The following is a 128,199-nucleotide window of genomic DNA, read 5'->3' on the forward strand; positions in this document are numbered from 1 at the left end:
AGAGTGAGAAGAGAACTTATTGAAATATAAAAGATTCTGAGGGGGGCTTGACAGGGAATTTACTGTGAGGATGTTTCTCCAGGTGGGCGATCTAGCACTAGGGCCTAGTCTCTGGATATGGGTCACTCATTTAAGACTCAGTGGAGGAGGAATTTCTAAGATGGATATGTTTCCCTGGGATCCTCCACCTCAGAAGACCTTGATAACAGAGACATTAAGTATTTTCAAGGCTGAGATGGATTTTTGACCATTGAGGCAGTGAGGGTTATGGGGATCAGGCAGGAAGGAGGAGCTGAGGCTAACATTCAGATCAACTATGCTCTTCTTGAATCATGGAGTGGATCTAAACGGGCCACTTAGTCTACTCCTGCTCCTATTTCTATGTAGCTTGTTTGCACATTGAGTCACTGAGCTCCACTATCCCTTCGCTCCTGTTATTTAAGATAGAATTGAAAAAACTCAAAATAAAGCTGTCCTCTGAAATGTAAATTGAGTACTGGAGTTTTTCTGTAAGACATTATTGACTTAAATCTTACCATGTCAGCAGAATGGATTCTCTATTTCCCCCCATCTTAAAATTAGAGCTGAGCCATTCTAGCGCAAAATTAGGATGCACTTAATCACAGAAACGGCAGGAAAAGTTATAATTCATTCCCCAAAGGTTGTGGACTTTGGGATAATTTGATAGATTTTATTAGATAAGGATATCGAGGGATATGAAGTAAGACAAAAAGCAGGAAAGTGAAGTTTAATTATGTAGAACATCCAGCACCTTCCATACAGTCCGACCAGTCCACATTGTGCTGGAACTTATGCTCCACAAATCTCCTCTTGCGCTTCTTGGTCTAATGTTAACAACATAACCATTTATTCCATTCTTTCTTATATTTCTCTAACATTCCATTTAATGCACCGATACAGTTATTTTAACTATTCCCTCTGAAAGCGAGCTTCACATTCTCGACAGTCTGATTAAAGAAATTTCTTCTGAACTCCCCATTTGGTTCTTTGGCATTTGTCTTATATTAATAGCTACAAGTTTTGCTCTTCTCCAGAAGTGGAAATAATCTGTGTTTGTTCTATTCAAAGCTTTCATAACTATAAAAACATCTTTTGCATCATTAATCAAGAACACATCCATTTTTTCTTGGTGGACATAACTTCATATTTCTGGTGTCATTCTCATAAATCCTTGTTGCATTCCTTCCTGATAACAACCACAGCTGTAAACAACACTCCAAGAGTGGTCTACTCAAGGTATGATACAGGTTTAGCATCATTCCTATTTTTCAATTCTATTCCTCTAGAAGGGAACTGCAGTGCTTGGTTCACTCTCTTATGGTCTTAGGTCTTATTCATCTGCCTTGTTACCTGTAATGAGTTGTGCATTTTGTACCACAGGACCCATTTTTGAATCCTCAAGATGATGTTACCACATTGGCTGAGCTCTGAGGAGAAATAATGAAAGATTCTGTAACTTAAAATACTGAGGAAAGTGGAAAGTGTCATAGGTGAAAATCAAAAAAAGATGCTGGAAATACTTAGCAGGTCAGGCTGCCTCTGTGGAAAGAGAAAATGAGTTAATATTTCAAGTTGAAGATCTATTCATTTTCAGTTTTGTGAAGGAAACAGATATGAAAATGAGAGCAAATTAATTTTCCTTTTTTACTCACCCACAGTTTGTAAGTATTGCTGGCAAGATTGGAATTTATTGCCATTCCCTAATTGCCTTGGAAAATGGTGATGATCTGTCTTCCTGAATTGCAGTGTTGGTCAGAGGAAGGTACTGCAACAGTGCCATTGGGTAGGGAAGGTCCAGAACTTTAATCCAACACTGATGAGTGAGCAGTAACATACTTCTGTGCCAAGCTAGTGAGGCAGTGTTGCTGTGTGCCTGTTGTGACTTGTCATTCTCGTGGGTGTACAAGAAGCCTTTGTGAGTTGCTGCAGTGCATTGTGTAGATGTTATACATTGCAGCAGTGGAGGAGTAACTGCTTTTTTAAAAGTAGCTTTGATAAGGTGTCAAACAAGTAGGCTGTTTTGTCCTGGATGAAAACAAACTTCTTGAATGTTGTTGAAACTGCACTTGTCTATCAAACATTTGACATAACTCAGATAGTGGAAAAGCATTGGGAAGTTGAATCATTTACTGCAGGATATCTAACCTCTACTCTTTTTGGACATAGTATTTATATGACCACTCCTGTCAGATTTTTTTTTGCAAATGATAACATCCCTACCGCAGGATGCTCAATATGTAACATTTAACAGTGATAATGGCATTGAATGTCAAGGCAAGGTGGTTAGGATGTCTTTTGTTGGGAATGGTATTGCTTGGCGTAAGTGTCATGAATGCGCCCATCATTCATTAGCCTGTACCCAAGTGTTGTCCAGGCCTTGTGACATTCATCAAGGACTTCCAAGCTACCAACTTCGCATCTGCTTTTATAATGGATGGAAGACAATTGACAAAGTTGCTAATTTTTTTGTTTCGGGTATCTTCCTTTGTGCTCGCTATCATCCTGGCCATTGCTCTGATTTTGTCTCTGATACCCAATAACTCCAGTTTTACCAAGGCTCCTTAATTCTACACACAACCAAATGCTGCCTTGATGTCAATGGCAGTCCCTCTCACCTAACATTGAATTCGGCTCCTGTCCATCCATGTTTGGTCTGTATTCCATGCTAAAGGTGAGTAATGAGACCAAAAATGAGCAACAGTAAGTAGATTGTTGGTGAGCAAGAAATCCTTGATGAGACTGTCAACACTACTTTCCACTGGCTTGTTGATGCTTATGAGTCAAAAGACAGGGCGGTAATGAGCAAGGTTAAATTTGTCCTGTTCTTTGTGGGCAGGACATACCTGGATATTTTTTCCTGATTGCTCACTACTAGGAAAACAGCTTAAAAAGAGTAACTGAAATATATGTCTACCTGTTGGTAACCCTACTGTTGACACATTATCAGCTGGGAAAAATCTCTTAGCAACGTAAGTGCTTTTTAACATAAAGTTAATATGGTGTGAATCTTTTGTGCTGATGATTCAAAAAATAACCAATTAAGCTAAATATTAAAAGGGCATATCAGACTATCTTCACCAATGCTGCATTTTCCAATTTGTGCTGGAAGCAGTAAATCATAAGTGACCAGAACAAAGCTTTTACCGAGATATTAGAAGGTCACATCAAATTTAATATCTGTCTAGAATAAAGCGGCATTGTAAAGATTGAGGAACGACCATAGATCAGTCCAACTGAGTGATCTGCATATTTTTCAGCATTCCCAGATGGACTGTATACTCAGGTCATTAAAAATTCTCATCGAGTTTGGGTAGAAAACCGACAGTTTTGTTGATCACCCTTGACAAATGCATCAGATTGGCGGGTGTACGTCAGGCAGCCAAAACACCAACGTTACTTTTCTAAATTAAAATAACCCCACACATTATATAGTCAATGGTTTTAAGTGCACCACCATCAAAATGATTGCACAAGTAGTTATGTGCCGGGAATAAATATGACAACATGCAGCTGCATTCCTTCAACTGTCACCATGTTTCTTTTAAAATAAGTCAGACTTTCAATTCAAATTGTTTGAAATAACAAATTGATTTTAACTCACTCCATTCAGAGAGAACAACTCACAGGGTTCAGCCATGGTGGTTGTCTTATTGGCTCATTCCTATTCTGACACCATTTTACATTGGGTCCTCTGCTGAATGCGTTGCTTAGCCCACTGCTCTACTCTCTCTACACTCATGACTGTGTGACTAGGCACAGCTCAAACGCCATCTATAAATTTGCTGATGACACTACTGCTGTTGGTAGAATCTCAGATGGTGACGAGGAGGCATACAAGAGTGAGATAGATTGGCTGGTTGAGTGGTGTCGCAACCATAACCTCACACTCAACGTCAGCAAGACCAAGGAATTGATTGTGGACTTCAGGAAGGGGATGTTGGGAGAACACACACCAGTCCTCATTGAGGGGTCAATGGTGGAAAGGGTGAGCAGCTTCTAGTTCCTGGGCATCAACATCTCAGAGGATCTATCCTGGGCCCAACACATTGATACAATCACGAAGAAGGCATGCCAGCAGCTCAACTTCGTTAAGAGTTTGAGGAGATTTGCTATGTCGCCAAAGATTCTTGCAAATTTCTAAAGATGGACAGTGGAGAGCATCCTGACTGGTTTCATCACAGCCTGGTGTGGAGGCTCCAATCTGCAGGATCGAAAAAAGGCTGCAGAGGGTTGTTGCTTCAGCCAACTCCAGCACGGGCACAACTCTCCCCATCATCGAGGACATCTTCAACAAGCAGTGTCTCACGAGGGCGGCATCTATCACTAAGGATGCTCACCACTCGGAACATGCCCTCTTCTCATTACCACCATCGGGGAGGACGTACAGGAGCCTGAAGACCCACACTCAATGATTGAGGAACAGCTTCTTCCCCTCCGCCATCAGATTTCTGAATGGTCCATGAACCCATGAACATTACTTCATTATTCCACACCACCCCCCCCACCTCCCCCGGCACACTATTTATTTATTTAGTAAGTAATTTATAGTAATTTCACATCTTTGCACTTTACTGCTGCCACAAAACAACAAATTTCATGACATATATGTCAGTGATAATAAATCTGATTCTGAATGGACTGTGCAATGTCTGTATTAACAGATGCATAGTGAAGTTTATGACATACGGTGGCATGCAAAAGTTTGGGCACACCTGGTCAAAATTTCTGTTACTGTGAATAGCTAAGCGAGTAAAAGATGACCTGATTTCCAAAAGGCATAAAGTTAAAGATGACACATTTCTTTAATATTTTAAGCAAGATTACTTTTTTATTTCCACCTTTTACAGTTTCAAAATAACAAAAAAAAAGGGCCCGAAGCAAAAGTTTGGGCACCCTACATGGTCAAGTACTTAGTAACACCCCCTTTGGTAAGTATCACAGCTTGTAAACGCTTTCTGTAGCCAGCTAAGAGTCTTTCAATTCTTGTTTGGGGGATTTTCACCCTTTCTTCCTTGCAAAAGGCTTCTAGTTCTGTGAGATTCTTGGGCCATCTTGCATGCACTGCTCTTTTGAGGTCTATCCACAGATTTTCGATGATTTTTAGGTCGTGGGACTGTGAGGACCATGGCAAAACCTTCAGCTTGTGCCTCCTGAGGTAGTCCATTGTGGATTTTGAGGTGTGTTTAGGATCATTATCCTGTTGTAGAAGCATCCTCTTTTCATCTTTAGCTTTTTTACAGACGGTGTGATGTTTGCTTCCAGAATTTGCTGGTATTTAATTGAATTCATTCTTCCCTCTATCAGTGAAATGTTCCCCACGCCACTGGCTGCAACACAAGCCCAAAGCATGATCGACCCACCCCTGTGCTTAACAGTTGGAGAGGTGTTCTTTTCATGAAATTCTGCACCCTTTTTTCTCCAAACATACCTTTGCTCATTACGGCCAAAAAGTTCTATTTTAACTTCATCAGTCCACAGGACTTGTTTCCAAAATGCATCAGGCTTGTTTAGATGTTCCTTTACAAACTTCTGATGCTGAATTTTGTGGTGAGGATGCAGGAAAGTTTGGAGAAAAAAGGGTGCAGAATTTCATGAAAAGAACACCTCTCTGACTGTTAAGCACGGGGGGTGGATCGATCATGCTTTGGGCTTGTGTTGCAGCCAGTGGCATGGGGAACATTTCACTGATAGAGGGAAGAATGAATTCAATTAATACCAGAAAAGTCTGGAAGCAAACATCACACCGTCTGTAAAAAAGCTGAAGGTGAAAAGAGGATGGCTTCTACAACAGGATAATGATCCTAAACACACCTCAAAATCCACAATGGATTACCTCAAGAGGCACAAGCTGAAGGTTTTGCCATGGCCCTCACAGTCCCACGACCTAAAAATCATCAAAATTCTGTGGATAGACCTCAAAAGAGCAGTGCATGCAAGATGGCCCAAGAATCTCACAGAACTAGAAGCCTTTTGCAAGGAAGAAAGGGCGAAAATCCCCCAAACAAGAATTGAAGGACTCTTAGCTGGCTACAGAAAGCGTTTACAAGCTGTGATACTTGCCATAGGGGGTGCCCAAACTTTTGATTCGGACCCTTTTCCTTATTTGTTATTTTGGAACTGTAAAAGATAGAAATAAAAAAGTAATCTTGCTTAAAATATTAAAGAAATGTGTCATCTTTAACTTTATGCCTTTTGGAAATCAGGTCATCTTTTACTCGCTTAGCTATTCACACTAACAGAAATTTTGACCAGGTGTGCCCAAACTTTTACATGCCACTGTATATAAGACTGATGTAATTTAGAGGATGGGATGTATGCTGTGAATGGACTACTCAGTAAAACTTAGTTGCAAGTTTAAAATTATTTTTCTGTAGTCAATAGGTGTAGCAGTACTTCTTTTTGCGTGACACTTGTTGGTCTTCCATTGCAAGGAGAATGCTGCTGACTGGCACATTCCAAAGTGTAGGAGGATGTGCTGTGGGATACACTGAAGCCTAGTGCAGCCACTCACAAAGGCTCTGACAGGAAAGACCACATTCTAGAGGTCCTGACGTTACTGGACACTTAGGGATGGCTCCTGTGTAACAGCCTCACAGACATTTCACTGATGCAATTTTTAAGGATGAAACGTGAGTGATGTCAACATATTGTAATGGAATGTAATGAATTACTTGGTAAAGTGAATAAAATAATGACGTGTCCTGATCATTTTTTTAATACATTATGAATAAAATAAAAAGGAAAAAAAAACCAGTACCTGCCTGATTATAGAACTTGCCAAAAGATAGTCAGCAACAGAAGAATGCTATTTGTGCCCATAGCTCCCCAGTAATATTAACATGATCGAAATCTCCCAGTGGACGATTTGGACTGGCAGCTGTTTTAGAATATTAAAATCTACTCCAAATCAGGGGAGTCTTCAATCGTTTAAATGACCTAGTATTTTATTCCATTTAGAAACTGACAAAATACAACAGAGAGTTTGAATATTTAAGGGGTTTATATGAAATATATTACACAGTTCTGGAAAATATATTATTGAAACTGGACTTCCCCGATTTCAGAAAGCCCAGGACAAACAGAACTCTTTTTAAGTGACACTAATGCATTCCTGGAAAACAACATAATCAAGGCCAACAGCTGTGAGTAAACTTGCGCAACATGCATAGCAGGGTTTAACTGATAAAATTTTATGATTGGGTTAATGAATAAACCTTTGTTTCTGCAGACACCCACACAAAGACTCTGAGGTGGTTTCCACAGCTATCACTTGTATATATGCTAATAATAAGTAATTGCTATCAGTAATGCCTTAGCTGATATTTGATTAAACTACAGGAGTTATTGTAAACTGGGGATAGTTGAATAGCTTCTTACAAACAATGATTTTGGGAATAAAATTTCATCCACTTTATTGAAAACTATTCTCACCCAGTGAATGCTTTGAGGTATAATCAGAAATTGGAACAGTGATGGAAAGCAACAAGAAATATTGAAATAGAACAGGATATTCTAGAAAACACTTTATGGATCAGACAACATCTTTACAGAGAGAAAAGAGGTGAATTTGCACTATTCACATGGCCAAACCTTGTTGGTAGGTTGGAGCGGTGGATTGGTTGTGGGGAAGGTAATTTATTTTGCTTCCAAACTCACCGTCTTCACCATTATTAATAAACCAGGTAAGACACTGATAGAAAGGAATCAGGGTTTCTCACTGAACCTGAGCTGGAATTTCAGCAAAATCCTGAGGTTTGTTCTTGTTTTTAAACATTTTTGAAGGTTATGATGATATCGAATTTTTGTACTTTTCTATGCGATTAATATTTTTAAGGCCACTGTTTTTGGTGATGGCTCAGGCACCTGTTTAACTAATTTGGAGAATTATGCCCGTAATAAGAGATCTTGTGTTATTAAGCTATTTTGGGCAACATTTTCCAATGGGATGTGATTGATTATCGGGAGCTAAAACAAACCAGGTTTCGAACTAATGTTTCTTGGCTTTGTTGTCCTTCAACTATTCCTGCTTAACGACTCCCTTTAGCGGGAGGGAGACCTGCTAGGACTACTTTTCAATTGATTTACCTCTGGTAGAGATTGTTTGCCATTGTGGTGTCTGTGCCAGATGACCTGGAGTAGAATTATAAAGGAAAGGAATGCCAGTCTCACCATTATACTGGCAGGTTCATTTGATGCAGCACCAATCACACATCAGTTCATGCCTTACGTTGTAGTAAGCGAAAGAAGGCAAACTTGGGTTCCCAGGTGTTCACGTTGGCAGGGATGACAAGGCCCTCGAGAGGCCACCCTGCTTTTTTGTTCATGCTTTTGAATATGCTGACTTGCCTTCTGAAATCTAGATCAGGAAGATTCCATACTGCAACATTTAATTTGCTTGTGTGCAAGGACACTACAGGTCAACACAGTATGTGGCTATGCTTGACTGTGCTGGTGGGAAGCCTTTACCTTTCCTGCATGGTGTGGCCAATACTGGGAAAACTGTAGGAAAAATAACAGGTACAAACTGCACATTAAGAATCAGTGCAATAAGTGTGATAGCAGTGTACTACACCATTTAAAAGCCTCTGGACCACCAGAAAAGACTTCACGTTTGTGTCTACCAGATAACTTTTTGGGTTCTGTGTTCTTGGCAGCATCCACAAGTAGTCTGAGCAGCTTACTTTTCTAGTTGTCACACAATATCCTGTTTATTGTGGGATAGTGTAACTCTGAAATGTAAACGTGTTGCAACTTGAATCAAATATTCATCTTTTGTGTGGAAACTTCACTGTCGCTGCAAGATGAACCAAGCAATCACTTGGCAAAACAAAGTTTGATACAAATGATTAAAGCTGTTTTATTCAACTATGAGTAAACACAGAGCAACAGTTATGATTAGATTCACTTGGTTTTATCAGTACAACTTGTCTTCATGTAATAATACAATAATTATGAATACACTATTCACCACATCAGCAGGTGCTATGGCTTAAGTTAAACAAAATGATATTTCATTACTCTTCCTTGGATTTCAAGCTGCAGCAGCTTTTCCAGCCCAACTATTTGCAGCATTCTTTTCCGAAAACCTAACTACATGTGCCTGTGTTTTGGTATTTTCTTCCTGCACTAGTCACAGCCAGATATTGCATCAAAAACTTTCCAAAACAAATTGTGGAGGTATATTTCCAATGAAATATTATTTACAGCTAAAGATCTAACTATGTAATTGTTAGTTCAATAGAATTTAAGTACTTATCATTCCAAGGCCATTAACAACAAAATTATGGTGGAAACTAAATTTCTCCTGTGCTCTGTTTTTTTTTAAACAAATGGAACGCATGTCCCAGTTGGGGTGTACTGCCAGTGTCTATCACACTGCCAATGGCAGGCTGCCTAAATGAAATGGTTCAATGCATTGCTTGTCTTCTGACAGCAGCCCTTGGGTAAGTCTGGGTCTAGGCCGGGCAAAATGAGAAGGATGGAAGCCTTTTCCAGGTTGCCAGGCTCCCTTGTCTTGTGACAAATAAACGTGCTATTGCGAAAATAGTTTTATTCTCACTACTTCTTAAGTAACTTCCGGGACAACCATAATAATGTCTGACTTTAAATCGGGAGGTGATGTATTGAGATTCATTTGGGTCTGGGAGACTGCACTCTGAAATTAGTGCCTTTTGGTCCCCATTTAGCAACTGGAAAAAGTATGAAGCATTTGATTTAATCATGCTTTGCAGAAATACATTAAAATAACTCATTTTCTACTTCCTGTCTGTGCAAAATTGGTCAATAGACCTCGAAAAGCTAATATCTGGGTAGTAGCTGGCATTCAGATAACTGGCGCACACAGTGTGACTGTAGGAACAAATAATAGTTTTATTCTCAAGCAATTACAGTCAAGTAAACTGCACAGAACAAATAAAGGATGATAGGTTTACAAAGAACAGAATTAAATAATTCCAAGGTTCAGAACACCAGAAAAAGACATTCAAAATGTTAGAATATATAACAATTTATTGACAACTCACAAGAGTTGTCCACTTGGCGCATTATTTGATAAATATAAAGATGTGTATAGCATGTCATTTATTTTAAAAAAAGACAAAAGGATCCATGCTAAAATAGAGCTGTGTACATTTAGAAAAATGCCAGCAGTTTCTGGCTCATGCTTCTTAAAAAAGCTCATGATTTTAATATAAGAAAATTCCTTTTTTTGTTAAAATTAAATTACTATAGTGAACTTCATTTCCAAAAAACATTCCTAACAACCCTTGATTTTTGTGCCAGACAAAAAAGTTTCTACATAAGCTTCCGTTACATTTGCACTGACCCAAAGACACATTCTGTGAGTTAAATTTCCATCTGAAGCAAGGTCAGATTTGATGCACATTGGTGACAATTTGTCTTTTATTCTCTTTGCCTTTTCAATTTTCTTCTTCATTTCACACTGTTCACATACATAGGATTTTCAACACACCTCTGCAAAAAACACCATCTATTACTGATCTGAAATCAGACTGATTTCAGATAATAAATTATGTAGCATCTATTAAATCCACAAACAGTACTGATTTCTTGATGAAACTGTGTCCCAATGATACTGTTTTGCATGAAAGCATGCAAACTAACATACGGGTTACATTTAAAGTCAGTACCTGTGGAATAGTACATCTTTCTTCAACACATTATATATAATCTGTTTTAAATTATGCAGCCCTTGCATTTTTGGAGATTAATATAAATCTAGTGCTCTAGTCTAAAATCAACCACACCAAATACTCAACCCTTTGAAATAAACATGCCACCACAAATAACATGAGGGGTGATAAAACAAAATGGTACAGAAATCACCATTGACTATATTAGAGTCAATTAAAATAATTAAGACAGATATTCAACAAACATTCCAAAAAAATCCTTCGAGGCCAATACATTTGAGGTAAACATGATCATTTCTGAAGACTTGTAAAGGCGTCAGCTTCTTTAACATCCAAATTACAATGCTCTACCTGAATGTATTCAATGCAATAAAATTAACTCCATTTTTAACAGAAAATCCACATGCAAAAAGAAAACCCCATCCTTAACTCCGGTTTCTTGGTGTTGACACATATGCTAATTTGGGTTACTGGTCACCACACTTCAGAAAATCTCATTAACTGAATGGATGCTCCAAATTCAGTCACTGAAGGCAAAGGAAAGGAACTCATTTTGACTTAAATAAATGCTCTAAATATTAGACAAAAAGAAAAGTTTAATCAGTGACAGAAAATGTATAATTTTCATGCAAAAAGTGTGTGAACTGTTTTTTTCAAAATCTCCCAGAACACTGTACGAGACGATATGAGCAGCGGGTAATGGAATAAGACTGGTTGAGTGATGCTGCTAATGTACTTCTTTTAACGAGATATGAGAAGCCACTGGAAATTGCATTCACAGCACAGAATCTTCCAACCGCATTCCTCTGGCAGCCGTCCCCTTCTCCCAACTACATGGCAAGACAGTAAAAAAGTAAGGCAGCTGTTACCATCCATCAACAAAAGTGCAGTCTGTACATTTCCAGTTAAGTCACACTCCGCAAGAGCAGATGGAACAGCCATGCACTTCAGTGGTTAGGCTGGTTCAGCAGATTTTTCCAACAACATGGCCACTTGCTTCAGTTTCAGAGGATCCAGAGCCACAAATCATCACCAGGGGACACATCAGCCCCTGACTTAATTTCCATGTCTCATCTTTCCTGAGTACCACACCAAATTCAAGCCTCTTTCCCTGTGTCTCAGCATGTCTGGTGTCAGTAATAAGGCTGATGGAACAACTGTAGAGAACTGACGGCTAACACCCTTAATTTTCATGACTTCACTGAAGGGTCAAAACAGTTAGATCATTAAATAATTATGTTGAATCACATTCAGGCACAGCTATAGTTAGACAAGAAAAAATGAACAGTTTAATGATAGTGATAAGAGGATAAAGTAAAATTTTATAAACAATCTTTAACAAAGAAAATTAAATTCTTACCTTAGCAAATTCTTGTCAAGTCAGGAAATGGACAAAAAGAATAGCTAAACCAATATTCAACAGCATAACCAAGATGACCAAGATTGTATTTGGACTCTGTAATTTTTGTAAATAAGATTTGTTATCAATGTGGGTGATGCAAATTATTTTGACAGAATAATTTTAATACATCTTTAAAAATAATTTCACTACCATTTCATTTCTGGATGGCTTCTTCACAAACTCCCACTGTATTACACACTGTAAATTAATAATTTCTAAATCCTAGAAATTAACATTCCACAAGTGGCTATAATTACATTTAACATCAATTTTGCAGGACTATATATCTGAAATTGCAAAGTCCTATTGCTAAAATGGAACTGAACATCAGTCAAGTGGCCACAGATGCACTCTGACACTTATAATTACTTCTGCTTTGATGTATGAAAATGTTTTTACTTTTGAAAAGAAAATCCCTCAACAGGAAATAATGGCACATTCAACAAAGTAATTAAGTAAGTTTACAACGAATCATACCCTCTCAAGGTAAAGGACATTGCAAGCAGGTGCTAGCAGGAGGGAGAAAAGACCAAGTGGAAATGCATACACTTTACCTGTCAAATGAGTAATGCAGGTTGAACCGCATTTAAACTTAATTGGTATATATATTTTTTAAAGGCAGTAATTTATCAAGGTTACATTTTGGTTTGCTTGTCTTTTCCTTAATTTGCATATAATGTTTTATTTTAAATAAATTCTGATATACATTAATACTTAACCAATGAGTTCCTCCAATGTATATGGAACCGGAACCCACAACAGCAGCTGAGTTAAACAAGTCATCCATAAAGTAATAATAATAATGTCAGGTTGGTTACAGGATAAATTGTTTTGGGATAGAGAGAGATGGTCCAAAGGTTCATGAATCTTAAAAGTGGCCACAGTATTCAGTTTTATTTTCCTGATTTCCAGCCTCTGCAACAATTCATTTTCTGTAAATGCGAGAATCGTGGGGTTTTGTTGCCGTTGGCCCTCAGTAAGTATTTGTTAATTAGCCATAGGGATTTGGTCAGTGGTCAGAAAGTGGGACCTTTAATTTTTTTTGGAGCAGAACTTGCAGAAATGGCTTCCACCAAATTTCACTACCAGAGGTAGTATCTCTAAACGTCAACAACTGTAAACAATGTGAGCTCAAAAGGCCTCAGTCTTTCGTGGATGCTTGGCAGGGTGCGTGGGCCTTTTGTGTTTATCTTATTGCCGCTAAAATAAAACCAATGACCATAATTAAGTTAAACCTAAATTAGATTTGCTTAAGTTTTTATAAAATATAAACTTTGCTAGACAGAATTGAAAGTTGCTGCTACTACCTGTTTGCTCCAAACTGGAGTTGGATACTTGCTTTCTGCATTTGAATGGTAGTTAAAATGTCTTGGGACAGGAATGGCAAGTTTACATTTGGATAAATAGTAGACCATGAATTATTTTGTAGAGATTCTTGACACTTTTTCAAATACTAGAAGACAATGGAAAGTGTGGGAAATGGTGTTTACAGTATGTCTTGGGCTTCAATCTCCTGTCTGCTCTGTTTTGTGGGCCTTGTCGTAAGCCATGCTAGCATCCATGTGGACAACATCAAACATCAACTCTCCACAACTCCTCAAATGATTCAATCAATTTACTCGGGGAGAATTTACTCTTTAAAAATTTCACATTGAGCTGTCCTTGACTAATCTATAAATTCTATGATAATTTCTCTCAGAGTATTTTTCTCATAATTTGCTTACCATTAAGTCAGGATGACTGATTGAGGATTATTTGGATACCCCCTTCTGTTTAAACCATGGTACCACATTAGCAGCCATTAAGTCTGCTGGCACTAAGCTTTTAATTAGATGGGACTGGAAAAGTGAAGCCGAAAAGCCTGGAAAGTAAGCTCAGTAAGTACAGCCATGTATTTGAGCTGTCCTGAGCTGGGAGTGAGACATCCAGGAGCAAGAAGCCACCAATCAATAGTAATCTGTCACTGGTAACCACTCATCCATAACTAGCAGTTTGCAGCCTGCCATCTGCTGTTAGATTGCCATCTAATCTCATGCACTCACCTGTCCTGGTTACAGAAGCCAGTTGAGTCAGATTTGGGCAAATTCAGGAGTGTATCAGAAGCACATAGATAGATTTTACTTTATGTTCATCCTATTTCTAGATAGCAATTTATTGCTCAAGGATGGATAGTCATTTCATGAAGTATTATGGGTCTGATATAGCAGGCCTGCTTGCCTCCTGCAGGCAAAGAGGTCACCAAGCACATAGATAGTTTAACTAGAAGAATTCCTATGGTGCACAGGAAACAAGGTTGGCAGGGAGAACAAAAGCATTGCCCAATACTAGTGCACTGAAGAAGTTCTTGGGGTATAATTATATTTCTGTTAACCTTGTCTCAATCCTGCTTCAAGCTCTGAGATAGGGTCATTTAAGTAAAAGGGTCTGTTTCCCATGCTGGTGTTGGGGCATTTATCTGGCAAAATGTAGCAAAAAGGAACATGGATATTATTTTATAGATTTCCTTTTGCTCCGTAGCTAATCCTTAATGGTTTTATCCTCATGGAAATAATTTTGGAAGATCTACAATTCCCAGATCTTTATTCCCAGATGAAGTAGCTGGATTGTCTAAAAGACGGGAAAAATAGTGGCTGAGAACATATGATATACTTTGGTTATGCAGGTAACAGGAACTGCTGTGAGATTAGTCTGAATATTTTTTTTCCTTTAGTGGAACCTCACAAAATGCTACAGGAAACTGCATAACAAATGATGGATACATACCGTCTCTTCCATTTCTTCTGATTCTTCCACACTATCATCACCTGATTGAGATTTTGATAATTTCTTTGGTTCAGGATCAACAACGGATAACTGTTTCTTCAATTTTGGCTCTGATTTTGTTTCTTTGACAGAAGACTTTATAGACGACAGCCTTGCAAGTGATTGTTTTGGTGGGGGTGGTTGCCTTCCAAGTACCATTGGTGTAGGATTGGCCTGTTCTTCTGGCTCTTCCGGTGGCAGTTTTACATCTGTGCGCACAAAGTAACTATGGTACGCACTATGTAACTGTCCGTTGCCAGCAGTCGTAGGACTGTAACCTGCTGACTTTGGCTGTTTCCACTCGCTGTTCTGCTTGCTGGAGCTTTTTGATAGTTGCCTATTCATTGCAGCTCCTGAAATATCCCTGTTTACATTGCTGGCAGAGCCCATATTCCAATTGGTATTAGGGGCTTTCTTGTAAATTGGCGGTGAAGGAGGGGGCGTCGGGCCAGGACTTTGTTCAGGACTATGTGATGGAGTTGTACCTTTCCTGTAGAAATGAGGACTGTTATTTGCTGACGCTGGTTTTGTTTCTTTTGGAGGTGGAGGCTCTTCTTTTTTCTCTGTATATCCCATTGCCTCCTGCATTCTCTGCTTAATATAATCTAGACCTACAAAAGAAAAGAATGCTGACAGTGAGGGGAAAAAGTTTTGCAGGAGAAAATAAATTCATTTTAACATCATAGGTAAACAATGAAGGCATTCAATTAAATATCAGCTAATGAAAGGTACAAGAACGTTAATGTTCACAAATATTAATGTAAATCACTGCAAATTATATGTGTGATTTTAGAGTATTACGACAGAAAATATAAACAGATTGGAAAAGTTGGTAAGCCTTTGAAGGGCTAAATTGGTGAGAACTAATAATCAACTTCAACCAGTGTTGATTATTCCAAGGCTGGACACCCAGAGGCAGCTCCTGCAGGTGACAGAGGTCCAGAATGTGACTAGGAATGTTGGATGGGGCTTGATGGGTTTGGGGCCAAGTGTACACATGGAGCGTTGTGGAAAACAGGGCCAGGCGCATGGCTGGGATTGGGAGCTAGTGGACAGAGTGTGGCTGGGAATGGGGAAAGATGTGCCAAGAGAGGGAGTGGATGTATGGGAGGGCCAGAGGAGGTCAGAGAGTGGTGAGGAGGAAGGAAGGAAGTGAAGGTCTCAAGAGCAGGGAGGGTAACAGGAGTAAGGGGTCCAAGGGAGGGTGAGTGTACGGGCTGGAAACAAGAAGGAAGGCTGTAGGCAAGGTAGCTGTGCCTGAGCACATATACGTGTGTGAGAGAGTTTGTGCAAGTGTGTGGGTGGCACAATGTGCAACAATAATGAGTAGTAAGCAATGTGTTATAGTCAATGTGGCTCTCACATTAGAATTTTTCTTTGTTAAAGTTGACCCCACTTGAAAAATAATGAAAATCACTGCCCTAATTTGTGTACACATTATTTACATAGACGACCGAAATATCAAACACTAACTTGCCAGTGGTTGTCCCCATGTCATTGGCATCTGATAAAAAGTTAACAAAAGGTGCAACAATGAAAGACACAAGTGAGACGAAGAAGAAAGAGAAAAGGAAATTCAAGTGGGAATCTGATGAAATTTTTAATAAATGAGGGAAAAAAACTACTGAGGTTAAGTGGAAGATAAACTACAAACAAAAGTAAAAACTAGGAACTAAATGCTTTACATATTGAAGAAAAATTCTCAGGCCTTTTGTTGTAATAAAAGACAGAGAATAAAGGAAAACAAATAGAAACTTAAAATGGCCTGAAGTTGTGCATTAATTTATTATTCACATTGGTTTGAAATTACTTGTTCTGCTTTACAAAGTGTTACTTATTCAAAGTAAATGGACTTGTATTTAACAACTAGAGTCAAAAAATCCTATTGTGTAGTGCAACATTTATGCACCATATGCAGTTTTTCTTCAAAAGAAATTTTGTCAGCAAGAAAACCACATAGATCACAGAGGCAATGATTTTTCTCTCTCCCAAGTTTTCTGTGAGTCATACACATACATCCAGCACACATACATCTTAAGGGGTATACAATGGCATGCAATGCATACCTGGGATCCTTATAGTATCCCACTCTGGGAGATGACTACAAACCAACATCAATCCAGGCACCAAAGCATTTCTAGGTCATGGATTTTTACAGCATAGGAGACAGCAAACTAGGTCATAGTAAAGCTCTTTGAAAAAGCTGGCCATTTAATTTCATGCATCAGCCTTTTCCCCATTACCCGTAAGTTGGTTCAGTTGGTACATATCTGAATATTAGAATGCCTTTTATAAATTCTTGCAGAATTTGATTCCACATCCTTTCAAGTTGTGTATTCCAGATCTCGATAACCTCTATAAGAAGTGATATCTCCTCAGTTCCAACTTTGTCTGTGCTAGACCTCTGGTTAATAGTTTAACTCAGTAAACTCTCTCATAATGTTTCATAAATTTGAAATGTCACCACATAAACCCCTCTGTTTTAAGCGGAAGAATCCCAGATTCTCCTGCATCTCCAGAGAATTGGAATCATCTGGGTAAACCTCTGCATGCTCTCCAGGGCATTTACATCTTTCTTGAGTCCACAATTGCGCAGTAGTCCAGCTGAGGTCCAGCCAGAGAGATTCATAAATTTGTTGGCTGGTGTTTCTGAATTGCCTTTAACAAATCCATGCCAACTGTTTTTAACTAAGCTACATTTCTCCAAGTGAGAGTTAATTTCTTCCTTGACGATAACCTCCAGTAACTTTTCTACCACTGCTTTAGACTGACATTGTTTCAGGTTTATCCCTTTTTCCTTTGATGAATAGAGATGTACATTCACAATACTCCAGTCCTCTGGTACCACTTCATTATTGAAAGAGGATTGAAAGATTGTGGTCAAAGCCTTATCATTTCCAGTTGGATCAGATGACTCATTAATATAATGGGAAGATAACTTGCGTTCCACCTGCTGCTCTTGCACTACTTTCTGCCCAGGATGTTGTTCTTAATATTTGAAAGGAATAGAACAAAGTGTAGAACTGTGGTGAAGGGCATACTGATCATGGGCAGGGGAAGGAAATAAAATTAACATGGATTGTGGTATGTAGATGTAGCGGATTGTTTGACTAAGGATGAGAAATAAGCATGCTGCAACATCACAGCAGCCTACAGGAGTAAATGAATAGACATGCAAACTGCAATCCTTTGTGCATTGCATATAGACTTTCAGGTAGGCTTGGCAAGATCAAGGAACATGAGTTCAGTACCAACTCTGTAAGGAGCTTTGTGCAGAATTTGAACCCAAATTTCCCGCCTTAGAACTGGTGGGTAATTCTGTTAACATGTTTGATGACAGTCACTGACTGAGTCACATTTTCTTTCATTTGAAATGATGTTTGAAACCTTCCTGCCTTGCCGTCCCTCATACATAATCCCCAGAAGATAAGGACAAGAGCATACTGGAACCTATACATTGAACTTTCTCAGTTTATGATGATATCTTTGGAAAGCTGTAGCACTATGAGACAAACTCCAGGAAATCAAAGCATGGTGGATGTCCAAGTGACTTTAAAGGAACTGAACTTCAGAGGCAGAGTACATTACTACATAGTGCTTCTAGCAAATTTTTCCAGGCAAATATATTTGATTTAAGAAGTAGCTGGGTCACTGTGGCCTGTTGAAATTCTTTTGAGACGTGAATTCCCTCGCTTTATTTCCCACTCAATTGATTCCTGTGCTTCTTTCCCAAGAAACTGCTTAACAACGTGGATGGGTAGAACGGGAAAGAGATGGGGATGATGGGACACGCTTTGCTCGCTGGTCATGCAGCTGGTGATCGCTTTACAGAACACCTCCATTCAGCCTACAAAGGTAACCCTGAGCTTCCAGTTGCCTTTCACTTTCATTCTCCATCCCACTCCTACTCTGACCTCTCTCTCTTTGGCTTCTTATTCTGTTCCAATGAAGCTCAATGCAAGCTTAAGGAACAGCATCTCATCTTCCAACAAGGCATATTATAGCCCTCAGGATACTCCACCAAATCTTACAATTTCAAGTAACCAGCCTTTCCAGTGTGTAGCAAAACAGTACTTCCATTTTTCTCTTTCTGCAGATTAACAAGCCTCTTAGCCAGCATCACCACCACTCGTCTCATTCAGTCACCCTGTCACAGACATTCCCCTTGTTCTCTCAATGCCAATCCCCTTATCCAACTTAAAACATTTGAATTCTCAATTTTCCTAATTCTGATGAAAAGTCATCAACCTGAAACATTAACTCTGTTTCTCTCCCAACAGATCCTGCCTGATCTGCTGAGCATTTCCTGTGTTTGCTGTTTTTATTCATGGTCATTTTTCTATGTCCAAAATATATAATCTTCAGAAATATTACCTCTACTTCAAAAAAACTATTTCAGGCAATTATTCCCATGTGATGAAGTGTTTTGGGATCTGTGTCCTAAAATCACTGTTTGGCAACTTGTACCTGTATCACTTTGTCCTTTGCAGTGGTGGTTTCTCTTAGAATTGTATCCTCCTTCAGTTCTGTTGAGCACAGCGTACATCTATTTAAAAGATCTTCTATCATATCCTTCTGCTCAAGCTTAATATATCTGTGTTTCTTGATTTTCATAACAACTCTATCCTTTTGATGGACAGGCAGCATTAGGAGTCCTAATGTAGGTGTTTTGAGGGGAAGGTGGATGGAAAGGAAAAGGAAATACCCAGGACTACTAACACTTGGGAGAAATGTCAGGGATCTAAAAGCAATGGTAATGTGTCTTTGGAACAGTGAGCCATTGGATGGATAATGGAAAGGTGTCCTTGAGATCTGGGAAGAGGAAAAGGAGATCCTAGCATATGGATAGGAGGTTCGGACAGGGTACAGATTGGGGTACTGGCTTCTGAGGAAGATTTTGGGAGGATTCTGAAGACTTGTGCTTGGTGACGGTAAGGTTTAAGGCTTACTACCACAAGAGAGGTCATGGAATGGACCCTGGAGAATACAGATTAATCTGCTGTTTGTCCTCTTCTGGATGTTGGGCATCTCCTGCTCTAATGTGGTTTCTTAATGCAATCTCTGTGATATCTGAGTACAAGGGATTTTACATTTCAGACCAAGACACAGGTAACCATGGCTTAAGCAGGTGGGTAGCAGGTAGTAGTGCACAAAAATATGGATCAAAATACAAGTCGCTGCAGATTGGGTTAGACTGTACATCCAAACTCCAGAACAACACTTGGCCTGGAGGATGGTGGTTGGAGAGAGTGGGGTATTTCTGTGTTTCCAACATGAGTCAGCTCAGTTCAAACTTACTGCAAAATACATTTTAATTTTCCATATTGGTTACTTCCCCTTTTGGAACAGATAATTGGCTGAGCCAACAGACAAAGAATATTGGGACATAAAAGATTCTGCAGATGCTGGAATCTGGAGCAATATACACAAAATGCTGAAGGAACTCAGCAGGTCAGGCAGCATCTATGGAGGGGAATAAACAGTTGACTTTTCTGGTCAAGACCCTTCATCAGGACAATTAATATTTTTTGTTTTACATAAGACAATTTCGGTGGTTTGCTTCTTTTTGATAAATCACTGTTAGGATTAATAAATCTAAATTAATAAATGTATTATTTAGAAGAAACTGGAAGAGAATTTTATGTTATATTTATTAAATTAATAAATGCACACACCAATCAGGTGTGGAGAATGTGAACTAAGTTGCTTCTCATGGATGTGATACCAGATGATGTTGTTGGATGTCACATCTTTGTGGTATAGATTACAAAATTTCAATTAAAAATCTTATTTCTTTTGATATATGGTAAATACGATGTCAACATTATAAAAAGTAGTAACCTTTTCTAAAAAGAAATTAGTTATTTAATCTTTTTAAATAAAAAAATGGAATTTAAATAAAGAATCTGGAGAGATGCTGTATTATTGTGCAGTCAGAATCAGTGGACAGAAACGTTGTGGTGGCTGCAGCAACGTTATCAATATGGAACATACTTCTGAGCTGCTAGAAATTTGTTTAGTGTCTCGCACGTGTAGCATCTGGATCAGTTATATAATGCTTTGTCTGCACATAGAAAAACTGACATGGAGATGTACCCTGGTGCTGAAATTAGTGTTACTATCTTTAGCTGATGAGAAATCTGGGTGCCTGTTTATCTTTTACCCTTAACAATGTCATGAGCTACAGTTAATGTAAATCCTTTCTGATCCTTCTTAAAAACTAAAAGCCTGAGCATTACTATACCATCCAAAGTAGAAATGAATGCACACCATCATCACAGCGCAGCTATTAATTTTTTTTCCCCATTCAGGAAAGGAAATACATCTGTTTAAAAGTCCAATAGAAAAACCTGAACTTGATCTTACATTATGTTACATATAAGATTCATGAGGGCTTGAGCTATAAGGAGAGATTGGATAGGCTGGGATTCTTTTCCCTGGGGGCAAGGAGGCTGAACTTTTTAGAGGTTTATTAAATTATGAGGGGCATGGATAGGGTAGATAGTCTTTTTCCCAGGGTAGGAGAGTCTAAAACTAAAGAGCATAAGTTTAAGGGGAAAGATTTAAAGGGGATCTGAGGGGCAAGTTTTTCATACAGAGGGTGGTGGGTATACAGATCGGGCTGCCACAAGTGGTGGTAAAGGCAGGTACAATTACAACGTTTAAAAAACATTTGGACAGGTATGTGGATTGGAATGGCTTAGAAAGATATGGGCCAAATGTAGGCAAATGAGATTAGCTTAGGTAGGCACCATGAGCCTGGAGGCAGAGGAGGTATGGGAGGTACTTAATGAATACGTTGCTTCAGTGTTCATCAGGGAGAGGGACTTTTGACAAATGTGAGGTCAGCGTAGAACAGGCTAATGTGTTGGAGCATGTCGAGGTTAAGAAAGAGGAAGTGTTGGAGCTTCTAAAGACATTAGGATAGATAAGTCCCCGGGGCCGGATGGGATATACCCCAGGTTACTACAGGAAGTGAGGGTAGAGATTGCTGGGGCATTGACGATGACCTTTGAGTCCTCCCTGGCCACAGGAGTGGTACCAGAGAATTGGAGAATGGCAAATGTTGTTCCGTTGTTCAAGACAGGTAATAGGGATAATCCTGGGAAATATAGACCAGTGAGTCTTATGTCAGTGGTGGGCAAACTATTTGAGAGGATTCTTAGGGACAGGATTTGCAAGCATTTGGAGAAGCATAGTTTTATTAGGGATAGTCAACGTGGCTTTGTGAGGGACAGGTCGTGCCTCACAAGCCTAATTGAGTTTTTTGAGGAGGTGACAAACAAATTGATGAAGGTAGAGTGGTGGATGTGGTGTATATAGATTTTAGTAAGGCATTTGACAAGGTTCCCCATGGTAGGCTTATCCCTAAAGTCATGAGACATGGGATCCATGGAGACTTGGCTGCGTGAGTTTGGAATTGGCTTGCCCACAGAAGGCAGAGGGTGGTAGTAGATGGAGAGTATTCTACCTGGAGATCGGTGACCAGTGGTGTTCCGCAGGGATCTGTTCTGGGACCCCTGCTCTTTGTGATTTTTATAAATGACTTGGATGAGGAAGTGGAAGGGTGGGTTACAAAGTTTGCAGATGATACGAAGTTTAGAGGGGTTGTGGATAGTGTAGAAGGTTGTCGCAGGTTACAATAGGATAAGGACAGGATGCAGAGTTGGGGGAAGAAGTGGCAGATGGAGTTCAATTGATACACTTTGGAAGATTGAACGAAGGTGGACTACAAGGTCAATGGCAGGATTCTTTGCAGTGTGGAGGAACAGAGGGATCTTGGGGTCCAAGTCCATAGATCCCTCAAAGGTGCCGCACAAGTTGACAGGGTAGTTAAAAGGGCATATGGTGTGCTGGCCTTCATTAGTCGGGGGATTGAGTTCAAGAGCTGCGAGGTAAGGTTGCAACTCTATAGAACTCTGGTTAGCCCACATCTAGAGTACTGTGTTCAGTTCTGATTGCCTCATTATAGGAAGGACATGGAAACTTTAGATGGAGCGCTGAGGAGATTTACCAGGATGCTGCCTGGAATAGAGAAGATGTCTTATGAGGAAAGGCTGAGTGAGCTAGGGCTTTTCTCTTTGGAGCAATGGAGGATAAGAGGCGACTTGATAGAGTTGTATAAAATTATGAGAGGCATAGATAGAGTGGACAGCCAGCACCTTTTTCCCAGGGAAGCAATGGCCATTACCAGAGGATATCTGTTTAAGGTGAGTGGAGGAAGGTTTAGGGGAGATGTCAGAGGTAGTTTTTTTACATAGTAAGTGGTGGGTGGAACGCAATGCCGGGGTGGTGGTAGAGGCTGATACAATAGGAACATTTAAAAGACTCTTATATAGGTACATGGATATAAGGAAAAATGAAGGGTTATGGGCTGTGTAGGAGGGAAAGGTTAGATTGATCATGGAGTAGGTTTATATAGGTTCGCACAACATTGTGGGCCGAAGGGCCTGTACTGGTCTATGTTCTTAGTTGGCATGGACAAGTTGGGCCAAAGAGCCTGTTTCCGTGCGGTATAACTCTATATAACATTCAGCAATGGCTGATACAGGTAGATTTTTAAGTTAACCCTGAAGAAGACAGCTGTTCTATTCCAAGACATGGAATGCTGTGCCTTTAATCCATCTATTTTCAAATGATAAATCTGGATATTCCATTTGTTCTATTTCAGGGGATGTGTTTTGTTCAATTTGAATGAAAATAGTGACTACTGGTTCCCCATTTAAATTTAAAATTAAATTTTTAAATGTTTAAATTTTATTTACAGCATGGTGACAGGCCCTTCTGGCTCAACGAGTCTGCACAGCCCATTTTAAACCCCAATTAACCTACCCGTACGTCTTTGCAATGTGGGAGGAAACCGGAGCACCCGGAGGAAACCCACGCAGACATGGGAGAACGTACAAACTCCTTACAGACAGTGATGGGAATTGAACCCTGATCGCTGGCGTTGTAATAGTATTATTTAGTGGGGTGCCTTTGAAACACACTTACCCAATGTTGCACAAACCAGACTGCTTAAACCCAGCCAAAAGCTGGGGGCTTGGGGTTTTTGCGGCAAGTTGAGAATGGATCATATCTTGAACTTTCCTAACTGCTAACTTGGTTTAGCCTGGAAAAAAATGGTCTTACATGATGTGTTATCTTGAAAAATAATTTTTAAATACCACATCAAACAAAAATCCTTTCAATCAAGGATTGCAATCATTGTGTAAGAAAATTGTGACTGAGTGGTTAACAGTCAGTCTTTAAAAGTGTGAATTTGCAATTAAAGGCATAAAACAAAATACATACAAGACCCAAAATAAATTTTCCACCATTGGGCAAAAATTACCTTCTATTCCCGTTTCACGTCATAAGTATAAATTGTTCATTCCAAGTTTAACTTTTCCATCCACTCATATACACATATGGAAAATGAGGGGTTGGAAGTCTATAATTTCATCAACAGTGCTCCCAATGTGAGGCTGGAAGAAAAACTATTACTTGCAGATTTCCCATCAAACATAACCAACTTTTCCCAAAAGAATCCTGTCAATTCAATAAAGATTTTGAAATTAACAGCCACTGTGCTGTGCAGAAATAACAATGTTGATAATCATTCAAAACAATACTGCTCTAAAATAGCAAAAGTCAAAAGCCGGAGAATGGAGACATTTTGCAGCCAGCTCCCAAGGGAACACTACAATATTCCCGTTCTTACATTTTAAAGTTGAAATCTGCAGCCACAATGACTGCAGTAACCAACGATGTTTTAAGCCATGTACAATTTTATGACCGCTGGTCAGATTTGGCAGAACAGACCACCTGGAAAGTGAGTACAGCATCTGGAAATGTTGAGGAGGCCTCCAATGTGCCAGAAAATGTGGCTACCTGAGAGGACTTCAGGTGAGGCTGAAGCCCCGCCTTCCTTAGCATCCTCCTGGCTAATATGTGGTCATTAAAGGTTGGCACAACATGGTGGGCCAAAGGGCCTGTATTGTGCTGTATTGTTCTATGGTTGTTCTATTAGAAAACAAGATAGAAGACCTTAGGGCAAGACTGCTGTATCAGGCAGACATGAGAGACTGCGTTGTACTCTGTTTCACAGAGTCATGGCTCACCCCCAGCTCTCTGGATGTGGTGCTCCAGCCCGAGGGCTTCACCATCCACCACACAGATTGGACGGTGGCGATTACTTCTTGATTAACTCGTCACGATGCTTGGATGTGGAGGTTCTGTCTCAGTCCTACTCCCCCGACCAGAACATCTGGCAGTCAAGTGTCGTCCGTACTATCTGCTGAGGGAGTTCTCCGCTGTTATCCTGGTTGCAGTATACATCTCACCCCAGGCAGACATCAAGCTGGCACTGGAGGAATTGAGCGCTGTGATTAACAGGCATGAACGGTGCACACTGATGCCTTCCCTATCATTGCGGTGGACTTCAACCAGGCTAGGTTGAAAAAGCCTCTGCCGAACTACTACCAGCACGTTACCTGCAGCCCAGGGGATCCAATACACTTGACCACTGTTACACCACCATCAAGTGCACCTACTGAGCCATCCCGTGCCTGCACCTCAGGAAACCTGACCACCTGTCCATGCTTCTACTTCCTGCGTACAAGCAGAGACCAAAGAATGTGGCACAAGTGGAGAGGACCGCAAAAGTATGATCAAAGGAGGAACATACTCTGGATTGCTTTGAATCGGTGGACTGGACCATATTTAGGGAATCATTAACAGATCTGAATGAATATGACACTGAATATGAATATGAATGAATGAATCAAGACCTGAGTGAATGAATGTGTGTCCACAAAAACATATTGCGTCTTCCTAAACCAGAAGCCCTGGATGAACCGGGAGATTCATAGTCTGCTGAAGGCTAGATCTGTGGTGTGCAGGACTGGCGATTCAGGCACCTACAAAAAGTCCAGATATGACTTCTGGAAGGCTGTCGCAAGAGCGAAGAGGCAATTCCGGATGAAGCAGGAAACACAAATAGATCCTCGACAGCTGTGGCAGACCATAATCAGTGCGGATCAGAAACGTCATCTCCTCCTCACTGACCATCAACACAGGCACACCTCAAGGCTGCGTGCTTAGCCCCTTGCTATACTCTCTCCATACCTATGACTGTATGGCTAAGCATAGCTCCAACACCATCTACAAATTTGCCGATGACACCACTGTTGTTGGCAGAATCACAGATGGTGACGGAGTAGTGTACAGAAGTGAGAAAGGTCAGCTGGTTGAGTGGTGTCATAACAACAACCTTGTGCTCATTGTCAACAAAACCAAGAAACTGATTGTAAACTTTAAGAAGGGGATGTCAGGCGAACAGGCACCAGTCCTCATTGAAGGGTATGCGGTGGAAAGGGTGAGCAGCTTCAAGTTCCTGGGTGTCAACATCTCAGAGGACCTATCCTGGGCCCAGCACATAGATGCAATCATGAAGAAGGTGCACCAGCATCTCTACTTTTGTAGAAGTTTAGGGAGATTTGGCATGTCATCGAACACTCTGAAAAACTTCTACAGATGTACAGTGGAAAGCATTCTGACTGGATGTATCACGGCCTGGTATGGAAACTCCAATGCACAGGAACGCAAGAGGCTATGGAGAGTGGTGGACTCAGCCAGTTCCAAAGGTACAGCTCTCCGCACTATCAAGGACATCTACAAGAGACAATGTCTCAGGAACACTATCAGGGACCTGGGCCATGCCCTCTTCTCGATGCTGCCATCAGGCAGTAGGTACATGAACCTGAAGACCCACACCTCAAGGTTCAACAACAGCTTCTTCCCCACTGCCATCAGGTTCTGGAACTGACCTGAAAAACCCTAACACAACCTTGGACTATATTTCTTTTTCTCTCTCTCTCAACTTGCAATGATGTCACTGTGCTTATTTCCTTGTGTAAGTTATGTATTAAGTTTATGTTAACTTATGTTTGTATGTACTGTGCTGCAAGAAGTTTATTTTCATGCTTTTATACCCTGTGTATGCATGCCTATGACAATAAACTTGAACTTGAACAAAAATATGAATTGTAGGAATGTTATGGTAAAGGTCATTTGGTTGCAAAAAGTGTAGACTGTAATAAAATAAAACTTAAGTAAATGCTCTGATAAGGTCCCTCGTGGTGGGTTAATTCAGAAGGTAAAAATGCATGGGATTCAGGGTGAACTGCAAGTTTGGATTTGGAACTGGCTTGCCCATAGAAGACAGAGAGCAGGGGTGGAAGGCTGTTACTCTGGAGGTCCATGACCAGTGGTGTTCCACAAGGATTAGTTCTGAGACCTCTGTTATTTGTGATGTACATTAATGACTTGGATGAAAATGTAGATGGGTGGATTAGCAAGTTTGTGGATGACACCAAGAATGGTGGAGTTGTGGACAGTGGAAAGGACTATCAAATAATACAGTGGGATATAGATCAGTTACAGATATGGGCAGAGAACTAGTAGATGGAGTTTAATCTGGGAAATTGTGACGTGTAACACTTTGGGAGGTCAAATGAAAGGAGAAACTATGCAGTTAATGGTAGGCCTCTTAATAGCATTGAAGTACAGAGGGATCTTGGGGTCCAAGTCTATAATTCATTGAAAGTGGCAATGCAAGTGGATAAGGTGGTAAAGAAGGAAGGCGTTTGGAATGCTTGCCTTCATTGGTAGGGGTGTTGAATGTAAGAGTAAGGAAGTCATGCTGCAGCTTTATAAAACTTTAGTCAGACTGCACTTGGTGTGCTGTCTGGTCACCCCATTATAGGAAGGATATGGAAACTGTGGAAAGGGTGCAGAAGAGGTTTACCAGGATGCTGCCTGGATTAGAGGGTATGAGCTAAAGGAGAGGTTGGACAAACTTGGGTTGTTCTCCCTAGAGCGTCGGAGGCTGAGGGGAAACCTGATATTAAAATTATGAGAGGCATAAATGGGGTAGACAGTCAGAATCTGTTCCCCAGGGTAGAAATGTCAAACACCAGAGGACATGCTTTTAAGGTTAGAGGGGAAGTTTAAAGGCAACGTGAGGCAAAGTTTAAAGGCAAAGTTTTTTACAGGATGGCTTACTGGGGTAGTAGTGGAAGCAGGCAGCTTGGTGGAGTTTAAGAGGCTTTTAGCACATGAATATGAAGGAAATGGAGGGATATGGATGATACACAGGAGGACATTTAGTATAAATTGGCATCAAGATTGGCACAACATCATGGGCCAAATGGCCTGTCCAGTACTGTTCTATGTTCTCTAAACTGGAACATAACAGATAACTTTTCACAGTAAGAATTTAACAATTCAGACAAAATACCAATGCTTTTAAAGTATCCCACCTTTACTATATTTCAAAACTTAAAAGGTATAACTGCACCGAGAAGAGAAATCCATGACAAACACTCTGAAGTCTTGGTAACATTGAGCATTTTATGTAAACAGGGCTGCTGTTAGGATGGTAGAGCTAAGTAACTTTAGTAACAAGCACAGGTTATCAAGAATAATATATTTGATAGGTTTTAGATTGAAGGACCAGAATGTTTAAATTTACTTTTGGTTCCAAAAGAATGAATGCTATCAGAAAATAACAGACTAACGCTGCCACCATAATCAAAAGTAATGGGAAACTATGATGGTGCCATTAATTTTTGGTCACAGACATAATGCTGTCAACTAAAAAGTACAATGTAGATAATAGAAGTGCAGCCACTTTTTAAGATATAAAAATATAAGCAGTTGACTGGGGAAAAGAATGAGAAAGGGATGACTGACCAAGCTGGTACAACAGGGATTAACTAACAACTCTTGTAAAGGAGCAGGGGAGGGAGAAGGGAAATTCACTCTGTCTATTCTGGATGCCAAAGATGTCTGTAATGTGCATTTAACAAAAACTGTCTCTTTATTTTAGATTTATATTACACCCACATTTATTTGATGAAATCTGGCATCGGCTTGAAATTTATAATTCAGGAATATTAACACCTTCAGGATAAACGGTGGTGGTGAAGGGGGTGGAGAAAAGGATTGACCATGAAGGACTCTACCTTAGAACAAAAGGATGTTCTGTGGTTGTATTAAAAGGAAATCCATACAAGCATAATGAAAAAAAACCTTAAGGAAATCACTCAGTCACAACCTTTTTTCACATGATGATTGCAATCCTTGATTGAAAGGATTTTTGTTTCAAGTGATATTTGAAAATTATTCTTCAAAATAACACATCATATAAGGCCATTTTTTTCTAGGCTAAACCAAGTTGGTAGTTAATAATGTTCTAGATATGATCCATTCTAAACTTGCAGAGCTACATCTGTGTAAGGATTTTTTTTAATGCTAAACTGATTTAGTAGCAAAGTTCTAGAAATCATCCACTCTAAACTGGCAAAAAATAACCCCAAACCCTTACCTTCCTGCTGGGTTTAATCACTCTGATTTGTGCTCACTGAGCACTGAGCAATGGAGACAGAAGTAGACATTTCCAAATAAAGGAAAGAATAGAAAGATGATTTTATTTATCCCTATCAAACAAGATAAACATTAAATCAGATTTTGCTCTGAGTAGCAAGAGAATGGTTTTTGCCATTTATCTCGCATAACGTTTACCTTGTAGGTTCTTTTGCAGTTTGTCAGTGCAGCTTTCGAGTTTGAGCACTTAATTTACAACAGAATCACAGCAAGGATTCTGTGGTATCTATAATCAGGATAATCATCCAGGAGGCAACCAGGTTCAAACATCGTCATTCAGACTTCCAGATTGCCAAGCAGGAAGTAAAAAGCTGGAAGGATAAATTACATTTATATCTTTCCATAGGAGACAAAATAAAAATGTTAATAAAAATATATATGAAAGAGCTAAAACACAATCAAGGAATTATTTAAAAGTGCAAAATGAATTCCCTTTTGAATGAAGGGCAGATAGTTATTTAGCAGCAATTAACACTTATCATGTTTTAAACTCCTGACTGAAGAAGCCGTGAATTTTTAACCTGTATTTGAAGTGAGAATAATGGGTTACTGGCCTTCATCCAAGGATTGACAGTGATCCCCATGCTGATTCCGTTGGCTGTGGAAGAGCAGGGTTTCAGTGACAGCAGCTTTCATTGTTAGGCATTTAGCCGCACATGGGAGAATGCAAGACCTGTAACACTCTGATGCTGGAGGAACTCAGCAGCGCTATACTCCCTTTCCCATTTACCCCTACTCTTCCATCAGCTTTGTTAGTGATAAGACACTATTTGTAAATGTTTATATGCATTGGTGCTTTTGCAGGTTTTACCCTGTAATGATGGTAAGTGGTGATAATCTCATCATTATTTGTACAGCTACTTGTACATTTGACCCATAAGGTACATGCCCACAGTGGCGAATGATTGGTGGATCGATACCCTTCTATTCCAACATGAAAAGAAACACTGCTTTATTTAGGTCTACAAAATAAAAATGAGGAAATAACTGAGGAAAGATTCTGAAACTGTAATAAGACCACAGTTATGCCCAATTTATGAACAGAATAAACAGAACGATGACTGCAAAAAAAGCAATATTTGGTGATATGAAGAGGTTTATCCAAAAATTAACTGGTCAGAAACATCAGCAGTCAGCAGATTGGTAGGGGAATATCTTCAACCACACAAAAAAAACTTTTCTTGACAGAGAATTGAGATTGTTGGATCTCTTTTTTGGGTAATGGATGTGACCTTCAAGCTTCAGAAAAGCACCTGTGATGTATGTATCAACCAATCTCAAATCAATCCCAACTGTACATGTATGCCTTAACATCTCAGTAGCTGTAGGAAGGATCGTCCTGCCACTTCTCTGCCACCACTTAACCCTCCCCCCACCCCCACCCTCACAACCAGCAACAACTAAAATATGACACAGTTGTTTCAAATTGTAAGTTTATAGGGAGTGAAGTGAAAGGTACTGAAGTAATTCAGTGGTTCGAAGGCTTCTTCACTCACAACATTCCAAAGCTTCAGCTGCTCCTGCAAACATGTATACATTACCCTTGTAAAAGGGCATAACTAGAGGAATGAGTGGAAGGCATCCAGAGGAGAACAGGCTGCTGGAGAAGCGCTCTCAAGAAGAGGCCCCATCCACCAAGGGTATTCAGGGAACAACTTCCCACCCTGAACTTCAAGGAGCATCATCATCATCATCATCAGTCTCCAAAATCTAACATCAGCTTGCAGGCATACTACAATCTTAGTGGTGTCATGACAGGGGCAATGAACTTTTATGCATGTGGTTCTTTCTAGGTTACAGCTGGGAATATTCACATTGCCGCGCCGTTTGCAGTACATAATTACACATATGAGACCACTGATGCTCTTTATTCAAATAGCGTTTACCATACTCTCCCTTCACATAGACAAACAAGCTGAAAGAGTGTAGGACTTATCAATGATGCAAGTGTCAATACCTGTGCAAACCTCATGTTGTGAGTAATGCATATTAACTTCATTTTATACTGGAACTGAAAGGAATTCCACTCCCTTGAGATCCAGCTGGTCTGTGAGCACAGGCAGGAAATCACATAGGTCAATGCTGAATATCCTGGCAACAGCCATCACACCTTCGTTTTGCAGTAGACTGCAGCTGTCATCACACCAAATCAATGGGTGTTACTGGGTGTCGTGATGGGAGCTATCCACTGGCAAAATGACTGATGGCTTCAGTGTGGAACTCATGCACATATGCACAGCATGCATGTTGTCATGTGATAGATTCATCCACTGAAACAATAATCCTATTGCCTGGACTTCATTAGGGAAGCATTACTGTATTCAGGGCTGAGTGGGCTTTGATTCCTGGTAGTCTGCTATACATCCTACCATCAGAGAAACATATAAAATAGGGGCAGAAGTAGGCCATTTGGCACTTTGAGCCCGTTCCAACATTCAATATGATCATGGCTGATTACCTATTTCAAAACCATCTTCCTGCTCTTTCCCATACCTCTTGTTGCCTTTTGCATCTAGAAATTGTCTGTCTCTTTCTTCAAAAATATTCAGCAACTTTCTTCTACAACCTATTGTGATAGAACATTCCATGGGTTCACCATCCTCTGAGTTTTTCCATGCCTCAGTCCTAAATCTCTTGCCCCATAACCTCAAACTGCAAACCCTCATCCTAGATTGCTTCTAGCCAGGGGAACATCCTTCCCACTATATTGCCCTTATGGAATTTTGTGAGTTTCAACTAGATCCTCTCTCATTCTTATCGACTCTACTGAATACAAACTAGTCAACTTAATGGCTCCTCATTTGGCAGCCCTGCCATCCTGAGAATCAGTCTGGCGAACCTTTTCTGCACTCCCTCTATGGCAAGTATGTCCCTTCTTAAGGAAGAAGACCAAAACTGCATATAATATTCCAAGTGTGGTCTCACCAAGGCTCTGTATAATTGTAGCAAGACATCCTTACTCCTGTACTCAAATCCTCTTGTTGTGAAGCCCAGTGTATCATTTGCTTTCTTAACTGCTTGCAGACTTGTGTGTTTCTTTTCAGTGACTGGTGCACAAAGTCACCTGGGCCTCTTTGTAGATCAGAGACAGGAATGGGAGAGGGAAAAAGAGAATGAATAAGTGAGACAGTTACCCAGAGATCTGCTTTTTTCCCCCAGGCTATCCATGAAGAGTGCAATAACAATTTCCTCCTTATCAACAGAGCCACATTTTACCTTCCCTCTGTCAGTTGCCAATACTGTTGGCCACGAGAGAACAAAATGACTCCATAAAATAAATGTTCCAAACCAACATTATAAATAGACTCTTGCAATACTGTTTGAAAAGTCAACTGATTAATCTTATGCATTCCCTTGGTGCCTGTGCATGTCCTAATGTTCCCTTACAGTGCTACCTCAAAAACTTGCGCAAGGCCACTGAATTTCAGTGGAAGAATGTGAAGATGACCTTGAAAGGAAGACCTCCAACAGCTCTGAGTCAAAATACCTTGCTTTCGACTACACTTTCTTAGCATGAAGAGCATCAGCCTGGGCTGGCTGGCTGGATAACAGCCAACAGCAAAATCCCTGTTTATAGTGGTGCTGATGGGAGGAAGACGAGTTTTCCAGATAAACAGACTCCAAACTCCCACTTCATGGAGCCACTGTCATTCCACTGCAGAATGCCTCAATGGTAATCTATGTCAATTGTGCTTCTGTGAGTAGAACTATAGAACCTGATGTCTCTATCAGGTTCATGTATTCAAGCATAATTCCACACACTCAAGCACAAATATCTAGGCACACACTCCAGTGCGATACTGCCAGAAGTCCTGTCTTTCAGGCCGTCACCTGCGCTCTCAACTGGAAGAAAGTACAGGGGAGTTGCACTCTCACTCAGTGACCTGGTCAATATTTATCCCTAATCACTACTTCAGATTATCCGAATATTTTTATTACATTGTTTGTAGAAATTTGTGGTATGCTAATTGGTTGCCAAATCCCACATTACAGCAGTTACTATACTTAGAAAAGACATTTACTTTTGCTGTGAAGCATCTTTGGATGGCTTGAATTTGAGAAATTGTTAAAGAACTGGTTTGTCTACCTCCAAATGATTCAACCCCATGTTCGCTACGTTCTCACCAAATGCCCTTCTAAAAATAGCCAGTAATGCCTTCCCTTCAAGCATTTCAAAATGCAGGCATGCTGCATTTAGCTTTTGTTGCCTTTTATTGTGCACCACTTATATGATAAGAGGGAAGAAAGGGTATTGTGTAATCTGTCTGGATGCTGTTTTTTGTTGTGATTGAATATTCGACAGTCCTTACAAGCTGTGAAGTGTGTGAGTGGAGCTTCTAGCGATGCTAAGGATTTGAGATCAAATCATGGCTGATGGAGATAGCAAGTGATAAGATATAAGAAAGGATGATCCATTCACTAACTTTGACCACTCTTATGAGATCATTCAATTTCTTGCTGCAATTACTTCTAGGTCCACAGAACTTTTCGGCAGGACCACTGCAGCTTTCTGTTTGGACCTTCCAAATACACATTCACAAGGCAGTTCATGATCCTCTGTGCTAAAAGACAACTCTCCTACATAACTGTACAATCCCAATGTGACAACTGAAAGCTTGGAGTCCACTCCCCTCTATGTTACATTTTCCGATTATATTCAAATAAAGTTGAACAAAGGTTTTGGAGTTTTTCTTCAAATTTATAAATACCTGTTCAATACTTTATTTGAAGTTAATCTTCAGTTACACCTTTGTCAGTCATCACCTTAAGCAACAGACTGACCTGTAATTTTTGTAAAAGAAAGTTGTCTTCACCTCTAACCACCTTAAATAGTCTTCAATACATACACTTTGAAACCACTTTATTTCCTGTTTGTCTCAAACACCTATTTTCATTTGATAGGAGGGAATATGTAGCCATCTGCTGCTTTAATGAATCTTCAAACACTGGCAACATTTTGTTGTAGGAAGCAAGATCTCATTATATCAGTTTACAATAAAGAAAGGAAAATGGCCTTTCAGTTTGTAAAACATGATATGGCTCATTGTTTACAAGGCACTGGTCAATGATTTCTGTTGTGCATGCAATCTCTAAGCAGTCTGATATTGAGAGAGTGAGATTACAATTATACAGTGCTCAGGATGAATTTCTAAGAAAGAGAACATTAATGGAATTAGCAGTAAAAGGTGTAATTATAACATTACATAAGGAGAGATGTATTACTAACAGCACCCCTGTGCTGAGAACCTGATGCAAAATTTTGCCCTCCCTATTGCTCTGCCAGGAACCTGGAACAGATCTAGCAGTGAATTGCTCACAGCTCTCTGTGTGAAATGGCTGCCTGAGAGGGCTGGTGCTGGATGAGTGGTGCGGCTGCTTGGCACTGAGATGTGTGATTCAGGGCTGCATCCTGGCTAGCATGGTGAGCGTGGGCCATTGCTGGGGACTGGCAGCACCTTGTGAGGTCTGTCTGATATATAGTCTCTCTGATAGGCACTTGCTACATGTAATGGAAGCTGACATCACCCCCTCTCTTTGTTTGGCTGCACAACTCTACCCGACCCAAAGATTTTCCTGTGGTAAGAAGCACAACTGAGATGAGAAAGAGCAGCTTCCATTACATCCAAAAGGAGGTGATGAGGGACACTGTAGGAACTAGGTGGTCTGTCAACATATGGAGCAGTCCCCAGTAATGGCCCATACTTACTGTGCTAAAGTAGTCAAGGAGCAGCGCTAAACCCTATATCTCTGTGCTGAGTGGCTGCACTCTCACCCTGACCCATCCAACTCCAGCCCTCACAGGCTGACTCTCCACACTGAGCCATGGGTGAATCATTCATTGCTGGGGGAGTGCCAATGGAGAGAAGGGGTTCATGCCAGGTTCCCAGCACAGCAGCGCACAGCCTGAGTGGATGTCCTTTTTAAAATGCAGGGGGGTTATGGACCTATGAGTGTTTGGACCAGGGGCCAGAAACCATAACAAATCAGCACTCTGCAGATTAGTGCTAAGCAGGGTACCGGTGTACATGTTGTGACAATTCATTCCCTACTGTTGTTTTATTTTGTCTAATATGCCATAAAATTTAGCCCCAATACTTATGGGTGGTGGGGGGTGGGGGGTGGGAAAGCAGAGTGATATGTTTGTGGTGATGTAAGGAAGATACAAGTCTTGCCAAATTTTATGGCAAACCTTATTCATTTTTTTACTCCGTTTCCTCAACCCATATTAAAAACTGGAATAATCTGTTAAAGTAAACTGTGTGAGGATTATAGCATTCCATTTAAATTTAGTTAAAAATAACTAGAAAACAAGTGCACTGATGAACTTCTTTCCGTAAGACAAACGATCCTGGGAATAACATGCCAGGCAGTGTAGCAAAGACAAAGCTATTAACAACATTCCAAATGAAGCTCATTATTAAAACGTGAGAACTTCGCTATGATGGGGGTGGTGCGCGTGGGGTGGGTCAGTGTTAATGGGAAGATTCCCTTCCTCATTCCTCAATTTTCAGGCCTTTTCTGTGCCTTTAGTTTACAGATTTTGTACAGGTTTCATTTTAGACACTGATGCTACTTATGATTTTTACATTACTTTGGCAATGATAATATTTGATACTTGTGAAAAAAGTGCAATCATTCACCTGATTTAAGTAATGTTTGAATTATCGGATTCCAAATCCTTTTTATATATTTGTGTGATGTCTTGTGGTCAAGCAATGTTAACTTTGAAACATTAAACATCATTGATGATTGTAATGTTACCCAGTCTGAAAAGCTGTAGCTGATAAGTGTTTGAAGGAAAGAGTAAAAATCTGAATAATAAGTATCACTGGAAAAGCTAAGAAAGCAACCTGAATCATTGAGGAAGCAGGTTTAAAAATTATAAGGACTCAAATGATGTTATAATTTGATCCGTGCAACAGCATCAAACATTTGTCCTTTTAAAAAGTAATGATTTTGAACATATGAGAATTAATATATTGTATGAGGGGCTATAGATACAGGTAGGTAAACACTTTGATGTCCAAAATATCATAACAAGAAGATTGGCACTTTAGCAAATCCTTCAAACAAGTAGTTTCTCTAAAGAACCAAAATGATTTCATATAATAATTTGCAGTCGTGTATAAACTATTTCAACAAACATTTCAAAATAACTGATTAATGAAAGTGAAAGAACTTTTTTCATACATTTACAATGAGTTTTCATCTATACAGGAATTGGCAGAATTTGCACTGTACTATTTATTAACAGAGGCAACTAAATATAATCTGCATAGATTGCCACATATAATCCTGTATATGTTGCCAGATTCCCTTGTTATGTCTAAATTTACTCACTGCATAATTCCTGTAATACCAATTTATTCAGACATATTAGGATCCATCCAATTCTGGAAAAATGGAGACTTTTTTGGCCAAAAAAAACTAATGTAGTACATTAAACAAAGTTAATGTTGCAAACCACACTGGTAGCTCATTCATATATACTGATCTGGACAAACTGGTTCAAAGAAATACATTAACCAATGTACAAAGGGGAGCATGAAACTAAGGCAACTTTGCTGAAATTCTTTGGTCTTCACTGTGTACTGAAGTTTGCACTATCGCATTTTTAATTATTTGACAATAACATCACTCTTGGGTTGTTATAACATTTAATTTCATTTAATTTTGGATTTTTATTGAATTTTTATTTACTTTAAACACATCAATAAGTGTTGCAGCCAATCAGCCACTGATAAATGTTCTGGTAAAGGGGTCCCTATATAGCATGTGCATTCCACACCCCCCCGCCCCTCCACTTCCACCATCCCTTTCCCCAAGTCCTCTTAACATTAACATTATTCTCAGAATTTTGCTGAATTCAATAGGAACATCTTTCTACAATAGTCTGAACATCAGTGGTTATACTTGAGACTATTCTAGTGTGAGAAGTTCAATGTTACATCATACAATGCATTAATCCAATGAGCCTTCACTGATAAATTCTTTCATAGACAAGAACAACTCTTACATGCAATATATAACCAGAGAAAGAGGCCATTTGGCTCAACCAGTCCATGACAGCATTTACGTTCTACCAAAACTTCCCCTTGTCTTTCATTATCTAACTCTAGTTTGGTCTCCCTTGTGTTTGTCTATCTATAAATTCACCAATGATGCCACTATTGCTGGTAGAATCTCAGACGGCGACAAGGAGACGTACAGGAGTGAGGTAGATCGGCTGGTTGAGTGGTGTTGCAACAACAACCTTGCACTGAACGTCAGCAAGACCAAGGAATTGATTGTGGACTTCAGGAAGGGGAAGTCAGGAGAACACACACCAGTTCTCATTGAGGGTCAGCTGTGGAAAGGGTGAACAGCTTCAAGTTCCTGGGCATCAACATCTCAGATGATCTATCCCAGGCCCAACACAATCACAAAGAAGGCACACCAGCAGCTCTACTTTGTTAGGAGTTTGAGCAGATTCAGTAAGTCACCAAAGACTCTTATAAATTTCTATTGATATACGGTGGAGAGCATTCTGACTGGTTGCATCACAGCCTGGTATGGAGGCTCCAATGCACAGGATCGTTAGAGGCTGCAGAGGTTTGTAGATTCAGCCATCTCCATTACAGGCACAACACTCCACACTATCAAAGACGTATTCAAGAGGCAGTGCCTCATGAAGGTGGCTCATTACTTACATTGGGGAGGAAGTACAGGAGCCTGAATATCCACTCTCAATGATTCAGAAACAGCTTCTTCCCCTCTGCTATCAGATTTCTGAACAGTCCATGAACTCATGAACACTACATCATTATACTGATCTTTTTGCACTTTTACTTATTTTTGTAATTTATAATAATTTTTTATGTCTTTGCACTGTACTGCTGCCACAAAACAACGAATTTCACGTCATATAAGTCAGTAGTGATAATATATCTGATTCTAATGGTCTGATTCTAATGTTTATTTAGGAAATGAAATATTATGAGAATGACACGATCCCACAGCAGTCTGAACACCATCCAATTGTTGCACCATTGCCTATCCAGTTCCCTGAAAGGACATTGAAATTCTGCCTCTGGGAATCATTTGGAAATATTTATTAATGATTCTGAGCTTTATTTTAATATTGAATTCATCTTAAAAACACTCCACACCAATTAATATTATGTTCAGTGCACTGATGTCTCTCCTCAAGTGAACACCAAGTCATCTAGCACCTTGCCCATTGTTTGTTGCAACAAAATGGTTGGAACATGGAAATGCCCAGGCCAATTCAGGTGACTGCAATAGCTGTTGTGCTCTTTGCACATAAAAATGGATGTGTATGGGGCCAACTTCTGAACAACTGTCTCTATTTCATACAAACCTTGCTTTCTTTTATAAACCTGCATAAGAACATCTGTCAAGCTCCAAGAGAAGAGAGACCCAGTCTCTTCATCCTCTTTGCTACCTCTCAAAGCTTTGCTATCTTTCTAGACATATTTATTAACTTATAAAATTAAGGTGCAGTTATACATATCATTAACTATTGATAAAAGAATTTACATGTGTGGTCTCTTTAAGTGTTGCTCTACTAGGCTATCCCAAAGTACCAAGTAATCAAGATGAATTCTTGTCCTGACATCAGGTATCATTAGTTTTCCTAAAGTTCATAAAACAGGAATTCTTTTAGGAAAATAGAATCTCACCTGTGTTTTTCCAAAACAGGAAAGTTATTGTACGTCTCACACTGAAAGCAAATGTACCTCTGTGAACCCAGTAGACAAGAGAACAGAGAGAGAGAGAGAGATTCACAAGGTTCTGCCAATTCTCCCACTCCAGATATTTCAGAAGGATGCTTGGAAACAACAGTCAAGGAAATGAAAGGTAAGAACTGAAATGTGTGGTTTCTCACATAACAGAAGTGGAGCTTTATATGACTTATATGTTGTGCTGGAACTATTGCCAATTACCAAAAACAAAATATCAATTGGTGTGCAATGTTTTTAAGATGGATGCAATACTAAAATAAAGCTTAAAACCATTAATGGTGATTTCCAAATGATTCCCAGAGGCAGAATTTCAACATCAATGTTTAGAATCGGCAGTTTACCTCCACTTTATTTCATCTCTGAAGGAGAAATTGAAATTTAGGCTAAAAGGAATAATTTATTATTTGTTTTATTGGGTATTGCAACAAGGTTGTTGCTACAGTTTCTCATTGAGCTCAGCTATAACTTCCCAGATGACTTCCAACTCTATGAGATTTCAGCTCTACCTTTTTTTAACCGTCATGGAAGACGCGCATTTCCGTAATATGGTTCACATTAATGACACTTCATAAATTTGTGAGAAACTGCAGCAGCTCTAACTAGCACCACATCAATTGACATTGAGCAAAGATTGTTCTTTAAAAGAAAGTTACGTAAGTTAATCCCTTGCCATTTTATCACATCAGCTGTCATTTGTTGTTCCAAAATAATTTCTGCTGATTTCCTTGGAATCCAATTTGGATCCCTTACTCACATCTTGAAGATTTCCACAAATAAATCACTATAACTGATAACAAAATAGTGTTATTTTATATCAGCATGCAAAATAAGAAATACTCAGAAATGAAACTACTTCCTTTTGGATCTAGGAAAACTAATATTGGCCATAAATCTACCAAAGTATATCCTACTCTATTACATTTTAAGAGATAAGATATCTTTATTAGTCACATGTACATTGAAACACACAGTGAAATGCATCTTTTTGCATAGAGTGTTCTGGGGGCAGCCCATGAGTGTCGCCACGCTTCCGGCGCCAACATAGCATGCCCACAACTTCCTAACCTGTACGTCTTTTGGAATGTGGGAGGAAACCGGAGCACTCGGATGAAACACATGCAGACACGGGGAGAACGTACAAATTCCATACAGACAATGGCCAGAATTGAACCCGGGTCACAGGCACTGAAATGACATTGCGCTAACCACTTCACTACAGTGCCTGCCCAGAATTAAATACATTTAGAGTTAAATACATTCAAAACCCATTACTTATTGAGGTTTCACACCAGTAAAGAAGATTCCAGTGATGTATGCCAAACATTTATGTATGCCAAACATTTACAATTGCAGTGAAACAATGCATTGACACAACAATACATTACCCCATTCTGTTCTCATGCACTAAGTCTCCCAACACTTGTAATAAAATTCATTTTGGGCAATGGCTCATTGATTACAGGCAATTAACAGCCTATTTTAAACAGTGTTCAATTTTTAGTTCTATTCCTTTGAACAGCCCAGGGAGGGAAGGGTTAGTTAGATATTAGAGCAGGATAAAATGTCGGCACAACATTGTGGGTCGAAGGGTCTGTACTGTGTTGTAATGTCCTGTGCTCTAGAAGAAGAAAATCCAGTGAGATGCAATACACTACTTCTCCTCCCATTTTTTGTGATGAATAAATGATAAACTCTTTGTGGCAATGAGCAATTAACAGGAATATGTAATGAAACAAAAGTAATGAAATAGCATGCAAATTAGTCTATATCAATATTTAAAAATATGATAGAAAGATTTCTTGACTAAAAGTTATTCAGGACAAGATTTGCTTTAAGTCATTCCTTGTGAAGTTTAGCTGCCTACCACCTGGTTGTGTGCTATGGATGCCATTTTGCCTCCAATTTTTTGCTCAATATGCATGCATGTGCTTTTAGTGCAAATCATGCTGTCTGTTATATTGGTAAGCGTGGTATTCTGTGCAAAGTTCCAACACAATGAAGTATACAGACTAACAGGATTATGTCATCAGTCTTTATACAGTGTTGATTTGACACCAGGGCTGCCAAACTGCATATCATTTGCAGTTAACAGTGCATGTTCAACTCACATGGAGAAAGAGTTTAACAGCAGAAGTCTGTTCTACTTCCATTTCCACTACTTATCATCCACTACTGGCAAGTTGGTTGGTAACCGATCAGTGCAATCACTGGTCATTGAGAAGTCCTGTTCTATGTGTGCAGAAGTATTGTGTCCTTTCTTTAACTCTTCAGTCAAAAACTTCTGTTATTCATAAACACGGAGTCTTTGATGGGCACTCTTCTCTGTGTTCATCATATTACAGAGAACTAGGAGAGGGCTCACAGAGAAGAGCAAATTGAGGAGGAGGAGAGAGAGAAGGGGACCCTATCAATGAAAGGGCTTCCCAGGAACAGTCTTCCTTTGTGCACCTCAACAAGATGAAAAGTGCAAGGTAATTGTTTCACTTAGGAGGTGTTGATGGGGAATTGCTACAAGATGCAGCCACCAAGCAGGGCTCAGTGAAACTCACGGTGGCCATCATATTCAATGTAACTGGACTCACTGGGCTGGGGCAGTGGAAGTCTGCACCATTTCTTGGTTTCCACCACACCACTGCAATAGGGAGCAGACAGGAAAAACACAGGATTATTGAAGTATGAATTTTCCAATGCTGTGGGATATAATTCAATGCAAGCATGTTGTGTTAATTTTGTATACTGAGGAGGATAGGGCCTCCTGATGAGACCCCTCCTCTCTCTCCTCCTGCTCAGGTTGCTCTTCCTGAGAAGTTCTGCAGTCATGAAAGATTTTGTTTCCTGAATGTGCAGCCAGATACAGAAGGTCATCATCGTCACTGCCCATCATCCTGGTAGAAGTTGTGATGCTCTTATTGTGGAACTATCTACCTCCATTTTCAAGCCATCATCTTAGACCAAAGGGTCTAAAGGCCAATTCTTTCACCGTTTAGCTCCTGACTCCATTCCAAAGCTCATAAACAACATCATTGTCAGAGTACTATCATTCAGAAACAATTATTCTGCTGCCTGGATTGTTCTGAAGGTGTCTTATAGTGGGTGGAAGACTGTGACTTCAACTTGTCCTTGTATGCTGTATACTCAATATCCTGGCAACATGGCAAGCTTAGACCTCAGCATCAGCTGAGAAGCTGAGAGAAATGAAAGCAATATCAGGAGCCCCACCAACTAATCTGAATCCAGTAAATATAATTACAAAGTCATGGTGGCACTAGAGGAGAACATTCAGCTCATTGTGACCCTGCCAGCTCTCTGTAGAGCAATCTCATCATTCTATTCCACCACTGTGCCTGCAGACCTGGAGAATGGGAAAATGAGTGCTGCCATCAGATTGATGCCATATGGAGTCACTGCAACCTCTCTAAAGAGGCAGTGACGTCAAGTCTTTGAAATCTATTGATAGACTCATTTCTAGAATGCATGATACTCTCGAAGATCTCCTGAATACTATAGTGCCAGCAGTCTGAGCTTGCTGACAGAAGTAGGAGCTTCCACTGAAGCAGAACTCACCAAGTTCAGACTGTTTAAAATGGAATATGAAACATTAGATACTGCACGATGGTTGGGTCCACAAGTCTTAAAATGGTGCTATCTACACTTTTATGCTAAGGAGGAAGAGTTCGTGCTCCACATTTAGCCTTGTGCAAGATTGGAGATGGATGTCCCCTCTTGACATTGTATTTGCTTTTTGCCAAGTCTAAGCATTTTACTGTGCATGTTTGTTGGCCTTTGCTTGTAGACAGCCCACTGATAGCCTCATGAGTTCTCTGTAGAACTTGTGCAACCTTACCCTCTAGGGAGTTGGGAACTGCACTGCATTTCTTTAGGTGTCTTATGCCAGTGATTCAGCACCTGCAAGTTAAAACCCATTACGTGACTTCCACGTTACACAGTGCAGCTGCAGGCATTAGATCTGGTGCATTCATCACTTTCTTGCTGCTGAGTCGATGCTCCAGGCCAGCTGGGATGTCTTGGATACTTTCAATAAACTTCATTTTAGCTCTTCCAACTGTAGCCAGCAGTTCATCCTTCTGAGGGGTTACTTGTTGCCTCCTGGTTCTCTGCTGCCACAAGAAAGAATTTAGTATCTCAGCGAGTGGCATGCAGTATCTTTGGGTAATGTGCCTGCCACGGTTGTAGTATACTTGCAACTTGAGAGATGAAGGTGTGAGGCTTGGAGTAGCAACAATTGTCTAAGAGTGTGATGGGATAAATAAATGCTGATTTGAGGCTTCAGGCAAGAGACTGCTTTCATTGTGGCTTATGGTGTAGTTAATGGGAAATGGGATTTGAGGATGCATTCCTCAGATCTCGATCACACGCAAGAGGTTACTGAACGCTTTCCTGCAAGTCTTTATGGTTTGATTCCTCTCACTGATTGAATAGTCTCTTTCATGATTGTCCAGATTACTTCTCAAGATTATAAAGACCTCCAAGGAAAATCTGTGTGGTTGCTCTCAGGCATGTTAAGCCATGGCAAGCTCCGAGCCCAAAGCACAGATTGACTTTCATCCCCCGTGCCCCCCCCACCCCACCCCAGCTTGTTTTAACAGGTGTTCACCAGTTAAGAACTAGGGTGACGTTCCAAGGCCAGCAACAGTACTGTTAGTCCTGGGTGATTGCTGAAACCATGGTATTAAACTTATAGCACTCTGTGCGAAACTCGCAGTGGATCAACTGCTACAAGTTAATCACTTGATGCACTCCCAAAAACATGGACTCCCTAATTTAGCTCCCTGATCCCACTTGCATTTTAACAGCAGCCTTCATAACTTCAGCATATTCCAAAGTGGTTATAGTTAATGGAATTACTTCTTGAAGAGTACTTAGTATGGTAATGTAGGAAACAGAGCAGTCAACTTGTGCACCTTGCAAGTAAATGAATACCAATATGATGATGATCAGGTAATTTGATTTAGTGATAGTGCTTTAGGGATAAATATTGGTTAGGATACAAGAGAACCATTTGCTATTATCAAAAAGTGTCAAGGGATTACATTCACCCAAGAGGACAAATGAAGCTTCAGTTTAACATCTCATCTGAAAGGCGCCGGATTCCAACATTGCAGCAGTCATAGGATAATGGATTGGCCATTTAGACCCTTGAGTCTGTTCCACCATTCAGTGAGATCATGGACTGTTAAGGACATTTTTAACATTATTTCAAATGTATTGAATATTGATCTACAACCTCACCCTATCACTGCAATTTTTGGATTACCAAGGATAGAGTCTGGCCATTTATCTGCTTCTGCTAACCGTATAATTGCCTTTGTTACATTAATGGCCAAATGATCCATTTTGCTTAAATGGAAGGATCCAATACCCCCTACTACTTTTCAATGGTTCTCTCAAACTATATCATGTTTAAACTTGGAAAAAATTAGGAGTGGTACTGTTGATCCTTTGCTTAAATTTGAAGATATTTGGAGTCCATTTATTCAATATTTTCTCATGATATAGATCCCTTTCCAATAACTTTCCAATTTAGAGGAACGGAGTTGACGACATAATATTGCTCTGTTTCTACTGAGAAATTTCAGTCCAGTCTTTTTTTTTGTTTTTTTTGAAATTTTTCTGTTTAATTTAGTTTGGTTTGATATATTGTTTATAATTTTTCTTATTGATTTGGGGATTTTTTTCCTTCTTTCCTTTTCTATATATAATAAATCTTTTTCTTTCCTTTCTTTTATATTATATTCATTTACTAAGAGATCATGGGATCTACAGGTTTTTTTTATATTTTATTTTTCTTTATGACTATCTATGCCATGATTGTTCTCAAGATCTCTTTGTATTATATGTACAAACGTTGATGTCATATATTAATCTGTATTAATTTGAAAACTAATAAAAAGATTGAAAAAGAAAAGAGATCATGGACTGTCACTTATTTCTTTATACATGCTTTTATCCCCTGCCCTCACTACTGCAGTGTCAGCATTGATTTTGAACTCAAGTCTCTCAAATCTGGCTCAAATCCACAACTTCCTGACCCAGAGGCATCCAGTCAAATTCTGAGTCTGTCACCAAAACTAAAAATCAATAACTTGAATTCTTGGTTTCACAGTAAGACTACCCAAGCATCTTATGCTGAAATACTACTACAGTACAAAGTTCATACTTTAACAATGATCATTTGCTAAAACTAACATTTGTGTGGGTTGTGTCTTAAATGGGAACAATTCTTCATTGTTCTGCATTTATTTGGCCTGATGTTTAATTAACTCACTATTAACTCCAAGCGTCACATGCTGGGAACTTGCTTAAGTTGGACCCCCTGAACCAAAAAAATCTGAGCCGAAGGGTGGAATTTAGTTGCAGTAGAACTATACCAACATTAATGCAGGGAGAAGATATTTTTGTTACAGTGGTTCCAAAATGAAACAAAACTCGTCACAGAATTTTTTAATACCAAGTTCAGCTGGATAACAAAAGCATGTCTTTGAAGAAATGCCTTATACTTGTGTGGTAGTGAATCAGAATGAAAATGGTGGAGTTTTTTTGCATTTAGCAACATTTCAGCTCATCATTTGTCTCAAAAGATCTACAAGGGTTTGTGCAGTTTGCTGACTCTGCAACTGAACTATATTTGTTACTACTTGACTGGTACTTCTGTACCAATTGTACCTGCTGATCAAATATAGTGGAAGTCATCATTCTGGCCAGTTTGTGCTCTATTCTGCTGAAGTGACGTGTATGGTTTTTTTAAACTTAGGTTGCATTTTATTTGCTGCTGATCTTGCAAAGCATGGCTGCTTGATTTATAAAATTAGCCAGACTCCTGCAGTTTACAATACTCAGTGGTTTGTTGACCCCTTAGTCAGATAACATAACTGATATTTGTGTCCAATAGTTTTAGGTAACCAAGTAAATTCACTGACCACCGAAGCCTTACATATTCAAGTCTTTAATTTCTGCAATTACGCAAAATTATTTTTGTCATATATTCCCAAATTGTTTTATTTTCCTAATTAAACTGTATTATACAGACATCCTGGAAATATTTTTTGGCACCAAATGCTTGATGTAAATCTTTGTTCTGCACAGAACCAATCAAGAAAATTTTTGGAAGACTGCTTCTGAATTAAAGAGGGTCTTCTTAAGTAAAGGTGGTTAGTTTATCACTTGAAACTGTTATAGACAACTACTTACAGCTCAGTAAGTGGATGAATTCTATTCTAATGTCCTTGTCATTGCAAAATACCAGATGAAAATTGAATTAAATACAGCAATAATAGAAAAGACAGGAGAGAAAATCAAAACACATTGAGGTGTACAGCATAGAAACAGGTCCACCTATGCAAACATGCTTATCTAAACTAATCCCACTTGCCTGCATTAATTCCATATCCCTCTAAGCTCTGCTCATTCAAGTACCTGTCCAGATGTCTCAAATGTTGTTACTCTTCCTGCCTCCACTAACTCCTCAGGTAGCTCATACAGAAACCAACTACTTTTTGTGTGAAAAATTTGCCCCTCAGATCCCCTCTAAACCTCCTCCCTCTCACATTTAATCTATGCCCTCTAGTTTTAGACATGCCTACCACTGGAGACAGACACTGGTTATCTACCCTATCCATGCCTATCATAATTTTATATCATGTTACCTCTCAGCCTCCTTTGCTCCAGGGAAAACAGACCTAGCTTATCCAATTGCTCATTATAACTCGAGCCCTCCAATCCAGGCAACATCCTTGTGAAGCTTGATCATATCCTTAATCATGTCCTTTCTGCAGTGTGGTCAGAACTGCACACAATATTCCCAATGCGGCCTAAGCAGCACTTTGTACAACTGTGATATGACGTCCCAACACTCTTGTACTCAATGCCTCTGCCAATAAAGGCAAGCATGCCATATGCCTTCCTCTTCACCATGTCCACCTGTGTTCTCATTTTCAGGGAACAACGTACTTATACTCCAAGATCACTCTGTTCAACAACACTCTCCAGGGCCCTGCCATGCACTGTGTAAGTCCTACCCTGGTTTAACTTCCCAAAATGCATCAATTCACACTTGTCCACCTTAAATTCCATCTGCTGTTCCCTAGCCCACTTTCCCAGTTGATCTATATCCTGAAATAACCTTCTTCACTGTCCACTATACCAACAATTTTGATGTTATCTGCAAACTTACTAATCATGCCACCTGCATTCTCACCCAAATCATTGATATATATGACAAACAACAGAGGGTCCAGCACTGATCCCTGTGGCACACCACCGGTCACAAGCCTTCACTAACACCCTCTGCCTCCTACACCAAGACAATTTTGTATCCAATTTACTAACTCACCCTGGATCCCATGTGTTTGAGCCTTCTGGACCAGCCTAGGATGCGAGACCTTGTCAAAGGCTTTGCGGAAGTCCATGTAGACAACATCTGTCACTCTACCCTTGTCGGTCACCTCTTCAATAAAAGTAATCAAATTCGTAAGACATGATTTCCCATGCACAAAGCCATGATGACCATCCCTAATCAGTCCTTGTCTTTCCAAATGCAAATAAATTCCGTCTCTCAGAATCCCTTCCAATAACTCTTCCAGCATTGATATAAGGTTCACAGGGGTGTAGTTCCTAGGCTTATCCTTGCTGCCCTTCTTAAATAAAGGCACAACACCAGTTATCCTCCGGTCTTTCAGTACCGTACCCGTGGCTAACAAAGATACAAAAATCTCTGCTAGAGCTCCAGCAAACTCCTCTCTTACTTCCCATAATATCCAAGGATACAGCTAGTCAGGATAATTATTAAGCTCTTAAAGGAGGAGTTAATATATGCACTAGTTTGTTGCTTAAGTACTGTAGAAGGCTGGACAGTTTATACCTAACTTGTTGCTTAGTCACATCACTTCTATCAAGGTTAAAAATTAGGACTTGGAGTCCATTCACGAGTTATTGCTGCCGATGTATGTCCAACATCAAATGTGTCTGCTCAGTGTATGGTTCTCAGACACTGAACAGAAGCAGGGTTGGTGATGGTGTTCTGTGGAAAGTGCAGGAGAAAGAAAAACTGAACGGTCAGGTTAAATAATTAAACATTAAACAAAGAACCTGGAGTTTTTGCCTGAGAAGTTGGTCCCAATTACTTTTAAGTGCTTCAAACAACTCTATCAAATTATTCAGCACCTATCTGACCTAGTGTAGTTTGGATGTGATCCCAACTCAAGATTCTGAACATCTGTAGCTGAAGACAGCATCTTAGAATGTAGACAGCAGGATGTCCAAGATTAATGAATTGGTATAGAAGGTAGCAACATCTTTTGCAGCTGGATATCGAGCTATCATAAGATAGACCAAACTGAATTTAGATAGTGTCGTACCATATCTCTCAAAAATGTCCTATGATGCCCTGTGTAATAATTTACCTTGTAACTACTGTCAAGCACTACAAATTCTTTGCTGGTTCGTGATGAATGCCCTTACAAAGATAATAAGACAACTGTAAAATCAAAATATTCAGGTTTGCTTTTAACATATAGAAAATGAATAGAATGTTAACAGGCAAAAGTAGAGAGTAGGGAGGTATATGAGCAAATGCCCTTGCCCCGGTAATCAAGCTTGTTATGAATAACTTTACACATGCAGAGTGTCAAGTTACCACAAAAAGAAAACTACTTATCAGACATATCTTCACAAATTCTTATATTTCTTCATTTTATTTTTCAAATTTTGGCTCATTTAAGCAGAAAATGCATCAACAATTTCCCCTTTCTCAAAGTACACAAGATCAATGTTGTTGTGTGGTATTTCTAATTAATCTAATGCTTAGTATATAAGATAAGATAAGATATCTTTATTAGTCACATGTACATCGAAACACACCGTGAAATGCATCTTTTTGTGTGGTGTTCTGGGGGCAGCCCACAAGTGTCGCCACGCTTCCGGCGCCAACATAGCATGCCCACAACTTCCTAACCCATATGTCTTTGGAATGTGGGAGGAAACCGGAGCACCCGGAGGAAACCCACGCAGATGTGGGGAGAACGTACAAACTCCTTACAGACAGTAGCCGGAATTGAACCCGGGTCGCTGGCGCTGGAAAGCGTTCCGTTAACCGCTGTACTACAAACTAGGAAATACAAAAGGCTCGTTTATGAGAATCACTTGTTACAATTCACTTGAACATGCTAAGCAAAATCTCCAATATAGTTAGGAAATACTGTAACTCAACAAACAGTGGGTAGAGTATCTATGCTGGGTTCAATAAGCGATTTTGGCACAATATTGATTGTGTCTGGGTGCAATGTAAGTATTTAAGCTAAAACTAACTTTAATATTGCCAAAAACATAATCTTCCATAAATGAATGCATTTTGGATTGTTTTAAAAAAGTATGGCCATACGCCATACGAATCTCTGTATCTAAAAATCTTAATTTCAAAGAGCTCCCTTAAAGGCCTTAAACAGGGACAATTAGTGAAAGGTCACAACTATAACAACTGTGGCCTGTGCAGTTGGGAGATGGGAGGTAGGGCGGGGGAGATGCGAAGGTTTCCAGTCCAATGCTTTTTTACTGCATGGGTAATTCCTTGACCTTTTACACTGGTTTCAGGCAATTTTGTACTGAAGCAAAATGAGAGCATCCTAGCAGAAATTCCACTCAGCATTTCTTACTGTTTTCTCTCATGATTATACATTTTCCTTTTACAGAGAAAAGAAGACAAATGTTACCACGCTGAAATTATGCAGCTATTCCTTCAAGCTGCCACTCCACCACAAGTCTGCAGAGAATGCATTGTGATGAACTTGACTTCATTTATGGGTAAATGTGGAGGGTGCAGATGGGGCTGAAAATAGCTGAATAACTCATTAATAATGGGGACAGATGTTCTCCTTATCGGAATGGTATAATCTTAACAGCATTTTACCATGGAAATAGTTCTGAGCAATCAGGGTGGTTTGGGAGGATTTAGAAGGGGGGAAAGGAGGAGGGGATGGCGGGAGTGGGAGAGAGTGGGATTGGAGAGTCGTTCCATTTGGATGCCAAATATCAGGTGCCACCTTTTTTCCTCCTGGCCAACTAGGACTGCTGAAATCCAACTAAAATACATCGACATCCACCGTTATAAAAATGCCACAGGGTGCCTGCACATTAGGTCAGGGTTATATTCTGTACATCACACATTTCAAACCTAGACTCTCTTCCACCTCTTTTGTAGGTGTTAATATTAAGACCACTGTCTTTGGGATGAAATGTTAAGTGGTGACCATGGCTGCACAATCGATTGGATGGAAAAGACCCCAAGACACTATTCAGGGAAGTTTGGTCAAAGCACCCTTTGAACAAAACCACTGAATCAGCTTATCTGATCATTACCTTCATGTTGATTGCAGGTCATACTATATGTAAACTATCAAATTTGCAGGAAACCGGACTGCTCATGTGCTTTTCTTTTTAGATCAACAAATGGGATGTAGCAATCGCCAGTAAAACCAACATTTATTGGAATTTCACTTATGACCATGAGAAAGTGGCCATAACCAATTCTGAGAATGGGTACATTCCACATGATGAAGACAATCACGTGGTGTTGTTAGGTAGAGAGCCTGGGGCAGTAAAGGAACAGTGATACGTTCCAAGATTATGATGCTGCTACTTGGAGATTTTGCATGTTGCGCTGCTCCTACATGCAGTGTGTCTTTTCTTTCCAGGTGGGAGAGGTGCTGGGATTGGGAGACACAGTCAAATAAGTCTCAGCAAGTCACTGCGTCACGGATAGCACACAATGCAATGAAGACATCTGGGCTGCCTCCTGAATCTCAAGATCCTTCCATCACCTGCAAGGAGTAGGAAGATTCTCACCTCATGTCTGAATTTAAGCTCCTTTGTTCATGCTTGGACCAATGATAAAATTACTTGCATGACCCTGGCAGTGCCTAAGCTGAGCGTGGATTGATAGATAAATGTTGCTTGTAGCAGTATGAGAGACAGTGTGCAAATGATCAAGACAGATGGGGCAATGATTAGATAGTTCGTCATTATCCTGTTTCTTGTGGACAAGACATACTTGGTCGGTTTTCCACTTTGGCATGCTCCCAATATGTCTTGAACAGCAGGCACAGATGAATATGAAATGCCCAAAGGAACTGAATAAGAATTTTTACCACAGCCGATGGATGTAATTCCGATCCTGAATAACCAGCTAGATTGGCCTCAAGTTAATTATTTCAGTGTTATTACATTACTTTCTTTATTTCCCTTTTCTCCTGTTTAGATTCCCACAGGTTAGCTTCTCACCAAAACACTTCTTTCAAACAGCTTTACAGATTGATCTGGCTCAGAGCCACATAACTTTGCAATGCAGTGTTCCATTAAAAAAAAACAGTAGGTGCATTTTTGGTCATTCTGATTTTGCCAGTTTTCTAATTGTTCCTGAGTGGGTTGTATTACACAGATATGACAAGCAATTCTGTGTCCTAGGTTCCTGGAGAGAAGGGGCTTCTATGAAAAGAACATGAATACACCACGGACACATTACCTACAGCCCTTAAACTATTGGATTTTGCTAGGTTATATTGATGGAAATTGGTTTCCATACTTCAATAGGTTAAGTGGCGAGAAGTAAAACTCTTCTATTTTGTCAGCATTGCTTAGAATACAAAATAGGCATCAAGGAACAGTCCAGGTGTGAACTAGATTCTCCACTGGAATGTGTAAAATAGTTTAATTGGAGCTGTTATTTGACATTTTAATCTATTTTTGTTGAAATGTCTTTTTCGTGCATTTGAGTTAAAGCAGAAGTTAAAGACATTCTTAAACTTAAAGGTGCACTTTCCACTACTCAAAGCATTTGGACATAGTAGTGTAGCGGTTAGTGTAACAGCGCCAGCGACCTGGGTTCAATTCTGGCTGCCGTCTGTAAGGAGTTTGTATGTTCTCCACGTGTCTGCGTGGGTTTCTTCCAGGTGCTCCAGTTTCCTCCCACATTCCAAAGACTTACGGGTTAGGAAGCTGTGGGCATGCTATGTTGGCGCCGGAAGTGTGGTGACACTTGTGGGCTGCCCCCAGAACATTCTACGCAAAAGATGCATTTCACTGTGTGTTTCGATGTACATGTGACTAATAAAGAAATCTTATCTTATATTCAGACGTCAAAAGCAGTACTGTATAAATTTAAGTATTTGTAATAGTTAAAAACATACCAAGTAATCATTAGGTACAAAATTAAATGTTCCTTCCAAAAGTGTACAGTGCTGCATTTCAATGCAATTCATTGTACTTGACAAGCTTTAAGGGGCTCTGGAAATCCATAAATTTAAATCTGTGTGCTTAATGTTTCACTGATAAAAGTTATCAACAGCACTCTACTATTCATGAATTATGAGGTTATCTGCAACAATCAATTGCATATTATCAATTTATTCATATCAAGTGGACCTAAATCGAATATGGTGAAACAGAGTTAGCACATTATAGTGAAATAAATTTCCCTGAAACTCTGCAGGGGTCCTTCTCAACTTCTGCTGGCTTTGTATACCGGAGAAGCTGCATAAATAGTCATTTGACATGGATTCTTTAGGTCACTTATTATGAGAGCAGGAAAGCCCCACACAATGATTTTTGTGACAGTTGACTCACTGCACCAATCTCAATATCCTTGCCTCCGTAAAATATCCTCTAAAAATACAGAAAAAAAATCAATGTTTGTTCTGGTGCCGTGTGGGAGGAGGGAAGATAAACTACTGGCTGCTGATATGTTTTACTGTCATACCACCTAGTTCATGTGGTCTGAAGGGTGAACCACTGTCCATACTTTGTACAGCAGACCATCGTAAGTTAATTACATTTTATTTGAAAATTTGCCATCATTATAAGTTCATTATTTCCAAATGGAAGAAATGGTAGGATCCTGCTCTAGATAAGAGACATTTTCAATGTTTTGCTGAATATAAGTGACTGCATTGCACTTTAAAATTTCTAGCGAAGCAGTTAGTTAATGCTATTACAGTGCCAGCGAGCTGGGTTCAATTTCAGCTGCTGTCTGTAAAGAGTTTGTATGTTCTCCCCATGTCCAGGTGGGTTTTCTCTGGGTGCTCCGGTTTCCTCCCACATTCCAAAGACGTACAGGTTAGGAAGTTGTGGGCATGTTATGTTGGCGCTGGAAGCGTGGCGACACTTGTGGGCTGCCCCCAGAACACTCTACACAAAAGATGCATTTCACCGTGTGTTTCGATGTACATGTGACTAATAAAGAAATCTTATCATTGTGCAGGTACTTGATGACTAGTGAGAAGGAGTAGTGAGGGATGGGAAGGAGGGGAGATGGTTACCTGAACCTCTGGACCCGAGAATTCAGCTGCAGATCTAGTGAGCTATCAGAAAACTACTTTCTTTAATCTGTCACACTCAACATATTTTGTATTATTCACCCATCAATATGCCAACTATTTTGAATGTTCTGGCGAAGAGCTCAACCTGATCTGGCCATTTTTCTTAGTATATTTGTACTCTGATAAATTTGTCAGTGTTTTTTTTTCACAAGAAGTGCCGTCAAATGTTGGTGATACTGGTCATACATACTGCCCAGTCCTAACTGTCCTTTCTCATATCTTATGGTAGTCATTGTGATGATGGTACACTCATGATGCTGTTAGGTAGAAAATTCCAGGATGCTTATCGTGAAGGATGCCTTGTATACCAAAGTTGAAATAGAGTAGCAATTCATTCAAAAAACTTGAGGTGATAGTTCCAGTGATAGAGATCATTGGGACAGGAAAATGTTGAAATATCCATGAGGAACTGCTATGCTGTATTCTATGGGTTCTAAGTTTTAGAGTCACAGTATGTCAGTGATGTGGGGGTGGAAATAGAATTCAGTGAGAGAATAAAACTGTTGAAGTGAAATGTTGAGCTTCTTGCATGTTAAAATGGATAGATGCATCCAGAAGCATATTCCTGAGTGTTTGTACATGCACAGAAACATTGAAAGATCATGATACAAATTACTTAGAATAAGCAAGTCTATCCTGCACTTGTAGCCCCAGGTATTGTCAAAGCTGCTTTGGTAAAACTGCTTGGGTTAAGCTTCTGGTCGATGTCAACCACAAAGGTGTTAGCAGTGGGAGGATCAATGATGGTGCAGTAAAAGGTTAGACTGTCTTCCTCAAAGGGCAATGCAAGCAGAGTTCCAAAGTCACATGACCATCATATCTCTCGATCTCAAATGCATCACCCCTTATTTTTAATCAGTGACCTCCTAGTCCTAGGTTCATCCACAAGAAGAAACATCCTTTCCACGTCCACTATGCTAAGATTCCTCAAGACTTGATATGTTTCAATTAAGATCTCTCTCATCATTCTTCTAATCACCAGATACAGGTCTAGCCTGTCCAACCTTTGATTATAAGACAACTTGCCTAATCCAGGTCCAGTAAACCTCCTCTGTATTGCTTCCAACATACTAAAGTATGAAGACCTATACTGTATACAGCAGTTGAAGTATGGTTTCAACAGCGCCTTATATTACAGAAGCATAAACTCCCTATTTTTGTATTCAATTTCCTTACCAATAAACAATAACATTCTGTTAACTTTATTAATCACTTGCTGTACCTGCACACTAGCCCCTTGTGAATCATGCACTAGGACTCCCAGATCCCTCTGTATCTCAGAGTTCTGTAATCTCTCACCACTCGGATAATACGTTTCCTTTTATTTTTCCTGCCAAAATGGACATGTTACATTTTTCCACTTTATACTCCGTTTGCCAGATCTTTGCCCACGCACTGACAGAAGACAGGGTGTTTATAATAGATTAATTAAGTACAAAGGTTATTACATAGTACTTACATTATATGACACATGTCCAGAAGCTAATTGCAAATATATTAAAATTAATCAAAGTGGACTTCATAAACCAAGAGCAATACTGCATTTGCAACCACTATGTGAAAACACCCAAGTCTTTTCAATTTACAATGTACAATCTGATTACTTATTATTTAGTTAATGGTGCATGTGTATTCCTGACAACATTATGCATCAGACAAAGAGCAAAGCACACTTAGAAAGTATACTGACAGTCTGTAAAATCTGTTGGATATACAGTTTACCATGACAACCAACAGATATCCTTATAGCTATTGGATGCCCCATTTGTACACAGAGATAGGGTTCACATGGGAAATTACACAACATTGTAGAAAACCAACAGACAAGAAAATAAGAGATTTTCCCCAACATAGGTCTGAGCTTTTTAAGGCTATTATTCAATTTAAATACTCAGATATTAACTGCTGGAACTGCTGTTTCAATTCATTAGTTGTGAACAGATCACCTCTTTGCAATGTAGCAATTACCTAGATATATGTCAGAAATATTAATAAAATGTTGGCTTCAAAAACTGAAGTTAATAAGATATTTGAGACTTAGCAAATAATGGTATCATAAGAAATGTGTTTAACTGAAAAGATTCAACCCTGATCGTTATCACACATGGGTGCATCACATTATTCCAAATTTGCATGACATGAACTGCCTTCTCTTGAAAACAAAAGGCTCTTTAGTCCCAGATTTCTATTTGTAATATAACATAAATTTGAACCCATCCTCTGAATAGCTTTTCTGCGTGTTTAAATGCAGAAGTTTACCTGGCTGGCAGAAGGTTGGGGACAATTCTCTGGCAACTGCCCTTGCGACGTCGGATTCCTGGCGAGCGGCTTGTGCGGCAGCATCGGCTGCATCAGCTTTGGCCCTTGCATGTGCGGTTCTGCAGAAAGAGCAAAGCAGATGTCAGCTACACAGCAGCAGAATTTTTAAACTTGTAATCAACTTGGGCTTGATGTGGAATCATATTGTAGGAGGGTTCTCCATGATGCTTCATCCCTCAGCAACAAAAAAAAGCAGGAATAAGAACACAGCAACGTTACAATTTGCTTCAGACAAACAGGAGCAAAAAAGTTCTATCTTGGATAAAGGTTTTTTTACTGTTGTTTAAAGAGAATTATTTGAATGAATTCCAAGAATTAAGATAACATTAAAGCAAAATTAGTCTATTCATTTTATACTGTATCTCTTCGGATAATTATAATATAGAACTAAGTGATATTCTTTTAGACATTGAAATATGGATTACAGTGTGGTAAGTTTTTCAATAGACTAACATAATCACTATCACAAATTATTACAGTAGCATGATATTGTTGAATATAATTTGATAACATTGATTGGAATTGTAATCTTTTGTTCAATTAATGACTATAATTATGATATAATAAACTTCTTAAAATAGACATAATGGGATATATTTTAGTAGTAAAAAATACCATGTTTACTTCTTTAGCTTATTATATCAATATACACTTGTAAGAATGGTAGTGTAGCGGTTAGCGTAACACTTTACAGCGCCAGCGAAGCATGTTCAAATCCGGCCACTGTCCGTAAGGAGTTTGTACGTTCTCCCCGTGTCTGCGTGGGTTTCCTCCAGGTGCTCCGGTTTCCTCCCACTTTCCAAAGACGTACAGGTTAGGAAGTTGTGGGCATACTATGTTGGTGCCAGAAGCGTGGCGACACTTGCAGGCTGCCCCAGAACACTCTATGCAAAAATATGTGTGTTTCACTGTGTGTTTCGATGTACATGTGACTAATAAAGATATCTTATCTTAATGAAAAACAATTTTAATTTAAGCTGAACCTATAATTGACGTATACCTTTGCTGTTGTGTCATACTTCTCACAGATTTGCTAGCTTCAGTGCTTTTTTAAAAAAAATTCTTTGTCACTGGCTAATTTTACAGAAACCTCAATAAGAAAGAACATGTTTGGGCCTTGCTTTTACTGGTGCACTTGCAAAGAAATGTGTGAAATGTCAGACTAGTTCTCTGATTGCAACATGCCAAACGTTTAAGAGCATTGGAGAGAGAATTATTCTTAGTTGCCTAGCAAGTTGTAAACACACCTGCACAAAGCTCAGAAAAGGCAGAGAAGTGTACCGTGCTATAATGTCTCCATACAATGATGGAAATGCTTGGCATGTGCGCTATTTAATCCAAATTTCCAAAAGCTGATATAGTAAAAAATGGGGAATAATAATAAAAAAAAACTTTCTTCAGAATTGTCTTTATGTGCTAGTAGGTGGCAGTTTCAGCATAAACACAGATGCTCTGGCCTTTATTAATCTGGACAGGGGCTTTGTTGTCATTGAAGAAGATTAAAGTTGTGGCATATGTCCAAACAGCTTTTCTACATACCTTTTGGAATGCAATGAAATTGGATGGTCTGCACCAGGTGCAATCCATTTTACACACTACAAGTTGAATTGAGGCATAGGGGAAATGGCTGTAAGGAAGAAGTATCACAAATACTGGACTGAGTATACCGGAGAGGTAGCTGTACAATGACCTTACCATCCTGATAAAGTCCTTCCCATCCTGATAAAGTCCTTCCCAAGAAGATGTGGACTGAGTTGTTGGAGATGAGCCTGGAATGGACACTGAATTTGGATACCCAACCCAGATCGCCTTGCACTATCAAAGCTGATGTCCATAAGAGAGCCATCAGACAAACTCAGATTTGGCCAAAACCCAAGGTTGTGCTACTTACTGTCCTACTCTTGCAAACAGAAAACAGTGGGCCAAGGACATACATCCCCTCAAGCCTCCATCCATTGAAGGAAATGACAGGTGATGCTATGCTTTGAGTCCGCTGCTCCAGCCTGCTACCTGTATCTTCGGATTCCCTTGGTGTCAAAAATCTCTCAATCTCAGCCTCAGCATATTTCATTCACAAGTGTCTGGGGCCAGAGAATGCCAAATGTTTATAACCCATTGAGGAATTAAATTTCTCCTTATCCCAGTCTCTACTGTCTGACCCGTGACTGTGTCACTTAGTTCCTTTAGAGAACCAGATCCTGGCAGTTTCACAGTCACCATTTCTGTTTTATCCCAAATTAATTTAACTGCTTGAACTTAAATGCAATGATGGGGTTTAAACTGATCTGCCCAGATCAAGTGGAACAACCTTTTAAATACCAGTCCAGTAACTGTGATCACTATGCTTCTGTGCTCACTTGAAAAAAAACAGAAGCGTCATGGTTGCCATTGTTATTAATAGCTTTGTTTAATTCCACATTTGATTCATCAAATTCTAACTTCTCAACCCTCATTTGGGATTTGAATTTGTGCTTCCACACTTTATCCACATCTTGGTGAGGGGTCCAGTATTTTAACCATTATACTACCATTACCACAAAGTGAAGGAGCTCCTGCTATCAACTCAGAGCAGGAACTTCAACCTGTGGTCATGCCACATTGGTGGCACCAGCAGTTCTCTGGGTGGAATGCTATCACAAGATAAAATGGTATCCCACTGAATGACCATAAGAGAACCAAAGCAATGAAATAAATGACGACATAATCTGGTTCATGGGTGTTGGTTGGGCATCAGAAGAACCCCCACTCATCTTTAGAAATGCCATGTAGCCTCTCATGTTCATGTAAAAAATACACACACAAACCCTCAGTTTATCATCAGTTCCGAAGTACAACACCCATGGTAGAGCAACATTCCTTCAATCCAGTTTTGACAAGCTAAACTAGATTACATAGGCAAGGCTGTAAATTGGTCTTAACCTTCTGGCAGAAGTAACAAACTATTTGTATATTTGACACGTACAAGATCCACCTGCTTTGAAGAACATTTTTGAATAGACAGGGTAAATTGTGTTTGCTTAAAATTCACAAGTACTTTTCAGAAACATTACCAATAAATTTGAAACAATTCCCTACTGCAGATTTGTCAAACAGTTTCATTCCTTCAGTGTGATACATGATTGATCATATGGCTGTGGATAATGCTGATATCTTCAGGCTTTTCCTCCAATGGTCCCAAGTATAATTGGCAGTTAAGTGGCTTCCTAGTAGCTGAATTTCCTGGGATCAGGAATTTGATGCAAATGGAGAAATCCCTGGGACAACATGGCTAAATTAATCTACATACAGCAAAATAGCATTAGGATGTGACTGAGAACTGAACCAAAGAAAACTGTACGGGCCAGTTTGACAGCAGGGTATTAATGGAAGGACATTTCTTTCCCCTTTCATAGAGAAGAGGTATGTAGAGGGCACACACTTAGATGGATTTTGGTAGGAAAATCCAGACCTTCAATATTTCAATATTTTAATAGTTTCCTTGAATTCTGAACATTAAATAAAGCAAGGAAAGAAATATAGTTTTTTATACTGGCAATATTCAAGCCATATAATCCTTGGTCCAATCCCCACTCAGCCTGATCCCTCCTCCCAACACCTCCCACCAACTCCATCCTACAGTATAGGCCTCCAATCTCCATCTTCCCTTCACCTCCCAACCACAGAACTGCAAAGGGCCCAGATTCTTTAACAGAAGTAATTTTACAAACATTATTATTTACCTTCTGCAACTAATCCAGTAAATCTCTAATATAAACTCTCTCTGCAATGACAGTTAATCATGATATTTTCTTCTGAGTATCTTCACCAAAATCACAATTAAGAAATGCTCCACTCAAGAGTTGGGTGGAAAAGAATAGAAAGACATCTGGTAATGTTCTGATTTTCTGGCCAAGTGCTCAGTTGCTTCACACCTACAAACTGTCAGGAAATGGACCAACATTATCAACTTCTGTTGTGGGATTTTGCTGACATCATCCTTCAATGTATTTGGACCATCATGAAAGAAAATGAAAATGTTACGAATATGGAAATGATAGATTTATTGCTAACTACGTGAAGTTCAAGTATTTTCTAAATGTTATCTGAACTTAGGACTGGAATAATGATTGCATCCCTTGTTTTGTAGGTGGCTGTAACATTTCATACAATAACTTCTATAATTTGTGATGTTGCAAATGATATTAAAGTAATATATTATGACGTGGAATCGAAAAATTATGTTATTTCCTCAGTGTCTTTGGACAAGACACAGTTCCGTTCTTACTAAAGCCTTATTTGCCACTGCACTACAGCATGACAACTTCATTCAGAATTCTACAGCCTCAAAATGATGTTAAGGATGACTTTAGAAATCCTTGGTTGAGAGATAGGGAGGATCTTAAAGAAGAGAGATATAGTGCGGCAGATAACTTTATGGAGGACACTCTAGAGTTCAGGATCCAACTGCTAATGGTGATGGTTAAGAGCATGAAGATTTAAAATGTTAATACTGTGCTGGAACCAGACCAAACTAGGCATTTACTTTGACCACACTATCTGCACAACTTAAAAATTCTGATGTGCAACATTAACATACATTTCTGTCCCGCATAGTTTCCATGCTTTGGGAACTACTTGGAACTCAGGACTTGTCAAATGACAAAATTTCAATGAACAAGAACTGTACCACTGAGCATCAGTACAGCCAGGAGTTGATGGGATGGGCCAATGCTGGGAAAAATGCCAAAGGATGAGAATGTAGGATTAAACAGAAGATCTCTGTGGAATGGTGACATCAGACAGTCAACACAGAACCTGGCAGAAAGGATACCACAATGGCAAGATATTGTGATGGCTACTGCCAGCCTGAATCTGATACTTAACTGACAACATTTGACACTAAAGCAATAGCAGCTGATCCAGCCAACCAGCCATTAAAGCAGCAGATCCAGGCAGCCATTCATTAAAGCCCAGTCATCTATTAAAACAATCAATCCCCATTAATAAATGAGTTCAATTCCGATAACTGAGCTGCCCGAACTCAGATAAACTGGGAATCATTAGAACTACCTCAGCAACAAACAGATAATACTTCTTAAAAACAAAACTGGTCCTTACTTCTATTAACTGTTACAGGGCATTTCAATCTGCTGGAAGCTTGGATTAAGAGAGAGAAAAAAAGACAAAGGAAAACTAAGAAAAAAAACATTTGAAATCTGACATTTATAAAATCTTCTAACATACTTTACATCCCAACGTCCCATATTATAATAGTTTTCAGTTCCACAGAGTTTGATTAGAAGTCTTTGATTTGCAATGCTAGTCCAAAATAGATAACAAATATAGATGGTAACTACATTACAACTTAATGCCATTAACAGTATTTTAATAGTGAGGGTGACAGCAAAGTGCCAACTGTTGAGCAGTGCAATTTGAGATAGCAATATATGAATATATGTTTAACCGTGCTTCTGGCCCTATTTAAAGTTGCTTTACCATTTACAAAAATAATTCTGAGTGCTATTAACTTCAGCACCACTATAATGGTAGAATTTGGCTCTGTGGACGTTCTTTGAATATATTGACTGGTGCAAAATAAATTCATTTTTATTTGTTGCAAGCTGGGTCTTGCCACAGGTCAAATCCCTTCCATACCAAGGCGAAAGCTGATATTTAAAACAAATATTTTTAGTTTAATATTTTACCTAAGACAGCAGCCAATAATATTTAATAGTTGTAAAGTGAGATGAATATTAGAAATTAATTGCTATCTTAATTGTGAATTATTTGTAGAATACCTCATATTGGAAAATGTTTTCAAAAATCTTACTGTGATGATTATTGGAACAGAACAGGGTTATCTTGGAATTTTAGTGATGTTATCATAGAAGTCCACTATCCAGGGTCTCCAGATAAAACCAAAATGAGCATTTAAGGTAGCTAATTTTAGAAACATGTTAGTTGGAGTTATACAGAGACCTAATCTACACGCACTGGATGGCAAAGCTGCTACTTAAAATGCCAAAATTCCTCTTATACCAGTCTGCAATACTTCCGCAATGAAAGACAGCAATTAATAGACTGCATGCCATTTTCAATTTATTGCAAGCACAACCAAATTTGGACTTGAGGTCAGGACTGATAGCATTTACAGTATGGGAACAGACAATTCCCCCCATTTGATTCATGCCTGTTGTTTTTCTCCAAATGAGTTACCTCCCACTCTATTATCATATCTTTCTCTTCCTGTACCAATATTGATGTGTCTATTAAAATCAAAGTTATACTTAATTCTTGACAAACATTTAATCCCTCCTGTTGAGTTGGATTAGAACATGCTACTAGTTATGAAAGGATTTAACTTTCTTCTAAACTACACTTTTAACAAGTGAAAGTGCAATCAGGTGCTTATTTAATTATATAACATACACTGAAGTCCAATTTACTATTTAATTATGATGCAGGAGGTCACTCATCCTGTTGGGTTCATGCTGGTTCCCAAAAGAACAATCCCATCAGTCCCATTCCCACTCACCTTATTTCCCTGTACCCCAGAAACAAATTCTCTCTCGTGCACCCATCAATTCCCCTTTGACTCTTTTGTCACTTACCTACGCTAAGGGTAATTTACAGTAGCCAATTAACTTACCAGCACGGCTTTGGGATGAGGAAGGAGACTAGAACACTTGGAGGAAACCCAAGCACCTGGAGGAAACGAGTGGTCATAGGAAGAGCCCCGATGGTATGTGTTCACATGAACAGCACTGAATTTCAGAGTTGAACTGGGTCCCTGATGGTATGAGGAGGTAGCTCTAACTACTGCACTGCCATGCCACTAATTGATGATACCCAAGTGATTAGGAATTAATTAGTGTGAATGACCTCTTTACCATCTACTGTTAAAATACATCACTGCCATCACCGTTCAATAAGGATTTAACAAGAAACTTGCAAGTCATTGATACTTAATCATGGATAATGGTTTCTTCTTCAAAAAGCGGATTGATATTTTCTGGAAAGTTTAAAATAAGTTCTCAGGCTACATAATTTTGAGTTGTAAATTACGTCTACAATTTTACTTGTTGAGCCTTAGGTTTGAGAGTAACAAACCTATGCTGGTGCTGTAAACTTTTCATCTGTACTAAAACCATGCAGATTCAGTTAACACAGTACTTTAGGAGATTGCCAACCTACTTCTGCCATCTTCCTATGGAAGCAGTGCTGGTAAAAAGCGAAACCCAACTGAACAAAGGGATTAACATTCGCTGGCAAAACTTAACTCTTTACAGCACTAAATAAAGGCACAGTTGTCCAATACTTGGTTTCACATTTTTGCTTCTGCGAGATATTTAGTTTAACAACAGGTGCCCTTTTTATAATTCCTTTTGTTTATTCAGACCTATTCTGCATTGCCTTCGCAGCTTGCACTTTTTTGTACTCATTACCTAACAGTATTGTAGCCAAGGTGAGTGGCGCAGTATCATTTAATCTGCTCACAATGTAGCAGTTTTTGACTGTTACTAAACAATTAGTTTTAATCTTCTTATTTTGTTTTACACTATAGCGCAAAAGTTTAAAAACAATGTAAGCTAATAAAGCAAATAAAAATTTGACCCAGGGTGGAGAAAATTTTATGAAGTTTTCCATATTGAACTTCATACAAACTGGCCTTTACCACATCCACATACAAAATCTCTTTACCACATTTTAAAACAGCCTTGTGTCACCTAATACCCTTTGTACTCGATAAAAGGTGCAAGTTGCAATGTTCACAGAATGATGCTTTTGGGTTTCCCTGTGTAACACTCTACTGTGTCAGAGCTAGAATGGCACTACTCTAGTCACCTATTTCAATAAGCAGCTGCAACCTTGGCAGTTAGTTCTAAAAGAGACATATTACAACAAGCAGCACTCACCCGGCTGCTGAGAGGGTTGCAGCATCCATTCCCTAAGCAGCAGCAATGGTGGGATGGGGGGTGGGAGAGTTCTTCCAGAGGTCAGAGGGCCCTGGATTGGTTGATGAAGAGCAGTACCTATAGGAGGCATGTTCTTTGAGCAAGGGATCAATGTAGATCCTCCAGGGCTACATCCAGCTGCACCTGGCTGGATGTTACCATGGATGGCTCTATAAATAGTTAAACTACACAAGTGCAATGCAGGCAAGTGCCTGTGCCTTCTCTGCCTGCTCCTGTAGCCAGAATGTAAAGTAGACAAAGACTCCTTTTCTTGATTATGGATTCTGGTCACTTTCCTAATACAGCAACGAGTAGCAAAGCTTGACATGTGGCAGAGATCAGCAACAACAATGGTTCAAAGACAAAGAGGCTGAAAGAATCAGTATCAGAATCAGGTTTATTATCACTGACATATGTAGTGAAATTTGTTGTCTTGCGGCAGCAGTACAGTGCAAGACATAAAAATGACCATAAGTTACAAAAATAAATAAATAGTGCAAAAGAGAAATAATGAGGTTCAAGGACATTCAGAAATCTGACGGCAGAGGGGAAGAAGCTGATCCTGAAATGTTGAGTGTAGGTCTTCAGGCTCCTGTAACTGTGACAGGCAAAAATAACCCAATCTACAGGTGAAGTTCCCACAAAGAATAAGCCATTAAGAAAAAACATAGCACACATTTAATTTAGGCCCATTTTAACTTAAGAAATGCTGTACTACTATAAGGAATCATCATTGCCTTTTATATGATATCATGTCACCATCAAATCAATGCAAGGCAATCTATACGTTAGGAGTCATATAAGGCCATTAGTTTTTTTTCTGAACTCAAACATCTTGATTAACTTCATCCACAAGCACAGAAGCCCAAGCATACATGAGGTTGTATTGAGGCAGAAGGTCATGTTTGTCAGAGGGGACAAAGGAATGTAGTTTGAGTGTTGGTGAGTTAATTTCAGGGGAAGTAGGGTTAGTAAAAGCTGGTTGTTCTATCAGTAAGAAGCGTTTTTTTCCAGACCAGTCAGACAAAAACAAATCAAGATACAGATTCACTTAGAGATAAGCACCATCATTGCCACTGTTAGGAGGAAGTTTAATGTCAGAGGAACAGTTTTAGGGCAATGAAAATCAGGAGTCAAATTTCCCGATGGGTGGTAGACTATTCAGAAATGAGCACAACCTTGCTCTTCTCCATATTAAGTGGATTTTCAATTGCACAGTACCATATTGTTTGGAGCTGCATTAAGGGATTTCCAAGTCTCCATCATCAGTCTTGATTCTTGGAAATTTGCTTCTGTTCAATTCATGTGTAAAGTGAACCCTCTTATTTTAATAAATCTTTTGTCCTTAGTTATGTTCTTCTCTGCAGTTAAAGAAATTCATATTATCGACAATTACCCTCAAATTATCCATCACCTTGATTTCTGGCCTAATGCCTGATTGGCAGTACAGTACTTGTCACTACCTGCAATGGAGATTTTGTGGCTCTCTGACGCTTGATCACCTTCCTTGGAAAGCCCAGAAACCATTTAAATTGTTGGCACATTGCAGCAAAACAACTTTTTGTTGTATGGCTTGTACCAAAGGTGTATTCCTGGCTGTTTAGTTTCCACACAAATTGCTTTATTTATCCTGTCATCAAAAGTGCACCATTTTACATTTACTCAAGGATTGGCATGACTTTGTCTTCTCTTCCAGTCAGTTCTCTCTTCACTTGGCTGGTGCCATTTGGAACACAACCCAATCTTTTTATTTCATGACGATTTCACTCTAGATTCAAACTCCATTAAATTGCAGAGTCCCACTAGTCAACTGGAGAACGTTATTGCACATTCTGCTTGTGCTAGTTGTTTGGAAAAAACCTCCAATCAACTTGAATTAATTCATTCAACTACTATGTCTCCAGTGGGTAAGGAAACTCGCTTTCCAAAGACAGCTCGTTTACTCACCGGTCTAATGTGGTTACGTGTTGCCTTTAAATGTCACCACTCTTAATCCGTTCGACACTTTATATTGACAAACCTCAAGCAGAATTTACATTGCTGCTTCATCTTTCAATCTGCTTCCAATTTTTGCTGGTGTTTAAATTTATCAAGAAATCTGTAACACTCTCACAGTCTTTCCCAAGAATTCAAAGCTGTGATCTCTTAGACTTATGAACAGTAACTGGAGATGTCTACAGCACTGAAAGGCAGTCTACCAGTCTTTCTTGCTCAAAGAAAGTGGAGAAAAGAACATACCATTACAAATGTGACAGTTTTGGTAAAAGTAAATAAAAACGTAAGTTTTAAATGATATAGGAATTTTTTAATTGCACCCTGGATGTAACAGGCAATTGAGAAAGCAAATGGTATGTTGGTCTTTACTGCAAGAGGATTCAAGTACAAGAGTGAAGAGTAATGAAAAGATGGGGTCATACCCGGAGTATCTTGGAATATTTGGTCTCCTTACCTAGAAGTGGATATACTTGCTGTAGAGAGAATGAAGCAAAGATTCACCAGATTGGTTTGTGGGATGGCAGGTTTGCCTTGAGATTGAGTAGGCTAGGTCTCTTTTCTCTAGAGTGAAATATTTCCTCTGAATAAGGAATCTGGAACTAGAGGTCACAGACTCAAAGGGATAGCCACTCAGGACTGAAATGAGGAGAAATTTCTTCAGTCAGACAGTGGTGAATTCTCTGCTCCAGAGGTTTGTGGAGGTTAAGTCACTGAGTTCATTCAAAATAGAGGTTTATAGACTTCTGGTTACTAAAGGAAGAAATATGTAGATAGGCAGGAAAAAGATGATTGAGGTAGGAGATTAGCTATGATCTAGTTGAATTGTGGAGCAAGCTCGAGGGACTATTTCTTATATGGACATTATTGGCAATCCAGTTCCTTATTGTCCTTGTGTAATTGCTCCTGAACCGAGAAGGCAATTTAGAGTCAACCATGTTTTGAGTCCGGAGTCACATATGGGCCTGATAGGGTGACGATGACAGATTACATTCCCTGAAGGATGATAGTGATCCACAAAAGTTTTTACAATAATCGAATAAATTCATATTACTGAGACCAGTCTTTTATATTTATTCCAGATTTAATTAATTCCTTGAATTTCAATTCTCCAGCTGTCATTGTGCGATACAACTCATTCATCTCAATCAATGGTCCAGAACTCTGGTTGCTATTCCAGTAACCTGATCACTATGCTGCTGTAAACCCTAACTAGTTAATTCTGCTTCATAAGCAACAAGTGATATGTATTGGTAAATGTGCCATATCACCCAACAACTAATAGCTGTTCCATCTTTAGCTATAGTTAGTTGGCTTTCAACCAACTGCAAGATTAGCTTTTGTGGTACCATATGAGAAACAGAAGATCACAAGTACAACAGTACATAAAGCAAAGCCATCAATTAAACAGGAACTTTCAATGCTCTAAACAGTAATTTCATTGCCCAGAACACTCAGTTACTTGTGCTATTCGGCATGCAAAATAATTTCAGCAGAGCTTTCCCTCCAAACTGACCAAAAATTTCCCTCGAAACTGCAAGTAAAGATCCAACAAAGAATAAGCCAGCGAGAACAAAGACATACACTTTTAATTCAGGTCCATTGTATTTTAAGAAATCCTGTACCAATATAAGTGAGGTATACTCACTACCTCTTCTATTATATCATAAGTCACCATCAAATCAATGCTAGGCAATCTACATATCCTGTGGCATCACAAAAGATCAATTAGTTTTCAGAAATTGAACAATCTTATCACTTTCATTTTAGAATTCTTTTTTTTCTTAGTATCTCTAGAATGAGGATAACATACTTCCACCCATGTTTTGTGGGTTCTGAGGTGGCTAATGAGGTCATTGTGGGAAATGCAGATTCTTGCACAGGTGGGGCAGGAGGTAGCTTATAGGACAGGTAGGTAAGTCATTTGCGAGATGGTATACTCCTTCTACTGCTTACACAGTGCTTCTGTGTGCTCCCAATACATGGCCTTGAGGTTCTCAACACCATCCCGAATGCTCCTTCTCCACTTCAAGCAATTATAGGCCAGAGGTTCCCAGCGGGAGATGTTGCATTTCTTCAAAGAAGTTTAGAGTATATCCTTGATCCTGTATCCTCTATCCACCTGGTAATCTTTCCCATAGACAGAGCTTGAAATGCACTGTTTATTTGCTTACAATTCTGCTATACTATCAGTATACCATATTTTGTTGCATAAAGTGATTCACTTCTTCAAAATAATGGTTCTGCTTTATTTATTATTTCTTTTATTCCAAGGGCCAGGTCCTCTCATGCAGTATAGGCTTTCTGCTCAGTCTTCAGTGTCAGCAGATGGACTGGAAAAAGATATCTTACTTGGATTTGCATTGTGGTGCTGGCAGAAAGCTGACTGGCACACTCTGATGTTTCAAATATTAGGGAATGAAGTGCTGAAAAGGAAACTCACTTTCCTCAAGTGAGTCTTGTGTGGATAGGTGACCAGGGTGCTCTGATGAGGTTAAATAGGAGACTAAACATGCAGCATTCAAAGCTTTGGTCCATGGGGACTGCATTCTCTCTAGGGGACCAAAGATTAACAGACTGACGGATATTTAGCAGAGGTGGCATCCAAACTTCAGATAGCATTTATTGACAAACAATTAACTCACAATACACAATGACAAGTCTTTGTTTTTTTTTGTTTAAAGCATCATTTCCTGTGTTGCAGAGCAGGTTTCAAATATTCTAATTTCCAACTGAGGATGACGTGGTCACAGACACCTCCACTTTTGTGTTAATCCTGGCTTTGAAACTCTGGATTTCCAGTCTCTTGGCTCCTTATGGCTCATACATGTGGACAAGTTCCAGATCTCTAAACTAAAATACACACAGGGAAGATCTTTTGCAAGAATACTAATCTTGGCTGCTGTGATTATGCCTACCACAAAATTTTAAGCAAGTACTGGATCTTCTTTCAATTTTACATTCCAAATTCCTGGATATCAAGACTTCACTCCTATACTGAATGGCTCTGCAAGATCAGCTGCTGTCTCCGCTCTCATTCTCACTTGCTTAAATTTTAAAGTAACTTTGGTCAGCTTACTGTTGCTGTATTTCTGAATGCCGAACTTGTTTGACTGGCCCTTTACCTTAAAAACTCTCGACCCGGGTTTGTGTTTCATGATTTTAGACCAAAGTTTACGCTGCTGCAGCTTCTCAACTTATCTAACTTATTTTTCTTCTTTCTGTCCCACAATTGATTCTGCTAACTTGGATCTTAAGTGTCATAAAAAGATCTCCTCTGGCATATTTTACCTTCACACAAAATCTACACGCCACAACAATCTCTGAACCTGTACAAGAGTTCATTGATGTGCATTGGGGATTATACTGTACATTTAATTTTATCCTACCATAAGATCTCTAACTGGACTTCTAATTTTTTCTCCACGACATACGTATCTTAATTATTCTATGCAACTAAGGCTATGGATATTGACCATTTCTCTGTAATAAAAGCAGCAAGCACTGGAGTTGCTAAGCAAATCAGGCAACATCTGCAGAAAGAGAAACAGAGCTAAGATTTCAGATTTGGTCTACAACTGGTCAGTTTCCTGAAAAGCAAAAATATAAAGTTGCATTTAATTGATGATATTTTTGTGTTAATGGTGCTCTGAAACATTTATATTAATGATGATCAAAAAGCAAAGCAACTGGAAAATACAAAAAACAAACATCGAGTAAATGATCCTCCTAGATTTCTGCCTCAGACCTGATTTCCATGGCAACAAATATTTCCGCTATGTGAGCTGTGCCTTTGCCAAAGCTTATACCAAAAAGCACTTTGGTTGTTTTGGACATGGAAGGTAACCAAACCTAAGAGAGTCTGAAGTAAGGATGTATTCTTTGGCCAGTATGGCGGTGTACTGCACAATAGGGTACTAGAACATCTTCCCAGTCTTTTAATGGCTTCTTAATTGTGCAAATCACTTCTGACCTTCTGTGGGCTCTATTGTTTATGGAGCACATTTAACTACAGGCACCCCAACAGGTATGTGGATTATGGAAGAAGAGAAATTCTGGGCATTGGAAATTTTCTGAGCAAACCCTTCTCCACTCTTTGAGCCATCTATAGCTCTGGGAATCTGAAGTTCCTGCTTCTTGGTTCCAAGGTCAATATCTGGGGATCAGTTTTGCTGATGGAATTCCTATGGAGTCAAGTGTCTCATCAAGTAATTTGAGCTTTGATGGCAGAACTCATTTACAGAATTACAGATCAGATTTCAGATTCAGATTCTCTAGCAGTAAAAAAACATTTTCCAAGCAAGGACCTTCAGCTATTAACCGACACAACACCTAATCTGGTTACAAAAAAAAATGCAGCAGAGGCATCCAGCGTTTCAATTGATCTATACTCGGAACATTTGGAACAAATTCGAGTCAAGTTGGATTGAAAACTACTTTGGAGCTTGTTTCCTACGCTGAGTCTAATTGTCAATCCCAGCCTAATGAGGCATGAGCTTCAAGTTTTATGCATTCTAATTTGTGCCCTACTGAGATCAAATTCAAAAGGCTAATTATTATACTGAAATTTAGTAAAGATGAGCTATGATGGTACAAGCACAAAATAAAATTATATGTTGAATTTCACCATCTCTTCACCACCTGTTATCAATATTCACAGTTTTCACCAAGTAGAAGTGACATGAGCACTCCAAAAAGGATGTTATTGAACATACCACTCCATTTTGGCTCCAGATCTGCCCACCGGCACCTTCATTAGGAACTTCACATGAGCAGCCTCAGTGTAATTATAAGGCAGCAATGTTTGGAGATACATCCTCGGCATAATGGCACTGAATGTAGAGTAGCCACACCAACATTACATAAAACAGCCAGCCACAACAATACCAGGCACTGTTTGGGGCACCAGTCTACCCTGATTTGCTATTGTGATCTGTCATCCTCTACCTTAACCCTAGCACCAGCTCCCCCCCACCCCCCCATATACCCTCACTATCTCTTTAACAACCAGTGGCCAAGTCAACTCCATAGAGCACCAGGCAGACTTCTTGTCTTCTCCACCTAACAAACTGCCTGTGTGTGATCAGCAACCGTGTTTCAATAATGAAATATACATAATGTCTGGCCACGAAATTGGCCAGACTTGTCCGAGGAATTGGGCATATTGAGTTTTTCTATTGCCTGCTGCTTGTCCAAAGTGAAAGGTGGCCTCCATATGCTCAGTGATTAGTGAAAAAACATTGGCTTAGTAATACTTCAATGCCAGAAAATGCACAGTAAATGGGTGGTGCATAGCAAAGGACTGCTACTGAAAAATTCTAGTTTGAACAAGGACCTAGTTTTGTGCACTACAGAAGAGGCCCTTCATGGTTATCAAAGGCAGGAAGGGTTCCGTGTCGCAATCAGTTTGTGAAGAGAAAGTTGAGTCCAGGATGGATGGTGGAGCTTTGGTTACTCCAGGGTATGGTGAAGGAGGCATGCAGTGAGGACGAGTTATAAGCTCCTACAATCAGCTGGTTCTATGAGGTAGGATTTCTTCAAGTGGGTCTCTTTAGTTATCAGTGAAGCTTGCCTCAGATTCATCAAAGCAAGCCTCACATGAATGACCTGCACTTTCTGTGGCCATCCAAACTTAAACAAAATTCATTTATGTGTTGTTCAAATGTGTGTTGTGCATGAGTTAACAACACTATGGATGTTCAGGCTACTCCACCTGTTGGCTCATCATATATACCGTGGACCTGGATTCAATTTCAGTTGTGTAGTGGTTAGTGTAACACTATTACAGTGCCAGTGACCCGGGTTCAATTCTGGCTGCTGTCTGTAAGGAGGCTGTACGTTCTCCCAGTGTCTGCGTGGCTTTCCTCCGCGTGCTCTGGCTTTCTCCCACATTCCAAAGACGTACAGGTTAGGAAGTTGTGGGCATGCTATGTTGGTGCTGGAAGTGTTGCGGCACTTGCGGGCTGCCCCCAGAACGTTCTACACAAAAGATGTAGTTCACTGTGTGTTTCGATGTACACGTGACTAATAAAGAAATCTTAAAAACTTTGACAATGGCTCTGCATTCAACTGCGTTCAGTGAATAGTTTTCCAGTAAAGTTTTATTGTGTATGGAGAAACGTTGCTCCTTGCAGTTCCAGGTTATTATCCTGCACTCAGGGTATGGAATTGTTAAACACCTGGTTCAAAGTCTGCATTGGGAATTGATCATCAGCTTCCTTACTGAAGTTCTAACTTCTGTTGCACTATATTTAACAGAAAGTAAAACACTTTTGCAGGTTTTGTTGCTTCACTGCTTTACAATGATTACATAAGAACATACAAAAACATGATACAGGAAGTAACCATTTGTTCCAATGATCCATTTGAACTGGTCAAAACAGTCACAGTCAAATTTTCAGATTATTACAATACTAATTCATTATTACGGGGGGGGGGGGGGGTGGTGGGTCACAGTGGTGCAGCAAGTGGAGCTGCAGAATCCTGGAGTTTAACAGCATTGTGGGTATACCCATACCTCAAGGACTGCAGCAGCTCAAGAAGGCAGCTCACTATCACCTTCTTAAGGGCAATTGGGATGGGCAGGCATGGTAATGCAGACAAGTGTGAGGTGTTGCATCTTGGAAGGCCAAATCAAGGTAGGACATACACAATAAATGGTAGGGCACTGAGGAGTGCAGAGGAACAAAGGGATCTGGGAGTTCAGAAACATAATTCCCTGAAAGGGGCGTCGCAGGTAGACAGGGTTGTAAAGAAGGCTTTTGGCGTCCTGGCATTCTTAAATGGAAGTATTGAGTATAGGAGTTGGGATGTTATGGTGAGGTTGTATAAGACATTGGTGAGGCCAAATTTGGAGTATTGTGTGCAGTTCTGGTCACCAAACTATAGGAAGGATATTTGTAAGATTGAAAGAGTGCAGAGGAGATTCACTAGAATGTTGCCGGGTCTTCAGGAGTTGAGTTGCAGAAAAAGATTGAACAGGTTAGGACTTTATTCCTTGGAGCACAGAAGAATGAGGGGAGATTTGATAGAGGTTTACAAAATTATGAGGGGTATAGACAGAGTTAATGCGAGTAGGCTCTTTCCACCTAGATTAAGAGAGATAAGTACGAGAAGACATGGCTTTAGGGTGAAAGGGGAAAAGTTTAGGGGGAACATTAGGGAGAACTTCTTCACTCAAAGAGTGGTGGGAGTATGGAACAGGCTGCCATCTGATGTAGTAAATGCGGGCTCACTCTTGAGTTTTAAGAATAAATTGGATAGATACATGGACGGGAGAGGTCTGGAGGGTTATGGACTGGGTGCAGGTAAATGGGACTAGCGGAATACCGTTTCAGCGCAGACTAGAAGGGCTGGATGGCCTGTTTTCTGTGCTGTAGTGTTCTATGGTTCTATGGTAGTGTAGCGGTGACCCGGGTTCAATTCTGTCTGCTGTCTGTAAGGAGTTTGTACGTTCTCCCCGTGTCTGCGTGGGTTTCCTCTGGGTGCTCTGGTTCCTTCCCACATCCCAAAGACGTATGGGTTAGGAAGTTGTGGGCATGCTATGTTGGCACCAGAAGCGTGGTGACACTTGCAGGCTGCCCCTAGAACACTCTACGCAAAAGATGCATTTCACTGCGTGTTTCGATGTATGTGTGACTAATAAAGATATCTTATCTCATCTTATCTAAATTAAATGCTGGCTCAGCCTGTGATGCCCACATTCCTTGAATGAATAGAATAAATAATAGGAACAGGGGACTCCATAATTAGAGTGAAATTAGGGTGCTAGAAAGTGTCCTCTACAAGCAAAAATGAGAAACCTGAAGAGTTGGTTGCCTGAATGCTGCCAGGGTAAGTGATATCTTCTAAAGACTGGAAGGGAAATTGGAAATGGAATGAGTAAATACAGTTGTCGTTGTCCATGTTGGAAAAAATGGCATATGCAGAAACAGGTAAAGCTCCTACTGAAAGTATCAGGAGTTAGGTCCAAAATTAGAAAATAGGACCATGAGGATAATAATCTCCGGATTACCATCCAAGTGGTGAGCAAACTAGCAAAGAAACAGATGGATTAGGAGAATTAACGTGTGGTTAAAGGGATGATGTTTGTGGGACACCGGCACCTGTTCTGGCACAAGAAGGAGCTCAGGTGGGATTGTCTCCATTTGAAGAGGGATGGAACCAGTATCCGGCTGTAAGGGTAATTAGGGAGGTGGCAAAGATTTAAGCCAACAAGAGTAGGGGAGGGATCCTTAAGAATTAAAACAAGCCTAAATATAAACTAAACAGGAAAAGAATAAAGGAAGGGAGTATATTGTTGACAGAGTAGGAGTCTAAAATGATGGCAAACCATGAACTGAAAGGAAGCAGTGTTGAGTTAAATTGTCTATACAGAAATGCATGCAGTGTCTGGAATAAAACAGGTGAATTGGAGACAACCATCCGTTGGGAGGAACCATGCAGAGTAGGGATTATTGAGAAATGGCTACAAGAAAATCAGAATTGGGGGTTAAACATGGCAGGGTATAACATATTTAGAAAAGATAGAAAGGGGAGGTTGAATAAAGGTACTTATTAGGAATAGCAATGGCAGTTGGAAAAAGGGGGCAGCTATGATGAAGACGAAAATAGAATCCATATGGACAGAGGTCAAGAGATAGTATTGATAATTAGTTTATAGACAAAATTCAGAAATCAAGATTTAGAATTACTTAACAACAGAAAACAAAGGGTGCGAATAAACTGGTCTTTCTCAGGCTGCATGCTGTGAATGACAGGGTATTACAAGGATCAGTGCTTGGGCCCCTGTGATTCACAATCTCTATCAATAACTTGGCTGAGGGGACCAATATCATATTTTCAAGTCTGGCAGAGCAGGCTCATGGGGCCATGTGGCTCCCATTTCTTATGTCCTTGAGTTCTTATAATAAAGAATCAACCCCCCCCCTTGTTTCCCTTTTCCTATGGCCCCTTCACCCCTCTCTTTCCCCTCCCCTGTCCACCTCCTTCCCTTTATTCCATGATCTACTGTCCTCTCCTATCAGATTCCTTCTTCTTCAGCCTCTTCCACCTATCACCTCCCAGCCTCTCAATTCATTCCCTTTTACGCGGCCCCCCCCCCCCCCCACATACTCACCTGGACTCACCTATCACCTGCCAGCTCATGCTCATGCTCCTCCCCCTCCCCCTAGCATTTTATTCTGGTTTCTGCCCTCTTCCTTTCCAGTCCTGATGAAGGGTCTCAGCCTGAAACGTTGACTGTTCATTTCCCTCCATAGATGCTGCCTGACCTGCTGAGTTCCTCCAGCATTTTGTGTGTGTTGTTTGACCACACCAACTGGCATACAGACCACCTTATAATGGAAGGGAGCAAAAATATGTAGAGAAATTAGGGAAATGAGCATAAAAAAGGAATAATAAACAAGACGGATTTCAATTACTAGTAAGAGAGAAAAGAGAACTGAAGTGGATAATGGGATGGCGTTCCAACAATATTTACAGGACTCTCTTCAAATCCAATATTTAAAAGGCCCATCAAGAGAATTTTCTGTTAAAACAGAAAAAAAGTTAAAAATGAATGGAGAACCTGGCATTGTTCCAAATTCGTACAGGGTATCTGGGGAGTGGTGTCAAAAGTGAGAGCTGATCCACAGTCTAGTCAAGCAATAGGCTACTTCAGCAAATCAAGTGGATAGCATACCAGCCTCCCCCATCACAATCCTTAGGAATGTCCTATCCTACAAGAGTGGGATATACCGGTATCCTATACAGTGGTGTACAGGCAAGAGGATGTAGCCCTGGTAGTCAACAACATTGAGTTCAGATCACATGAAAACTCATGGCAACTCATAACTTGGGTGAGGAAACCTTCTCCTAAGTACCACCTAGTGTCAGCTAAAGGATCATATCTCCATGTTAACCAACACTTGGAAGCAGCACAAAGCAGCAAGGACGTTGGATTTACTCTGTGTGAGGAATCTGAATGTTCATCCCTAAGAATGGCTTGGCAGCACCAGCAATAATCAAACTGGCTGAGTCTTAAAGGACTTTCTTGGTTTTGAAGCAGATAGTGAGTAAATAAAATAAGGGATAAGCTACTTGATACAGCAATCTATGTATTGTAGATGCATTTGTTGATGACTACGTTGGTAGAAGCCACCACCAGACAGTCCTTGTGGAGAGAAAGTCCTGTCTTTGCATGGAGGACTCCTCCATCGTGCTAAATGCAGTATTCCTTGAAAAATATCTGCAGCTCAGACTGGGCACTGTGGACCATCAGCAGCAGCAACATCTCCAATCTCATATCGTGGCATATCCCCACTCTACCAATAGTAATCCAGCCTTCAGATTACTCTGTTCAATAAGGAGTGAAGAGCACATTGGAAGTAACACCAGGTGTACCCAAAAATGAGCTGCCAACCTTGTCAAGCTATAAAGGACTACATGCACGTTAAATAGCAAAAACAGAATGTAAAATGCAGTGCCAGGTAATTCTTAAAACTTGACATCAAACTTTTGCAGTCCTGTCACCTCTAGCAATGAATGGCAGTGGATAATTAAAAGTCTAATGGGAAGAGTGATCTCCAAGATCCTCCCCATCCTTAAAGATTGCAGGATACAGCATGTGTGAGCCAAAGGGAGAGCTGAATCATCAACAACCTCATTCAGTGGGACGTGCTGATTGGATAATCCATCTTGGCTTCCTCCCCAGATCACCACCATTCTTCAGCCCATTCAATTCTCTCTAGCCAACATGAACATCTGCCAAGAACACCAGATTCAGCAAAGGGTGTGGGACCAGCCAACATCTTGGCTATAGTAATGAAGACGTGCCCCAGAATAGTTGCACCTCTTGCCAAACTGTTCTGTTCCAGTTACAACATGAGCATCTACCTGACAATGTGGAAAATTGCCCAAGCATATCCTATACACAAAAGGAACAAATCCAATTTGGCTAATTACCACCAGTCTTATCTCAATCAAAAGCTAAGTGATGAAAATGGCATCAGTTGTGCTATCCAGCAGGACTTGCTCTCCATTAACCTGCTTACCAATGCCCAGTTTGGCTTTTCCCAGATCTTAACATAGCCTTGGACCAAAGTGTTAAATTTCCAGAGGTGAGGGCGATTACCCTGGACATCAAAGAAGCACTTGACCCAGTGTGGCATCAGGAGCACCAATAAAACTGAAGTCAAAAGGCAACAAGGAGAAAACAATCCAAAGATTAGAGTCAGATCTTTCACAAAGGAAGATGCTAGTGGTAGTTGGTGTCAGTCATCCAAGGTCAAGACACCTCTGCAGGAGATCCTCAGGCCAGTGTCCTTGCCCCAGTCATTTACAACTGCTTTACCGGTGACCCTCCTCCTTTTATAAAGGTAATAAAGCTGATCACACAATATTATATTAATTGGCAACTGCTCAGCAAATGAAACTGTCTATTCCTGCTGGAAGCAAGTCTTAGACAATATTCCGGCATGGCCTAATGAGTGGAACATGACACAAGTGCCACCAAAATGCCAGGCAATGCCTATTTCCAACCTATCCTTGATATTCATTGGCTTTAATGTTGCCAACTCATACTGGAGTGGGTAGGCAGGGGGGTGAGGAGGGGTGGGGTGATGGGGTCATCACCGATCTGAAATTCAACTTAATCAGCAACAAAAGTACTGTGGTTAAAAGGGCAGGTCAGAGGTTGGGCATCCTACGGCAAGTGACTTACCTCATGTTGTTTTCTTAAACAGTTCTTCAGGGTTGAGATGACTTGCTTCTACTCCACTTCATGACTCTGAAGTGCCTGGTAAGGCTAATGTGGAAACAGCAAACTCTGCCGCAGATGGACTGGGTGAATGGATAGTTTGGGAGGTGTTGCATTCCTTCCACCATTTTTGCTGGACTTTCACATAACCTTGAATGAGTGAAGTTCTCGATGCCAGGCCAGATGTTATTTCTGCACTTTAAACTGGTCATAGGTCAGGCATTGCTACAGGTTGATGGAGATATCACATTGTGTCAAGGAAGCTTTGGGAACATACACAAATATTTTCCTCTGTCCTCATAATCTTTAGCCATGACAGAGCTTCAGATAGTACCGAGGGAGGCATGTGAATAATGTGGCTTGTCCATCAGAGCCGATTGAGTGTAGTTGAGGAATCGATGCTTGGGATTGTTGGCTTGGGAGAGGAAGCTGACATTAGCTCACTTATCTCACCAGTGGAGTGCTTTGAAGTACCTACTGAAGGGAGTCCATGACTCAAAAGCATACTGGAGGGTGGAGATCCTTAGTGCCTAGTAGACGCTGAGATTTGTGCCAGATCAGTGGTCTTGATCTTCAAACACTTCTTTTGCAAAGATGACCAAAGGCTGTGCCTGCACCCTGTAGGTGCAGGTGAATCTTATTATCAAAATTTGCTTTTGCTGAGAGTTGGCTCTCAAGAGATATAAAGTGATTTGCATTCCCTAAGGCTTCATCATGGACTTTTATTATCATAGGACAGTACTGAGCAGTGGGGGCAAGTTAGTAGTGGATCTTGTTTTGTGGATGTTAAGCATAAGCTTCAGTAAACAAATTGATGATGACTAAGAGCTTGCTCTCTGAAGGCCTGAAGAAACCTTGGTTCTAGAGTGGTGGTGATGTAGATCAACTGAATTCCCTGTAGTACCATAGAATGGAAGTGAGGTGCAGTCTTACAGTAAAAAGATTGGGAACAAGTGTTGGGGCAACGAGGCAGCCTTGCTTTAAGCCAATATGCACTGACAGTAATATAAACCCAATGGTTAAAATCATATTTTACAGGTCATGGGAATAAGATGGAGATCCATCTGTGACATTAACTCAATTTTCCTCTCTCCATAGAAGCTACCTCAAGTGCAGAACACAGCAGTTGCTGCTCAGAATTCCACCATTGCTTTTCTTTTCTCTTTCCAATCCTCATTCATCTCCTTCTATTTATTCCCCTTCAAACCATTCAGAGCACTCATCACCTGCTCTTAGATGGCATCGACAGCACGTGTGGCACCTGGACAACCTTCATCTGTGTTGTATGTTGTACCATTGAGATTCCCTGCATTCGCTCCACCCCTCCCTTCTCTGCAATTTCAAATGTTCTTGTTTTCTCACTTTTCCAATTCTGGTGAAAGTTCATCAACCTTAAACATTAATTTGTTTTTTTCTTCCCAAAGATGCAGATTGCAGGACATTAATAAACTTACAGAATAGCCAAATAATTGACAAGCGAAATTCAGCACAGATAAAGGCAAGGTAGTAAGCTTTGGTAGGAAGGAAATGGAGATCACTTGTTACTTGGAAGCTGCAAGTCTGGGTAGTGTACAAAAGTAAAGGGATCTCTGAGATAGAACTGAAAAGTTGGGAGGTTATGCTGAATTTGAGCTGCATCTTCATTCGACCAGATGGAGGACTGTATGTGGTTCTGGTTGCCTTATCGTAAAAAGGATATAGAAGCCCTGGAACGGATGAAGAAGTTTGCAAGGATGATTCCAGAAATGCAAGAGTATACACATCAGAAAGGGATGAATTAAATTCAGTCACTTTTTCCTTCTGGAAAGAAGGCTGAAGAAACACCCAATAGAGGTCTTTAAAATCATCATAGGCTTTGATAAAGTACATACAGAGAGAATGTTCCACTTGTAGGGAAGAACATTGCTTGAGGCCCTCAATATAAGATGGTCACCAAGAAATCCAACAAGGAGTTCAAAAGAAACTTCATAGAATCATACAGCAAGGAAACAGATCATTTGGCCCAACTGATCCACACCAACTAGGGGGCACCCTTCCGTAATAAGACCCAACTTCCATACCAAAGAGTGATGAGGATGTGGAAGTCACTCCCACAGGGAGAGTTTGAAGTGGATAGTGTAGATGCATTTTAGAGGAGGCTGGACAAGCACTTGAGGAAGAAGGCTGATAGAATTAGATTAGGAAAGGTTGTAGGGCTCAAGTGAATACTGGCATGAATTGATTGGGCTGAATGGCCTGTTTTGTGCCATAATCCTATTTAATTAAAATAAACCTTCATAAATGACTGGATAAGTAACAACACTCATCCAAAATCAAAGGCACCATGCCTATAATTGTGAGAATTATTTCATTTTCTCCAGAAGTTGTCCTGTCATAAAATTGTCAATTTGAATTTACCTATCTTGTTAGGAAGCTGTTTCATCACATAATATTATTGTGGATCTAATCTGACAGCAGAGTGAAGCAGGGTGGTATTTCAGAACAGAAGGAGCCTCTCTGTTTTGGATTGAATTACATGTGACACCCAATTTTCAATTTACATCAGAAAGTGAAAGTTGCATCTGATTGGTTCCAATGTGTATGAAACATTTTTTTGTTCGTTGATGCCTTTCATGCATATCATTTTTTTTTGTTCAGCATGAAATACTGGTTCAAGTAGAAGAGCTTGTTTTATAGCAGGTTAGCTTAGAAGAAGACATTCCTGTCTCTGTTGTACTTCGGCTAACAGTGTCGCCAAGGATGCCTGCCACTCTGGCCATTCCCTTTTCTCTCTTCTACCTTCTGGGAAGAAGATACAGGAGCTTGAAAGTCTGGATGTCCAGACTTACAAACAGCTTCTTCCCCATTGCTATCAGACTTCTGAATCAATCACCTCTTTCTCATCCCCTTCCTGGTGGTGCTGCCACATTCTCATACTTTTAATCTCATCTCTCTCAGTTATTCCATTATTGTCATTTTGGCACTACTTCAGATTTCACTACAATCTATGCTCCATTCTACTGTTTTGCACTCGCTGTATTTATTGTATTACCATGTATATTGTTTACTCTGTGAGCTTCATGCGAGCAAGGAATTTCATTATACCCTGTTATATGTAATAAACGAATCTGACTCTAAACTCCCATTTTCATTATTTGTATTGTCAGTTTAGTTGTTGTTTTTGTGTTAACTATTGAAGGGGAAGAAAATAGCAACAGAGTCAGCACTTGTAGCTGGGGTAATTTTTGAAAGATGCTCTATCAGCCCCCTTTATTGAGGGGCAGACAAGAATTATGAAGCAGACGACTTCTGGCTAAATTCATTTTGCTGCCACGCAGACCTGTGTGTGACAGATTCTTCTTCTTGGGCCAAGAAATTACACTGTACCACCTGTTCTGATGTCATGGGTCAAGTTGAGGTGCATGAAAGTTTCACCGCATCACAGACCCTGTACACACTTGCTGCCAGTGGGATTCTTTGTTAAGCTCCAGTGTTGTTGGATTCTGCCAGAATACCCATCACTATGAGGTTTCCTGCACCTGCCTTGCGATAGGCCTCAGAATATGCATGTTTAAAATTAGTATACCGAGCATTGTAATTGTGCTCATTCCATAGCAACAAAGTCACCAGTTATAGAAAATATGTGGTATCTTTAGGAGATACATGTCATGAAGTATGAAACACTTTAATACATTAAGAATAAAGGCCAAGATAGTGGAAAGTGATATCAGTTTCTCATCTTATTGTAAACCCATGGGAATACACAGACCTCCACCTCCGCTAAATGTGTTCAATTCTAGTGCCAGGGATACAGCACACTGCTGCCGTGATTTATTTTCTGTAAGATTAGGGGTGGAGTGGGTGTGGGGGATAAACACTGGATAAAAGTGCAGGAAAAAAAGGTTTCTAACAACCATCTGCTGAAATTACAGCAGCCAATTGGGAAAACCCTGTGAAAGTTCTATGCACTGTAGGTGGGCCTTCTCTTGAAATTAAGTTGGGTAAACTGAGCACTGGCCATTTTCATGTGCGTTTTGCATTCAGGAGTGTGCCTGCATTGCTCGGTGTATTATTCAGCAGTGTGGTCCAGTGTAGCACGATAGGACATTATTGTGATTTTGTTCTGGATAGTATGGCCCAGAAATGCTGCAAAAATTCCTCAAGCCACTCCTGTAATCTCATCAGGAGCCACAGGAAAATGGAGCAAGGTGCTACTTGATGCCATTAATTTACTGGCACTAGTGCTTCTACTGGTCTCTAGCTGGACATGGCCTACAGAATTTTCTGGCACATTTTCAACTGTATGAAACTTTGGTTAGGCCACAATTAGAGCATTGTGTGCAATTCTGGTCACTGCACTATAAGAATGTGGAGGTTTTAGAGAGGGCGCATAAGAGGTTCACCAGGATGTTGCCTGGATTGGAGAGTATTAGCTATAAGGAGAGATTGGACAAACTTGGATTGTTTTCTCTGGAGTGTCAGAGGTTGAGGGGCGACCTGATAGAAGGTCTTTTTTCCCAGGCTGTAAATGTCAAATACTAGACAGCATAGGTTTAAGGTGAGAGGGGGAAGTTTAAGGAAGACTTGTGATGTTTTTTGCTTACACAGAGCGTGGTAGCTGCCTGGAATGCAATGCCAGGGAGGTGGTGGAAGTAGATATAGTAGCAACGTTTAAGAGGCACTTAGACAGACACACGAATAGAGGGATATGGTAACCACATGCAGGCAGATGGGATTAGTTAGACTGGTATCATGGTGGCGCGGATGTGGTTGGCCAAAGAGCCTGTTCCTGTGCTGTGCTGTTACATTTCTCCCTGCACCTACCCTGCCCTATTCTAAGGCAAGCAGGAAATCTCAGTGAGTCAAAACCAGATACGAATGCTATGCTACTCCACTTTAGTGGACTTGGTTACATTTGGGATTTTGGATGCTGTGTCCACAAATCTCTGAAGATAGTAGGACAGGTACATAAGGAGAAATACGCAAAGCTTGCTCGTATTGGCTGAGGCAGGGAGGTCGTGCAAAAGATGTTTAAAACATTAGTGAAATTGCAGCTGGAGGACTGCACACAACTCTGATTACAACACCACATGAAGGATGCAATAACTCTGGATAGAGGGTGCACCTCAGATGTTGTCATGCTTAGAGAATTATTGTTATGAGCAGTAACCACCGAATCTGAGGTTGTTTAATCGGGAAAAAGATGGAAGAGAGATTTAATAGAGGTGTACGAAGATATGAGAGGCATAGAAATGGTGACTGAAAAGGACCCATTTCTGGCAGAAGAGAGGTCTGTATATAGGGGGCACAGATTTAAGGTTAGACTGAAAGCAATTGGTAGAAGGACTATAAGGAAACTTGAAAAATTTCTCTGCCTTAAAGCACTGTCAAAACAGAAACTCTCACCACAGTTAAACTGGCAGAGGCCTTGAAGAGCCTACAGGGCAAAGGACCGAGAACAGAGAAGAGGACTAACCTGAAGTCCATTACTGGGTGGTTTGGATGGAGCGAATGGCTTTAGTTCCTATCATTCCACAATGAGAATTTCCTCCTGCTGGGCCCGACTTCACCTCATGTCAAAGCTGGCTGACAGATGTTTATGTGGGTTTTCATACTGTTTTGACATATGTACAGACCATGAGAGAGCTGTCCCGTAAATTCTTTCCCAATCTGCAATGATTCAGTAGACCAGTCTGAACAAAATTGGCAACCTCTTCCACCTTCCTTTAATGAACTTAAACAAAACACTTCCTGCTATTGCCATTTGAATAAGAAACATCCTGGATGAATGGACCTGTGAGGTGATAAGTGACCTGCATCCTGTCAGCTCCTAACTGACTGTGAACCGCAATGTTCCATGAACTGGCTTGATTTGTTTTTATACACCCTGCTGCCTGTGGCATCTTAAAATGCAAAGTGAATCCACTTTGTCCTATCACAACCATTTCCAATCAATTTTCTGAGGCATGTGTGACCTCTGAAGCTTTGAAATGTCCCCTGCTCTCATTTCCAGACATGGCTATTTTCAAACTGAAATTAACTTGTGTGTATAAATGCACCCCACAAATGAAAAGATATTATCAATTTGGTAATAAAAAGAAAGTTGAATGAACAGTACTAATAATACTGAAAATGACTCTGATACCTTAATCACAAGGGCTGCAAAGGCTCACAGGGTGTGCATGCAAAATGAATTCATTTGCAGTAGTCAAATGAATTTGGAGCCAATATTGGACTTCAGTAAGCTCTAGTTAAGTCATAGCATTTTTAGTCTAACTTAATCCTTTCACTATTCAACAGGACTTATGCCAACAGATGGGAATTCTGCTAATGCCCATCAAAAGCAGAACACCGAAAAATCCCAAGTAAACTGAGAACACCCTTAGACCTGCATCCATGATGAGCTGGGTGGAGATCCAAACTTAGAGGGGTCACTGCAAATGAGGCAGAATTTCAGTAGAACCAGTTACATTCTGAAATCCCCAATCTTTCCCAAGTGAATATTCTGGATTCTGTCCTCCATGACACAGGCTTTTCAGGTCAAAATTAACAAGAAGAGAGGAAATTATACCGGAGGTAAACGTGGCGTGCACTGCCCAAGCCAAAATAAAAATAATGTTTGTGACAATGAAATAGAAGGACAAATATTTCAGTACTGCAACAATACCTCTGCAACAGATTTTTATATGGTTTCAATAATAGTATGGAATTCTCTATTCACTACTTGTTTTAGCCAATCAATCCACGTGTACAGAAAGTCAATGGAGGAATTATTAAAGTTGTTCAAAGTAGGCCACAAAATACCCAAATAATTATATCTCCACCAAAGGTTGGCTTTCATAATTGTTTTCATATTACTGAATTTCTTTGTCACAAATATGTATGAAATCGGTAATATTTAACATTCACATACACAGTAACTTCAAAATAAACAAATGTGCACAATAAACAAAATAATTCCTTTCTCATGTACTAATTATAAATGAACCATTGCTCTGAAGGTCAGAGTAATATTTAGCTAAATTTAAGAGTATTTTTTTCTAAACTAACAAACTGAGTTTTTGAAGACATTAAGTTATTTTTTAATCAAATATGATTAGCAACTTGAACATTCCTATGAGAATAGGACTATGCAATAAGATTTTAAATGTTATTAATGAAATATGTGCTAATCACGCAGAGTGCAAAGTGGAATTGAGACGTGCTTGAAATGAATAAACTGAAAGCCATTCTTTCAGCTTTGGCCTTTAACTCATGAATGAGAGATACTACACTAATGTATGAACTTTTACAGACTCAAATATATAATGGAGGAGGCTAAAAGAAAACTGTTCCTTTCAACAGTAACAGGGAACTACTAAGTTTAAATATTTTGGATACCATACATGAAAGCCTTGTAGAGTAATTCTGAAGTGCATATAATAGGGCTTGAGTACTCCTGCCTGATTTGGCTTTAGAAGTCAAATGTAAAATGCACTGTGGCAGTTGAAATTTTCATTGAATCAGCAGTCTGCTTGGTGATAAACATAATCTGTATAAAACTCTGAGCAGATGACAGCACAGTGGAGATGGGCTTCAATATCAGCTGTTAGTCGACTATATTCCTGTCAACTGCTGATAAGCCAACTCGTGCATTGCCTTATTTAGTAAGAGTTCTCTGCTGACACACCAGAGCAACATGTGTATTCTGCTCATCTTGAGGGATTCTATTCTTGCTAACCCAACAATTTTTACAAAGTACAAAACAAATCTAGCTTTAAAACCTGAAAACTTGTTCATTAGTGACATTAAGAAAGTGAAAGATCAGTTTCAGTGAAATTATATGAACAACGGTAAGGATTCCAAAAGCTCAGTAATGACTTACAAAGGAATATTGTGACAATGATTTCTTTATGAACTGCAAAGTTGTATTTTTCTTCAGAAAGGTCTTAAGCACGTAGAATTTCATTGAATCATAAAGGCACAGAATAAGGCCATTCAGCTCATCAAGTCCAGGATAACTTCTTTGTACAGAAATCCTGTCATCCCATATCCTTGATTTCTTCCTGTAGACCTACAAATTATATACTGTTAAATTCCCTTTTGAAAGCCCTCCACTCATATTACTTTTTAGTACTGAACACCATTGCTACTTTGAAAGTATGTGTGAAGTATCTCTGGCACTTTCTTCAGTATCTCTCATTAACATTACATATTTTTGGGCGTCATGCTTTTACCAACGCAAGCGACTACAATTGTGGTCAACAGAATGTATTTTTTTCTTTAGATCTCCTATCGTTCCCAATTGAATTTTGGAATATGTCCAGTTTTTTTTAAAAAAGAAAAATTATGCATTCATGCCTTCAAGTGCATACACTTATGTGGTTTTAACAGATTAAAATAGAGACAAACTATAAAAATTCTGCTGCTTAAACCCAAACTGGATCTATTTAAATACAGGACACTGACCAGCATCAATACTCCCTGATAGAATCTTACCAACATTTAAATATTATAGGGTTGTTAATTGCACTACAGAAAGTTCACCTTCAACCAAACACAGTAAACATTTAATAGGTCTACAGTTAATTAAACAACCGTTTTGAGACATTATTTATAACAGTTACTTCAACATCAATGCAAGTCTTCTCGCATTAATTGAAATAATCAGAATCATGCATCTGGAATGTCCTTCCAAAGTCCTTTAGTTCTAACTTAATTGTAACCTACAGGGCAAGACTTTGGAAAAGGCTAGATGTTAGCAATGGGTTTCAAGATGGAGAAGATTGTATTCACAAAGAGGCAAATGCAGAAATCGAAACCAACTAAACGACACAACTGTATGCAATAAAGAGCTTTGGCAATATTAGAACTTTGTGGCAGATAGTCTGATAGAATATGGAAGTACAATCTTGCGTCAAAATTGAAGTTATATCTCCAATCTCAGCACCTGTTCACTTTCATTCAATGGACTTTACCAAGTCCATTACACTAGCCACAAGTGAGCATGTTCAGATTGCTTACAAATTATAAACATAACCACTGTTACAAAACCTAATGCCAAGGATATGGAACTTTGCTTTCCTTATAAAGACAAAAAGTGGCAGAAATCCCAAATTAAATTCCCTGTCAACTTTCTTTAGGCGTAGAAATCAGATGCACCAGAATCTGGCAGGTGACCGGAAGGAACAGATTTAATGTGGAACATGGTGGAGATATCCTCCTCTTTACACCTATATAAAGTTGAGTGAATCATTGAAACTTTGGTGTCCAGTGGCAGTATTCAGTAATCCTGTTAGGTTGTTTACCAAGAATGGTAGCACTGTGTATTTGACAGTTAGTCATAGGTATATGCCGTTTTTCAGGTGTGCATTGTGGAGAAGCCATTACAAACAAAAGGAGCAAAGCATGCCTGACATGGAATGATGATGTGCACACTGCCTGCTATGTTGAACTCTCAGGTACCCATTTAATACCTAGAAAATAGTTACGGTGTGACCTTAAAACAGAGAAGCAAAAATAAAATGTTCTCAGTATTCAAGAGCAACAGATATTTTGAGTGCTTTTAGATTACATGGTTCATTGTACAATCATTGCCTCCTAAAGCATTATGCCAACCAAAGGTAGGGAGGTTATTGTAGGCAGTCAGTGCTAAAGGAAAGTTAGCTAATTTCATTGTCTTGCATTGGTTTAAATGGTCTATTGGACCAAGGGAATAGAAAAATTATAGCCTGAATATTGCAGTCAGTGGTGAAAAGCAGCACCAGCTTGCATCTATTTAGACTTCTGCTGGGAGGCAATTGATAATCCATTTCAGCACCATATCCTCCAAAGGAACCTGGAAGGTGAACGAATGGGGAAAACAACCTTAACCTGTCAAAATGAAGAATTCTTAAAGATCGACATATAGCACAAATGAGGATGTGCTACTGGAAATAGTTAATTCAATATCAAATATAGAAATAGTATGGTTAGTAAGTTCACCGATGGTAAGAAAATTGGTAGCAGTGTTGTTGACAGCAAGGAGGGTAGTCCCTTGGCTACAGAAACAATAGTGACAAGTTGAAAAGATGGACACAGCAATGGCAGATGGAATTTAATCCTGAAAAATATGAGGTGATGCGTTTTTGCAGGACTACTAATGAAAGGGTATACACAATGAATGGTAGAATGTACTGAGGAATGGAGGAACTGTAATGTACATGTCCAAGGATCCCTGAAGGCAGTAGCACAGGTAGATAAGGTGGTTAAGAAGGCATATGGGATACTTGCCTTCGTTGGCCAGGGCAAAGAATATAAGAGCAGAGAGAATATGATATAACGACATCAATCATTAGTTAGACCACAGCTGGAAGACTCTGTGCAATTCTGGTCACCACACTTTAGAAAGGATGTGATTATACTGGAGTGGGTGTCGAGAAGATTCACTAAAATTTGTATTTCAGCCATGAGGAGAGACTGGATAGGCTGGGGTTGTTTTCTGGAGTGAAGAAGGGTGAGGGGGGACTTGATTGAGGTCTACAAAATTATGAGGGATACAGGATAGGCCAGATCACGAGAAACCTTTCCCCTTAGCATAAGGTGTCTATAGTCAGAGGGCATTGGTTTAAGGTGAGGGATGGGGACTTACAGTAGATTTGAGGAAAATTCTTTTTCCATCTAGGATGAGGTTGAAATAGGAAATACACTGCCCGATGGCTGTTGGAAGCAAGTATTCTCACAACAGTCACATGGTGCAGACACAGCTCTGAGTAAATACCAAATACAGTTCAGTATTCAGTTTTCCATTGCCTTTTTGTTTCAAATGTAAGCATAGCAGGCCACGGGCCGAGTCTGGAAAACAAGATTAGTTTAGATAAATACTCGATGGCCCATCACGTCCATGCTGACTAAAAGGCCATTTCCATGCTGCAGGACCCGATGATGCAAATGACACAAAAAAGTAAAATAAAATTAGAAAAGCATTCTTTTTCATCTCCAACAATAATAAAAATCAGTGGGGATGAAATTACATGGAAAAAAGAAGTTCATTTTCAGTACCAGAAGTCGTTTGCCAGTAATTAAGACATCATCATCCTGTTGACATGAGAAGAGAACATTTTTGGCAAGTCAGTGGGTATCAGACAAAAACATTTCAACAGCAGATCCCTTTGAGGCAGTAGTACACCAGATTCTGTGGAGACTGAACAACGTGAACAGCGACTTCCTAATTTCCACATGTAACTACACATGTGCGACAAATAGAAATTACTGTCCAATGTTTAATGATGGTACACACTGATGCGATTTTGGCTATATTTTACTGCAAAATCTAGGCCAGCAAATGGGAATTTCCTTGGCCTGCCATCATTCCACCAATAATGTATTTTTTTTTAAAACATAAACAGTACATAATGGAACTCTGGACTTATTTTCTGTTAAATTATGATGGTGCAGAACGCTCATAGTAAATACCAAATACAGTTCAGTATTCAGGTTTCCAATTGCCTTTTCATTTCAAATTATTATAGTAACATTCTTGCATGCAAATAGAACACTGGATAGTTACAAACAGTTATCTTCAAAATAAGCCTAGCCTGTATGCCAGGATGACACTTAAAAAAAAGTATGGTTTAACTTTGGAAGCACAATGTTAATGAAATGGCAAGTTGTAGTTTGTGAACAGAGGGGCAGAATGTAACAATGCCATATGAATAATTTGTTTCTGACTCAGTAAAAGTAATAAAATGCACTCCAGAACACTATTAAAATCCACTGTTTAGTTAAGGCATTCCACCCAACTTTAATAATAGATTTTGTGTATAGCATACTATATTCGTTTTACAAGTCACTGCAACAAAATTCAGTACAAAAAAACCTCTTGATTACTACTACCATTTTAAGACTTCTATTCACACATCTGACCATGAAAATCACATGATAAAATTAACCTCTAATTCTGGTCAGCTGTCAATACAATTTATAAAAAAAAAGCTGGGCATTTCAATCATACTTAGAATGTTCCTATAACATGACCATATCAGTAGATATACTTTGCACGAGTCATATTATAATTATTGTCAGTAGGTTCCATTTTGTAACACAAGGAAGGACATTTCCATGCAGAATACAAAAACTACTGTGATCTCTTGGGCATCTAAGTTACCCAAGATTTAAAAAGTCTAGATTAGCAACAAAATAGTTCATTACATTTCTAGAACTGAATCGCTATTCTGTTTGCTGTAATCTGTATGTTAAACTAATTACAAAGATACAAACTGAAATTTTTACAGAATTTTACAGGTCTCGAGTATTTCAATTTTAAACTATCTGATAAGTTAGATTAAATTGATGCCCATTTGAGGCTTTTAGATTTAAAATGTTAAAAATATTTTTAGAAATATTGTAACAAATGATAATAAAAATATGATTTTTGAGCCCATTAGTCTACTCTTATCAAAGGGTGGTAGATTACACCAATAAATAGCAGAATTTGTAGTCTTAGGGTATCTGTAGTTGGATTCAGTATCCAAAGGAAGAGACCTATTAAGCATCTCTAATGTGCAGTACAATGATTAGAAATAACAGCACTGGGATCGATGATGGTATGCTTCCAACTGCAGTCTTTTAATACACAGAACTCCAAAGTCTATTTTCTTGAACTAATTCATTTCATCTACAAAATTAATGATAAGAGAATGCACTATGAAGCAGCTTTTTACACCCCTCTTCTTGCCACCCCCAGTCCCAATGAAGACATTAGCTCATGAAGAAAACTGGATCAGGGATTGAGTGTAAGTAGTTGTGTACACGGAAAACTTTCTTCCATTTATTCACTAATACTTATTTTTCTGAAATCTCATAGGAACCCTGTCCTACTCAAAATCTGTTATTTTGCTACACGGATGCAGTAAGCAATGTGCAAGATGGCACCCAAAAAAAGTGCCAAACATTTTCCATGTCAGAAAAGCTGCAATTGATCCTCTACCATATATCTGGCTGACTTCAAATTTTATGTCATATCCCTTGCACTTTAAACACTCTTGGAGACACTGATTGTTTGCTAAATTGCAAGGCATGTTTGAGGGAGTGAGTGGCTTACACCTGTTCCTATTTTCATGTGTTCTTATGTGAAGAGATTTTTGAAGGGGCACCATTAACTCATGTATCTTTTAAAAGTGTGAAGCAACAATAATGAGCATCAGCATTAGGGCCCTCTCAGCCTGTGAATACGGACTTTCAAAAGGTTTAGGTACTTATGGTATACTCAAGATTTCAAGGTTAGAGCACGTGGAATCTGGGGTCAAGTAGCAGACTGCATAATAAGCTGTTAGAAGAGAAAAAATAGAAGGCAAAGACAGTTATTCAGAATAGCAGAGGATGGTAAGAGGTGCTCCATTTACACAAATTATTTGAATTTGGAAATTGGAAGCATATTATCACAATCTAAATATATGGCACCAAGTGGAAGGCATAGTAGGTACTGAGCAAGACTGTGAAAGCAGTATAGGTAAGGAAATAGAATTTTTATAAAAGGGGGTGTGCATTTGGTATCAGGAATAAAAAGTTTTAAATAAATGAGCCACGCAGGAAGGAGAGAATCTAAGCAGAGAAGAAACACAAAGGGATTTAGGATCACAGATGTACAAAATGTTACACATAACACAAAGCTGACAGAACTACAAAACTGCAAACAAAGCACTAGAGTTTATTTACAAAGAAATGGATTTCAAAAGCAGAGAAGTTGTTTACACTAGAAAGCACCTTGCTGTGATCACACAGAGTACAATGCATAGTTCAGGTCTCCATCTTACAAAGAGAACATTGAAGGATGACATCAGAAATGAGATGGTACAATTGTGAAGAAAGGCCATCTGGGCAGGGATGCTTTTCTTTAAAGACTAAGAGATACCCTGCTACTGGTCTTTAAAATTTTGTGTTTTAGGAAGCAGATGTGGAGATGTTGTTTCCATTAGGGTAAAAACAATTATCATCAATAAATGCTACATTATTGGCAAATATCATCAGTTTCTGCTTAAAAGAAATGTGAAGCTCACCACTACAAATAACAGACAAATTTGAGAGAAAGCCACAAGCACATAGGAGTGAAAATAATAGAAGGATCAGTTGATGAGGGAGATGAAGTAAACAGTGTGATGGGAAATTCATGTGGAACTTAAATACACACACATAGTCCAAATGGCCAGTTTCTGAGCTCCAATTTTTATACAATTCCAACAATTAACCATCCTATCTTATGTGTGGTGTCCAGAATTGTACCATAATACTTCATTTCCAATTTTTAAATATTTAGCATCACTTCAGTTTTTTTGTAGTCAAGGCCACCTATTTACAGAGCAAAATACCACGTGTATTTTATTAAGCTCTTCAGCAACCTATCCTGCTGACCATTTGTGACTGTGAATGCCCTAGACTGCTTTGCTCTCCCTATTTAAACAAGAACTGTTCAGATTATATTTCCCTCCTAATACTGTTTCTCCTTAAGTGCATCATTTTGCACTCATACACATTGGTATGCAAGTGATTCCACTTCAGTCCCTCAACTGAGTGCTCACTTGACAAGTATAAACCTTTACATTGTGTATAAGGGTCTAATTCGCAAGTACAGCACCTTGATTCCATTTGATTAAAACATAAACTGACGAAGAATCATAATGAGGATATCATAATCATAATAATTGGGCTTCATAGCATTTCAAGCCTGCAGAACATACACCATTGTGTGTACAAGGAAGTTGGGCTGGAAAATTAGCCAAAGCCACAAACCTGAGTGGCTTAGGAAGGCAGAATTGGCTGGCGTGGTCTAATTCTCAGGCCACAGTACTTGAAAAGCCTCTGTGCTTCAGATCATTGGGCTGGCCACTAAGGGCATATGGTGCTTCCTTAAGCAATGCTGCTTTCTTCCCCAAGAGCCAATAGTCCAAGGGCACCCATCAGCTTCTGCAGCTGGGTGTGCAATCATGGAACTATGGCCACGTGGGGCTAGGCAGCCAGGAACATAACCTCTTGCCTGACTACATTTCAACTTTGCCTTCTGCGAGTACAAGATTTGTTCTGCCTCCTGTGGTGGGGCCCTATTCACCTTTGGCAATTTAAAGGAGATAGAAACCTAGCAACACAGGGCTCTGCTCCTTTGTCTTTACTTTCATGTTATAGGCATTACAGAATTCTCTCCCCAGAAAAGTCAGCCTTGAACCATTCCAAACAAATAACTGAGTGCTATACTTAATTAAGTTCTTTTTGGAGATCTTCCCACTCTTGCAAAGACGTTAGCAACCACCATGAGGTGGTGGTGGGTGGATTCAGCATTCTGTATTCCATCAACATCTGTTGCATTGCAAATTCACCCTAATATAATTAACTAATATTTTTGAGAATATTAATTTGAAAACAGATCCAATAAAACATATTCCCATTTTCAACATCAGCATAATAAAAGGTTATAAAAAGTCATACATTTCCCCTCAGAGATAATGAAATTGTAAGGTTGTGGCATTTCAGCCTAGCTTTGCCATCTACTTAAGAGGTATTTACAATCCACTTTAATCCTGGCAGAGTGCTTGGTGTGAGATATCTGGGGTTTGGGAGTGATGGGCAGAAAGGAAGAAAACAAAATGACATTGATGTATGCTTCTAATGTAACAGCTTTTAAGTGCTTATGCAATTGAGCAAAAGTAAGAACCCACTGCAACTCAATTCTGACTGAATATATTGCAACATCTTCTTTTAGAACAAGAAGGATTGTATTTTATAGTGAACATATTGCTCATCAATAAAGTTCTTTTTTAAGCATCTAATATTTGGATTATTCCTATCTGACATATAAATTGTTATAACTGTTGAAGAAGGAATTTCATTCAAATTTAGGAACTATACCAGCAGAATATGGTTTAGCTGCATGTTTGGATTTTTGATAAGCTCAAGCAAGTTCAGTAACTCCCTGCGGTAACTAATGCACTGGAATTGATATGATAGATTAATTTAAAAGGATTCTCAAGCCAAAGTGGGGCTTTGATGCTGAATTGGGATTCATGCCATGGAATGTCAGAGATCTGTCATATGAAGTTGGGACATTGTGAAATAGGGATAGCTATTATTGTGTACATGAAGTAAAGGAAGCACATATTGTGTATGGTAGAAAATGCCACACATTTTGTACCAGGTAAAAAATATTGCTGCAGTTAATCTATAAAATTGTTACATTAACAATCCCAGGTAAAAAATTGCTTTTTAAATATTCTCAACAAATCAGAAAATTTGCTTATAGACTGTCAGTACAATTTTTAAACCACATAATATTGTAATTATAAATATATCTGATAATTCACAGAAAATTATGTGACTGATGAGGACTGAACTGTTGCTGTACTTATTATAGGCAAGCAAGCAAAAAATAAGAAATGTAAATTATCTGCAAACAACAAATGATAATAACTATGATAAAGAAGCCCACTGTGTAATCTAGGACCCATATTTCAAAGTTCTAAAGATTTACAAATTGATGGTCCTGTTATTGTTATCTTACATTTTTCGTCACATGACACAGGCACTTCAGAGACGGCTAAATGTTGCATCAATAAGAAGGTAAGAAACAGGAACAGAACAGGGCCAATTGGTCCCTCGAGCCTCCTCCACCATTCAGCGAGATCATAACTGATTTAAAGTTGGCCTCAACACCACTTTCCCACTCTCTTCCCAATACTCCTTAACTCCATTTACAAATATCGGTCTACTTTTGTCTTGAAAATATTCAATGACTTCACCTCCAGGAGGTTCTCTTAGGAAGCTCCTTAGGAAGAAGGAGCACTGCAATTTTTTTTTAAGAACTTCACATTAAAACCAGAAGTCACAATATTGGGAACATTGGGGTTAGGAGAGGATATTTAGCACCTTAAGCTTGTTCCACCATTCAATTAGATAACGTACAACTTGCTGGTTCTGTAGCTCTTAATACCATTACTGAACAAAACCCTTCCATAGCTTTTCCAGCAATTCCAATTCTCAATGAGGTTACTTATAAGAGGCGCTTCTGACATCACTGTAAAAATCAAGTTCTAATTTTGAAGGTTACACTGTCTTGTTCTGAATTCTCTTCTATCACTATTTAACCATTAAATGCTTTAGTCATCCGAGTCTTCTATTAGTCTCAATACTTGTATCAAAATACTATATTTATATCTGGTAAAAATAATGCATTTTTCATTTCAATTATTCCAGGAATAAGATCATTGGTCCAATGGGCAAAGCGAGAAGTACAACTATTATATATGTCATGATTTTATTGAGGAAAGGAAGCAACATAAGTATGACAAAATATCACAGGGCATCATTATGTTGCAATGTGAAGGTAGCCAGGCACAACTAAATTAGAGATTAGAGGCAATAATGCGTTGCATCACTTGATGGAATACTTGCAAGCTATAGTGATAAATAGCACTTCTTTGTCATCAGTTAAGTTATGAAACCTACAAATAGCTGAAGTCCCAAACCTCCAGGAGCACATAATACAAAGCCCTTAATTTACTAGGACAGAAGCACGTGCAAATGGCTTTAAAGATCTTCCTTAAAATTGTTTGATATTAACAGTTACAAACCTATGGCTGCTGCACAATTTTTGCCATGGTATATTTGTATAATATGATCAATATTTTACACAATTCTCCAATTTAACTTTGTAATACATTTGTAATTTTCCAAATGTATAAATTAAGAATTTCAGCTACGGGTCAGGCAAGAAAAAAAAGTTGCTCAACAGAAGCAACATTGTTTTATGGGCAAGAAGTGGAGATATCCATTGCTATTCTCACTCGTAGCTTAAAATAGTTTGATTAGCCAATGTGTAAGAGTTCACAGCAAGTCCTGAAAGCAGAAAACATTTTGAATAATGCAAAGGAAGATTAGTTCTTCATGGGTTAATTTCAGTTAAAGAACAATATACTTAGAAACCAGAAAAGTAGAATCTCTGAAATATGTGGCCTCAGGCTGAGGAGATGTAATTATTGAGTCACCCATTTTAAAAGAGATAGAAATTCAAAAACAAAAGTGTTCATCATATTTTCTAAATCTGCATTCCTTCATTAAATATTTACACTGAGAGAACAACACAAATGTTGTAAGAGCCAGATCTCATTGTATTTTTTATCTTAAATGCAAATTTTAAAAATATTTTCAGATTATGGTCATGTTAATAACGTTCAAAATACCTTCAGAAGTTAGTCAGAGCACAGCAAACCTACACTGTATGATTACTCACCTTGAAGCTGCTATATCCACCTTTGTTCTGGCAATTGCTGCGGCTCGATGTGCTCCTTCTATTGCTCTCTCCACTTTTTCTTTAATTTTGCTGGTTCTAATGGGTATAAGGTGCTTTTTCTTTCCTCGAACCAAAATGTTATTTTTATATTTTCCCTCTTCTTTTGTGCCATCAGGAAAGGTAGTACATCCATAACCATTCCTCTGATTATTCAACCATTCTCCCTCATACTTCATACCATTTGAGCGCTCACTTACACCAAACCCACTGCGTTTATCATTTTTCCATTCCCCCATATACGATTCAGTTGTAGTAGCATCAACATGATCTTCTACCGGTAAATATTCAGAATCACCTTCTCCAAAACTGATTGTCGAATTAGCATCACTATTGGCTGAACTTATTCTACTCATTGATGCTTCACTCCGAGCAGAGCTGCGTTTGCTAGCCAGAGAGGACTTGGACTCAGATCTTTTGAGCTTTAGATTTCCCAGCAGCGATCCTCTTCTGAAAAAGCCCTTTTTCTTACCAGTCATTAATTCTGTATCACTGTGAAAGGTGAGGACAAACCCACCTCTTGTCCCAGCTGGACTGTCAGCAGCAATATCATGTAGAATTGTGCCATTGCTCTGTTCGCTTCGAAGAGATGCTAGCGAGGTGCGTAGTGGCGAACGGATGACCGTGGCCATTCCAAATGGCACACTCTGGCGTGCACCATATCCGTGACGCATTCCTCCAGCCCATTGTCCCTGGTACGTTCCTTCAGAACATGGATTAAAAAGGAATTACAATGTGCACTTAAACTCAGATTTTAAAATACCCAATAGAAAATGCAATAGACATTTAAGGCCTGGTTTCTGGTAATTCAGTCATTTTTGCCCATCAAAATCTATTCTTGGCAAATGTATGAAGTCTTGTGAAAAAAATCAAACTGAAATTTGAAACTAGGAAGTATCAACATTTAATGTTTAGTATGTCAATAGAAAATTATAATCTATTTAATAACTACTCTATTCTGATTGCTCTTTGCTTGCTTCTAAAATCAATTACATGATTCGTTGTGACCACTAAATACCAAACTGAAGAACTGTAGATTTATATTTTATGATAATTATCACAGTTACAAACCAAATTGATCTGTGTCAAGAATATTGCATGAATGTTTTGATTTTGTTGTCATGCTACTGATAGGATTGCATAGAGAATACAAATACTAAAACATTACAGAATATATTCTTAAATAACAATTCAAAATAAAGGGATGAAATCCAAATCTGTAAATATAGGCATGATTAAAATCTAAGTGGTATACTGTAATCTGGGTTGCTGATTTTTTTTAGGTGATGTAGCTGTTTAGTAATTATCAGATGACTTGCTATATTTATCTCTAAGTGCATAAAACTACCAAAATGTCAATTGCTACTAACTTGAAATTCATCCCTTTATCACATTTTCAGCGATGTTCCACAGGAGTATCTACCTCATTGGCAGAAATCAGCTGCATCTCGTCAAAGGATGCAGCAAGATACAATTCAATTGGTTGGTGGCAGGAGGAACTAAAAGCTAGCAGCAATGCTCTGTTGGAGTTCTGTAATCTAGGCAACCTTGACTGTGCTGACTAAATCAATTTAGCATAACCTGTGAAATAAGCTGCTCCAGGAATTCAATCAGATATATTACAATATTTTAAAACATATACCCAAAAAGGGTAAAGTTCAAAAATTGTTAAAACGGTACCTTTGACTTTCATAGATATTATGCAAAGAGTATGCAGCATTAAGATTTCAGAATCATTCTAAATCTCAATTTGAAGCCACACTTAAAATTCTTGTCTGTCCTCTTTCTGCAAAGTTATTCATTAAACCAAAAAGATATTATATATTAGAACTGCTCTAATATACATTAACCACTTCAGAAACAAAATCTGACCATTCCTCTTCCATATTGGAGAATATTAAGTTTTGTATTTAAGTGAACATACATGTGATCCTATTTTCTTTAATTATACCTTTGTTAAATATTTGGCATATTATGGATATTAAAGCAACTTGGTAAAAGAAACACGTTTTTCTATTTTTTTTATTTTATTAGAAAAATGTAATGGATGTTCAAGTACTATGTTAGTTTTGGCAAAAGCTTGAGGAAGGAACCAATGACATTTTAAATATTACTGTGTTTCAGATTGTGATCTTCAGCAGTGCCAAAATGAAACACAAAAAGTGATGTGATCACTCCACGGCCCATTTTTTAACCAATTCTTGTGAATCTGTCAGATTGAATTACAGCAACACCGCAAGAAAATTAATTTGATCACAAAGCTGCACAGTAACTCATCACATTGGTTAGAACAACATGGAATGGAGGCACACTCTGATAAAATTATTGTTTGCCATTCTGAAATGCTGAACACTTAAATGAAATAATTTATTTCTTTTTATACCTGAGCAGATTATGTTTTACTGTGCAAAGAGATTGTAGCCAAAACAAAGTTTTGGAGAAGTTTTTATCGTATCTTTTAAAAAAAATTATCAACATTAGCAACAAGGAAAACTCTTAAGGGTGCCAATGAACAAACAAGCAATTGTTTCTTTGGGTTATTCCTAGATTTACATTCACCAGCCTCAGGAATAATCCACAATTTTGTTACTGATCTACTTGTGATTGTCCTTTAACATTGAACAAAGATGATCCAATGATTTACTACAGTCAGCTGAGCCAACTTGTAGTTAACCATTTCCTTAGAACTGATTATTACTGTAACTGAAAAACAAACCCTTTAAACAAACTGGAGTTTTGGGATATTTATTATTTAAAATTACTTCATAATTTCAGTTTAATTTTTGTATTAATATTAGATTATAAGGAAAGATCATTTTACATTGCAGAATGTTCTGCAGTTCCATCAAGCTCCATGGAAACCATTATGTAATAGGCTGTGCATAAAATACGATCGGATGATCTGAATAGTGGAATTATTTCACATTAATGAGGAAAGTAAGTTGGGTAAGACATATGGCAGGCAGCCAGAGAGACAAGGGACATCATACCAGAGTAGTACCTGCCAAAGGAAGCTCTTCACATTTTAATTCCAATTTCTAACACTGAGAGACATATGAGGGTACGTTGAAAGCTTTGAGTATTGTGTACAGCTCTGGTCACCACACTAAAGGAAGGATGTGGATACGCTGGAGAGAGTGCAGAGGAGCTTCACCAGGATGTTGCCTAGATTGGAGGACTTTAGTTGTGGGGAGAGACTGGATAGGCTGGTTTTCCCTGGAATGAAGGAAACTGGGGGTGATTCGTTAGAGGTATATAAAATTAGAAGAGGCATAGATCGGACAGATAGAATCCTTTTCCCCATGGTAGGAGTGTCAAAAACATGAGGGTACAGGTTTAAAGTGAGTAGGAGTTTCAAAGGGGATTTGAGGGGAAAGGTTTTGTTTTACACAGGAAGTGGTTGATATCTGGAACTCATTACCAAAGGAGATGGTGGAGTCGGATACAAGCACTATGTTTAAGAGTAATTTAGATAGATACTTAATTAGGCAAGGCACAGAAGGATACAGACCTAGTGTGGGCAAATAGGATTAACGTCAATGGGCAAAAAAGTTGGTGTGGACATGGTGAACTAAAGAACCCATTTCAGTGCCAGACAAGTCTATGACTCTATGATATCCTACAATAAAGATAATGATTAATCTACTTTCAGCCCATATTCAACAGCTCTTCTCTCAACACCTGCACTAACTCTAATTCAACACACTCCTTTCTTGGTTTCCAGTTCAAGACCAGCATACATTTCCTCCAATTATGGAAGGAAATCAAAATCCACCGTCATTGGTTTCTGGAGCAACTTCACATAGTTAAGTTAAAAATTAAATCCTTCCAGGCCTATCTGAGATCTTGGAGACTTATGTATTCTCTATTCATCAGGGTACTTTTCTTTCGAGACATACAATTGATAGTCTTTACCCATTTTAAATCAGGCCTCTATTGAAACCTTAATGCCTCTCACTGTTACTTTGATTATTCCAATGGACAAAACAGTTCACCTAAAATTCTGTTGCTCTTATCCTAATTTACACTGTCCAAATCATCCGTCACCCCGATGCTCTATGATAACTTTCAGTCCAGCAATATATAGATCTTAATAATTCTCATATTTGCTTTTTGATTGCTCTTTGATCTTGTCCCTCCCATTATCTGAAACCTAAACCCTCTGAAATATAGGCACTCTTCCAATTCTGGTCTTCAGCTGCCATGCCCTTAATCTCTGTAATTGCTTCACTAAACTTCTCTGCCTCTCTACAACTCTTTTGCTTCAAGATCCTCCTTAAAACATATGTCTTTAACCAGGTTTTGAGTCATCAGCCCTAAGTTCATCTTGTTAAATATGCTCCCATGAAGGATCTTTGGGCGTTTGAATGGCCCAGAATTTCCAGAAAAATATGAGCCACTTTCCAAGGCCACTCAACCACATGGCAAGTCTGAAATTACATTTTGTGGATCCAGTGTCAATTTCCTGTCAGGTGCCAGCTTGACTGCCCACAGAGAGGCCCTGTGAGGAGAGGATGAGGAAGCAGAGGTGGGGAAAAGAGGGTGGGGCTTAGAACAAGCCCTGCCCACAAAGGAAAAGCTTACAAACTAATGGCCAAGTCACACTCTCCAACTTAGCTGGGCATCTCACCTACCTACTGAAGTTTTCAGAATTCCTTAGAACATTCAAATATATTTTTTTATAAATTAAACAAGTATTTAAATTTAAACATTAAGAAACAATTAAAACACTTAACTAAATTCAATTTATTCTGAAAATTGTAATTTAACTAATATTTACCTCACCCACTTGCAATGGTCCACCCAATTCAAATGAAATATTATTCCTGCTTCAGACTTCTCTCCAGATATGTTCTGAAGAATTACCTCAACTTTGCTGTCTAGCAATGAACTCCAAAGGGTCAGGAAGTGCAACTTTTATGTTCACTCCTCCAGATGTGGAAATCTGGATCTCAGTGGCACTTGCATAGAGCTGCTTTAATTTGCCCACAAAGTTCCAAGCCAATAAGTTGCTGTTGGTTATCTTTTATGCACATTTCGGAATATTTTTTAAATATGAACATTTTAAGTTTTAGCTATTTATAACACAGTAACACTTATAGGCAGAAAAACATTCACCCATGTAGCCAATTTATCCACAGTATCCTCATGTTGCACTTCTAACACTGAATTCCATAGCAATTTGTCCAATTTCTTCTCGAAAACAATTGTTTTTGTTCTACCATCCATGCCTGTTAACTGTTCTGCATGCTTACTTACTCGTTAATAAAAGAAAATTTAAAAATGCAGAACTTTTTTTATTTCATGAATAGGTCTCCCTAAACTGAATTCTGCAGATGACAAAAAAAAAACTTCTTTGGATCAAATTTATCTAAACTTTTTGAGATTTCATAAGATTAATTAGAAATAAAAACTGGAAAGGAACTTTCTACTCTGCCGGTGACATTAACAGCAGGTAGGTGACACAAAGAGGAAAGGTCATCAACTTGTAAAACTAACTCTACCTTTCCCTTCAGCAATGCTGCCTAACCTGATGAGGATTTCCAGCTTTTATATTTTTATTTGAGGTGACCTGAGCATGTTGGCAGAATAGCTCTAAGTGACTGCCTCTCCGATTTTGTGCGCTTACCTACTTGTACGTGATTATGGGTACTATGAGTATGGAGCTGATGAGTGGACATTTGAAGCTCAGCTCGAAGGAATATGATCAGAAATCAACGTACTAATCTTTACAGTTCACTTTTGTAATTCAAGCTAACTCTTAAAAGGTCTCAGTCATTTCAATGCTGCAAGGAAATTCCATCTTCTTGCATTTTTGTTATATGAGCATGCTGTACAACAATGAAGTTGACTGTTTAAGCATGGTCTTTGTTGACGAATATTTTCCTCACTGTAAATATTGCTTGCATTATACTTCCTGTTATTTCTGTAAAATATACTGTGGTGCATCTTGATGAAATTAGTAATAACCTGCTAAACAGACTGTAGAAGTTTTCTGCACATGGCACCGAAACTGCAGTTGGTATCAAATTTTATCTCATGGTGATATTCATGATTACTTTCCAAAGTACCCGTTCAATATAGTTAAGTTCTTCATTAGGAATCAAAGTTACTTCTGTATCTGAAATTCCATAGGAACATTTATTATGAAAACATAACTGAAAATGTCGTCCTATTTCACGCAATGTGTCATGTTACATACTCAGATCTTCCATTTGTGATGGATGATATCATGAACTATAATGATAGTATTAAAATAATAGATGGAAGCATAATCATACATAGAATTAGTTGGTTCTATTTTTTGTTGTCAGGGAGTTGCATTATACAGAATCAAAGAAAATCAATGAGGAACACCTGCTAGACTGTACATCTGGTTACAAAGTGACATTGATAAACACTTCGGAGTGGGATTGCTATGTCTGTCCCATTAGCCGAAGAATGTTGCTCAAAATGATGGGAAAGACAAACAGAACTTGAGCAGGAAAGTGAATAAAATTAGCTTTTGCTTTTTAAATTTCATCATGCATTTTAAACGGTCATAAAAATACAAATGAAATCAAAATTGACTTGACTGGCACAGGGCTGAATGGAGACTGGTAACAGTCTTTGGAATTGTTCCATAACTTTCAGTATATTTTCTCTGCTAAATGGGTTTTTGGTGGTTGCTTTCAACAGTCGTTTCAGGACCAGTAATGCTGGCTAACCCGTTCTGAATGCAGTTAGCCTGGTACTAACAGTTTTCACACCTTCCAATTTTGGGGGAAAAATTCCTGAAAAAAAGGTTAGGCTTCTTATATGCATAATGCCTCACGGCCAAAAATTCCCAACCTACCTATACAAATGTTGGTGTAACTTCTCTGTTGTACGTGAATGTCCATAGTTTATATGGTTTCTGCTATATTTTTAAATGATTGCAATGCCAAAAACTTTTACGCCCATGGCTGTAGAATTAGCTTTCATTACAATTGGCTTACTGATTTCATACCTTCCAAGTCTGGGGGAAAGGTTCCTGAAAAAAATGTTAGGCTTCTTATATGCATAATGCCTTACGGCCAAAAATTCACAACCTATACAAATGTTGGTGTAAAAAAATTTCAAAATATTTCTAATTTAAAAAAAATGGCATCAAAGTAATAGTACAGCTACGGCAAAAAAGCATACTATATGCTTATATGAAATGAGATTAATAGGATGGCAAAGCAAAGAAAATGTAACTATGCAAAAATCCTGACGATAAGAACTCATAAGATTTACTAAAAGCTGAATTATATTAAAAGAGCTCAAATGGTCACAAACATCACAATAAAAGACACTATAAACCTAATGCATCAAAAATCAGTGAGACTCCTCAAGCCTTTAAGCAGATGCTGACTAAGTGGAACAAATCACCTAGAAAAATGTCATCTCAGAATCTGAAGCTCCTGTGACACCCGAGAAGAGGCATTCACTGTTGTTTTTGATCTGCCACAGATGAATGCGTAATAGTATACAAGTGGCAGAAAAGTAAAATAAAAATGCACAAATTGGTTACAATAGAAATGGATCTATCCAGTATCAAATTTTACCAATTTCTTTGCAGACTTTGACTGGATTTACGATGGCATCCAAAATCTCATGTTGTACTCTCTGCAATCCCAAAGATCTACTTTCAGCTTCCTTTTCATTCTCATTCACACGTTGGTGGTTTATTCAAAAAAACATGCCCCCATGTGCATGCCAACTACACCCCCCATCTATTGCTAAACTGCTTCCACAACATCCACTCTTGGATGAGCCATAGTTTCCTACAATGTTGGAAAGATTGCTGGCATTTTCCTCGGTCCCTCACTAACTCCATACATTACTCTGGTACTCTATTTATAACATTGCTGCCCTTTTCACACCCAAACACCAGCTCCATATCTCCACCACAATAACATACTTTGATTCCTCCATTCCAACCTCAGCATATTTGTTGTTGAAACTTTAATTCTCATTTTCATCACCCCAGACACTACTGACAGCCATGCCTTTAATTCTCCAGGATCCCACACTGACAGCCATGACTTCTATTCTCCAGGATCCCACACTGGCAGCCATGACTTCTATTCTCCAGGATCCCACACTGGCAGCCATGACTTCTATTCTCCAGGGCCATAAACTGACAGCCATATCTCATATCCTCTGGTATTCCACATGTTGGAAAACCCGCCACAACACTATCTCCATCTCCCTCTCCTTCTTGAAGATCTTAGCCAAAATCCACCACTTTGATCAAGCCATTGACAATTCCAGCATGCATTCATTTTTTTTGATTTGGTCTCTGTACATGCCCTTGCCAAGTGTGTTATTTTAATACATTAAAGGCCCTATACATGAGTACTTGTTGCTAATTAAGGTGAAGCTGTATCACAACCAGATACAGAAAGAGATACAATTTGCTAAGTATTGTTTTAAGGCAACAGAAGATATGGGGGTGAAATTCTCCTATTTGCCCTTTGTATGGAGGAAGATCTGCAGACTCCTTTGATAAAGACTGCAAACATAGGATATTATCCTGTTCTTATTTTGATCACATATCTATGTCCAGAGGTAGTTCAGCCTGCTGCTAATTTCTTTAATTCACCTGACATAGGCTTTGGAGCTCCACTCAGTCACGGTGAGCTAAATTTACCAAGTGCCTGGAAAACCATCTTTGACAAGATAACCTTGCTTCTCTGGAGAAAATGGGATTAAATTACTGTATTTTTTTTTAAGAGTAAATTTAGAAAACAGTTTAAACAATTTTACATCTTTCTAGATCTTTAAGTTGTTAGTTTAAGCCTGATTTATATGTTGCAACAAATCGGTATTTTACTATTAATTTGGAGAAATTAGAAGCATAAATGGAGTTAACAGGTTATTTCCAATACATGGTGATTTAGTGCAAAGCCTCATTTTGAATTTTCAGATTTGTCTTGACCACTGAAACTTATTTTTGCAGAATATAAAATAGCAGCCTGCATTATAACAACTAAATTTCTTTTTATTATGATCTTAATTACTGTACATAAACTTCTCAGTTGTTTGCCTAACTGAGAATTAATCAGTCATTTTATTTTATCGAGGTATTGCGTCCAAAATGTATTTTTGCTGACGGTAATCTTTATTTATAATAAAAATATAATACAATCAAAAATCTGTCCTTTAAACTGAAATTCTCCCCCCAAAAAATTGTTTCCTAAAATTCAACCCATTTAAAACATGTAGTCTAAACCAAAGAAATCCTGTTTCCATGGCAACATTGATTTTTTAGCATTGCTTGAGACTAACTAAGACAAATATATTCATTTGTTTTAAGGACTGGATTACCAAACAACCTATGGAAAGAATTTTATGGTCGGCAAGGGCATGCAACGTGAATTTGTGCCTATTCAAAACCCTCTCTATAGTAAAAAATCAACTCGTCAACATCATGCCGACCTCCATCAAAGGGGGAAAATTTACGACGGAATTAAAAATCTGCATCATACCATACCAAAAATATATTCTGTTGGTTGTAAGCTTCAAGATCTAACCTTCAGTGAATGGATTTTTTAAAAATAATACTTTGCTATAACATAGTCCTTGATCCCAATGGGAATATACAAATTAACATGCAAGAATAATGACAAAATTGATCATAGCATTTCAAAATACCAATCAATTCAAATTCTCAATGATGCAAAACTCTAATAGGATTGAGATGTGCTCTTAATTTTAATCCTGGTCTGAAATCTGTGAAGAATCAAAGCGAACAGAACCTCACAAACTTTCATGGACAATATACAAAAAAAGTTTTTCCTTTGTCACAGCAGGACCAGAACATTTAAGTTGATTTCCAGATCAAACCTGCTTCCTTGGACAGTGAATTTCTTTAGTTTCATAATGCAAGTACTACATTTAAATAACAGAATCCCTTGTCAACTTTCCAAAATCAAATTTTATGTAAGAAAACAGTCTTGCTAATTATTTTCAATATTGTTCATATACAGTTCCATGCAGTCTTTTGATTCAATGCAGTAACCACTTAAATCCTTAGTTAATTTTGCTCTGCTGTTATATATATTATGCTCGAGAGTGCTTTTAAATGTCATACTCAGTCCTCTGCTCCCAGGTTGGGTATTTTGGTCAATGATGACATGGGTTGGTAAGTTAGAAAACTATTTTTAGTTGATGATCTGATTACTCTCAACCACCTCAATAGACTCCAGTCCTTTCCATTAGTGGGTGGGTGACAAAACAGATTAATGTCCACATCCAAATGAACAATGTTCACAATTTTATTGTACAATATTTACATTTAAAAGCCACTGATATGTTAACTTTTTAAAAAAAAAATGTCAGTACCTGAAAGAACAGCATGATTTAAACTGGTCCTTTTGGAAGATCCAAGTTGAGATGAACCGTGTGTTGTGGGGCTTCATTCTGACAGTTGTACTGCATATTTAATTAGCCTTCTTAAAAAAGTGTCGAGCCAACATGGTCTTTTATTTCCCATCACTGATGACTTCTCTAACTTAGGGTTTCAAAAAAGAAATCCCTACAATTCTATTTTAGATATTTTTCCCATTTTCTCGGCCCTCCTATAGACAGAGGCTCATGTTGCACTTCCATGGACATCATCATCCCTCCAAAACATGGTTGATATTCCCTCTATTAAGCTCAGGCAACCACTGCCAGCAGTCTACTAGACCAAACTAAACATGCTGATTCTGGTTTGAATATATGAAATTTCCATCCGGCATTTCAAGATATAATTTAGGAATAGATATTTTCTCCTTTGCTCCTTAACTGAAGAACACAGAGGCATATTGTATCACTTATACTAAAATCTAACTCGGTTAAGTTAACTGAAAACAGCCCAGACATTCTGTTTTGCATGGTTCAAAACATCATGGGCAATGCATTTAATTGTTGAGTCGTATGGGACACCTTGATCCTGACTGCAGACAAATTAACAATTTAAATGTTGTTATAGCCAAGTGTCTTTCTTGCCTTTGAAATGGAAATTAAATAATGGTCCCAACCATGTTTTTGTACACAACACAGCATTTTCATACACATATGCTCTATTCAAACTGTGCATTTTACTACAACTACCATATGTAGTACATTAATCACAAAGAATTATCACTATTACCACATTACCTTTCCACAATACATATGTCTGAAAATCGTCTGAGAATGAAGTACAATAATGTACTATTACAAGAATTTACCTGGGAAGCTATTTAAAGTCACTGCAGTTTTATAACCGATCTCTTTATGGTGACAACTGAAGATACTGTTTGAAGGTAAATGTGGACAATTTTGGCTTGCTTTCCTGTAATATTCCATTGTAATTGTATACAGGAATTCAATACTGCAAGTACTCTCTCTTTTGGAATCACTCCAGCAAAAATGCTGTTTGTAATAATCATTACGCGTATATGAAATGTCAAAAAAGAACTATGGCTGTCTACAGGTTAAACCAATACAGTGGCAACACTGATTCAGTAAATTTGTAATGCCGTTTCATAACCTGTAACAACACCTCATTTTGTGCAACATTTCTTACACATGGTGATAAGTGAAGGATCCAGCTGCCAGGAGTGGACCAAGAGGGGTCATAGTAGATACTACCAGGGAAGACTGGGCAAGACAATGGAAGCACAATAACATAATACAGTGTTACTGAATAAAAACGTTAAAAGAAAATTAAATGTCCAAACCCAATACACTATATTTTAGTAATTTTGCAACAAGAAGAAATAATTTCATTAAATATTTATTTTTCCATGAAAACTGAGAACAGGTTTTGAGATTTAAAAATCACATCTGCTTCTTTGTAAACAAATATAAATCCATGATTAGTAATTAACTGGAATCCATTAATGTTAATATTCCATGTCTGTTACATTAATTTTTATGCTACAGTGTTGACGATAAAGTGAATAGACCGTTCGCTCTTCACTCATATTTGCTGCACTTCAATTAGAAGCGATTGGTCACCACATACATTCAGTCCCCTATCCTTCTATTCAGCTGTTACTATAGATGGTTTACATGGATGTCGACATCTGTTACAGCATTTGACTGCCCCTTTCATGGTTGCCTCAAAATGTACTACTTTCCAAAGAAATGTGGTCAAGGGCTGTATGGACTCCTCCAGTTCTTACTTCTTATGTTCTGCACCATGGTTCCATTGAGGAGAATAAAAAGGAAACATTTCTATTCCTAAATTCAACCTCTTGGGCTCAGTGGATACTATATAGACCATTTTGGACATCAGTCTACCCATTTCACCACGTTGTCTACATAAAACCGGCAGAATCCTCAAGAAACGACTTCAATATTTTGGCATACTCCATTGCGGTTGAAGGTTGGATTAAAAAACCCAAATTATTCTAGCGTTATGCGTTCGCTTGGGCGGCATGAAAAAGCTCCTTCCTCAATATAAACCTCCCTCTTTCAGACGTGTGTAACAGATAAACTATTCTTAAATGGTGAACACGTCCCAAACATGTCACCACAGGTGCCAGTGACCAGAGGCACCACCTCCCCCTACAGTGGCCGCTCCCGTACCTCACCGAGCCGTTTGAACATTCTCCACGGTTCAGCCCTGTCAATCCAATCGGCCTGAGCTGTGTTATCGTTGTCGATGGCCGTGCCTGACAGCCGATGAAGTGGAAGGGGCGAAGTTTTCACGGCGCGAGTAGGTTCACCTCCGGTACACACACCGCGTGTGGGTGCTCACACTCGGCGTGTGGTGTACCTGTGGGTGTTCACACCCGGCGTGTGTGTGTGTGTTGAGCGAATGTGGTTGTTCACACTCGGTATGTGTGGTGTATTAGTGTGTCTTCACACCCGGTGTGAGCCGAGCGCGGGCGGCGACACAAACGCACGGATTTAAGGGGGTTAAACAAGCTACTATTTCCCCGAATATGATATTTTTTTTGACTACATTAGCACAGAATGCAACATGTTAAGGGCGTGAATGAAATCCAGGTGTTCATTTAAGCCTGCTTCAGAGCGAATCTATGCGTTTATTGCCCCAGTCCTCCTGTGGGTGAAGTTGCCCCGGGACCGGCGGCCAGGCCCGTACTCACCGCCGTCTCCATACGTCTCCACACCGTATCCATCCTGCAGCCCGTTGCTCCATGTGCCCTCGTACCTAGCCGGGCTACTGAGACTCTGGCGGAGCCCGTACCTGCCCTTGAAGCCATGGGTCCACTCTCCGCGGTAACACCAGCGCCCCTTGGTCTCTACCCCCAGCCCGTGGCGCTTGCCCTGGCTCCAGTAGCCCTGGTAGGTGTTGCCGCTCGGCCAGGTGTAGACTCCCACCACCTCGAACCCGTGCGCCCAGGAGCCGCTGTACTCGCCCTGACCCTTCGGCCCCGTGCAGATGCCGTGACCATGGGCTTTGCCGTCTTCCCAGCCGCCGCAGTAACTCCCGCCATCGTCGAAGTCGAACCTTCCTCCAGTCATGCATGAAACGGTGCGACCGGATCGCAGACCGACCGAAAAACGGGGCTCGGGGGCAGCAAAAAGCGGGCAGGGGGGCAGGAAACCAGCGTGTGTGCAAAAGAAAGTGCGAGCGGCGTCTGACTAGAGAGAACGCTAGCGAGGCGGGATCACTGACTTTAACTGGAGAGATTGGCGGAGGAGGCGGGCTCGTCAGCGACTGGAGAGACCGGAGAGAAGGCGGGCGCAGGGGCTGAAAGTCCGGGGAGAGGGGCGGGCACGGGGATTTAATCTGGGGAGAGGGGCGGGCTCATGGACTGGAGACAATAGGGAGGGGAAGAGGCCGAAACGGGCTGGAGACTGGGTTGAGAGGAAATAGGGAGTTGGGCACAGGTAGTGGAGATTGGGAGGGGGTGGGCAAGGGGACCGGGGAGAAATGGACAAGAGACTGGGGAGAGGGCATACACACACTATGGGGGGTGGGGGACGGGTATAGTGATTGGGTACTGGGACTGGAGTAGTAGGGGTATGAGATGGGCAACATCTCATGGGGGATAGTGGAAACGGGGACTGAAAAAACTGGGAAGAGATGGGCCCAGTGAATAGAGACGTGGCACAGGGATTGGAGAGACTGGAAAACATGGGGAAGGAGGTCACTATGGGGACTGGAGATAGGGAGGGAGATGGACACAGGGCTTGTCGAGACTGAGGAGGGAGGTGGGTCAGGGATTGGAGACACGGGGAGACTTGGGTGCGGGGACATGAGACTGGAAGAGAAGGTTGGATGAGAGACTGAGGAAGAGTGGCACAAAGACTAGGGTGTTTCATGGGGACCAGGCACCGGAACTGGAGAGAGACTGGTGGGAGGTGGACGTGGGTTCTGGGAAAATGGGAAGTGGGCGCAGCGTCTGGGACAATAGGAGGAAGATAGGCACAAGGGTGGGAGAAATTGGAGAAAGAAACAGTGGTGGGGGGGGGGGGAAGTGCAGACATATGGACTATTGAGGTTACAGAGGGAAATAGAACTGTCCCCAGCGGGCACGGAGATTTCAGAGCACAGGAAGTGGGTGGGCAAAGAAACTAAGGACTAGTGAGGGGTCTGGTCAAAGACTGTGGAGTCTGGGAAGGGAGGAACCCACGTACTATAGAATTTGGTTGGGGTGGGAACAGCAATTGCGAAACTGGTGCTGAGTGGTGCACATGGTCCGAATAGATTGGGGAAGAGGTTGGTGCACAGAATGGATAAATTGATAAGAGAATTTGGGGAGGCTGGAATTAGTTGACACAATGGAGGCTAGAAGGGAAGATGTGTGCAAAATGCAAAGACGCGGGAGCAATGGAACAAACCGGCAGACAACTGGGCAAAATGAACGAGTGGCTGGGAGGACAACACGAATTGAGCTGCTGGATAGTATGCAGACCAGCTAGGCAGTGGGGACCACACTGGAGGAAATGACCGGGATGAAGGCATAGCAGTGGGAAAAGAATTTGGGAGACTCTTTGCAGTGGTTGAAACTGGTGCGGAAAATCAGGGAAGCAAGTCACATGAGAGAGCGACGGAAAACGGGAGTAAAAATAAGCCAAAATAAAGAGACAAGGAGCCAACTGAGGAGTAGCGTAAAGAACCACCGAGAATGAGGACGAAGAAGTAGACATTTGAAAAGTACTTAACACGGCAAGATTTTAAACAACAGTGATATTTGCAGATGATGTTTGAAATGCGAATTATAGAAAAGATGAACAGGAGGAGGATGAAAGCGGCATTGTGATTCGGACCAAAGGCACCGCGGTGCCAAAGGAGAAGGGAAGATCCCTCATCTCAAATAGGTCACTTCAAAAAGGGTGTGAGGGAGGGCAAAACGGATGCGATAATTAACAAGATGGATGGATAAAGTTAGAGGTGAATATTGGAGACTGGGAACACAACGAGAAACCTGTCGGATAATGCATACAGGATTTATTCTCTTAGATGGTCCCTCAGGATTGAGAACGATTTTAACTCCAGCTCTGAGAAGTGCAAGATACCTGTGGGTGAATTCTTACCCAGCGTTGCCAAAGCGTGGATTTTCTTGTTTTAAATTCTGAAATAATACTGATATGAAGGTTATATCAACGTCTGGCATCAATAGAAAACTGCGAACATTGTTACTCAAATGGGGCGTGAATGCAATTGCGTAGGGTTCATGAATGGCCACCGATGGTGCAATTACTTTTCGAAAGCCGTTGCATCACCTTCCACTCACACCGGACATTGCACCTTTAGTTTAGGAAACGTCAATGCTTCCAATATTTGTGAAAATAATTTAACCGGGTTTCTTACAACTGTTTGAGTGGTGCATGTTATGACACAATTAGCTTTTTATGTGCAGAGTCAAAAGGGCAATAAATTACCCTTCCCCAGTTAGGTTACCTGCTGAACATATTGGCAACATCCACATTCGCCTACACTAATTATGCCGTTTGCAATAGGAACCTGGAGCTTTGCTGAAAGTTGGTTCCCTCTACCAAGAAACCAAATAGGAAATACAATATTCCCGATCCAAAGCCCAAAGCAACAAACACCACTGGTAGCAAGAAACGCCAAACATGATTTTAAAAGCATTGCAAGAACTCGGCTCTTATTTTGACCATGATTGAGTGTGACGCCAGATGTTGTTCAATCTGTTAAATACTGTAACCGGAATGCGTAATTTGAGAAAAAGTGCGTCACGAGGTTCCCAGAATAGAAGGAAGAATAAATATGGTTATGGTTGTGTGCTCTGGAGGCAGAGGCTCGTGTAGTACAGAGATTCGCATAGGGATTGTCGGGGTGAAAATCAGACCAACGTGGCGTTCATACAAACATCTACACAGCTGTTCAGGGAACTAGCGAGCAGAATCAGATAGCACGTTAAAGACGAGACCAGGTAGACGCGGTGAGTTCACGTAGATCCTTTCACCTGTACTTAGAAGATTTCGAAGAAAATAATTATGAAACAAATATAACTGAAGATAAAGTGAGGTACTGCATATCCTGATTATATCAGCCATGCGTTTATATCAATCAATTAGATGGGGAATAAATGGATGCTGGTCACATGTCAGGTGATAAGTTAACCTACGTTGATGATTTTATTGCAGCGGATGTGAGAATAATTGTAAACCAAAATAAACAAAAACGTCTGCATAACGTCACAAACTGTACACGCAGTTAAGTGACTTATAATTACAGCTGAAGTCCAGGATGCATAAAAATAATATACTGGGAATTTTACAGGGTAGTATCATTTAGTTATTTCTCCCACTAGCTCTCCTTTTATTCTGTCATTTGTGCACAAATATCTTCATTGAAATGTTGACAACTTTGAAACAATCACTGCAACTTTTGCAAAGAATTTCCTTCCACCTGGATTATAAATGTGCTCTGCACATTTTTTTACAATACAAAATCAAGTAATTGGCACACTAAGAAGGTTAACATTGTTTTTGACATTTAACTATTTTTTATATTTTGTTATTTTAGTGCAAATATCCATAAGTAGATATGTTCACTTTTTCAAAAATGATGCACTGTATTTACTTATTAATGGGAAAAAAAACTTAATGCATCCACAGACAAATTCCTGGAGGCCTAACAATTGCCTGTGCAGGATAGTTTGCTGCCTGGCCAAAAAATGCCAGAAAGAGTGAAAAGGCCAACTTCCGAGCTTAAACAACTGGTGAGACAACCCAGTGACTCTCCTTACTGATCAAGGTTTCAATTTCTTTATGGGAATTCCTCTAATTTTTGAAATTCTTTTTATACATAGAGGAAGATACTTATAGGAAGAACTTGATTTATATGGCAATGCATTATAGTTGTAATAGTTGTCTTCAAGAGCACATTTGGACAAATAATAATACCATGCCAAATATCCTGACTTGATTACAGGTAACCAAATATTTGGGAATAGAAATGCTTATGGAAAATATTTTAGAAGGGAGTGAAGTGGTGAGGTGAAGAGTTTAGGGAGAGCATTCCAGAACTTGGGTCCAGATAGCTGAATATATGCCCCCCCCCCAGGCAAGAGAAATGTGTGGTCACAGGAGGTGGGTGTCATAGGCCTGGAGGAGATTAAAACATGGGGAGGTAAGATCATGGCAGAATTTGAATCAGATGAAAATGCTGTAAGTTTATAATTAACAATTGGTTGACTGGATGCAAATGTAGGCCAAAGTGCATGGATGATGTTTGAATGGGGCACTGTAGGGGGGTGGGTTGAACAGATTGGAAAAGTATGGATAAAGTAAAAGGGAAGGAGAGTGCAGGAGAGGTTACTGAAGTCTCCAGAATAAAGAATAAGACAGAAAGTTTAGAAAGGGATAAGAATTTAACTTCAGACAACATGGAGACAAATTTGAGAAGAAGGGTGGTGAATACAGGACTGAAGATGTTATATTTGAACGCATGCAGTGTACGAAATAAGGCAGATGAGCTTATAGCGCAGTTAGAAATTGGCAGGTATAATGTTGTGGGCATCACGGAGTCGTGGTTGAAAGAAGATCACAGCTGGGAGCTAAACATCCAAGGATACACATCCTGTCAAAAAGACAGACAGATGGGCAGCAGGAGGTGGGGTGGCTCTTTTGGTAAAAAATGAACTCAAATCCTTAGCAAGAAATGACATAGTATCAGAAGATGTAGAATCCTTGTGGGTAGAGAAACTGCAGGGGTAAAAAGACCCTGATGGCAGTTATATACAGGCCTCCGAATAGTAGCCAGGATGTGGTGTACAAATTACGACAAGAGATAGAAGTCATGTAAAAAGGGCAATAATACAGTGGTCATGGGGGATTTCTATATGCAGGTAGATTGGGAAAATCAGGTTGGTTCTGGATCCCAAGAGAGGGAATTTGTAGAATGCTTACGAGATGGCTTTTTCGAGCAGCTTGTGGTCGAGCCCACTAGGGAAAGGCAATTCTGGATTTTGTGTTGTGCAATGAACCAGATTTGATTAGGGAGCTTAAGGTAAAGGAACCCCTAGGAGACAGTGATCATGATATGATTGAATTCACCCTGCAGTTTGAGAGGGAGAAACTAAAATCGGATGTGTTGGTATTACAGTTGAGTAAAGGTAACTACAGAGGCACGAGAGAGGAGCTGGTCAAAGTCGACTGGAAGGGGACCCTAGCAAGCATGACGGTAGAGCAGCAATGGCAGGAGTTTCTGGGAGTAATTCGGAAGACGCAGGATCAGTGCATCCCAAAAAAGAAGAAGTATTCTAAAGGGAGGATGAGGCAACTATGGCTGACAAGGGAAGTCAAAGGCAGCATAAAAGCAAAAGAGAGGGCATACAATATTGCAAAAATTAGTGGGAAGATAGAGGATTGGGAAGCTTTTAAAAACCAGCAGAAGGCAACTAAAAAAGCAATTAGTGGAGAAAAGATGAAGTATGAAGGTAAGCTAGCCAATAATAAAAAAGAGGATACCAAAAGTTTTTTCAGATATATGAAGAGTAAAAGAGAGGCAAGAGTGGACATCAGACCACTGGAAAATGACACTGGAGAGGTAGTAACGGGGAACAAAGAAATGGCGGATGAACTGAATAAGTATTTTGCATCAGTCTTCACTGTGGAAGGCACCAGCAACATGCCAGAAATTCAAGAGTGTCAGGGGGCAGAAATGAGTGTAGTGGCTGTTACTAAGGAGAAGGTGCTTGGGAAGCTGAAAGGTCTGAAGGTAGATAAGTCACCTGGACTGTATGGACTACACCCCAGGGTTCTGAAAGAGGTAGCTGAAGAGATTGTGGAGGCATTAATACTGATCTTTCAAGAATCACTGGATTCAGGAATGGTTCTGGAGGACTGGAAAATTGCAAATGTCACTCCACTCTTTAAGAAGGGTAGGAGGCAAAAGACAGGAAATTATAGGCCAGTTAGCCTGACTTCAGTGGTTGGTAAGATTTTAGAGTCCATTATTAAGGATGAGGTTTCGGGGTACTAGAAAGCACATGATAAAATAGGCTGAAGTCAGTATGGTTTTCTTAAGGGTAAATCTTGCCTGACAAATCAGTTGGAATTCTTTGAAGAAGTAACAGGTAAGATAAACAAAAAAGAGTCAGTGGATGTTGTTTACTTGGATTTTCAGAAGGCCTTTGACAAGGTGCTGCACAAGAGGCTGCTAAACAAGATAGGAGCCCATGGTATTATAGGAAAGGTACTAGCATGGATAGAAGATTGGCTGACTGGCAGAAGGCAAAGAGTGGGAGTAAAGGGGGCCTTTTCTGCTTGGCTACCGGTGACTAGTGGTGTTCTGCAGGGTCCGCTACTTTTCATATTATATGTCAATGATCTGCATGATGGAATTGATGGTTTTGTGGCCAAGCTTGCAGATGATACAAAGATAGGTGGAGGGGCAGGTAGTGTTGAGGAAGCAGGGACTCTGCAGAAGGACTTGGACAGGTTGGGAGAATGGGCAAAGAAGTGGCAGATGGAATACAGCATAGGGAAGTGTATGGTCATACACTTCAGTAGAAGGAATAAAGGTGTAGAGTATTTTCTAAACGGGGGGAGAATTCAGAGATCGGAAGTGCAAAGGGACTTGGGAGTCCTTGTGCAGGATTCCCTAAAGGTTAACTTGCAAGTTGAGTCGGTAGTAAGGAAGGCAAATGCAATGTTAGCATTCATTTTGAGAGGACTAGTATATAAAAGGATGTAATGCTGAGGCTTTATAAGGCATTGGTCAGACCACATTTGGAGTATTGTGAGCAGTTTTGGGCCCCATATCTAAGGAAGGATGTGCTGACATTGGACAGGGTCCAGAGAAGGTTTACGAGAATGATCCTGGGAATGAAAGGGTTAACATATGAGGAACTTTTGATGGCTTTGGGCTTATACTCGCTGGAGTTTAGAAGGATGAGGGGGGATCTCATTGAAACCTACTGAATATTGAAAGGCCTGGAATAGAGTGCACTTGAAGAGGATGTTTCCAGTAGTGGCAGAGTCTAGGATCAGAGGACACAGCCTCAGAATAGAAGGACGTCCCTTTAGAACAGAGATGAGGAGGGATTTCTTTAGCCAGATGGTAGTGAAGCTGTGGAATTCATTGCCACAGGTGGCTGTGGAGGCCAAGTCATTGGGTATATTTAAATTAGAGGTTGATAGGTTCTTGATTAGTAAGGGTGTCAAAGGTTATGGGGAGAAGGCAGGAGAATGGGATTGAGAGGGAAAAATTAATCAGCCATGATCAAATGGCAGAGCAGACTCAATGGGCCAAATGGCCTAATTCTACTCCTATGTCCTATGATCTTATGGTCTTGTGAGTAGCAACATATTTCATGAGTTCAAGTCAATGGGCATTTCAGGGTTGGGATACAATAAGGATTGGATACTTGTATTACTGGAAAGATAGAAAATCTTTTGCCAATGAGGAAAAGCTCAGAACTCATTGACATGATATAATTTTTAATTAAAATGTAACAAATCAATAAATATACCTGTTGTATTTCCTGTAAGATTACACTCCACTACTAAGAATCTTCAGAGCATCCTCAAGGGAAGAAACCAGGATAATATGCTGTAATATTTCCACTCTAGGTTGATGCTATCTCCTTTAAAACAAAGGCCTGTGAAATAGCTCTATTAAAAAAAAGTGTAAGTCTTAGACCTAACTTACTAAGTGGCTTTAATGGACAGTTCTCATGGAGCTCCATGGAACATCAAGAATCATAAGAGTGTAAGAGGGAGCCATCATAGTTTGCTTTCACTGCCTAGACATCAATAATGATGCGGTTCCATGTAGTAAATGACTGACTTTCTTCCTCATCTGACTTGGTCTTAATACAAAGAGTGAAATTGGAGCATGAGTTACTACTGGATGGATAGAATGGAACAAGACAACAGGAAGGACACTCAATCTTTATTAGTGTGGCAAATAACTCCTCCCCTCTTCCATCTTGACCAAAGGCATCCTTAAATATTAAGAAAAATGATAAAACAGAATAAAAGAGTCAGGAAACTACAATTCAGTTTCTAGGTGTCAGACTTCTTGTTGCAGCAGGAAAGCAAAGATGTTAAATCATATGGCCCAATATGGACCAAGCATTATCTCAAACATTGAATGTTCTTCTAATCTTTCCAATGAATGTCTTGGCCAGCTGATGAGAAATTTGAACCTTATGGTAAGAAGTATGTATGCCACCATAGAGTGGAAATTGTGAATGGCACCGTACTTAGACATAATATAATGCAGTAATTCTAAATTTCTCCTGGCACCATTTTAATTTGACATTTTTGAACTGAACTGTGAATTAAAACTTGTCAAATTAATTTCTTGCACTATTCCTACAACTAGCATAGATTTTTATGCCATCAGTTGCTAAAACCTACCCAGTTTGGGTATTGCCTGGACCACCAGTTCCAGACCTCATTTTAGCCTTGTACCAAATATCCACAAAAGAAGTGAATTTCAGAGGCAGGGTGAAAGTGACTCCTCATGACATTGAGATAGCATTTGACCAAACTTTGCGTCAGAGCCCTGGTAAAGCTGAAGGTGAAAGGAATCAGGGAAACTCTCCATTGGCTGAAAGAAACCTCACTCAAAGGAAGACAATTGCAGTGAATTGGTTATCTTCTGATGCCCCAAAGCATTTTCATCACCTACAAGGCATAAGTCAGGCATGTAATGGAATATGCATTACTAGCCTGGATGAATATAGTTCTAACAACACGTTTGACACTGCCCATTCTCCCTTGGCTGGAACTATATCCACCACCCTAAACATTCATTGCTAGTGCACCATCTTTGCAGTACACAGTGGTTATACCTACCAAATGCATAGTGGTTACTCACCTAGGCTACTCTGAACCCTCCCAAACATGATACCACTTTCACCAAGAAGGACTAGAGCAACAGGCCTATGGAAACATAGTCACCAGAAGTTCCCCTCCAAGTCGCATACCACCCTGACTTGGAAATACCCTTCATCATTGTGGTTCAAAATTCTGGAACTCCCCACTCAACAATATTGTAGGTGTATCTTCACCAGGAGGATTGTAGAAGTCCAAGGATATGACTGACATCCAGCTCCTTTAAAGGTGATTAGGTGTGAACGATAAATGCTGGCATTGCAAGTTCTGTTCAAATCCCATAAGTGAATAAAAATAGTCTCCAGCCTGAATGACCTTCTTCCTTTGTGGAAGCCTGTGAATTGTTTGCCGATTCCCTTTGATTTTAATTTTACTAGAGGTCCTGGAAGCCAAGATAGTCACATTTACTTCACTTGCAGAATTCAACTCCAGTTTTGATGTTTGTGCCAAGGCTGTAATGAGGACTGGAATCAAGTGGTCCCAGGAGAACAGAAAATGAGTGTTGTTGAGCAGTTATTGGTGAGTAAATGCTGTTTAGTAGCACTTGTCTGTAATACATTCCATAAATACACCAACAATTGAGAATAAGCTGATGGAGTATTTATTGTCTGGGTTGGATTTCTCCTGATTTTTGTGGGCAGGGTAATTTTCACTTTGTTGGGTAGGCTCACATATTCTACTTGCATTGGAACAGCTTGGGTAGATCAGAAGGGTCTACTACTGCAATCAAAGTGTTCTCAAAGCCAGTAGTCTTTTCCCTATATGGTATGCTTAATCTTAGTATCGCGTGGAATGAATTGAATTTGCTGAAAGTTGGCTGTAATGTTGGTGAAAGGCTTCAGCCTTTTGCACTCACGTATTAGACTCATTGTTGAGGGTGTGGGTGGTTATGGAGCTTCCTCTTCCTCCTCCTCCTGTTAGATGTATAACACGTCTTCAATTTGATTTTCCAAGACTGCAGAGCTTTGATTGAATCCAGTGATTGTCAGATTGCTTAGCTCTGTTTGTAGCATGTCGCTCTTGTTGTTAATTGTGTTGTACTTCACCAGATTGGCACATTTTTAGGCATATCTGATGCCTCTACATATTGAACTAGAGTAATAATAATGACTGATATTCTGAGACATGAGACTAAGATTGAAGGCTATTTTGCTGCTCTAATAGTCCATATATCTCATAGGTGAACTACTTCAAGCTTCTGTTTCATTTATTCTGAATCTATCTTCTAGTGGGACAGAAATTACCCAGGGATAGTCCTATTGTCTGGACTGGTCTCTACTCTGGAACATTGACTGAAATTAATGACTATCACTGTGTAATTGCTTGACTGGTCTGTTAGAAAGCTATGCCAATTCTGACACATGTCTAGGGAGGAGGACTTTGGAGGGCTGCACAAGCTGAGCGTGTCTTTGCCATGTCAGATTTCCAGTTTGTGCTGGGTGGCCTGTCCTTTCCCTGTATTTTCATTTTTTGTAGTGTTTGGTATAATTGATTTGGCAGGACATTTCGGGGTGTAGTTATGTTTAAACCACATTGGTGGAAATTTGGAGTCATGTTGGGGACAGACCAGGTAAGAACAATGGATTTCCTTCTTTAATGGAGGGAACTGAACCAGGTAGGTTTTTATGAGAATTGATAGTTTCATCAACTATTATTGATGCCAGCTTTTCATTCCAGGTTTTATTTAATTACCTGAATTTCCCAGCTTATTTGATGAGATTTGAACTAATGTTTCTGGATCATTAATTCAAACCTCTGGACTTCTAGTCTCATTACATTATCACTGAGTCGCACTACCCATTAGCAGTAAAAAAAAATGTAGGCAGCAGTAAAATGTGACTATCTCCAGATCATATGAAATATGGTACTAAATAATTTACCGCAGTTCCTAATAAAATGCCATGCTTTATTCTCCGTACAACTGAGTGAAGTACAATTATTTTGCTGAAACCATGTTTCTTGTCACATGGCTCGGTGTGAAACAAAATATAGTTGCTCATCTTGAAATCAGTCCAGGAGTCAGCAAACATATATTGGTACAAAGTAGAAAAAGATATATAATTATTTTCCTTTTTTTATTTCAAAAATAAACCTTATTCATAATAAAATATATATACAAGTACAAAGGAAAAACACAGTGCATGGCTCTTTACATTCATAGTGTCATTCAGACTATACATTCACAGTGTTATTGGTTCTCTACATTAGGGGTGTTAACATATTTCTGTGTACATAGCACCATTGTGATTTATATGGCCTCCTGGGGTGATACAAACTTCAGTTGTTTGAGATGCTTTGACACCAGACCCAGCCCTCAATGTCCAGTGGCAGAAGGACCCTAGACTGCAGTCCTTCCCCAGAAAGCCTTTGCATTGGCTGCACTGACTTTCAGTGAGTCCCTGAGCAAGTACTCCTGCAGCCTGGAATGTGTCAGTCCCTTACAGGCATCTTGCTGTACTGGAAAACCAAAAAGTTTTGGAGAGGCCAAAGAGTGTCTTTCACTGAGTTGATGATCTTCCAGCAGCACTTGATGTTGGTCTCAGTGTGTATCCCTGGTAACTGCCCATAGGTCAGAAAGTCCTCTGTTACACAGCTACTTGCGATGAACTGTGACAAGGCACCTTGCATCCCCCTCCAGATCCTCTTTGCAAATACACAGTCTGCAAAGAGGTGGGCGACCGTTTCCTCCTCATTGCAGCCACCCCAATGGTGGCGTGCATTGGAACTGAGATTCTGACTGTACAGGAAAGATCCGACAGAGAGGGCTCCTCTCACTGCCAGCCAAGCGAGGTTTTGGTGCTTGAGTTGATGAGTTCTGGTGATGAAGCATTCTACCAGATTGTTTGGACATTCTGCTTGGGGAACAACCCCACAGGATCCATCGTGTCTTTGTCCTGTAGTGTTTGCAGGACTTTCCATGCAGGCCACTGCCTGATGGACTTGTGGTCAATGTGCTTCCCTGGAAGAGCTTTTCCGTGAAGAATAGGTAGAGTGCCAATGTCCAGCTGACTGGGATATTGCGCAGCAACAGGCCCAGGCCTACCCTTCACAACACTGGGGACAGCTAGTACCTCAGCATTTGGTGCCTGTGTACTTTGGTTCTAAGGTCAGCCTGACGCAGCCACACACAAAGATGGCTATCAGGGTGAGGGTGATGTTGGGTATGCTTTTTCCCCAGTTGTACCGTGACTTGTTCGTTGCGACCCATTGCGGCCAATTCTATCTAGGATCCCCAGATGAACTGGAAGATGGCTTAGGTGACTGTCAGGGTGGAGGAATGGGGAATGGGCCACACCTGATCCAAATACAGAAGCATTGAGAGTACCTCACATTTGCTGACCAGGTTCTTAACAGTTATTGAGAAGGAGCGCCTCTCCCACAGTGCCAATTTTTGTTTAATCCCACCTGTCTGCTCCAGATAATTTTTGTTACACTCCTCAAACCCTCTGAATCAGATCCCAGCACCTTCAGCTTGTCAGACCTGACTGTAAAGGGGATGGTAGACTGGTCAGGCCAGTTGCCGAAGAGCATAGCTTTGTTCTTCTTGCAGTTGACTCTGTCCTTTGATGCCAGTTCAAACTAATTGAGATGTTGATCAATCTGTGGACTGACCATGGGTCTAAGCAGATGATCACAACATCCTCCATGTACAGGAAGGCTTTGATATGGGTGCCCCCACTACCTGGCAACATCTCTCTGATGCCCGCATCCTCCCTGATGGATTCAGCAAAGGATTCAATGCAATACACAAACAAGACAGGCAACCCTGCCTTACTCCAGACTTGATTAAGAAGCTATCTGTTTCCCACCCATTGATTTGAATTGCACTATGAATGTCCATGTAGAGCAGTTGGATCCGATTTCTAATTCCTTTCCCAAAGCCCATTTTGGAGAACATGCCCATCATGTATATGTGCAATATCCTGCCAAAGATCTTCTGGTCCAAGCTGACCAGGCAGGTGTCTCCCCTCTGTCCTGCACATAGACAATAGTATCCTTGAACAGTGCAAGCCTGTCAAAGAAATTCCTTCCAGATACAGCACAGGTTTGGTCTGAATGAATCACAGAGCAGACTTGACCCTGTCTGCAATGACCTTGAACAGGATTTTGTAATCTTCATTGAACAGTGATATGGGTCTCCAAATCCTGATGTCTTCCTTCTCCCCCTTCTGCTTGTAGGTAAGGGTGATGATACTCTTCCTCATGGATTTTGACATGGTGCCAGCCAGAAGCACAGCATTATGCACTTCCAGCAGGTCTGGGCCCATCCAGTCCCACAGACCCAAATACAACTTGGCTGGTAAGGCATCACTCTTTTGGAGTTTTATTTGTATATTGTTGTATATTATATCATTGTTATATATTGTTTCCTTTCCCTACTCTTACAGGGTTTAGGCAGGACTTCTGCCTACCACTCCAGCTAACTTTCCAGGATTAGGTTCATTATTTATTCATACCCATCTACCAGAAGAATGCTGGCCAATAAATGATGATCCAATGGAGTCCCATGGATTAACAGAAACAATAGCAACCCTCTGCATAGGCCTGAAATGGTCAAGGTGGTAAAAGACCTTTCTTCTATTTGTTCGTCCCTTCAGGTATGTTGTGGGACCAATGTGGGAGCATACGGGGCATGACACAATAGCTAGATGTTTCAATCATTTGTTGAGATTTGCTAATTTCCTCTAGGCCCCAATTTGCACACAAGGTGAGATGTTAAGGAATTATTAATGTTATCATTACTTGACCACTCTAACCTTAAATAATAATACTAAATCATATTTAGAGTAACTGCATCTGTCTCCTCGTGTGGTAGGTGATATAGAGATTGAAAATGTTCTGTGGAGGCCATAAGAAAGATATTTGGAAAAAAAAAAACCTTGGATAATTGGAGAGGCTTAAAAATCTGGATTTATTGTCTCAGAAATGCAGAGTCTCCACCAGTTAGAAGGACATGGCAAAAGGTGCAAGGCAACTCCATCATAGCCTCAATCAAATAGCATGCATCCTGACTTGAACATATCCTGGTGTTCTTGCATCATTGCAAGGTCAAAATCCTGGAAATCCAAATCTAGTATTGTGGGAGAATTTCAGCAGTAATGAAAGAAGGTGTCTCTCTGCTGTTTTCTCCTGGATAGCTAAGGGTGGTTCCCTTGTCAGCAGAAGCCATATGCTGAGACTGCATAAAATAACTTGAAGTGATTTCATGCAAGTACTTAAAATGGATAGGCGATTAATTTGTATTCTTTTTGACATACCATTTCAATTTGATTGACTGGGAGCAATAGAGGTCACCAGTATGTAACAAAAAGATAGGTAAGTTAAAAGTTAGGCAATTCATCTTTTCCCCAAGTGTATAAGTTGGAAATAAAGCCTGGTAAGATGGTGAGTTTTGACTTTCTTCAAACATTCTGAAGAGAACTAGATTAGTTGCTATCTCTAGTTGAGATAATGACTTGTATAAGGTAAGTGAAATACCACTGCATTTGTTCTCAGGCTTTTGTTTTTTCTAGCTGGAGTTGAAATGTTAATGAAACCTTTACAAAGCCCAGGTATAATTGTTGGTAGGGGAAGGGCAGCTGCTGCTGTAATTTCTGGAATGTGAAACCATCTTTAAAGAAATGTTTAAATTTGTCTTCTAGCTTCCAGAAAATATTATCTTTCTACTCAGAGTTTGAATACTTCCAAACGCTCAGAACAGATTGCACATCATTGGTGATAAACAAATGATTAGTTATAATTTAAGTACATAGTGACAATTATGCCCTTGTAGATGATTGGCTTAGGTTTTTAAAATGTAATTTCATGCTGTTCGGTAGAGAAACAATCTGTATTTAAAACAAATTATAAAGTAGAGGTATAAATTATAGGCTATGTGATATCACTGTCATGAATAATAAAGTCGTGCATTGAAATATCTAACCAAATACTATCACAGAAAGAATTTGTGCTGCTGTTATGTAGGAAATGGTTTATAACTGATACATTTTTCATTCAGAATGCACAGCTTGCTCAAAGAGATGAGTCCTTTATGCTTCTTGACATGATCTCATGTGGCATATAACTGATGTAGCTGTTTATTTGTGAAAAAATCCACATTTGTTTAGTTTTCTTTTATATCTCTATTTATCAAGCTTTGTGAGTGTTCTCACATGCTCAATTTCTGTCTTGTCGCAGCCTTTGCTTTGTGTTTCTTTCTTAGTAATTTTCTCTTTCTCTGCTTACTTTCATATTGTGGTGGTCCTGTTGTGTTTCGCTGCGACTAGTTGTAAGATAACTGTGAAACTGATGAGTGTTACGTCCTCTTGTTTTCCAGAATACATTTGGTTAATTAATTTTCCACATTCAGATCTGTGGCTCGTGTGTTTATTCTTCCAGACTCCTTGCCATGTGCTGACTGAGTGATACAATGTGCACTCAGGAGACAAAATAAAATGCACTGTTGAGAGATGTGGTAGACTTACACCTAACAACGTAATTCCATACTCCATCTTACATTGGATTTGCAAAGTGACATTGCAGGGAAATCATTTTGTTTTAGCAGGGCTTCTTGGCCACAGATCCTAGTGAGTTGTGGCATCTTTATAATTGGTTTGTGCCTTCCCTGGAAAGAATGTGTCATGTGCAAGAATGGGGCAGTGGGTTTAACTTCATTGCTGTTCCTGACAGGCAGAACAAGTATTGTGGACTGAATTATCTCCACTTCTATTGTAAGATTCTATGATTGTCCAAAAAAGCCTTTCACCTCGAGTGAATTGAGCTATTGGTTAGGTAAAGGAATGTTTGTGTTTTATATTTGCTGCCCATTTATAATTATGTATAGATATTATCACTGACATGATATTCACCTGTGTCTTGAGAAGCACACTTTTTATCCATTGTACTGCAATTTTTCCTTTCCAGAGTACTGCTAGCCTTTGTATAGCCACAGCACTGATGCCTACTCAATATTGTGGAGGTTTTCCTAGCTGGAACCTATTCACAAAGAAAAATGTAAATTTAATCAAACTAATCACCACCCTATCAATTTGATTAGGAGTGTAATGGAAGCAGTTAATGATGATGCAAAAATGTAACACTTGCTTAGAGATGTTCTGTTTGTGTTCTATGAGGACTAACTGGCTCTAGACCTTTTTGCAGTCTTCAATGCATGAGATGAATGCCAGTGGAAAGAAACAGTTTATGAATTTGATGCAGCATTCAGCTGAGTTTGGCACGAACAAACCACAACAATACCAGGTTTATTGGGTTTATAAGTAAAACCTTTAGTAAGAGCAGTTATGCTAATAAAGAAGAGCTAGTTATGATTACTATAAGCTAGTCATTGGAGCCCCACAATAAGTTCTGCAAGGAAAAATTATTGAGCCAATCACATCCAACTTCTCCATTAATTGCCTTCTCCTTATTACATAGTCCAGAATGAGGCTGCTACTGGTGATTGCTTATTGTTCAATTCTAATTTCAAATCCTCTGATAATATGGTGGCCAGTCAGAAATGGAGAAATATTCTGGTCTGAACTTGGAAATGGTAGATATCACTTATAGTTGTACCAGACAATGACCAAAGTAAAATTCTATGATGCTCTTTGACACTATCATCACTGAACCTCCATCACCAACATTTTGGTAGTGTTGATATAAATTCTGTGATGTAAGACAGAAATTAGTCTGTGACAATAACTAGCCATCTAACCCTTCAAAGCCCTTGATTAATCACAAAAGTTACACCAGGAGTGTGGGAGGTGCAATTGCAGTTACATTCATTAATTTCAATGTCATCCTTTTCAGCTCCATCATGGGCACAATCCTCCCCACCATCGAGGACATCTTCAAGGATCCTCACCCTCCAGGACCTACCCTCTTCTTGTTACTAACATCGGGAAGGAGGTACAGGAGTATGAAGACCCACACTTAACATTTTAGGAACAGCTTCTTCTCCTCCGCCATCAGAGTTATTCCTTTTCTTTGCACTATTTATTTATTTTGTAATTTATAGGAATTTTTATGTCCTTGGACTGTACTGCTGCCGCAAAATAACAAATTTCATGTCATATAAGTCAGTGATAATAAACCTGATTCTGATTCTGAACAATCATTTTTTGTCACCTTTGTGTTGTACTCAATATCAACTCTCCTGTTATAATTGCTGATGTATGCAATAGCTGTAACTTACAAAACAGTTTGCTACAATTCATTCAGCTAACTTTGATCCTACTTACTTTCTGTATGAATTATAGCACTACTTTGGAAAGGGCTGCCTGTTTTGGAAATGTCATCACCTTTAAGTTCTGATAAAAGGTGATCAATCTGAAATGTTAAATCTGTTTCACCGTCCATTGTTCTTGCCTGACCTGCTGATTATTTCCAGCATTTTATGTTGTTATTTCAGATTTCCAGCATTTATATGCATCCTGAGAAAGTGCTTGATGTTTCAGGATCCATCCAGACATATGTCTATATGGTTGCTGGCTGACAGGCGCAGTGGATTGCTTTAAACTGAAAATGCCTCGGTAGGTGCCAAGCAAGGGTATAATGTCGTGCTCTCGTTAAAAATGAATTAGAGATTGATTGAATAAATTCCTTTTCTGCTGTTATATATGTTGGGATTGATGAAAGATCTAAAAAGGCTTCATAAGGTCATTGTTTGATTCCTTTTACTTTGAAGAATCATGTCGTTCAATAAAGTTGCAGTGCTATGTACTATGTTGCCCATTGTCCAGGGATAAGTGATGAACAGTCTTTATATGGAATTGCTCTTTAATTTCCCTCTTGATCTGCCTTATTACACTGCTGCAGTATATTGGTTGAAGGTGTGCCTAGAAGACTTGGATGAATTTCTTGGATTTTGACCTGAATGAAGTAAAATGACAATATATTTCTAGATCAGAAAGTGTGTGATTTAGAGGGGAACTTGTATTATTCATCACCTACAAAACATATTGAGTGTGATGACCTACTTTCTACTTGCCTGGATGAGTGTAGCTCCAATACTAGACAAAAAGCTTGACACCTTCCACGACAAGATTGGCACCTTATCCACCACCCTAAGCATTCACTCCCACCAGTGTACTGAGGCTGCAGTGAGTATCATTCACAAAATGCACTATAGTTATATATCTAGCCCAATCCATTGTCATCTCTGAAATCTATGGCCAATGCCCCAAAGAAGGACAGGGAGAATCACACACCACTTCCTTCATGTCACACGCTATTCTGACTTGAAAATATATCACTGTTCCTGCATCATTGCTGCATCAAAATCATGGAATTTTCTACTCAATAGCATTGCAGAAGTACCTTTCCAAAGCAGAACTGCAACAGTTCTGGAAGGTAACTCACTACCACCTCCTCGAGGACAGTAATGGATAGGCAATAAATGCTGGCCTTGCCAGCAACACGTGTATTCTGTAAATATATATTAAAAAATACTATGATTAGACTTACTTTGTCCTTCTAACTAAAAGAAGTCATGTGCTTGGGAGATGCTGCTCAATATGTTTTGGTGAGTTGGGTGTAGTGCATCTTGTAGGTGGTGTCTGTTGCAGCCATCATGCATTGGTGGTGAAGGGAAGGAATATTCAGGGTGGTGAATGGAAAGGCAACAAGTGGACTGTATTGACCTGGATTATGTCCACCTTCTCAAGTGTTGTTTGAGCTGCAATCATTCAGACAAAGGTAGAATATTCTCTCTCATGTTTGATGTACCTTGCTGATGACTTACAGATTTTGAGAGGCGCATGAATCGCAGACCCTGCTCCACCACCCCGCCCTCAGAAAATCTGCTCTTATAGATATAAAATTTATGCGCTGATGTAGATTTTGGTCAAAGACAGCTTAGTAAATTCCTGGTTATGGATTCAATGTCCAGATTTAGATTCTCACCTGTTGAAGATGTTTATTGCCTGACAGTTACCTTGCATTGTTATTTGCCCCTCCCAAATCCAGGTGTTCAGGTCCTGCAGTATGTGGGTGCAAACTGTATTATGAATGGAACTGAACAACATGAAATCATCAATAAACTTCCACAATGATCTTATGGCAGAGAGGTCATGGATGAAGTAGTTAAAAATGGTTGGATTTAGTATTTTTGGGCTCTAAGAGTGACCAGAATCAGAATTGGAATCAGATTTATTATCACTGACTTAAATGACGTGAAATTTATTGTTTTGCGGCAGCAGTACAGTGCAAAGACATAAAATTACTATAAATTACAAAATAAATAAATAGTGCAAAAGAAAGG

The 128,199-nt window shown here is 39.5% G+C and overlaps 1 protein-coding gene across 1 annotated transcript; it reads right to left on the reverse strand.

The window, feature by feature from the left end:
- Nucleotides 1–9,916: 9,916 nt before the first annotated feature.
- Nucleotides 9,917–109,251, reverse strand: jph1b (junctophilin 1b). The gene is made up of 6 exons (XM_052023066.1): nt 108,779–109,251; nt 95,631–96,390; nt 55,697–55,815; nt 14,839–15,488; nt 12,034–12,129; nt 9,917–11,874 (listed from the first exon to the last, which is right to left on the reverse strand). Exons 1-5 carry the CDS (start codon nt 109,155–109,157, stop codon nt 12,049–12,051), a joined length of 1,989 nt encoding a protein of 662 aa, XP_051879026.1. The 5' UTR covers nt 109,158–109,251; the 3' UTR covers nt 9,917–11,874; nt 12,034–12,048.
- Between the last annotated feature and the right edge of the window lie 18,948 nt (nt 109,252–128,199).

This window comes from Pristis pectinata, chromosome 9 (genome assembly GCF_009764475.1).
Source record: "Pristis pectinata isolate sPriPec2 chromosome 9, sPriPec2.1.pri, whole genome shotgun sequence".
NCBI classification, from domain to species: Eukaryota; Metazoa; Chordata; class Chondrichthyes; order Rhinopristiformes; family Pristidae; genus Pristis; species Pristis pectinata.

Coding starts and splice junctions, on each gene's coding strand:
- jph1b (XM_052023066.1), bottom strand. CDS start 109,157: ATGACTGGAGGAAGGTTCGACTTCGACGATGGCGGGAGTTACTGCGGC. Junction 55,816..95,630: donor GTGGATATAGCAGCTTCAAG/GTGAGTAATCAT, acceptor CTCTTTCTGCAG/AACCGCACATGCAAGGGCCA. Junction 15,489..55,696: donor CCCAACCTTCTGCCAGCCAG/GTAAACTTCTGC, acceptor TTTCTTTTGTAG/GTCTAGATTATATTAAGCAG.